Source organism: Tiliqua scincoides, chromosome 10, assembly GCF_035046505.1.
Source record: "Tiliqua scincoides isolate rTilSci1 chromosome 10, rTilSci1.hap2, whole genome shotgun sequence".
NCBI classification, from domain to species: Eukaryota; Metazoa; Chordata; class Lepidosauria; order Squamata; family Scincidae; genus Tiliqua; species Tiliqua scincoides.
This window is the reverse complement of record NC_089830.1, coordinates 19,512,684-19,646,192: the sequence shown is the minus strand read 5'-3', so window position 1 is coordinate 19,646,192 and position 133,509 is coordinate 19,512,684. Positions and strand designations below refer to the sequence as shown.

At 48.0% G+C, this 133,509-nt stretch overlaps 4 protein-coding genes and 1 pseudogene across 4 annotated transcripts; 1 reads left to right on the top strand and 4 right to left on the bottom strand.

The window, feature by feature from the left end:
- Positions 1–7,384: 7,384 nt before the first annotated feature.
- LOC136661889 (5S ribosomal RNA) lies at positions 7,385–7,498 on the bottom strand (annotated as a pseudogene).
- A 9,407-nt stretch (positions 7,499–16,905) lies between these two features.
- On the bottom strand, positions 16,906–20,430 carry PSENEN (presenilin enhancer, gamma-secretase subunit). Its single transcript, XM_066638966.1, has 4 exons — positions 20,379–20,430; positions 20,085–20,195; positions 17,493–17,597; positions 16,906–17,275 (listed from the first exon to the last, which is right to left on the bottom strand). Exons 2-4 carry the CDS (start codon positions 20,143–20,145, stop codon positions 17,136–17,138), a joined length of 306 nt encoding a protein of 101 aa, XP_066495063.1. The 5' UTR covers positions 20,146–20,195; positions 20,379–20,430; the 3' UTR covers positions 16,906–17,135.
- Positions 20,431–22,664: 2,234 nt separating this feature from the next.
- KMT2B (lysine methyltransferase 2B) lies at positions 22,665–79,948 on the bottom strand. The gene is made up of 37 exons (XM_066638416.1): positions 79,890–79,948; positions 67,500–67,575; positions 61,188–63,376; positions 58,286–58,399; positions 57,881–58,043; positions 56,164–56,404; positions 52,099–52,154; positions 47,660–47,905; positions 46,538–46,632; positions 45,300–45,395; positions 44,310–44,423; positions 43,952–44,098; positions 42,267–42,362; positions 42,020–42,137; positions 41,722–41,835; positions 40,811–40,995; positions 38,776–38,868; positions 38,594–38,683; positions 38,333–38,406; positions 36,907–37,031; positions 36,553–36,656; positions 36,207–36,344; positions 35,416–35,574; positions 34,505–34,625; positions 33,358–33,436; positions 32,967–33,130; positions 32,154–32,369; positions 29,618–31,163; positions 27,558–27,653; positions 27,368–27,474; positions 26,521–26,658; positions 25,531–25,605; positions 25,154–25,331; positions 24,757–24,864; positions 24,185–24,268; positions 23,850–23,979; positions 22,665–23,533 (listed from the first exon to the last, which is right to left on the bottom strand). Exons 3-37 carry the CDS (start codon positions 63,270–63,272, stop codon positions 23,258–23,260), a joined length of 7,971 nt encoding a protein of 2,656 aa, XP_066494513.1. The 5' UTR covers positions 63,273–63,376; positions 67,500–67,575; positions 79,890–79,948; the 3' UTR covers positions 22,665–23,257.
- A 17,746-nt stretch (positions 79,949–97,694) lies between these two features.
- LOC136661621 (synaptophysin-like protein 1) lies at positions 97,695–120,196 on the top strand. The gene is made up of 5 exons (XM_066638953.1): positions 97,695–97,797; positions 110,390–110,508; positions 112,065–112,272; positions 116,247–116,435; positions 117,928–120,196. Exons 1-5 carry the CDS (start codon positions 97,729–97,731, stop codon positions 118,054–118,056), a joined length of 714 nt encoding a protein of 237 aa, XP_066495050.1. The 5' UTR covers positions 97,695–97,728; the 3' UTR covers positions 118,057–120,196.
- Positions 120,197–125,257: 5,061 nt separating this feature from the next.
- Positions 125,258–129,291, bottom strand: LOC136661523 (kallikrein-11-like). Its single transcript, XM_066638808.1, has 3 exons — positions 129,073–129,291; positions 127,897–127,980; positions 125,258–125,416 (listed from the first exon to the last, which is right to left on the bottom strand). The coding sequence occupies exons 1-3, from the start codon at positions 129,235–129,237 to the stop codon at positions 125,258–125,260; spliced, it is 408 nt and encodes a 135-aa protein (XP_066494905.1). The 5' UTR covers positions 129,238–129,291.
- Positions 129,292–133,509: the final 4,218 nt, after the last annotated feature.

Genomic DNA, 133,509 nt, shown 5'->3' with positions numbered 1-133,509 from the left:
CCAAGTAGACTTGCCTAGGGTGGGGCTCAGAGGCTGCGATCCTATGCACGCTTTCCGGGGAGCCGGCCCCATTGACTACAGTGGGGTTTACTTCCGAGTAGACGTGCCCAGGATGGGGCTCAGAAGCTCCGATCCTATGCGCGCTTTCCTGGGAGCCAGCCCCATTGACTACAGTGGGGTTTACTTCCAAGTAGACTTGCCCAGGGTGGGGCTCAGAGGCTGCGATCCTATGCACGCTTTCCGGGGAGCCGGCCCCATTGACTACAGTGGGGTTTACTTCCGAGTAGACGTGCCCAGGGTGGGGCTCAGAGGCTGCGATCCTATGCACGCTTTCCGGGGAGCCAGCCCCAGTGACTACAGTGGGGTTTACTTCCGAGTAGACGTGCCCAGGGTGGGGCTCAGAGGCTGCGATCCCATGCACGCTTTCCGGGGAGCCAGCCCCAGTGACTACAGTGGGGTTTACTTCCGAGTAGACGTGCCCAGGGTGGGGCTCAGAGGCTGCGATCCCATGCACGCTTTCCGGGGAGCCATCCCCAGTGACTACAGTGGGGTTTACTTCCGAGTAGACGTGCCCAGGGTGGGGCTCAGAGGCTGCGATCCTATGCACGCTTTCCTGGGAGCCAGCCCCAGTGACTACAGTGGGGTTTACTTCCGAGTAGACGTGCCCAGGGTGGGGCTCAGAGGCTGCGATCCCATGCACGCTTTCCGGGGAGCCAGCCCCAGTGACTGCAGTGGGGTTTACTTCCGAGTAGACGTGCCCAGGGTGGGGCTCAGAGGCTGTGATCCTATGCACATTTTCCTGGGAGCCAGCCCCATTTACGACAATGGGATTTACTTCTGATAGACATGCCTAGGATTGGGCTGCTAGATGCATGTGTCCACGCTGAGATCCTTCTAAAATAAGCACTCTGAAGCTACAATACTGCCTAACACTTACTTGGGAGTAAACCCCACTAACTATAATAGGACTTACTTCTGCATAGATATGGGCTCTTATTACACTACTTGTGGGGGCCCACTCAAATGAGTGGTGTCACATCTGAATCAGGAACGTGGCTACTTTGGTGATTGGGGGGGAACAAAAAAAATCATATTTTCCCCCTAGTATGTCTTTCACTAGCTGTTCAGTGCATCACCCATTCAGAGTTATTGATGGAGAGGAAGGAAGTCTTTCTAAAGATAATGCCACAGTAACCGCCTCTCTCCCCTTTGTGTAAGAGGATGGGGGGGGGGGTGTAGGATTCTACCAGCCCTAAAAAAAAGTATCAGCAAGTGCCTCATCCAGCAAGTGACCTGCCTCCATTTCCTTCTACTTCCTTTTTTTGTGATTGTAAGCTCATTGGGACAGAGGCTTGCCTCTCTCACTCTGAATCAAGCACCATGAACATCTATGGGAAAAATTAGATTCTAAATCTTGTCACTTGTGGGTAGCTGATGTGTGTTCAATACTCAGCAGCTTAGCTGTGTGACCCACTGGTTCAAGCCCCAGTTCCACAGCCCCAGAATTTTTTTCCCTTGTGAAATTTGCACTTCTTTAGCTGCTCCTCTCCAGATGGTGGAGGGAACCCATCATCAGAGGACAGTGGCATGGACAAGACAGTGTTAACAGAGGTGTAGATTTATACCCCTCTGTTATTTGATTCAATTTCTCAAATTAAATAATAATAATAATAATACAAAGAAAGGCTGGGTATCCTGGCACCACAGCATGCAGGGCTTTAAAAGGCCATCAGGAGGAGTCATTGCCTGGACTTTGGGACAACAATGGTGAGACATGTTCAAATCATCTCGCATTGGCCAGCGTCTAAGCAGCTGATGCTTCCAGAAGGGTCTTCAGAGGCAGCCCCACATGGATTGCATTGCAGGAACCCATTCAGGAGGTGATGAAGCCATGAGTCACCATAGTCCAGAGCCAAAAATAGGCCATGTTGGCACTCCAGTCAAAGATGGGTGCATCATATATGCACTATGTCCCTATGCAAAGGAGGACATCAGGATGCAGGTCTCTTGCTGTCCTGTGTGCTCCCTGGGGCATTTGATGGGCCACTGTGAGATACAGGAAGCTGGACTAGATGGGCCTATCACCTGATCCAGCAGGGCTGTTCTTATGTATACAAAGAGCTTAACTGCACAATCCCTATGAACACTTATGCGGAATTAAATTGCACTGTGTCTAATGGAGGCTTACTTCTTAGTAAATGCTTTTAGGACAGCAGCCTTAAGCATTAAAAAAATTAATAAGGCATGAATGCTGAGTCTGATGATTCTGGATCATTATGCCGTCTCAACCTAACCACCCAATCTCTGTTCCCTTTGGCATGTGTCGTAGCTTGCTTGCCATTCCCTAGCTCCGGGCAGGGTCCTGGAACCAGCCACACAGAAACAGGAATCTCTAAGAGGTCTCCATAAATCCAAGGGAGGGCTCAGCAATTCCTGCAGTCTCCTCCTTGCACAGGGTTGCTTACAAATGCAATTTTTTGGATTTGTTTCATAGGATTATCCCAATGGTGCAAGCTGGGAATGAACTAGTCTCCAAGCAGATAATGGAGGAGACGAGGGTGGCCAGACATACTTGCAGTGTTGGGTGCCCTGGAAAAGAGTCCTTCACTAGGCCTTCCATGGCACGCCACCCACCCTCTGTTGGGCACTGCCACTGAGGCTTCTGGGATTGGATTGGCTGCCTGGGCCCTTGGCCGGCACACAACCTGACCTCCACCCCAGCAACATCCCTGCATGTCTGTCTACTCTAAATTGATGCAACCAAAACTGTAGCATGCTAAAGAGTTAGCTCAAACATGCATTCACACAATTGTTTGGGACTAATACAACTCTTTGTATATTGGAAAGAACTGGGGGGGAGGGGAGAATACAAAAAGAGGCATCCATTACGTAAGGAGCCCAGCTGTTCTGCCAAATATCCCAACTCCCTTCTAATGCCCCCTTTTTGGCTAATTAACACCCCCCTTTTCCAAGAAGCACAGCTGTGGTGTGCAAAGGAATAAACACAGAACTTCTTATCTATAGCAATTAACAAGAATTCATTGCTACAAACACATGCACTCCCTGCAAGTTCTCTTGTCCAGAGGCTTTCCCTCCCCAAAACTCCACTTAACTTAGTGGGTAGAGGTCTGAAGCCTCCAGTCGAAGTCCAATCCAGTCTCCAAAGCATAGTCCAGTCTTCCCAGTCCAATCTTCTGCAGTAGAGTTCCTCCTCTCCAGCAGTGTTCTCTCCAGCAGAGTGCCTCCTTCAGCAGGGTCCTGGCAGGCCTCTCTTCTGTGTCCTCCAGCAGAGTTCTGGCAGTCCCCTTCTCCCAGTGTGGGTCCATCCGGGTTTCCCTCTGGGTCAGTATCCAGCTTCCTCTGAGTCAGCGTCCCGCTTCTGGCTCTGGGTCAGGGTCCTCCCTCTGGTCAGTGTCCTGCTCCTTGCTCTGGGTCAGGGTCCAGCTTCTGGCTGGGTCAGCGTCCTGCTCTTGGTCCTGGGTCAGGGTAGCTCTGTCTCCTTCCAAAGCTGCCTTTTATCCTTGGATGTCTCATGATCCAAATGCAGCTCAGCTGTGAGCTACCTCATTAGCTCCAAATTAGGCTCAGGTGAGCCATCCCTTCAGTCCTTGTCCATTCAAAGTTCCATCAAGTTCAAATGAAGCTCAGGTGTCCATCAGAGTCCCATTGGCCTTGATTGATTACAGCTGTGGAGCCAGCCCTGCCCTTCCCAGAGCTGTCAACCAGCTGTCAAAACAGGGAATAGCTGTCAACACCACATCATCCACCTGATGATCTTCTGATCTGCCATTACACCAACCCAGCCAAAGTTTAGCACTTCAGTTTCAAGGGAAGCTTGTTTTCCAATTCAGATCAACAGAATATGCAATATTCATAAGCACATTTACTCCAAAAACCCAATTCTACAGATATGTGCAAATGTGTAAGGGCTCAACCCTATCCAATTTTCCAGCTCTGGTGCAGCCCCAAGGTAAGGGGACAAATGATCCTTAAGGAGGCCTCTGTGACTGCCTCCCCAACTCAGGAAGTAGTACATGTCCCCATTGGCACAGGTGTACCGGCACTGGAAAATTGGATAAGATTGGGCCCTCAGTCAGCTACTGGTATCAGTTTTTTAATGAAAGAAGGAAAGTGTTGGAAACAAAATTAGAACGGAGAAGCAGCAAAGGGAGAGGAAGGCATCCCTCTCCCCACTTGTTTCTCTTCTCCAATTCATCTCTCAAGCACTCTCCCCTGGGATTGTAATTCAGAGGACAACCAAAAAGAATGTGCAAAATTGACTCAGCACTGGATCCAATTGCTTACCTCTGGATCTGATTGGCGATTCACCTGCATCAGTCCTCACATGGGAACTGACAATGCAGTTCAATGGGGCAGTGATGCCAAAGTCACCCCGGCACCAGGACATCCGGAGAGTTACGGAGAAGTAACTGGAGATGTGCCAAAAGAAGGTGGTTCTTGCCAAGTCCTATGAATGTAAGAAAAGCTCTGCGGGATCTGATATGGTATTCTCCCTTAGACAACTGCAGGAGAAATGCAGGGAACAACGACAGCCGCTCTTTATAGCCTTCATAGATCTCACGAAGGCTTTCGACCTGGTCAGCAGGGACGGCCTCTTCAAGATTCTCCCCAAGATTGGATGTCCACCCAGGCTCCTCAGCATCATCAGATCCTTCCACAAGGACATGAAGGGCACTGTTGTCTTTGATGGCTCCACATCAGACCCCTTTGACATCCGAAGCGGCGTGAAGCAGGGCTGTGTTCTTGCACCAACCTTGTTTGGGATCTTCTTCGCTGTCCTGCTGAAGCAGGCCTTTGGAACTGCAACAGAAGGCATCTATCTCCGGACCAGATCAGACGGAAAGCTCTTCAACCTCTCCAGACTGAGAGCAAAGTCCAAAGTCCAGCTGAAATGTCTGCATGACTTCCTCTTTGCCGACGATGCAGCTGTCACTACCCACTCTGCCAAAGATCTCCAGCAGCTCATGGATCGTTTTAGCAAGGCCTGCCAAGATTTTGAACTGACGATCAGCCTGGAGAAAACACAGGTCATGGTTCAGGATGTGGACTCACCTCCCTGCATCACAATCTCTGCGCATGAACTGGAGGTTGTCCATGACTTTGTGTACCTTGGCTCAACGATCTCCGACACTCTTTCTCTCGATACTGAGCTAAACAAACGCATCGGTAAAGCAGCTACCACGTTTTCCAGACTCACAAAGAGAGTCTGGTCCAACAAGAAGCTGACGGAACATACCAAGATCCAGGTCTACAGAGCTTGCGTCCTGAGTACACTTCTGTACTGCAGCGAGTCATGGACTCTTCACTCACAACAGGAGAGGAAACTGAATGCTTTCCACATGCGCTGCCTCCGACGTATTATCGGCATCACCTGGCAGGACAAAGTTCCAAACAACACAGTCCTGGAACGTGCTGGAATCCCTAGCATGTATGCACTACTGAAACAGAGACGCCTGCGTTGGCTCGGTCATGTCGTGAGAATGGATGATGGCCGGATCCCAAAGGATCTCCTCTATGGAGAACTCGTGCAAGGAAAGCGCCCTACAGGTAGACCACAGCTGCGATACAAGGACATCTGCAAGAGGGATCTGAAGGCCTTAGGAGTGGACCTCAACAAGTGGGAAACCCTGGCCTCTGAGCGGCCCGCTTGGAGGCAGGCTGTGCAACATGGCCTTTCCCAGTTTGAAGAGACACTTGGCCAACAGTCTGAGGCTAAGAGGCAAAGAAGGAAGGCCCATAGCCAGGGAGACAGGCCAGGGACAGAATGCACTTGCTCCCAGTGTGGAAGGGATTGTCACTCCCGAATCGGCCTTTTCAGCCACACTAGACGCTGTTCCAGAACCACCTTTCAGAGCGCGATACCATAGTCTTTCGAGACTGAAGGTTGCCAACTCTGCGGGATCTGGCCCAAGGCTCACGTCCAGCATTCTATTTCCAACAGTGGCCCATCAATTACTCCTGGGAAGCCCACAAGCAGAAGAAAAATACATGCAGCTCTCTGTCACTGCTTCCCTGCAGTTGGTATTCCAAGGCATGGCTGATGCTAAACTGGGAAGTAGCACATAACCATCATTACTGGTCCCCACTGATAGACCTGCCCTCCATGAATTTGCCCACACCCCTTTTAAAGCCACCGAAGCCGGCGCCCATCCTCACATCTTGTGGCCATGAATTCCCCAGGCTAATGATGTGCTGTGTGTGACAACCTCCCTCCTTTTTTGTCTGTCCCAAATCTCCAGCCAATCAGTTTCCGCTTAGCTTGGCATCTTTGGGGCACAGGGTTTGCACCCCAAATTGCCCACTTTTAAGAGGTTCCCCCCCCCCCACATTAACTCCAGAACCCTAGAGATTTGGAGAACAGGGTACTTTGTGACAATAAGGCCACACTGTTCTGCGATGCCGAGAATGTTAGTTTTGGAGGCCAGCTTAAAACAATAAAAATTGCCAGAGTCAGTTCGGCGTGACTTCTTTTTATTAGAAAAAATGTTTCGAAGCCGTTGGCGCTGTCTGGCCTGCTGGAATATGTTAGTGATGGATTTTTAATAGGCTCAGAACAAGGTAGGGTAAAGACTGCTTGGCTCAGCAGCCCTACCCAGCTGCTGCCTGCAGGGCTGGGTGGGGATGTAACCAGCTAGGTGAGCTCAACCAGCTGCATCCATACAGGTCCTGAACAATAGAGGAATTGTGTAGCAGAGATGCTGGCTTCTCAGTTAGGGAGAGGGTGGGGGTGATTACAGAGCTTCTTCCTAATGACATCAAAAGACTGGAAGGATGCTCTCACCTGGGTTGGATGCACAGGTTTGCTACTGTTGCAGTTATAGCCTCCAACTAGCCTCCTCCTTCCCCTGAAGAAAAAAAGCAGGAATTTTATGTTCCCTGTCAGTCCACTCCCCAACTCACATCCACCTTTTTAGGAGATGGAACCTTCCAGTGAATGGAAATGCAGTCCGTTCATTTATGATGCTTGCTGAGTCAAGATGGTTGGCAACCTTCAGTCTCAAAAGACTATGGTATAAGCCTACAGCACCCAGTATTCCCAAGTGGTCTCCCATCCAAGTACTAACCAGGCCTGACCCTGCTTAGCTTCCGAGATCATGGTATAAGCCTACAGCACCCGGTATTCCCAGGCGGTCTCCCACCCAAGTACTAACCAGGCCTGACCCTGCTTAGCTTCCGAGATCATGGTATAAGCCTACAGCACCCGGTATTCCCAGGCGGTCTCCCACCCAAGTACTAACCAGGCCTGACCCTGCTTAGCTTCCGAGATCATGGTATAAGCCTACAGCACCCGGTATTCCCAGGCGGTCTCCCATCCAAGTACTAACCAGGCCTGACCCTGCTTAGCTTCCAAGATCATGGTATAAGCCTACAGCACCCGGTATTCCCAGGCGGTCTCCCATCCAAGTACTAACCAGGCCTAACCCTGCTTAGCTTCTGAGATCAGACAAGATCGGGCGCGTGCAGGGCAACTGTTACCCTGCACATACCTGATCTTGTCTGATCTCGGAAGCTAAGCAGGGTCAGGCCTGGTTAGTGCTTGTGTGGGAGACCGCCTGGGAATACCGGGTGCTGTAGGCTTATATACCATAGTCTTTTGAGACTGAAGGTTGCCAACCATTGAGTCAAGATGCAGCAATGGGCATGGGTTGAAACAGCTTTGGAATGGGATTAGGTCAACTGTATGAAGATCTGTAAGGGGATATTCATCAGCATGCCTGAATTGAGCCTCCATGTTCCGATGCACTGGATCTCTGAATGCTGGTTTCCAAGAGGAGCAACAGCAAGGGAGGGCTACTTGTCCCATTTGTGAGGTTCCAAGACGCATCACGCTGGTCATCTGGTTGGGAACAAGACATTCTTTGCATCCTTGTGATGGGTTTGTTGACATTTTATTATTCTTAGGGCGCAATCCTAACCCCTTATGTCAGTGCACTGACATAAGGGCAATGCAGCTCTGAGGTAAGGGAACAAACATGCCCTTACTTTGAGGAGGCCTCCGTGAGTGCCCCCCAACTGCAGGATGCAGCACATGCCCCATTGGCACCGCTATGCCAGTGCTGGAAAGCATTGACATAAGGGGTTAGGATGGTGCCCTTAGTTGTATTTGAAACTTAATGTGTCTCCTTACCTAATCTTGACCTTGAGCTGCCTTGAATCCAACTAGAGTAAAGGGGTAGATGCATGTTTTAAATACATTAATCCATATCAGCTTGAATTAAGATTGCACACTGGATCAGATCAAGAGTTCAACTCGTCCAACCTCCTTGAATGCCTCTGGGAGCACACAAGGCAACAACATACCTTGCATCTGGCATTCAGAGATTGGCTACCTCTAAAACCTGGAGATTGCATACAGTCTTCATGGCTTGTAACTCGTGATGAACTTTTCCTCCACAAATGTGTCAAATTCCATTTTAAAGGCATCTAGACCATGCACCATCACAATATCCTGTGGCAAGGAGTTCCACAGATTAACTTATGCAGCAGCAGAGAAAAGAACTACTGGGAAAGCTCAGTGGCCAAATGCGTGTAGCCTCAATAGTGCCTGAATCCAGTGGGACTTATTCTAAGCAAGACATATGAGGAGAGGATAGTTAGTTGGCAACCTTCAGTCTCGAAAGACTATGGTATCGCACTCTGAAAGGTGGTTCTGGAACAGCGTCTAGTGTGGCTGAAAAGGCCAATCTGGGAGTGACAGTCCCTTCCACACCAGGAGCAAGTGCAGTCTGTCCCTGGTCTGTCTCCCTGGCTGTGGGCCTTCCTTCTTTGCCTCTTTGCCTCAGACTGTTGGCCAAGTGTCTCTTCAAACTGGGAAAGGCCATGCTGCACAGCCTGCCTCCAAGCGGGCCGCTCAGAGGCCAGGGTTTCCCACCTGTTGAGCTCCACTCCTAAGGCCTTCAGATCCCTCTTGCAGATGTCCTTGTATCGCAGCTGTGGTCTACCTGTAGGGCACTTTCCCTGCACGGGTTCTCCATAGAGGAGATCCTTTGGGATCCGGCCATTATCCATTCTCACGACATGACTGAGCCAACGCAGGCATCTCTGTTTCAGCAGTGCATATATGCTAGGGATTCCAGTTCATTCCAGGACTGTGTTGTTTGGAACTTTGTCCTACCAGGTGATGCTGAGGATGCGTCGGAGGCAGCGCATGTGGCAAGCGTTCAGTTTCCTCTCCTGTTGTGAGCGGAGAGTCCATGACTCGCTGCAGTACAGAAGCGTACTCAGGACGCAAGCTCTGTAGAGCTGGATCTTGGTATGTTCCGTCAGCTTCTTGTTGGACCAGACTCTCTTTGTGAGTCTGGAAAACATGGCAGCTGCTTTACCGATGTGTTTGTTTAGCTCGATATAGCGAGAAAGAGTGTCAGAGATCATTGAGCCAAGGTACACAAAGTCATGGACAACCTCCAGTTCATGCGTAGAGATTGTAATGCAGGGAGGTGAGTCCACATCCTGAACCATGACCTGTGTTTTCTTCAGGCTGATTGTCAGTCCAAAGTCTTGGCAGGCCTTGCTAAAATGAATCATGAGCTGCTGGAGACATTTCAGCTGGACTTTGGACTTTGCTCTCAGTCTGGAGAGGTTGAAGAGCTTTCCATCTGATCTGGTCCGGAGATAGATGCCTTCTGTTGCAGTTCCAAAGGCATGCTTCAGCAGGACAGCGAAGAAAATCCCAAAAAAGGTTGGAGCAAGAACACAGCCCTTCTTCACTCCACATGTCAAAGGGGTCTGATGTGGAGCCATCAAAGACAACAGTGCCCTTCATGTCCTTGTGGAAAGTCCTGATGATGCTGAGGAACCTGGGTGGACAACCGAGGAGGGGATAGAAATGTCAAAAATCCATGTATTTTAAGAGTCATGCCCATCCATGGCAATCCAAAGTTGAATTCCAGCCCCGGTTCTTTAAATACACATTCACTGGGGACATTTTCTTTCCATCTGTGTTCACTGTTGTTTGTTGGTAGGAGGGAGTTAATCCAAAACAAGTGGGTGTGTTTGCTGTGCGTGTAGCTTTAACTACCAACCCAACACTTGCTGGGAAGGAGTGGAGAACTTAAATGGCAGAGAGCTCAGGTAATCCTGCCAGGGGAGAAAGCTGAGAACTCCCACGAGTGCTGAATGAAAAACTGGAGAGGGAGCAATTTTGAATCAGGCCAGACAAGACGCCTTTCGCCCTGTCTTGGGCGGGATCCCGTGGTTGACTCCGTTTTTAGCAACCAGGAGTATGAACTAGGCCTGGGGAGTGACAGCGTCATGTCAGTACCAGAGCAGGTGTGGAAAGGCACGAGGAAGACAAGGTAGCGAGGCTGGAAGAGAAATTTCAGAAGAATGGGAAATAAGGCCCAGGGCTGCCGTGCAAGCTGCCGCCACCTTTTGGAAAAGCATCTCAGTGGCTTCACAACAAATGACATCCCTGCACATCTAAAAACCCGATGCCTGCTATTTCAAGGCATCCAAGTTTCAAGGTCCAAAAATGAGTAGCAACCTCTGTTGTAGTAGCTCAGAGCTCTGACCGAGAGCTGCCAGCTCCTTCCTCCCAGTCCCCATACCCTGCTGTATCTGTACCCTCCTGGTCCCCATACCCTGAGTCCAGGCAGGACTCATGAGAGGGGGATGCAGGGGTACATAGTACCGGGGCCCTGGGAGCCAAAGGAGGGGGGCAACCATAAGAACAGCCCCACTGGATCAGGCCATAGGCCCATCTAGTCCAGCTTCCTGTATCTCACAGCAGCCCACCAAATGCCCCAGGGAGCACACCAGATAACAGGAGACCTGCAAGGCTTCCTGGGAATTGTAGTTAAGAACATAAGAACAGCCCCACTGGATCAGGCCATAGGCCCATCTAGTCCAGCTTCCTGTATCTCACAGCGGCCCACCAAATGCCCCAGGGAGCACACCCAAATTTTATGGGATCTCAGAAAATATTTGCATATTTTGTGTCAAGATGAGCATTCATATTTTGTGTAAGCTTATAGATTCTATATCATAATTATGACCGGATGATTGTATGAAATTATGATCCAATGGAGAAGGGAAGGAACCCCAAAGAAACTCTGTACCCCCAAAAGGGGACCAAAGGAAACTTTGTACCCCTGCTAAAATTCCTCTCAAAGATACTGCCACCAGGCATTTTTCCCCTGCCCCCATTTCTCCCCCAGTCCTCTGTTGCTTTCCTCGCACCTCTTTTGAGATTGTAAGCTCATTGGGGCAGAGGCTTGCCCCCTCACTCTCAGAAAAGCACGTGGCCCCAATCTGCTGTCATGGAGGCACAACTGCCAATTCCATCAGCCTCAACTATCCACACTCTCAGCCACAGCCTTTTCTTCCACAGCTTCTGCAGCATTGTTTTAAAAAGTTTGTCTTACCACTAAGGAGGAAAAAAAAACAGCTGTTGATTTCTCTTTTGATAAGGCAACAGCTCAGGGCATGAAGTGAGGAAGCGTCTCCCTACACAATCAAGATCTGCAGATAACAGAGGTGCCTCCCAGCATTTCATTTCACACAGATGAAGAGAGCAGCATGTTTGAAACATTACAATGCTCCCAAAAAGGGTTGCTGTCCCACACCCACGGCACCCTGTTGACGCCTGTTTGACTCTGGCAGCCGTGATTGACTCTAGAGTCGCTGTTCCTCTGCTGTTTTAAAACAGAGATATGCTTGGAAAACGAAAAGGTCAAGCAGCAAATGGAATGGAGAGGAAGTGCGGTGGAGAAGAGAGCGGGGGATAGAGCATCCCCGACACTCTAGCCCACTACACTCTTCTCTACAACACATCCTCTGTTTCTCTTTTGCTTTTTCAATCTAGGAATGGAGAAACTGGGCAGGTTAAGTGAGTGGATAGAAGTGGGAGTTCCATCCAAGTGCCACAGTTGGCCTCATGGATGGACCAACCCAGGCAGAACCCCTATGGAATAGGCTCCTTGACATCATGGTTAATTTGCCCCAGCTTCTTATTACACTGTTGGCATAGCTGCTCTTCAGCCCTCTCACTCCTTCCACACCCAGACTGCTCAGGAGGGGGCAAAACAGGGTGCTGTTGCCTAGCAACCACAGAGCTTTCTCCCACCCCTTTCCAAGACACCTGGGATGGGCGAGTCAAGAATCCACTACAGCAGGCGTGCTGGAGTGACAGTATTTAAATTGCCATGCAACACTGTCATCTCCAGCAAACATCACGCTCATCACCATCATCCTGTACCCCAAATGGAAAAATTTTTCCTGCAGAGTTGCCAACTTTTTCCTCCCTTCCTGCTCCTGTGAAGTTAAGAGCAGTCCCGCACCAAGAAATCCAGCAAAGCTGTTCTTCCGCTCAACACTTCAAAATCTGGATCTCTTTCTAAATTCTAATGTTTATATCCTGAAGGGTTAAGCCCAAGGTAAGCTTCACTTGTTTAGCTTTGCAGGTTGGGGTTGCCGGTGAAGTTCTTTTGGGTAAGACTCAGATCTCTAAGCAGGATCGGGCCCAGACAGGCATTTTAAATGGTGCTTTCCAAGAGGTTGGGTAGCACTTTCCTTTCCAGAGAGAGAGAGAGAGAGAGAGAGAGAGAGAGAGAGAGAGAGAAGGTGTACAGTATTCTAGCCTTCATCAAAATCCAAACTTAAACATGATTAAACACTTAAGTCTCATTAACTCCAATGGGATTTAAGTACACCACATTTTCAATGGAGTACACCAATTAAGGATAACGGAAAGGGTCGACTCTACTTATGCTTCAGCTGTTTTGGTTACTGCAACACAATGCTAAGGCTTGCAGGGGGAAAAGGAAACTAAAATGGACAGAGTGAACAAAAGGGACACAGAAGCTAAAATACCACTCGATCGATCAAATCGATCGTGCAGAATGCGATCGTGCAAATGCGCGTGGTTACTGGAGATAGACGGTTCGACTCTGTCAGTCCGCTTCTCCAGCGGCTGCACTGGCTGCCCATTCGTTTCCGGGCCCAATTCAAGGTGCTGGTATTGACCTTTAAAGCCCTATACTGCTCTGGACCAGGGTATCTTAGAGATCGCCTGCTCCCGTACAATCTGGCTCGCCCTCTCAGGTCATCAGAGAAGGCCTTTTTACAAGTGCCGCCGCCTAGGGAGGTACGTGGGGCGGCTGCAAGAAATAGGGCCTTCTCAGTAGTGGCACCAACGCTATGGAACTCCCTTCCCCTTGACTTAAGAATGGCTCCCTCTCTTGAGACTTTCGGCAAGGCCTGAAGACCCTTCTGTTTAAACAGGCCTTCTGAGTTCTCGGCCTTTTAACATCTTTTTAACATCTTTTAATATTTTTTACAGGCCTGATTCTTTTATGACTTGCTGCTGCTCTATGCTCTTTTTACCTTTTTTTTTTTATTCTGACTGCTGTTTTTTATGATGTGTTAATACGTTTTTATTTGTTTTTAAATTGTTTTTAATATGTTGTAAGCCGCCTTGAGTCCCTTCGGGGAGAAAGCTGGGGTAAAAATAAAGTTGTTGTTATTATTATTATTATTATTATTATTATTATTATTATTAAAAGCCACCAAGTGTCCTGTAACCAGGGAAGCTCCCATTGAGGCCATCAGCTTGCCAAGGAGCCCCTGCACATTGCAAAGGATTCGGGGGCACCTTCTCCAAGAAACACCTTTCTGTTCAGGTCAAGGATGCTGCCCAGGCATATTGAGCTTGGCTGTCACCCTGTAAAAACAGAGTGTTTTTACAAACAAAGAATATTGTGTCACTTTGAATGCCAAGGTATTTGGGTATAAGCTTTTGTGGGCCAGCGCTCTCTTTGCCAGACTCATACACACTCCAAATCAGAGGAAAAAATTAGATAAATCACATTACTAAACAGGGACAAATTAATACAAAGAGCCAGTCAAGCTTCAACACAAGAGCCCCAAAACATGAGGAAAGCCTATTGCTAAGAAGATCTACACTGCCTCTGTGCAAGTGCTGTGCACAGTTGTGGTCACATCTTAAAACGTTGGGTGTGTCTGGTTGTCGTCTGCATGCATTTGGGTTTCTGAACACTTATGGGAAGAACAGGAGCATAGAAAGCTTTTGGAAGCCATGATGCCTAACTTGGGTATCTCTTTTAAGGGAAAGACCCCCCCCCCAGTTATTTTTATTTTATTTTTCACATTTTGATACTCCCCTTTCTTGATGCTCAGGGTGGTGTACATAGTTCCTCCTCCCCTTTCGTCCTCACAACAACCCTGTGAGGTAGGCAAGATGGAGAGAGAGAGAGAAAGAGAGAGGCTGGCCCAGGAAGCTTCATTGCTGGGCAGGGATTTGAACCTTAATCTTCCAGGTCTAAGTTTGACTCCTGAACCACTACACCACACCAGCAAAGGGGAAATGATGGGCCAGAGGGATAGCCAAGAATGTGCCAGAAAGACTGGCATGAGATGGGATCCCATAACCAGGCAGATCAGCAGGACCAGCTGATTGAAAAGAACCTGCAGGCTTTGTATTTTACCAAATGCAACAAGTGGCCACCTAGTGGAAACAGTTAATATTGTACAGAACAGTGAACCAGAAAACTAAGGACCTCCTATGGAGAACAAATTCCTGGACAAGTTCATTTAGACCAGGGGTGCTCAACACGTCGACCGCGAGGCAAAATGAGTCGATCGCGGAGCCCTTAGTCTAGACTAAGGGCTCCACGATCGACTCATTTTGCCTCGCGATCGACCGGTCGATCGCGATCGACATGTTGAGCACCCCTGATTTAGACTGTTGCGGTGCCAAAAGTCCAAGAACATTACAACCCCACCCCCCTCCCACACACACACACAAGTACATAACTCTTTTTCTGGTCTTCTCTGCTGTTCCCATTTCTCTGTTTCATTCAACTTATGGCAAAAGGCTGAGCACCCTAATGGCCATACCTAACAGCTGTGCCAGCAAACTCCACAGTCCCTGGTCTCAGTAGCTGGCTGTTAATTTCAATTGCCAATTATCTCCCCACCCCCTGGAATGCACACAGGACTTGGGGTTCATGTTAACTTCATGCCAGGTTGTGGAGATGCCCTTGTTGACTCCGAGTTCCTTCAAAGCCTGACGTTAGAGCAGCCATTTTCAACCACACTGGTGTGCCGTGACTAATCTGCGGGTGAGCTGCAGAAGTTTGGGGGATGGTCATATATTCGTAGAGCCAATGGGGATATGAGCCCCCCAACAGCAGCATGGTGTGCCTTGTCAATTGTCAAAAATCTGATGGTGTGCCTTGACAATTTTAATGCCTTGTCAGTGTGCCGCGAGATGAAGAAGGTTGAAAATGGCTGCATTAGAGACTAACCCCTGCCTCCACCAGAATTTAATGCAGTGATTTTCAAAGTTTTTTTTCTTCCCATGGCACACAGAGCTCTATGGTCTTCTTTATGCTCTTTGCCTCTTTGGGATGCCACTTCCTGCTTCTGGAGACTTCTGGGTTCTGCGGCTGTTTCTAGGGCATCTGTCTGTAATAAGGAATTGTCTGTCCCACTTCCCCTGGAGGAAGAGGGACAGACAATGTGTTACTACAGACAGATGCCCTAGAAACAGAGCTGCAGAACCTGGGAAAAAATTTTTTCAGCGGTTTTCAATTGCTGTGCTCCAAATTCCCACAGTACTCCAATGTGCTGCAGCATACCAGTTGAAAATCACTGGCTTGGATGTATTTGTTGGAGAACTTGGAAGAGGGGCACAGTTGACCTCTCCCAGCCAGCAAAAACTGTGAAAACTCTCTCACCTCTGCAATAGATACATGGAGAATTCAGAGAAGGGGTCTTTCACCTTGTGCTGGGTAACTAAGGACTGATGGCCATCTGCCCTGGACATCTGTGGCTGCCCATTTTCCAACTAAGCTTGCCTACCCATCGGCAGAGATCTTTGGCACTGACATTCATATACCAGTTCCACACAAGTACTATCTTTGCAACGCCAACAAACAGAAGATATGTCAGGCCCGATAGGAAGAAAGGGAAGCGAAGGCAATGCCTGGCCTTCCTTATAGTAAGTGTTCAAACGGGTATACAGGCCAGATCCCGGTATACACGGTGGTTCTATTCTGGAATCCTGTGGGTACCAGAATCACAGATACTGGGGTCCTTGTTTAAATGTCTTCTAAACAAAAAAATGTGCAAAAATCAGGGCTCCTACCATTTTACACCTAAACCAGAAAGTAAAATCCATGGATGCTGGACACACGGATTCATTGTAATCACCCCAGATTACCCCCCCTCCCCGGCCAAACACAGGATGCTGCCCACGCACAAGCTCCGTTGAATACAGCACTACAGCTAACACTAGACAGGAGTGGCTTTCTGCTACAGCCATAGAAAGCACAATTCAACTACCTCATTCACAAGCATCTAGACGCCACACCCGTCCTACAGGTAGTGGCACGAATCCCTAATGCACGTCCATGACAGCAGGATTTTTCCACCAGCAAACAGGGCTATGGTCTGCAAGTGGAGCAGCAAACACACTCCCTGCTATCTTGCTCCAGAGCAATATCAGATCAAAGCCTCAGAGCCCTTCTCCCACCTCATGTGATGCTCTCATGCGAGACTTTTGTGACTCTAGTTTCAGAGTCGCCATTGATTCATGCTGCTTGGCCAAGCTCTGGAGGAAAATGAAATCTGCTACCTGGCAAGCAGAGTCAGAGCAAACAAAGGGCTAAGATGAAGGCTGGCTGGATGCTTACAAATCTCAAGCTGTTTTATACATAGTTAGACCCTTGGATTCCTCCAGGTCTAAGGCCAGAGTTTTATATAGGGGGCTTTTACAGCTCTATCTGACACTGCTATGGATTGAAGCTGGGCTCTCCTGCATGCAAAGAGAGGCCTCCCTACTGAAATATAGCTCAGCTCAACCTTACCAAAGAGATCTCCAATACCACCACACTCTGAGCCAGCAGGTATAGACAATCTGAGGTTTATTGGCCGCCTCTGGAACAGGCTGTTATCAGGGCACACTGAGCAGAGGATCACGGAAAGGAAGCCCTACCGCAGTTCTCCATGGCACAATCCCACCCTGGTCCCATATAAAAGGAGAGCTCTGGAAAAACGGCTAGCAAGCTCCACTCAGAGTCCACTGGAGAAAAAAAATAAATCACACAGATTGAAGCGCTCCTTGCCAGCGACATCAAAGGAGGAGAGATGCGTCAAGGAATGCCCAAGGGGATGGTGAAGGAGAGGTAGTCACCAAGCGCGCCCCACTTTGCTCGGTGCGTCTGGAAGATGCAGATCCATGTGGTGAGTACGATTATCCAGAACAGCAGCCCCACAGCCGAACGCTGGACATCTGGGGTGAGGAACAGATTGGAAGAGTGAACAGGAAGAGCTGGGTCCTCCCTTCCCTCCCAGCGATGTCGGTCTCCAACTTGGGAACTGGGCACACTACATCCCCTCTCTCAGAATGTCTGCATCCTATTAGCCCCGGCCCAAACCAGTGACCTGTGCCCTCAATGTGGACCGTCCTACCTCTTTTGACACTTCCCAATCCTCCCCCACAAACTTACAGCGCTTGATCTGCAGTTGTTCGGTGTATGCTGGCACCATGAAGGCCTCGCGGAAAAACCAGAACACATTCACCAGCCAGAGGAAAGGGAGAAGCGCAAAGCCACCTGGAGAGAGGAGAGAAAAATTACTCCCTGATCACTGCCTTACCTAGTGGCATTACCTTCAGGCAAGGACAAGCTGATTTTTCTGTTTTAAAGGGGCTGGGACAATAAAACTGGTATGCGCCACCCAAGGGTGCATTTGTCCTTATTGCTTTTCCTTAGGAGGAAAAAACATTGCTTTCTATATAATGCAGGAAGGCAACATTTTAAGCATTTGCTAAGAGGTGCACAAAAGACAGCAGAAATTCACCCATTTTGTGCACCTGGGCAAAGTAACATCAGCCGATAAAAGTTTAGGGAATGACTGACATCAACCACCTTTCTAATCTTGGATGTGAAGCGGACACACTACGTCATGCTTTTATCTTGTTGACTGGTTCTTTTCTCATGTGTTTGGTTTCCCCAAATTCATAGTCTCATTTCTTGGGAACACACCACCTGGTAATTTTTGGCAATGAATGGCAGGCATACAAAACGAACAAGACAGAAATAGATTGTCATCTCACAGCCATCACTCTTATCAGAGTCATAAAGGAATTCATTCAGCTACTACAGGGGGACCCATATCCGCAGTTTCCACGCATTGTGTCCACAGGGCCCTCCACGTGCTCCTCCTCCGGAGGGTCCTCTGAGCCCAGTAAAGGCCACAGACATCTCTCCACGACCTCTACTGGGCTCAGAATGAGCCTGAGAAGGTAAAAAACGCAACTTCTGCTTTCTCAATGAAACCGGAAGTGATCTTTTAATGTCTTATAAGGCATTAGAAGACCAGAGGAAACTCCCCTTGGCTCCGGGGGGGGGGGGGGGAGTCACTATATCCACAGTTTCACTGAACTATGTGGGGTTCTGGAACAAAAACGAGGGCAAACCTGTATTAATGTTTATTTTTAAAAAATTTTGACCCACCTCTTAATACAAAATTGAATCTCGATGGCAGCCAAAGAAAAAATAAATGTTACCAACAGCCTCAACTGAGAGTAGGACATATGTGCAGCTAAGACCAGGGAGACCTGGGTTCAGATCCTATCTCAGCTACAAAGCTCAATGTTTGGCCTTAAGCCATTTACTTGCTCTCAGCATAATCTACTTCACAAGGTCGTTGTGAGAACCTAAGCAAAGCCTTGCTGTATCAGACCAAAGGCCGATCTAGTCCTGCTTCCCACAGTGGCCCATCAAGTGCCTCCAGGACACAGGAAAGGCACACTTCTTTCCCATTATTGCTCTCCTGTAACTGGGAATAAGGAGGGGGCTGCTGAGCCAAGAGGGTAGCACATAGCCATTGATAAAGTCCCATGAATTTGTGCAACCTGCTTTGAAAACCAGACATGCTTGTGACCATCTTGTGGCAAAGAGTTCCAGAGACTAATTATACACATGATGATGAAGACAAGTCTCCTTTTGTCCATCCTAAAGCTCCTGCTCATCAATTTCCTTAGCTAATGGTTGGTATTATGAAAGGGGGAGAAATTCCTCTCCTCCCCACTCCATGCATCATTTTATAAACCTTAATCTACATCCCCCCCACACACACTCTGCTTATATATGGTTACCAGATACAAAGTGGCACAGAGTGCCTATATTTGCAACCATTGTACAGAAGAGGGAATTTTGGCAGGTGCAGTTTTTTAAAAACCAGTTATTTCCAACCAGTGTGCTATGGCACATTGGTGTGCCATGAATGGATCGCAGGTATGCCATGGGAGCTTGGGGGGAGGGTAATTTATTAGTAGGGCAAATGGGTACATGCCGTCGCCCCCCACCAGCAGCCTCATGCGCCTCATCAATTGTCAAAAAACTGATGGTGTGCATTGCCAAATTTGGCATCTGGTCAATGTGCCATAGATGAAAAAGGTTGAAAGTCACTGTTTTAAAGCCTCTCATGTTGAGCTGCACCTGCCAAAATTCCCTCTTCTATACAATGGTTAAAGATATAGACACTCTGTACTGCTCGCATCTGGTCACCCTATTTTCCAAGCTAAAAAGCCACAGAACCATAGCCTCTCTTTTGCATTTCATTTTGCTGCAAATTTTGCAGGTCCTGTTTTACACCTTCCCAAGGATAAAAGTGGAAGGGCACAATCTTATCCAACTTTCCAGCATGTACACACACACACACACACACACACACACACACACACACACACACACACACTATATAAGCAGCCACAATGCAGCCCTGTGGTAAGGGAACAAAAGAGGCCTCTGTGACTGCCTCCCCACAACAGGTTGCAGCGCACACTCCACTGGTATGGGTGCACTGGCACTGGAAAACTGGACAGGATTGGGCCCTAAGTGAGCAGCCCCCACCCTGGGATGGAGGGTGGGACAAAAACGTACATCAGGCACACACTGTAGGCACGGAATCTGAGCAGGCAGACGTTATGGGGCCAAAGCCACAGCCAAAAGGAAGAAGTCCCTAGAAAGTGTTGAGAGTAGCCGGACCATTTAAGTGCCAACCTTTAAAGCCGGGCCCTGCCAGCACCCACTCACCCAAGTAGTATTTCCTGCACAGGTTAAGCTTCTCCTCGTTAGAAACACGCTCCAGGTTCATGGTGCTGCTGCTGCTGCCTTCCCAAGAGAAGGAGAAGACACGTGTATCTTCTGGAAAAGAAAGAGAACGTGTGAATGCAGGCAGTTGACACGCATCTGGCCTCTCCTACTCCCTTCCACCCCGAAGCTGATTGTTCTCCATGTGCCCCCACGCACCCCACACCACTTCCACCCCACACTCACACCCCAGAGAAAGGAACTGCTCTATAGGGCTCCCACCATCAAAACACTCACTCCCCTTGGGGCTCCTACTTCCTCAATGAAAACTCCAAGCGCACGGAACCCTGGGGCTTGTAGTCAACCGAAGCCACTACCTTCTCTCGGTACATGCCGGGAGTTTTGGAAAATGGAACTCTGGGAAATGTAGTCCCTTAGCTGGCTTGATTTACATCTGCATACTCCGTCTCACTGCAGGCAGAGGGCACCACCAACACCTCTCTGCTGAATTTGGGAATGATGATATTGTGGGTGTTTATATACACCAGGGGTGCTCAAACTTTCAACTTTAGGGATGCTGGACCTTTAACAAGTGTATAGAAGAGAGAATTGCAGCAGGTGCAACGTCATCCCACAGATGATAAGCTGCACCTGCTGAAATTCTCTCTTCTATACACTTGTTAAAGGTCCAGCATCCCTAAAGTTGATAGTTTGAGCACCCCTGATATACACACTATATGTATACATATGTGTATTATACACACAGTATGTATATATACACACACTATATACATGTGTGTGTATATGCATGTGTGTATTGATATATACACACATATAGTGTACAGTATATATAAATACACTATATATGTATACATGTGTGTATGTATACGTGTGTATTGATATATACATACATACACATAAAGTGCATATATACACACTATATATGTATACATATGCATATATATTGATACATGTGATACACACATGTATTGACACACACACACACACACACACACACACACACAGTGTGTAAATATAAACACAAAGAACCACCACACCAATCTACTGAAGCAAAGTGTTCTTCATGCTAATTCAGGGGTTCTCAAACTTTTAGCACCGAGACCCACTTTTTAGAATGAGAATCTGTCAGGACCCACTGGAAGTGGTTATGACCAGAAGTGGCATCATCAAGCAGGAAAGTTTTAACCATCAAAGGCTGCAATCCTACTCACACTTACCCAGGAGTAAATCGCATTTACTATCATTGTTGAAGGAATATACATAGTAGCCTGTTCAAAGTACAGATCGGTAACATTTCCCCCAATGCAGTCACATACCATGGGAGCATCAAGTCTAATATATTAAAAATATTGAAATGAATGGGAACCCACCTGAAACTGGTTGGCAGCCCACCAGAATGGGTCCCAACCACAGTTGGAGAAACACTGGGCTAACAGCTTCAAGATTTAGCTAATTACTTCAGAGGAAAAAAAGGGGGGATTTTTATTCATTGCATTTCTACATCATCCCCCCTCCCATCTCAAAGCAGCATTCATGGCTCTTCCCTCCCCACTCCTTTTTATCCTCACAACCACCCTGCAAAGTAGATTATGCTGAGAATCAATGGCTAGCTTTGATGTGGGTCAGTTCCTGGACAAGAGATTACCTGAGAAAGCTACAAGTGCCAAAGTGTAAGAAAAGTAGGATATAAAAGGGATTTGTCTTTTAAAGTGGTGCTTCTCTTATATTTATAGCAGGCGGTAAGGAGAGTAAAGTCCCAAATTCACTCCAGCATAGTATCCCTCGCAGTGGCTATTCTGGTTATTTTCTGCTCTTTGTTCAGCTTTATGGTTGCATTTTTAAAAATTATCTTAATACATTACAAGCTGACTTGTCATTTAATGAAAAGTGGGATGTAAATAATAAATAAAATGCATTGTAGCCTCAAGTTTCCTTCCTTCCTGTTGGAAGGAGCTTCTGCAGAGGGAAGGCTCCATTTGTTGGAGAAGGACTACCTTAGGACATAACCCCAGTGTGTATTGGTTTCCAGAATGGTCCAAAGAGTTGCATCTGTTGCATCGCCCCCCTTTCCCAACTCCTCTCCCATCTCAGACCAGAAAGACCTTTGGACTTCTTTTCCCTTTGCTTTGTTCAGGGTTCTCCAAAGTAAATGAAGAATTGCTCAGATGCTTGTTAGATAAATCTGTTTTGTCCATTCTTTTTCATGACCAGAGTCACGGATTTTCCCTTCTCCTGGCAGGTTGGGAATTTAACATTGACTACTGTTAATGAAGAACCTTCATGGGCTGCCCTGGAAACAGGCAGAGCTCAATTTCATAGCCCATGCGAACAGACACTGCTATCTTTTCCTCTCAGGAGCAAAGAAATCACTCTACATCTGTCTATTTTGAAGCCAAGTCACGTGACATTGTCAAGGTGGCTGCTGTGCCCCCTTTTGCAAAAAAGGGTTTCTTCTTGACCCACCTGCTCCCCCACTAGCATCCTCCCAAAGAGCTTTTCACCTTCCGTCAGAAGTGACTACAACAGAAGACACCCAACAATTTCATGTCAAAATGGTGTTTTATTTAAAATTATACCAACAAGAATCCAACCCTTTACCGTCTGAGTTGACTGAGCATCTTAAATAAAAAAGTGCATAGAAAATAAACAGGTTTAGAAATTTGTACAAATATTTACATCCTCCTGGGTCTGATGATTTTTTTGTTTGTTTGTTTTCTTTTAACAGAGAACCTATCGGGAGGGGGGGAAATCACAAAATTTAAAACGTACAAAATTAAAGAAAAAAGCTGTTCTCACCCCAACAAGGGAAAACAAAATCAGGACTATGAAGCAGATGGGCACAAAATAAAGGGTCGGGAGATTGCCCTTCCCCACTGCTCTGCTTTTCATAATTTCACACCACAGTCTCAACCAACACTACCAAGAGCCACCCTCCTCTTCCCAAACAAAATGGGCACCACTGATACACGTTGGAGGTGAGCCACCTCCGTGCCTCAAGGAACTGGAGGGGTGAGTCTGTGCTGCAGGAGCAGCCTACCTGGAAAGGCATAGAGGGGTCAAGTTCCCCGCTTGCCCCTTGGCTTGCCCCCTGACTGATACCAGCGATGGCCTGAGACGCAGTACGGATCTGAGAACCCGGGACCAACGCCAAGTCCTTAGTTCAGGAAGCGGCGACAGCGTTTAGCCCCGCAGTTGCATGGCAGCTTGCTGCCTGCGTCCTCGATGGGGAACTTGTAGTCATAGGTGAGCTCCTCGCCTCGGAAGATGCGCCGCAGGGCAAAGATGACAATGTGCTTCTGGCCCTCCACGTGGATGACGCGCGAGTAGCAGTTGGGCTCGCAGGAGTGGTTGATGAAGCGGGCGGCGTTGCCGTGCATTGTGGCATCCACCACGTCAAAGTCATCAATGCGGAACATGTAGCACCCAATGCCCTGCAAGGGTTTAGGGGAGAGAGTTGAGAGTGAAATCATTTGCGGACTCTGCCTCTCTTACCACCTTTTAAGCTTCTACCAGCCCCCTTCTGCTTTTAACAAGAGGCGACTCCATTTCAGGAGAGGGTGGGGAACAGCACCCAAAACACACCCGCACCAGAAAAGTGGAAAAGAAGCAAAGCCTCAAGTAGGATTTGAAGACAGTAACTCATTAGGAGAAAGCTGGGTTGAAGTGCAATGGGGCAACTGTTCTGTTAAAAATCACTGAAGCACCAGCTTGAGGCTTGCCTCCTCCTCCTCTTCTATGCATCAGTACCTTGCTGTCATAGTATTTCTCACGCTTGTCTGTCAGCACCGAACGTATGACTATGCCCGAATACTCAATCACCATCTCGCCTGCGTCGATGTTGCGCTTGCAGAAGAGGCCCCGGCCGTGGATGGCTGACCTAGAGTGGAGAGGTGGCCAGGCATTAGCACCAGAAAACGATTAACTAAAAGGGCAAACGTGAATTGAGGCAGGCCACCCAGGGAGACAGTGGTACTCTTGGGTTCCAAGAGGCATATACCAAGCAGGGCCCACATTTCTGCCTTTGCAGGAAGCCCTGAGGGGTAAATTGGGGGGGGGGGTCATTTCCTGATCTGGCTTCTTACCTGTACACACCCACAGCCTCCTTGGAGGTTTTCTTCAGATGCCGGAAACGCATGGCCATGGGCAGCTCCAGGCTGGTAGCTCGTCTAGGAACAGAGAATGGAGATGAACGCCCTGGTGTTTTTTTTGACATTCTTAACCCCCAGAAGCTCTGTGCTGGCTCAGTGGCCTAAAAAGCTGGGCAGACGTGTCCCTGCAGCAGCCTTTGCCTGAAACACTATTATCAGCCCAGCCACATTCTCTTATAGATTCAAGACATAGTTCACACCATGGATTAGCTAATACTTCTACTGACTGGGCAGCCAAGCCTGTCTATTGAGGTCAAGGGATGGGATGGGATGGGAGAGACCAGGCGGGCTTCACTCTTTCCAATCAGGCAACAGCATGACATCATCAAGTCTAGGTTACTTAAGTTCAAGAACAGGGACACTGCTGTGTTTCTCTGTAGGTCTGCTATACAGCAGCTGGGCTTCTGCCAACCGTGCATGATGGGCCTGGGGCCTGGATTAAAAATGGATGACATGGAGATTCTCACCAGCTCCAGAAGAACAGAAGCCAAGTGGGCCCCACTTACCTGGTAGATTTGAGTTGCACTTCATCCTCCTCTTCGTCGTAGGGGCCACTCTCAGGGAGCACACGATGCTGAGATGCCAGGAAGTTGAACATATCAAAGGTGCATTTCCTGAAACATAGGAGCAGGGATCATTAGCACAACAGCTGGACCCTTTGACCTTGCATTTTGTGCACCACCACTCTCCGTGACCCACACAGATGTCTGCTTCCCTGGCTCCTTCGTAAATGCCCATTTTCCCAAGTTGCTAGCCAGGCTGGGATGTAACCTGGAATCAAGGGCCCCCTAAGGACACTCTGCTCTGGCACTCTAACACAGAGACAGCTCGGCCTCCACCAAACAGATGCTGGCCAATATGCAAACCACTGCCCCAAGACAGAGAAGCAAAGCTATGCTCCACCTGACGTAAACTTCAGCCCGGGCACAGCCGTGAGGGTTGAGGGGCAGCTCCTCCTCCTCGCCTTCATGCTGGTGGTAACGGAACTTGTATTTGTGACAAGACTTGGCGCCGTACAGCTGCTCCACCAGGAAGATGATGGCATCGTGATGCATGCCCAGCATGCGCACTCCGTTCATGCCTGCCAGGAGAAGAAAAAAAAAAGAGCCTTTACGATCCCGTGCCCAGCCACCTTGCTCTGACTGCTTTAAGCAGGAGGAGCCAGTCCCACCCCAAGGCTTAAACACCGAATTCAGAGGCCACCCACGGTGGGTTCTCCCAGGCAGAACTCTCGCCATGCAACTCCCCAGTGTCACTAACCAGTACGGCACTCTCACTACCTGCAAAGGAGAGGTGCTTGAGCCGGGCGTTGGTGCGGGCCTCCTGCACCTTCTCAATCACTGCTTTCCAGGCACCTGAGCGGGGGAGAAGGCACTGGTGACGTGCAGTGAAACTCACACAGGCAAACACCATAAGTCGTGTTTGGCCAATTGGGAGAGTCCAGGTAAGAGCATCCTATGTTCCAGTGACATTTTAATGGGTTCCAACAGCAATACCGCTTGCTTTGTGCCTTCTTCCCTAAGGTCACCGCCCAAGTTGGGGCAGGGAATCACCTTCTTATCCCCCTGCTACGTAACCTCCGTATAAACTTTTTGTTTAAGAACAGGATATAAAAATTGTAAATGCTCGTGAGTCAGGCAACCTCCCCCCCTCCCCCAACAATCAGCATCCAAAACACTCATCACTATATCTTAGAAATCCTTTAGCCATTTTCAGCTCATTGTAGAACTATCTTCCCTGATTGGATCTGCCGTTTTCTATGTTGGAGGTTTGCTGTCATTCCCCGATTCAGGAACAACAGACAATTTTTTTGCTTTGTTACAAACTGGCTGTATATGTTTTACACATGGGCGTGTCTGCTGACACATTCGGATTTAACAGGCCATGGACATTCACAGACACTCCTTCCACCCGTTAGTCCATTGTATCAAGGGTTCACTCTAATGAAAGATCAGTTTGATGTAGACAAGGTCAGGATCTTGCCAAAGACTGACCCTACCATAGGAGCCAGGGGAGAATAAATCTTAATTTTCGATTTGTTTTTAAAAATTCATATCTGCCCTAGGAAGTTTGTTGATCCTATTACCACAAGGGTTCCCCGAGGGAGGAGCAGCATAGTTGCTGCTGGTGCCTTAGGGGTGGGAGGAGGGGAAAAGCCATCAACCAATCATAGGTGGAGAATCTCTGTGTTCTTTCTGGTTGCACGACAGCAGCTGGTCTGGAGGCTGCTGGAGCACAGGGATGCCAGCCCACGCCCGCCTTCCCCTCACCATCAATGCTGTCAGCCTGTATGTTGAAGCCGTCCTCACTGGTGATCTCGAAGCACAGGTGGGGCTGCGTCTTGCGGGGCATCTCATTCTCCTTGTCCTCCTGGTTCAGATTGTCTTCGTCTGAACTGGAGAGATCCCCTGGAGGGACAGAAGGAGTCTTTGTGTCATGAAACTACTACTGTTAGCAACAGAAGGGGAAATAAATTGGGGCGGGGGAGGGAAGAGGGCAAATCCTCACCCCTTCAGAACTAAGCTGCTTTAAAAAAAAGCAACGCTTCTCCATGGGGAGAGAAAGTGAGGACTCAGACTCTGCTCCCTTGGGATAAACAGGATGCAGCTGTTTCTAGGGAAGGGCCCTGGGAGGCAAATTGTGTTGGCAGGAAGAGAAAAGCAAAGGGGGAAGAAGTCGGTGTTGGTGAGAGAGAGGAATACTTTGTACAGAATCCTCAGCCCTCCTGCCATTGAATTCAAAGATCAAATCTTTAAAGCCAGAATTCTTAGCTCAGGGATTTTCAACCTTTTCCATCTTCCACTTTGACAAGGCGCTCAAATTGTTAAGGCACACCATCAGATTTGGACAATTGACAACGCACTCTGCACTGCTGGTGGGGGGCTCACATCCTCCAACGGCCTGAGTATAATAAATGACTCCCCCCAACTCCTACAGCACGCATGCGGATCATTCACGGCACACTGGCTGAAAATCCCTGCCTTAGCTGAAGACACCTTCTCAGGACCAGCTCTCACTTAACACCAATGTTTCGGGCTCCAGTGTGCACACCAGAAAGTTAGTGGGAACTGGCTCTTCTTAGCTGCCTACCCTACTTCCAGGCAGAGATGCCAGTACCTGCGTATCTATGCCAGACGGGCTCCACCACAGCCTCTTGGTTCTGTTCTGGGGTTCCAGGACGTGAGTGCAATAGTGCTAAGGAGGGGGCGTGCTCCATCGGTGACCTGCAGAGGCACAAAGAGGGAGGGTTTTAAGTGCGCCTGGGAGGCCAGTGCTAGACTTCTGCAACATCCAGGCTCACACTCACAGCTCACTCTCGCTGGCAGTGCCTGCCTCCTTTTTGAGCGCATCCAGGTCAAGGATGCTCTTTGTCGTGGGGGTCTTCATCCGCACCCTCCCGATGCTGCAAGGGAAAAAATGCCATGCTAAAATGTGCATCCACAAAAGCGCTGTCATTGGGGAAAGAACTGTGCAAGCTGCTTGAGGGGGGGGGAGAACAAAGGTGGTTTTGTGGGGGAAGCCTTAAGATGGGAGCTCATCAGAGCTGAGGCTGACACAGCCATTCTCATCTTACTGTGCAGCTGCAAGCAACAAAGCCCAGAGGACAAGTGGATTCAGATGATTCGGAAAGCGGGAATTTGCTGCCTGCACTTTGAGCACAAATGCCTCACTTTCGCCTCTAGTAAGACAGACTGAGTAGGTCTACATTGGCTAAACAGGTATTACACTGTCCAGGGGCGGGACACGGCCCCCGCTGCTGACTGCAGCAGCGAACCCCCCCAGCAGCGATGAAGTCCCCAGACTTGTCTGGCGAGCCGCTGTAGCCCAGCACGCCAAAGGAGTTTCCCAGACAGGAGCAGGCCACAGCCCTGCCCTGCCAGGGGGGGGAAGAAGGATCGGCCAGGGATGCCAGCAGCTGCCCAGGGAGCATTCCTCTTGACCCAGTGGCCTGGCCAAGGGGGTGACGGCTGCCATGGGTGTAGCCCTGCTATCTTGCTTTAGGTAGTCGGCCTAGGCTGGGACGGGCCAAGCCAGTAGAACATCTGTGGGGGTGGCCCTGGAGCGATCACACCAACAGCCCAGGGCTCACTCTTCACTCCAGGGCAGCCTGACCTAGGAGGTGGGGGCTGAGGCGGTAGCAGCCCTGCAGTGGCAACAGCTTTGGGCGACTGGCCCAAGCTTGGAGAGTGGCCACCCAGGTGGTAGATGTTGGGGGTGGGCCAGGCACTGACAGGGAGAGACTGGAGGGGGCAGAGCACCAAGGCAAGTCTCATAAAGCCCAGGAGGGGGAAGAGGTGGGGCTAGGGGCTGGCTTCTGAGGCATAAAGCCCAACCAGTGGTGAGGGTCAGTGGTGGTAAGGCTGCTGAGGAAGCTAGCGAGCCTGTGAGTGAACCACGACTAGAATGAAGAACAGGGTGGCACAACCCCCTTACCCTTATCCAGGACAACCCCGAGGGCACTACATTCATGTTTTCAAAAAAGATCTGCAAGACCCACTTAACCAGAGGTGCAAATGCGATCAAGGAAATGTGTGTGCACACCACAGACAGAGAAAACCTCTCAAAACATTTTTTGTTCTTAGAAATGATGGCCTGTCTCCAGTCACAGAGAACTGGAATTGAAAGGCAGGGCTCTCCAGGGGTGCAGTGAAGAAGGGGTCAGGCCATTATGCACTGGTAATCAGGACCACTTCCCCTCAACAGACCTGGTAGGCCAGCCAGGGTGATCCCCCGGGACCTACCTTTTCTACAAGATTTTAACTCAGTCCCTTGCATCCCATTTCCCTGCTGGAGACCCAGCAGATCCTCTGGGCCCACAAGCCACCTTCTCCTTCTAAAACAAGTCACATCTGGACACAGAAGATTCAGGCAGGGAGTCATTCCTCCCACTGATTTCCTTGTGCAGACCCAGCTATGACACCACATGATATGAATCTTACCTAAGCCAAGAACGGAGCCAAAATAAGATCACATTGGAGAACCATATTGGTTTCCTGTGGATTTTTGAGAAGGGAAAAGTGGGCAGGCAGTCTCTCTCTTCCAGGTACACACTGAACGCATGGCATTCAGTGGAGAGGCGAACTGCTTCTGCTTCCCATGCCCCTAACAGCTAAACATTTGGTATTTGCGTGAACAAGCTGCACATGTGTACAAGTATTGAATGTATACTACTGAATGCGGGGCTGTCAGGGGGCGGGGCTAGCAAGTGCAGTCCTATTCTCCCAGACATTCAACGTGTTTGTGTATTGTGCATGTGTGGGGGAAAAGAATGCATGCACACCCCAGCTTCCCCTCACTGCTCTTTCTAAAAGGCAGCCCTTTGTGTTATAAACATGGGTGACACTTGACAATGATAAGGGCACTTACCCAGAACCCGCAGTGCTGCTGGAGAGGCAGTTGTTGATCGTGTGATCCACAGCTCCGGTGGGCGATACGGGCAATGGCTCCTCTTCGTGGACCCCATCCAGCTTGGTCTTCTTGGGAGGCATGTTTCCCACAAAAGTGGAGACTCTCTTGACGCGAATGGCCTGGCGTGGGCCAGACAAAGAAACCAGACTGGGCAGGCTCAGCACGCCAGAATTCATTGCCACTGGCTGTAAGAGGCAGGTCTGTGGGAGCCCCAAGGAAGGGGTCACCAGAGCTGGGGGACCCAAGGCCAACTGCCTCCCGGCCACCTGAGGTGCAGTACCCACAACGTTCATCATGGGCACCATGCTGAGCACGGGGCCCCGAATGGTCCAGGTGGGCAGTGGGCTGGGAGCCAGGCCCAGGGGCGCCCGCAGAATGACTGTGCCCAGGCTCGGGGCCGGGGGTGGCTGGACTGGCAGCACTGGGTTCAGCTTGGCCTTGCCGCTGGAGGCCTGCTCCCCGTCCTGAGCATTCAAAGTGCCCTCCTCGTCTTGCACTTTCACACAGACCTGCCCCAGCTTGTTCACCAGGATAATGTGGGAGCCAGGACTCTGCGCCTCGGGGGCCAGCACCTTCACCTCTGGGGTGCCTGGCACTGGGGTGCAACTGAGGGTTATAGTTGGAGCCGATTCTGGAATAGGGTTGGGCTGGGCCGACTCGGTCCCATTGAGGCTGGCAGAGGTAGGGAGCAGTGGTGGAGGAGGAGGCGGCGATGTCCGACTGAGGCAGAAGGGTGGGGGGGCTGCTTTGCTCTCGGGAGCATCCATGCTCTTCAGCACAAAGTCCACAATGTCAGAAGGCAAGTCCTCAGGAGCAGGAGCAGGGCCAGCCAGCTCTCGCTCCCCTCTCGGCTCAGTCTGCTTGCCCTTGGTAGATGGGTGCCCCCCTGCGGCGTCCGCTTCGCTGTCGGTGCCATCGTCTATGCCGTCCAACTGATGAATGTGGGGCAGCGGGAAGTCCAGTGGATACGGGGGGAGGGCTGGCTCACGCGTCACTACTGTGCGCGGGAAGCGGAAGTAGCGCCCAGCCTCGCCTTCTTCCTCACTCTCCGCGTCGCCCAGCCCGTCCAACTGTGCCAGCCCCAGGTTGGGGGAGGGGCATGTGCGCGGCACCCCCAGCTCCTCCTCCTGGAAAGGCTCATCCAAGAGACTATCATCAAACTCCAAGTCAGAAACGTTGAGCTCAAAAGCAAGTTCCGGCGGCACGGCTGGGGGTGAGGGAGGGGGTGAGGTAGGTGGGGGCCGCTGCCCGTCAGGCCCGGCTGAGGTAGAAGTGTGCCTGAAGTCACTCCCAGCCGAGGGGTTATCCGGGAGAGGAGGCACTGTCCTGAGTGTGGAGCTGGGGGGACTAGTCCTGTTTGCAGTGGCTTGAGGTGGAAGGGAAGAGCGGCGGGTGCGGGGGGCATTGCTGGGGGACAGGGGGCTGAGGCGCTGGGGGCGACGTGGAGGAGGGAAGTCTGGGTCACCAACAGTCAATATGTGATGGGACATGGATGACGTGCTCCCTGCAACACAAAAAAAGCATGTTAAGGGGAGACAGAGAGAAAAAGATTTCCCTAGCTTTAGAGAGATCCCTGCTCTATAGACAATTCTTCTCCTACTCCATAGCCACCATTTATAATTTTGTTCCTCTAACTCTTCCGCACATACACACACACACACACACTCACCCCTACCTGCTGTGGATGCTTAAATCACACAACCCATGAAGTTTTCCAGCCCAGAACGTCAAAAGGGAGGTGCCCCTGTCACCAACCCCACACAAAAACAGTCTTGCTGGATCAAACGGCCTCTGGTTCAGCCAGCCCAGCATCCCCTTCCACACCCTAATCATCCAGATGCCTCCAGGAAGCCAAAAGAAGGCACAACCCTTCTCCATGGCAAAACTGGCATTCGGCGACACAGCCAGGAGACAGGAGCTTGAGATATTGAGTACAGTTGCGGGGAGGGAAAAGTGCAAATTTGCCTAAGCCCTTTAAAGGCAATCCAAGCCCAGGGCTATCAGCACCTCCTGTGGCAATGAAAAGTCAACAAGCTCTGCAAAGGAGCACTTCATTTGGCCTGTTCTGAAGCACTGTTGGCTGCGCTGGCCGACCCTGAATTCTGAGGATTCTGGTGGGCCACTGTGCGGTACAGGAAGCTGGACTAGATGGACCCTTGGCCTGATGCAGCAGGGCTTAGGTTGTTCTGCAGGGCAGTCACAAAGTCCTCGTGCAGGCTGAAATGGCTTCAATCCCAGATCCTACCATCTCATAGATAAGGATTTCTGTGGCCATTTTGAGGAGAGAAAAAATGCCTTCTCTACACCATGTGTGATTTTATAAACCTTTTGCACACTTATCCACCCTGATCACCCAACCAACTCAATTTGCAAATTTTCCACTGCCAGGAAGTGGGCACAAAGCCTCAGCCCCCCTCTTTACCCACACCCCTCCCAGTGTGCCTTGTCAGGAAGCCCCCTTTCCTGTAGCTGCTGCTCTTTTGTGCGAACTTACCAGGAGAGGGCAGTGGGCGGGAGGACACCCCGCTTATGGGCCGCCGAGTGGGGGAGTAGGTGGGCACTTTGATGCGAGCTCCAGAAAGAGATTTGGGCTTGGAGGCAGCAGGCTCTGGGGGCGGCAGAGGCCCTGGGTTCTGCGCAGGGGAGTGACGCTCCAGCGGAGGTGTGGGAGGGGGTGCATCCGGGAGGTGCTTATCTCCAAGATTCGGGTCTGGAATAGAGTCCCAAGCACCATCACAGACTGGACAAGAACAGAAGAGTGGACACAAGAGCCTGGTGACCCTCCCTGTCTGGACTTTGTCCCACAGGACAGCACTGGCGTTAGGAAGAACCACTTGCCTCTTAGAGCTAAGCTAGATGAGAACTCAGCCACGAAACGTACTGGCTTAAATGGGGCAGGCACACTCTCTCAGCTCAGCCTACTTCACAGGGAGGAAGGGCAGTACATAAATGTGAGACACCCATAAAATTAAAATGTGGCGTGCCTGTGGTGTGTGTCTAGAAAGCTACCCTAACAGCAAAGCCTGTTCTCCCCGCATCATCAGGCCAGCAGGCTCCAAAAGAGAGACAGACAAAGCAAAGCAGCCTGCTAGGAATCCAAACCCTTCTGCAATCGTGGAGGTGGGGGGGTGGGGCAGAAGCGCAGTAAGTACAGCAGGCACCGCAACACATCAAGTGAGTGGGGTCCCTCCCACTCACGATTGGAGCCATTCAGGGCAACGACACTACTGCTATTCTGCTCTCTAGCTTTCCACATCAGATCAAGCAACAGGGAGAAGACCCTGCCCCAAAACAGGTCTGGCCTTACCTGCAAGGGTGGCAGCCGGACTGTGCACGATGGTGTGGTTCTCCTCCTGCACCCCCAAAGCATCCGGCTCCTCCTGACTCAGCTTTGGCCGATACTCCAGGATGCGACATTTATACCAGCACCGCTTGCGGGCGTCCACTGTGCTCCAGTACAGTCGGGAACACCTGGAAAGGAAGATGCAGAGGTGGGCCGGCTGTGAAAATGGCCTTTGACATCTCCAAGTTACCCAACACACTGGGGAAGAGTGCTACGAGGTAGTGCGTGTATAATGAGTAGCATTGTACACCATGGAGCCAAGCACTTCAGCAGAGAACCCCGGACAGGGAGTCCATGACATCACCTCCAGCTAGGTAGGGATGAGGCTGGAGCCTTCTCAGTAGCAGATACTCACTGGTAGCCGACAGGAAAGAGGCGCCCCTCACACTCTGACAAGTCCGTCAGCATCCCCAGGCTGTCGATCTTCATAGAGCCTGGAAAACAGAAATGGAGTGAGCAGAGAAGCATCTGCTTTCTAGGAAGAACTCAACCAAGAGGGTACAAGTGAGGTAGCCTGGTCAGGTGACAAGTGGGAGACAGACAGAGCTCACCAATGGGGGAACATCTGTCAAGAAGTTCTGCTGCTCAAGCATCTTGTTTCCGTGGAGCTTGTGCCCCACTGCTAAGTGGGGAGGGGAAGAGCCATTTGGATTTCCTTCCTTGGGCACCGAAATCTCTTTGACCAGGCCCTGCTAGTAACTCAGGGTGGGCAAAGCAACCTCAGCAAGGTGGGAGAAATAGTTCTCTGCTCCCATCCCCACTCTCTAGCTTCCTACTGGAAAAATGGAAAAGCACAGCCTCCTTCTAACCACAAGAGAATATGAACAAGAAAGGCTCGATTGCAGTCTGATAGAAGGAGCCCAGGTAGGGTCAGCTTCGTTTACTAGGACCCCCAATGAGTAAACAATCTGGAACACGTCGGGGGGTCTGCTCTTCCCTGCCTCCCCAGCGGCCAGCTGAGCTTCCACCCCAATGGGGATGCAATACAGCCCTTTACTTACTCCCACCTAAATAATGGTGACTGTTCACTCCGATAAGGAAAAGTAACAAACCACAAGCATGCTCAACAGCTTGGGCAAGGAAGGTGTAAAGTAGAGGGAGATGCAGGAGGCAGCAGCAGCTGAAGCTGCTTTTCCCTGGCTGTGGGCACAACTGTGAGCAAGCTGCCCTCTCCTAGGCACTGCTGCCATCACTGGTGGCAGGGGTGGAATATGCAAAAGGTGGTACTTGGAAAAGCAGAATCTGCAGCACAGTTTAACAAATTTAAAGGCTGAAGAGTCCTATCTCAGGCCATCACAACGGCCACCCACAGAGTGGAGATTACAAACTTAAAGGAAGAACTGCAAAGTCCTCCCATGCTTACAAATTGTTCCTCTCTATCCTGGATCAGCCAGTCATTCTCTGCAAGAGGCCAGAGGCATTGGTCGAGAGAAAAGCCCATCCATTCCGCATCCCAGGGTTCCAACAACCAAGCACCATCTTGCCTTGCTCTGCCCCCTTACCTATCATCATGTTGACTGTGTCTGGCTCCAAGCCCACCATGAATTTCCTCTTAAAACTGATGCCCTCAAAGTCGACGTAGACACGGCGCAAGACATCAAACCCATCTTCAGCAACAATCTCCTAGAAGGGGCAAAAACCATGGCTGAGGACACCTCTTTGCCCTATTTTGGGGTGACCCCCCCATTTAATTATTTTAAGCCATTTCTGCCCAACGTTGCACATATGCAGCAGGGATCAAATGTGTACACTTGTGGGCTGGGCAAAAATGAATTAAGAATTTGCATCACCTTTTCTTGTTAAAATATAAGCTCAAGACAGACGTCAAATCAGTGTCAAATTAAAGTGAGGAGAGAGAAAAACACTCAAGACTGAAAACCCAGAACCTTGGCTGCATCGATTTTAACAGCAAAAAACACAGCAGATTTTAGGGAATGAAACCAGTTTGAAAACAACTGCTTAAGAACAGAAAGAGGGGCTGTGTGTCACAGCTCCCAAAAAGCAGTGTTCTGGGTTGTGGTGCTGCCACCAAGAAGGCCCTGCCTTGGGTATCAGCCAGACAAATCAGAGCAAAAGGTGGGCTTGAAAGAGCAGGCTTTCAGACATGGATGTAAGGACTCTAGGAAGTTCATATAGGAGAAGGCAGCCCTGAAGATAACTGAGACCCCAGCTGTCAAGGGCTTTAGAGGCCAAAATCAGTACTTCAAAGAGAGCTCAGAAGCAAATGAGCAACTTTTTCAAAGCACCAGTAGACCAAGCACAACTCAACCGCGCCAGGAGTGGGGGGAAAAGAGTTTCATAGTATCAACTCCTCAACATCAGGCTTAGTCCCCACTGTGATGTACTCAGCCCAGAGATAACTGGAGGACTCATCTCCTCCTTGCCCCCAGAGTCCATCCCTTGTCCCTCTTACTGTCCCATCCAGGAGGTCCACATGCTTCTGGCAGAAAACTTTCTTGTCGTCCTGAAAGGTGCAATGGCGGAGGCGGGCACACATGAAATGGTAGTTGCTGAGACATGCAGAGAGACAGCAGCCAACAGTGGCCCCGGTCCGCTGGCAGTGCTCGCAGCGCTAAGGAGGGAACAGGCATGTCAAGGCAATGGCTCAGCAGAAATAAGACAGCCATGTTTCCATATCACCACCCAAGTTGCTTGGTGTGTGCATACACACGTGCATGTGTGTGCACACACAGCAATGTATCTGCAAAACCCTTCCTCTCTCATCCCCACATGTTAAATGCAGTGAACCACAGGGTAGCAGATATGCCACCACTAGTCTTGTTTGGTTTTTAATTGCCTGCTAACATTAGTAAATTTACTAAAATTTAATAAAATTAGTAAGTAGTAAAATTAGTAATCCCAGAGCACTGGCTCTCATTGCTGTCACTTAGAGGAGTTCCCGGCACCACTGGAGAGAAAGGAAGGCTTTTGTTTTCAAATCAAACAGGGCCAGAGAACATGTGATCCAGTCCACTTCTGAAACTGCCTAGCTGTGCCACCACCTCTGCAAGACTGGAGCAGGCTCACAGTTCCTTTTTATGCAGAGTGCAAGGTTTTCATGGTCCTGTCTCTCTGCAGTGGCTGCAGGCAAGGGGATTCCCAACTGCAGTATGGTGGCCACAGAAAAAACTTGGGCCAACAGCAGGACAGAGACCCACTTCCCTCAGGTGTGCCTCACAGAACTTAATGGAGACCCCGACTCACCATTTGCCGACCTCGAGCCACAGCCGCATGCACGTTCTTCAGGGAGCCGTCATTCTCCTCAAAGACCTCCGCTGACCAGATGGCACAATTGACGTGAGTCCATTCATTCTGGCCAATGTATAACAGCCTCCCTGCATCCTGGAGGGGTGGAAGAGGACAGCAGATAAGTATTACCCATAAGGGAGGGGGGGCAAATGGCCTCTTCCTGAGACGAGGCCGAAGCAAGGGGCCGATTTCCCAGTCAGGCACTATCCTCTGGTTTAGTGACCTTTTCCAAGTAAATAAGTGGGAGAGCTGGTTCTCAGCCTCCTAACCCCATCACAAGGTGATGAAGTAGCAGTCTTACCTTGGAGGGAGCGTCGCCATACTGGAGACATAGGGCACATTGTCTCTTGTCCTCAGGGTCAGCTGATGGCTGTGGTGGCAAGGCATGTTCTGTGTCTTTCCCAGCTACAGGGAGAGAAAAGGAGCTGAACCCTGATCTCTAGACACAGGAGGCTGAGACTCCTCTCCAGAGAACAATTCTCTGAAAGCAATCTGCAGTCTTACTGAATCAGAAAAGCAAAGGGCAGAGACAGAAGCCTCCACCACAGCAAGAAGAACTCCGGCAGTCAACGGCTTCCCAGGCAAAGGAGCTGCCAGATGCAAAACCCGGCACACACAACTCCTCCTTCCTTGAGACCTCTGGCCAGAACCTTACCCATCTGCTCAGGACTGGTGGCGGTTAGATGACTATTGGCAGCCAGGTTGAGCTCTTCAGGCTGCCTCCACTGAGCATAGATGTGGTCGGAGGAGGGAGGCAAAACAGCATTGGGAAGCATGCCACTGTTGGGGAAGAACAGAAAGGCCATCAGGGGCTGGAGAGATCAACTTCAGAGAAAATTGGCACACTAATGTTAAAACCTGAAAAGAGATGCTCCGTTTGGAATAAGAGTAATTTCCTTCACGTGTGCTCTTTGAGGTGCTCTCTTTTTGGTGTCAGGAACTTAAAAGATAGGCCAGAGCCACTAATTTTACAAGTACCTGCAGCCAGGGACTAGAAGACTAAGGGAATAAGGTGCATAGCCAACCATGGGACCTGTGGCCACTGAACCAATGGTTGGTCCTGAACTGGGAGGTGTGAGGGTTAGGGTCTATCATGGGCTCACTGTGATCTTGGTCTCTCTACTGTCTACTTCAGTTCCCTTGCAGTAAAATGGGAAAAATGGCAGCTTATCTCAGACAACAGTTGTGAAGTCAGTTGAAAACATGTTGTTCAGTTCACTTTGCAAGTGTCAGACACAAGAGCAGGTCTGTGGATCAGACCAGAAGCTACATCTAAGTCCAGTGTTCTGCTTCCTGCAATGTCAAATTCTGGAAAACCTACAAGAAGGGCTTGAAAGAGGTGACAGGTCCCCTCCCTCTTGTAGTACCCCCCTCAAACAACAGTTCTTCAGTGGCATACTGCCTTTGAGCAGGTGGTTTCATTCAGTGAACATGGCTGTTCACCACTGACAGACCGATGAACACCAGGGTCTTACATGAACGACTGGTAGAGGTGGCTATGCATATTCATATCCCTTGATCACCAGTGCTGAAACCAGTGTTTCTCAGGCAGTGATATATTATACACCAGTGGTACTTGAGGTGGTGTCTAGTGGTACTCATGGAACCTCTGGACACCTGCTGCTCAGCAGCGAGACCAGCAACATGATGCAACAAACAGTGGCAGGAGGCTTGGATAAGCAGGTAGAGCTCCAAAGCATGCTTTCACAGTCCTCCCATCTACCCTGCTCTTTCTGGTGTTTGTTACATCACATCTGGCCTCCCAATTCAGAAATTACTGGCGATGACACCATCACCCAGTCACTTCCGAAAGTACATTTAATAAGTAGACCATGCAAAGTGGTAAGGTGGAGGACAAATGTTAAGAAACACTGATTTAAACCCTGCTCAAGTTCCTTTGTAGTAGCTGAAAACATTGAAAGAAAACTGCTGGTGTTTCTCCATAGCCAGGAAGCACTGGAAACAAAAGTCCCACCGTTCCAACCCCCCAAGACAGGCCACAAGTCCTGGTGCAACTGAAGCCTTGAAGACCCCAAACAGGGATGATCGGACAGGCTTGTTGTCAGGTACCCAGCACTCACTTGGGGAAGGTGCTGTTGCGTGTCCAGTGCTTGGCATCCTGAACATCAAACCAGCTGAAGAACTTGCCCATGAGCTGGAGAGACAAAAAGGAGAGGGGGAAAGAAGGGTGGTTACATGGTTACTCAGAGAGGCTATGCAGAATGACAGAGGTGGAGAGCCTTAGAGCCAGGGTTAAGCGTGTCCCGCGCTCTCCACCAATACTTCCCCACCTGAGTTGGGGATTCAGCTCAAGCCAGGCCATCCACACTTATACAGAGTACCTCAAGGTAGAGTGCCTTTGCAGTCAGACCCGCCGGACCTTCCTCCATGTGGCTTAAGAGGACTCCCACCATGTCCTCATTGAAGCTGTGCTGCAAAGAGAGGAAGCCGCTCAGCAGAGGTTACAGGCCAGAAGTCCCTTTCTAGATCTCCAGCCTAAAGTTCCCCCGCTCCCCACACTCACCACGGAAGAGTAATGACCCTGTTCAAAGAGTTTGCTGATGGTGTGCAGGTCGCAGGGCCTCAAGTGAACCTTCACGCCATCATCCGGGCAACACTAGCAAAGATGAAGGAAAGAGGTAAGGGAGCTGGGCATTGGCACCTACCCAAGCATGACTGCCTAGTGAGCTCCCTTCCTATGCCACACAAACAGAATATAAAAGTGCTACGATCATTCAACAGTTTTCCATAAGCTCCTCTGATCACAGGCAGAATCCTCCAGTGCCAAGAGGGACGGCAAGGTGCCTGGCACTCCTGCCTGCCTGCCTGCCTGCCCATAAAACAGGGAAGCAGATGAAACAGCCAGAGAAGGAACAGCATTCAATGTATGCAACAGCTTCCTTTCCGGTCAGATCACAAGTTCACTGAGCTACAATGACTGGCGGCTGCTCTCCAGGGTTTCAGTTTAGGATCTTTTCCAACTCTACATGGAAGTGCCAGGGTGGACAAGGAATGCACCTGCAAACCTTCCACAAAAGCATATTCTTGAGCACTGCAGAGCACCACAGCCCCATCTTGTGAACGCTTTTGAAGGCCTTTGCAAGTGAGGTAGTGGAGGCGTGGGAACGAGATCCCAGGATAGCAAAAACTGGGGCACAGGATCATAAATCTAACGGAGCCCTGGACTATCAACTGACATTTGAGGGAAGGGACTGAAAAACAGCCAGCCTCCTGCAGACCAGGGAAGAGGAACAGGATGGACGAACACCTGCCCCTTAAGGCCCCAAGAGAAGACATTGCAAATTCTCCTTAAACCAGCATTTAACCGTGTTCACGGCTCCTCATTCTGACCAAGGGATCCTAACCATGGCCTCTCAGGCCACACACCAACTCCTTAGCTGTAGCTGAAGCAGAGCAACAAGCCCTCCAGGCATGAGATAATTGAATCTCTTTGTTCTAACAGGAAGAACACCAGGCCACTGGTAGAGAGGGAAGCTCTCATTATATCTGCTCAGGGAACCAGCATTATATCAACTGTGGATGTGAACAGGCTGACAACTGCAACCTGCACCTGCAGGTGCCAGCTTGAGTTGTGACCTGCGCTCCTCTGAGAGACCACAGAACCATCAAGTGCCCTGGGAGGAGGAGGAAAGAAGGCATCAAGGCTTATTCTATGCCCCTCCCCAGTAATCATTTGCCATTGTTTGATTTTGTGACAGCTGCTCTAGGAGACTTGACAGCTAAAGAGTGAGGCACAATGCTTTTATTTTCCATATTTTTATACCACCCTTCCTCCAAGGAGCTCAGGAAAGTGTATATAGTTGCTCTCCTCTTTTTGTTCTCACAACAACCCTAAAAGGTAGGTGAGGCTGAGAGATAATGGTTGGTCCAAGGTCACCCAGGAAGCTTCATAGCTGAGCTGAGATTTGAACCTGGAACTTCAGACTCCCAAACCACTACAGCATCCTGACTTTCAGGATTGTTTGTTCACAATCTTGATCTCCCAAACAAGAATGAAATTTAGAAATGGCACAGATGCAGGAAACCCTGGACCAAAATGGCAACATGCTACTGAACGTGACCAGCTCACTCCCCACCCACCCCTGCCAACAGGATCAAGGGGTTGGTATGACTCAAAGAAGCAGCAACCAGGACTGAAGTTCAGAAGGAAAGCACTTGCCATCCAGCAAGAAAGTCCCAGGTTCAATGCCAGCATCTTTAGTGAAAGGATCCTGGGTAGCAGCAGGGCTGGGAGAAACCGCTGCCACAAGCAAGACAGAGCTAGAACAATCAATGGTTTGGCTCCACATGAGAGCAAAAACAAAGGGTGAGGCTCTTGCCCTCTTACACGGTGGCTCGGATACGACACAAAACACACTGCATGACTTGCATCCAGCCCCATCTCTTGGCCTAACTAGGCCCACAACGGGCCAGAGAATTGTTTCTCCACCAGCCTCAGTTAAGCCAAAACGGTCCCCTTCAGTAATTACTCGACTGCCAAATCAGAGCGGGAAAAGAGCACTTAGGTCACTGCTCCTACATGCCTCAAGGGACCATACCTGCTGGCACTGCAGGAGGGGGCTGGCGCACTTGGAGCTCTGCAGCCCCTGAAGCACCTGCCGGAGACTCTTGCGAAGCTCTGAGCTGAGGACGTCCCGCCACTTGGCCTTGTCGCTGCCACAGCAGGGCCGGCAAGCGTAAACAACACTCTCAGGCAAGTTGGACAAGATCTCATAGCCCTCGTCTAGAACAGAGAAAAGAGAAGCCTGTCAGAGATGCCCACTCCCAGCCCAAGCATCAACATGCCCTTCTCAGGTCATTTGATGGCACATCAGTGCAAGCAAGTGGGATGTATACAAAAATGCAAAGTCTGTCCAGGAATAAAGAGGGGAACATGGCACAGGTGCCTTCGCAGGAGACACTGCTGTTCCTGCATCCCACTTGGGACTTGTCTCTTCTCCTAGCCCTGCCACAACTCTTTTGAACTGCCATCATTTCTCCAAGTAGATAGGCAGGGCCTGTGGGAGGGGGGGTGCAGGGGCCAAATTGTATCCAGGCTCGGGGTCAAAAAGGGGGCCCAGCAGCCAAGGGAGGGGGACCACAAAATTTCCTGGGATCTTACATTTTCCAATCTGGGCCCATGAGAGAAGGGTGCAGGGGGTAAATTGTACCTGGGCCCAGAGTCAAAAAGTGCACCTGGGAGTCAAAGGAGGGGAGCTGGAAATTCTGGAATCTCCAAAAATGTTTGCACATATTGTATGAAGACTAACACTCACATTTTGTGTAAGCCCATGTAGTTTTATATATTGTAATTCACAGAAATTATGATCCAATGCAGAAGGGAAGAGGCCCAAAAGAAACTTTGTGCCCCTTGATAAAATTCCTCTCAGAGGCCCTGCAGGTAGGGAGGTAGGTGGGGAAGAGTTAGGATGAGGAAGCCAAAGGTTGTTGTCCAGGCCATAGGACCAACCTGAGAGGCCTTCACACTTGGCATGAACCCAGTGGTCACACTTGGCACACTGCATCATCTTGCTCTCATAGTCATTGTCTTCGTAGCAGTGCAAGCAGATTGGGCAGTAGTTCCCTAGAGGGCAAAAGAAAGAGTCAGCCAATGGACACCAGCCTTCTGCGGTCATTTGCAGTTGGATATCCCTCACCCAGAAAAGGACCACAACATCCATTCCCTTTTCCACAATGCACACATCAACAAAGCCGCTTGCTCCCCTCTGGCATAGCCAAAAATCCATGGTGTTATATACTGGGCTCACCTTTGTCATACAGCACTGAGCAGGCAGAGCATAAGCTATAGTCACTGGACCATTCAGTGTCCCAGTTCTTTCCTGGAGCTGTCCCACAACTCTTGCAGCGGATGCAAGCTGAACAGATCTGGGAAGGGAGAGAAAGAAGGTGACAGATTAGTGACTGAAAGACGAGATTGGCAGAGCCTTGTGCTCTCAAGGAAACATCACCCAGGCCCCTACTGTTTGTGCCACCTGCAGAAGGACAGACACTTACCCAGCCCTTCCTCTTCCGGAAAGGTTTGGTGGGGTAGTTAGGCCCAAGACAAGCTAGGTGATAGCAGTTCCTGCAGCGTTCGCACTCCAGTAGTTGCTGCAGTGGGTTGAGAAAGAGAGAATGCAAACTATTAACACAGATGTGCTTTGGGATAGGAACCAAATGCCTCCTCCTCACCACATGCTGCCATCAAACCCCAATAGGAAACACAAAGCAAAGAATAGGCACAGATGTATTAACGATGCAAAGAGAAGACTAGAGCCTTTGGCATCACATGTAGTAGCTACCGGGGGGGGGAGGGGGAGATGGGACAAAAGTCTTGTTAAAAACAGTGACATGTTTCTAGTCCTTATGGCAAAGATGCTTCTTCTTTCTGTTCTAGTTAAAAATTCTTTCCCTTGTTCCTTCTCTGTCATGCTGCAGATATTTTACCTGTCTACCCACAGACTGGCTCTTGGGATCAACCCCTCCCTTCCGTATTCCCAGCACAACCAAAACAGGGCCAAATCTTGCTTCTGTTTCCTCTTCAGTGCCCCCTAATTGTGCCTTTTCCTTCCTGTACAAGTTGCTCAAACCCTTTTGCTCATACTGCAGATGGCATTGTCCTACTGGCTGTGAAGCCTCCAACTGTGACAGTAGCAGGTGTGATGTCTCAGAATGTGAGCGGTGTGGGGAATACAGAAGTTTGCAGAAGCCCTCCCCCCATGCATCCAGTTTTTGACTGTACATATTTTACAAGTCATAATGGAGAGTAGAGAGGGGGACATACAAAACAAAGTGACCGAAGCTAGTCATTTTCTCTCAGCCTACCTTATCCTGCAGAATTACTGCAGGGTTGAAGCAGGAAAGAATCTAGGTACGCTGCCCATAGCTCTTGGGGAAAGGGACAGGATAAACACATTATGTCATTCCTCCTCAAAACTCACTAGCATTTCCAAACTAGCTTTTCCTGTACTGCCTGTTTATCCTTTCTCCTTTAACAAATCATTTCCCCCCCCATCTCCATCCCACCTAATTTAAAAGTCATAAGCCATCACAGCTCGGCCCATGCTACTAAGACGTTATTATCATTACTATTATCATTATTATACCGCCCTTCCTCCAAAGAGCTCAGGGTGGTGTACCCAACTGCTCCCCTCCTTTTGTCCTCACAACAACCCTGTGAGGTAGGTTAGGCTGAGAGAAAGTGACTAGCCCAAGGTCACCCAGGAAGCTTCGTATGGGGGTTTTGTATGGTATCAGCCCAGACAGCAGAAACAACAGCTAACAACAGCTGTGGATTTTCTAAGTTTGGCTTCCTGCAAAATTCTGCAAGCGAGAATATGGTGCAGTCTAACTGCAACCCATCTGCACATGCCTGTTTATGAGTCATAAGGGATTCTTCTTCTGACACATGGGAAGAGGCAAAGGGCAGCAGAATCTGCAAGGAAAAACCCCCCTCCAAAAAAAAAAAATTCTGCCCAGCTTGCAAGATTATCAAGCATTGCCTACACAATTTTTTTTTATTTTTTTTAAAAGAACCCGAGAACCTCAAAATGCTAAACTTCTGCACTTTCCACCCATATTTCAGGACTTGGATGGAGGGAAGGAACTGCAGCCGTGGGGCCCGTGCGGCCCTGACAACAACAGTGGCAGATCCCCTGCCCTCCTCCGCAAAAGCACTATGCTAAGGAACGCCCCCTTGCCTTGGATGCCTTGTTTTTTCGACCACAGACATGACAGAACTTGCAACGGCGACAGCACCAGCTCTCCTCTTGCTCGGGCAGTGGCTGCTCGTCGTCCTCCAGGCAGAAAATGTGGAAGGGGTCGCAACACACCTGGCAGAACACAAGCTGCAAAGCACATGGCAGACAGTGGAGTTAGGTTCCTCCTGCAAAGAGAAGGCTGAAAGCCAGTGTTTCTACCACTTCCTTTCAACCACTATGCCCCAAGGTAGTCTTCAGGCCAACCGTTCCGTCCCCCACCAAAAAAAAATAAGGCTCAACTCCCACCATCTAAGGTGAAGGAATCCAGGCACCCTCACCCATCATCCCTTAAACACACCTGATGAAAGCCCTTGCTGGCACAGAGTAAGCACACCAACTGCGTAGCGACTGGCACAGAGGTGAGGATGCTGAGGCCACCCATCAGCCAGACGTTTTCCAGATCGCAGTCTTCCTGCAAGACACCCAAGAGGGGAAAAAGTGTGGCTGGGTAAGAGGACTGTGAGCATCCAGGTAAAAGAGAACCAGAGGGAACACGTGCTTTAGTTCCCAGGTTCAATGCCAGGTGCCTCCAGCTAAAAAGCATTCTTGGGATAGATCCCAAGAGCCACCGTCAGTCATGGCAGCCAGCCCTGGACCAGATGAACCAATGGCCTGACTCAGTCTAAAGCAGTTTCATATGTTCTAGTTTTAGACCAATTCCTGTCCAAAAGTGCACCCATTTGCCTTCTCCCTCCCAGCCTTAAAATACATTAAAGTGGATCACAGACAGACACAGAGAGACGGCTTTACAGAAAATGCAGCTTGACAGCCAAGTTACAAGCTACAGGGCATAGTAACTAAGCACTATGGTCTTGGAGAACATTCCTTCTCCAACCTCCCCTGCCTTCCCCATTTGCTCTGGACTCCCTTCACACCTCCTTCAAGCTCTGCAGTAATTTTTTTCTGCACACATAGGGCTTAAAAGCAGCCAGAAAAATCCAACTCCCTCCTCCCCACATTGGACAGAACTGCACCATGAAAATTTCAAGTAGGATTTACACAAGAATATCCCACAAGGTTGTTTCATTTGATTTGTGAATGGGGGAAGGGAAGAGTGTACTTTCATGTGTTCTAGTTAACTCTCACTTGGCTGATAGTTCTACCAGGTGCATCCAGAAGTGGAACCGAAACATGAGAGAGTGCCAAGCCAGATTAATGGGGGGGGTGTCCCCCCAAAGGGAACAAACTTCATGATCTTTCAGTTGCCAGATAACTGATGGTATACTTAATGCCACTGTGTCAATCTAGGGTTTTTCTCTCTCTCTCAGCCAGATGCTCATCTCCTTACCTTGAAATCAACTCTGAGTCGGTGAATGCCATCTGTGGATTTCTGCTTCCCATTCCAGCCATTGGAGGAGGAGAGTGTGCCAGAGGAGGACATATCCTGGAGAATGAGAGGGCAGCACATGAGTGCAATGGCCTGTTCTAGAACATTCACTATATAGCAGAGATTTTCAACCTTTTCCATCTCATGGCACACTGGCAAGGCACTAGAATTGTCAGGACACACCACCAGTTTGACAACTGACAAGGCACACTGTGTTGCCAATGGGGGGCTCACATCCCCCAATGGCCCTACTAATAAATGACCTTCTCCCAAATTCCCGTGGCACACCTAGGGACCATTCGCAGCATATCAATGTGTCATGGCACAGTGGTTGAAAATGGCTGCTATATAGGAAGGTGAAGTAGGAGATGCAATATGGAGTCTCTCCATTAAAAGGGATGATGGTTCCTTCTTCAACAAGGAGGACCAAATGGTATAAGAAAGAAGTCTTTTGCCTTATTTAACAACTAGTGAAGGCACTGCTTTCCTGAGGTTCAGAGACATTTACAAACAGAATCAAACTTTAAAAAAAAACAACACAGTGTAAACACCCAACAGAAAAGCATCTCAGACACTCAAGCACCACCAAATAAAGCCTGAACAACCAATATGCTGTAGCAACAACCAAAATAGATAGGTTTTACAAGCCCTCCAAAAGAGCTACTTCTGGGATTCTGCCTGGATCAGGGCCTGGGGGGGGTAAAGGGGGTAATTTGTACCCGGGCCCAGGGTCAAAAGGGGGGCCCAGGAGCCAAAGAGGGGACCCATAAATTTCCTGGGATCTGACATTTTCCTACCCTCCCCTCACCCTGCTTCACCCCTCCCTGCCCCTATTCTTCTCACCTGTAACCACCCTCCCCTGCTGTTTCACCCCCACCCTTTGCCAAGGGGCCACAAAGAAACTTTGTACACTCTGATAAAATTCCTCACAGAGGCCCTGGCCTGGATCTTGATATAAAGCAAGTCACATCCTTGTTCCAAAGCCAGTTCAGCCCAAGGGCCAAGGTGTGCGGAACCCATAACTCTTTCCTTGGGTGGGACCTACTCCATCCCAGGCAGTGAATGCCTTTCTGCACTGTACCAAAGGCTTGCACTGGATTACAAGACATAGTACTGATGTATGAAAATAAATGCACCACTTAAAACCCAGCTAGAATGAGAGCCTGTCCTCTTGTACTCAACCCCTGCTGTGGCCTTACCTTCTCTGGCCTTTTTCTGGCCTTGAGCTGCACCACGGGCTGGAGAGGGGTCCTGCGAGGTCGACTCTGCTCCTCTGAGTCCATGGGAAGCAGATCTGAAATCAGAGTATGGAATTGCCAGTCAGCAAGCATCTCCTTTCCAGTCAATCCCAAGGGGAACAAGGATCTCATTTTCTCCTCAATACCACAGCAATTCAGCTGGCCCCTACAGAATGTTCTAGACTTAAAACCTTTACCTTATCGTGAATGCAAAAAACAAAAAAGAGGCAGGATGAGGAAGTACTTGAGCCAGATGCCTCCAACTATGACAGGCTCTGGAGACATGTGTTCTTTCCCAGAGAACAATGTGGCTTTGGTATTGGTGCCAGGCCTCCAGAACAATAAAAGCCACAGAGAGCAAGATTTGTATTGGAAAGTTAGCTCCATGTACAACTATGTGAATCCAGGTCAGACAGACATGTGCCATGACACACGAATGTCTTGGGAAGCAATATCTTCCCAGCATGTGCACATGTGCATATCCCTTTATCTGCATAAGTACATAAGCAATTCCAGTTAGACATCAGGAAGAAATTATTGACAGTCAGGGCAGTTCAGCGACAGAACAGATAGACAAGGGAGGTGGTGGATTCTCCCTCACTGGAGATCTTCAAGCAGAGGCTCAAAAGGCTCCTGCTGGAGATGCTCTTAGGGCACTGGTCTTCAACTTTTTCATGCCATGACCCCAATAAAGTACAAGGCAGGGAACCCACTGTTGGTCCCTCTCCTGGGAACCTATTTGCCTACTCTCTGCCCCCATCACCACCCACTCTCCACACCCTCCCTGAGCAGGACTGTGACACAATTTCCTGGTACATGAAGGGGTATACCAGATGCCACCCCCTTTACCTGGTGGTGCTCCAGTCCAGTAGTCTTCAACTTTTTTCAATCCTGTAAGCTGCCGCAACCCCACAACTGAAGTTTTTGTGACCCCACTGGGGTTCCAACCCCAAGGTTGAAGAATGCTGCTCTAGGAGGATTTCCTGCTAGGGGATTGGACTAGATGAGCTTGTAGGTCCTTTCCAACTCTATGATTCTATCTACATGCACCACTTATGTGCAAATTTTCACATGGTGTCTCACCCGAGTCCCGGGAGGATTTCCGGCGCTGTGTGGCCGGGCCAGAGACCTGCTCTGATTCAGACTCCGAGGACTCAAAGATGTCATAGGAGGGCCTCTGCTTGACGCAACGCCGGGCCGACTTGCGCTGCAGCAAGGAGTCTTGCTCTGCTGTCTCGGTGGCCCCCAACATGACCTCCACAGGGGCTGGGAACTCCTCTTGGGAATCTTCTGAATCCCAGGGAACAATGGGCTTCACCACTGCTCGGCCTGCAGATTGGGAAAAAAAAAAAAAGATGTCAGCAAATTTGGAGTTTGCCTCCACCAGTGGGTGGGTGCTGCCCAAGAGGTCAGCTTGCTCCATCCAGCCTTCCTCCACCCCTGCCACACACATTTTAAAGAGAAGATGGAGCATAGGAGAGGAAGAGAATTACTAAGACACCTTGCAATAACTCTTCTTCTGCTTTAACTCCCTGGAGTTTAAAACCTTTGGCCTTACCTTACCTTACCTTAAGCCCACTTACCTTAGATCCATCTCATCTTCTAACCCCCTTTGCAACAAGCTACTCACTGTTATCAAGTGGCTCCTGTAATCTGATGCAGGAGGAACTGCCTATTCTGGGACATAATGGCTCTGCTGGGGCCCACCCTGCCTTTCTCAATAGGCTGGCAAATTGCCTCTTTGCTCAGGGAGAAGGTCTCACTCTCATTAACTATCTCATTTCCAATACAAAGAGACTGAAGAAGCCAAGGAGGAGAGGTGGGGGGTGGAGTTCAGAGCCAATGGCAAGAGCAGCTTGCTTGCCCTCTTCTGAGTCAGACTTGTAGGCCAAGAACTGCTGACCACACAAGGGGGGGGAGGCAGGTTAGTCCTAGTGAAGCAGTCATGTTGACTCCAGAGTCAGTTCAAAAGGGCGCACTCCAGGAGAGCAGTTCTAGTCTGTAGCACCTCAATGTCATTGTGGCAAAACCTTTAGTGGATTGTCTGATGAAGTACAGGCTTTGCTCTCTGGAAAGCTTCTGCCACATTAAAATACATGTGTCTTTCAGGGGCCACAAGTCTCCTTTCTGTGTTTCCTATGGTTTGAAGACTCAGAAGCCCCGAAAAGTTCCAGAGAGTAACCTGTGTCCAAGCTCTCTAGTTTCTAGTTGCTTCCCCCCCCCACTTCCCCCTCTAGCAATGCCCCACAGTTTTGCACAGAAAATTTTTGGAGACTTGCTTCCCCTGTAGCCACCAGCACAATCTCTGCTCAGAACTCAGCCCTTCCTTCATGCCCCCCTCACAGAACACCCCCCCCCCAATAACTGCTCACATCATCAGTACTTCTCCAGTCTGCAGGTAGGTAATGGCATCCTCTCACACACACCACCAGGCAAGGTCTGTTCAAACCCCCTCCCCCACTCAGGTCACAATGGCTTCCCTGGAGGGCAGCCAGTCCCACCCCTTCCTGACTGGTAGTTTCCTCCCCCCCCCATACAAGCCAGGGAGAGAATCTCCTCCCCTCTATTGTATTGTTGCAGAGATACCTGTGATATTCCACAGCTCCACCTTCCCATCCCCATCCACACTTGGCTCACAGCTGCTCTCACCCCACCCAACAGAGGTCAGCTCCTTTTCAGAAGCTAGAAGGGGAAAGAACAAGGCACAAATTTGCTGCTACACCCTCCAGTGGTCACCTCCTACAGCAACAGAGGACCCCCATTTTATAGCAGCAGTTCCTATAAGGAGGACCAGGGCAAAGGTTCATGAAAGTCTAGAATCCTGCTTTCCACAGTTGCTAATTGGGCATCTCTGGGAATCTCTGGGAAGCAGGATATTAAGGCAATAGCTTTCCCCTGCTATTGCAAACCCCCCCCCCCCCCGCTCAAGTACACTGGTACTGAGGTAAAACTGCCACTAAACATGCATGTTCCACATAGCTACCTTGACTAACAGCCAATTTGAACCAAGGGGTCTGCAACAGCTCACACTACTGCTTGGCACAGTGACTTGTACAGGCACAAAATCCCAGAGGACAAGCAACACACTTATTTTTGGGGACGACCACTTTTAAGTTTGAATTTGGAGGGCCCCCAGTTTTGAATCTTGCCTCTGCCGTGAACTAGCTAGGAAGCCTTACTTCACCAAGCCACTTCCTTACAGCCATAGTGCCTCACTGGCTGCATGGGGATAAGGAGGACACTGACCTACCTTACAGGGCTGTTGTAAGAATTGGGAGATGCTTTGGGACACACAAGAAGCAGGACACATAAAAGGCTTATTCATGTTAATAGCCATCACTTTCAGACTTTTTAACATTTCCTATAGAAACCTGCCCTCAGTCAGAAGGGGCGGAGGGGACAGAGAGGCACTCTCCATACTTCAGCCTGGTGCACAGTTAGCCAAGAGGGAACAGGTCCCACACCATTTTGAGATCTGACTGTGCTGAAGGGTCATGCTGCAATGGCAGGCTCCCATTTGCTTTAAATCCCTCAAACAACCAGGAATGCAGATATCCTTTCCTTTTGTTTTGCAGATTGAAGCACCATAATAAGAGAGAGGTTTAAAGAGTTTTATAAAAGGATCCAAGCCAAAACATTATGGTGAGTGGGGATGGGGGGGAGGAGAGGAGACTTTAATATGCCAATCTTTAAAAGCATCTCAGTTGAAATGGTATCCCTTGCCACAGCAAAGGGAGCGAAGTCTTAAACCCAGTTGAATTGTCCTAACTTGCCACAGTTCTTAGCCACCAGTGGAGATGAATATTAAAGGAAGAGAAAGGGGCCAAGAATTTTGAGATTTCAGGGCTGTGGTCTGAAGGCAGATTAAACAGTCACCTTGCAGCTGCTATGGAGGGCTGGATCTGGTCAGTTCCTGGATGGGAGACTGCCAGGAGCCTCACATGTACATCATCTCGAATCCCAGCCTGTGAGAGAGGCAGGATACATGTGATAAACACTATTCCTCATGAAGACACCAGCCTTTAGAAATGAGACAGGTCTCAGGCTGCATTACTCAGTGCAGGAGAGTAAAAGTGGAACATCCCCCCCACCCCCATCGTGAAATAAGGTGGAGAGGGAGAGAGAAATTGACACACAGGGAACACCAGGGAAAACACAGGGCCAATTCAATCTCAATGGAGCCATGCCTACAGACTCTACAGTCAAGCTGTTTGCACTGGAGGATACTGTAGGAGTCAAGTCGAGACATAATGAGAAGCTGTATCGAAGGATCAGCTGGTATTAAGGAACTCAAATGCAAAATTGTAGAAGAGAGGAACTGTTTATAAAAGTATGCAATTTATTCAATATTTAAATTACAATTCCATAACAGATTCTAAAAGTTGGACAATCCAACACCTTAGAAAAAATGAAACTTGGATCTATACAAGTAGTGCTACCTGCCCTCAGCCCTTGGGAGTGGGTGGGCTACAAATCTAAACAAAAAAAGGATCCATAAAGGAATGTGGTAATGAAAACAGTGATTAAGTCAAGGTCAGCCCAGTTTACTTCCTTCTGGCTGGATGCCAACTCCACAGCCTCACCTCAGGCACACCTGGAGCTGTGGAAGGAGCCCCCAGTATCACAGTCATGACCACAGAAGCTGGTGTGCACTGCTCTGCCAATCCTGAGGGCAAGCCACCTTAGGAAGCCTGCTGAAGTAGACAGGATTCTTGGGAACTTGTTCCATGGTGCAGGTTGGAACAAGGATGCTGGCTCTGCTCCAGGCAGTAGGGGGAGATGCTCCAGAGACAGGGAGGGAAGCAAGACCACTCAAAATGGCTGCAGTATTAGGGCAGCATCCAGCGGCACCGAGTTTGGAGCCAGCTGGGCAGGGTGGCTGGAATTACACATGACTGCAAGCAAACCACAAAGACACAGAATTTGGCTAACAACAAATCTTGCATGGCTAACACAGTTTTTGTACACACAGAGTCCCAGGGGGATTTCAGCTTTCACTTGACACATGTGCCACGCCTCTTGCTCTCTTAAAATGTAAAGAAATTTAAAAGTGTATTAGGAACTCCTAGCTGAAAACATTAAACACACCACAGATGGAGCATTCAGGGCTCAGGAAGTGGGAATTCATTCAGCCCACGAATCAACTCCCTCCCCCCCCCCAATATCCCACCTCACCCACCCCTTTTCCACCATGGACAATCCCTCTCAGTTATACTCCAATTTTGGCTTCCAGGACAACATGGGGCTGCATAACAATTGGGCCTACAGGAATCGGCACCATTTGCAAAATATAAGTCACCAATATAATGTGAATTGTGTAGAAGGCATACCAATATAATGCAGAAACAGGGACTTGGATCTGGAAGCTTCAACTTCCATTCATTGTAAACAACAATGGAAGAACCAACACACACCACACATACACCAAGAGGCTGCACCCCCACCCAAAAAAAAAAACCCACACAAGCAACCACATTGTAGCATGCAATCCGTTCACCCATCCACAGCTGCTCAATTGTTACCTTTCTTAGACAGCCGCTCCACCCGCCGCGCTTCAATCTTGTCGCACTTCCGATACCTGTCGGTTAGCCAGACATACATCATCAGAGCAGTGAAATACTGGCTGAGACATACCAGCAAAGGCCTGTCATCTATGACAGCAACAAATGACCAACCAATCACTAGAACACTCAGGGCCTGTTGAAGACTGGCCATAGTACCCACTCCAAAGCCATCATCTCTGGTGGAATTTTCCTCAGCTATCCCTGGCGACCCTTCAAAACGTGCAGGCTTGTGTGTCAAAACAAGATGGTGGAAGAAGCACTGTCTTCAACCCCTATAAGTTGAGGCACAGGGGTGAAGAAACTTCTGAATTGAATAGGGGGTGCCTATTTCTGAATTCCAATCCACCTGTTGATGAGCAGGCAAAAGCGCTGAGACATAAAGCAATGGGGGAAGGACAATTATACTGGCAGAAGTGGGGAGTGAACGCAATCAACAAGAGCATATGCCGCATAACAACTAAAGCTTTGAACACACTGGGCAGATCTAGATTCAATTCTTACTCAGCCACAAAGCTCACAGGGCAACCATGACCACTGTCTCTCAGCTTAGCCTACGTAACCATGTTGGTCCATTGGGCGGGGTGGAATCCAGAAGCCACAGGAGGATAGTATGTTTATTGGAACAAAAGGTCACAAAGTAGGGAGCTTCCAAGCTCTCCAGAACTTATCCTTAGGCTAGATGCTGAGCTACCCTACGGGGGCAGGAAGAGGCAGCTACCCTATAGGTGCTGATGCCCAAGACAGAGTGCAGAATAAGGCAGGCAGGCTGAGATCAGCCTCCACTAGGTGCAGAACAAGGATTGCTGGGATAACTGCATTGCAGCATTCACTTCAAACTTCTGCCTAGCTCTCTCCCCCACACCCCACAACCTCTGACCGATTTGGAGAATTTTATAGTATGCTCAATCCGCAGTGGTGTGTGTGCACCCCAGTGAAGACACTGCCTGACTTTAAGATTTTTTTTCTGCTTCACAGTGCACCTGCAAGGATAAAAATGGGAGAGGGTGGATCATGTTTGCTGCCCTGAGGAATCTTGACCACACACACAAAGACCAAGTCTGAATTTGTAATTCTATTGACTTCAGTTTTCATTTTTAAACAAGTAGCTTCTAACCACTCTTCCTCCACAACACCTAGGAAGCTGGTTGACCAGTCTTCTCTAGCTCCAGCATGACTCCTGTTGCTTTTGTTCAAATTCTGTCTTCTGGATTATGATATGGGAGTCCTCTCTTAGTCCCTACCCACCATTCTGGTGAAGACTAAAAGCCAGGAGGGGTAATGTGATCATTAAGCATGCTTCCAATTCTCTTCCATTCCAGGGAGACTATTCCCTGCTCTTCTATCCACAGCACCCAGACTTCTTCATTAGACTACTCCTTTATTCTGGGCAGTGCATACAATCAAAAGTCAGCAGATGTGAAGCCCAAGAGCTCCCCTTGCCAAGGCTGACCACAAACATGCAGGTGGAACTCTCTGGCACCTCCCGTCATAAAGGTAGCACAGTGGTCAGCACAGAGCTGAGGAGCCATTTTCCTGGCCACATCATCAGCATGCTCAGAGCTGATTGCAAGTGAAAGGCCTACACCAGAACACTGTCTTGTCTTAGAAAGTCTAGAGAAACCTCTGGAAACCCCCGGATGCAAAGTCTATGAGCTCCTTCTAAGTAGTCAGTTCTGAGATGGCAACTAGCCAGCATAAAATGGGTCTGAATGATGATTCAGTTTGCAATTGCCCTTGGAGCTAGAGCTGGCCCGTAGACCGTCCGCCTACAGGGAAATGGGGAAGGTTACAGATCTCCATTCGTACGTTGGTGCACTAAGGAAACAGGTCAACACATACTCGATGAAAGTTTATAACGGCCTTTAGCGACACTGGAAACGGGCAGCCAATATTTTAATAATATTTGATCCAGTAACAATTGGCCTCCATCTTCTGTCTTCTGGAGGACCCACATGATGCCTAAAACGTCTGCCATAAAGAGTTCAGGTCAGAGAGCCTCAATTCATGCGCAAAAGCTATGGCGATTCATGCACATGTGCAACAATATATACCGAAACAAATTTGCAGGCAGTTGGCATGTGTAGTTGGCATAAAACTACACAGTTGGCATAAAATAGAGACATGTGTAAGTGTTCAGCTTTTTAAAAGGAAAAATAGAAAACAGCATCTTCTTCATTTGCCTTATAGTTCCAGAGGGATGAATTCATTTCTTGCTTGCATTTTAGATGAATAAAAAAGCTAAACAAGGAGCTTGCCTACCGTTGTAAACATTAAGGAATCCCATTTGTTTCCAAGTTTAAGGTTAGTTTCATAGGGTTGCTACTGATCATGGGGTGTGCCCCCCTCGAAGCCACAAGGCTTTTCTCTCCCCCAGTCATTCCCTTCCCTCTTTGCTTTACTGCCATTCAACCTTTGCTTATGCTCTGTCTTATCCAACTTTAGGCACACAGCTGTATGCAGTAAATAGATTTCATAAACCAAATGGAGAATTCTGGGGGGAGGGAATTACCTCAATTTAAGCATTAAGATACCACACAAAGTTCTGAACATTAAAAGCGCATATGTCTCTGCAACTCAGAATTCCAAGGCAATGTATTCTAAATTGTCCACAAGGAATAAATTCTCAGACCCATGTAGACTATGCAAATACAAAATGAAATGGTATGCCTATTTATATAATTTATTCTGCTTCTGTTGTCATAGGGAGAAAAGAAGGTGTGGTATAGTGTTTCAAGTGTTGAACTAGGACCAGGCAGACCTGGACTCAGGTTCTCCTCAAGCATGAAGCTTACTGGGAAACCTTATATCAGGCAGACCCTTCTGAGTTTAACCTGCATCACAGGTTTGTTGTGATAAATATAAAAGAGATGGAAGGTGAAGTATGTGTGAAGCTCTGAGCTCTCCTTGAACGGGAGACAGAAAAAAGCATAACTAATAAATAGAGCCCAACCTTCCAATTGCAAGAAATTCTAAGCTTCCTCACACCCTTGAATTTCAGACAGACAATCAGCCTGATCCAACTCTATTTCAAAATATTTAATATTCTCCTAGAATGCTGTGGATAGGATGTTCCTGGTAAACAAGAGTGCCATGCAAAACAGAACCAGAGGGGGCAGTTGTGACACTGTTCTAACGTGGATGTGTTCACAATTCTGTACTCACCAGTGCATTATGTCAGAACCTGCTACATAATTGACCACTGCTGCTGCCACTCCTCCTACAAGGCAGCGAGGAGGAGGAGCTACTCCCAGGAGGATGAGTGAAGCTGTGACTCATCCTTGGGGAATGACAGGCTTCTTGTTCCAAGAAGGCATTCAGGGAAGATGGCTTTACCCACAGCTTCCTTTCCCAAAGTATTTCCTGGTGGCAAGCGATTACCAGAATATCCTGCTCTCATTGCTGCAGTGCTAGCCAGAATACACAGCTTGTGTTGGCTGAAAGCACAGCACAGATAGCTGAACTTCTCTGTGTCAATCCTTCCAATCGTTTTACGCATGTTATCCTTTTTCTTTTATACAATACTGTGACTATTGCACTTGGGCAAAGAGTGCAATAATAAAATAGTACTAAAAGGAGGCATTATTGTTCACACAACTAGCAACATCACAATACGGTGGGAACACACGTCTTGTTAACAGCAATGCAGTCCAGACAATCACATTTACCCTGCAAGTGATCCAGCAAGTGAGAAGAGCCTGCTTCCATCTGTGGATTCTCCTTTGCTGGACTGGGGCAAATTTCTTCACCTTTTCAAGACCATCTTCCCACCCTTAAGTGTCAGGAGCCTAATGAACTTAATTTATTTTTTATAAGCGACTGTTGAAATACTCAGGATGCCTGATTCTGCCCCCAAACCCTAAATACATTTGTACTGTGCAGTCACAGAATCCAGACAGACCTGGGACACCAATCTCCTCTTAGCTGGGAAGAGAACCCAGGAGTCCTGGTTTCTCGTTCCCGAGCAGCACAGTGGAGTAAGTTCACTAATGCATCAGGGCCAGTACCCCTTGGACACACACTCACACGCAGCACTGCTTCTTGGTGTTTGGCCCGCCAAACTTTGGCTTGTCTAGGCAGTTGACACACTCCCCACAGTCCTGCAGCTTCAGGCAGCCTTTGCACTTCCCACAGCGTGTCATACGGTTCTTCTTGCCCATGTGGTGGGATATGTGGCGGCGCACAGGGGGTGGTGCGGCCTTGACCGCCGCATCGGCCTTCACCTGCTTCTGGTGACCGCTTTCGCTCTCCGAGGCCGAGGAGGTCTCTGTGGAAGGAAAAGGCCAGAAAGACAAACAGGCTGCAACACTGGAGGTGTGAACTCTCAGTGTGATCTCTCACACAGTACAAATCTTTGCATTTCCCAAACGCATGCTTGTGCTTGAGGAAAGCCACACTCACTCACTCAGCAGGAAATGAACCATGTCATGATGGCGTGGTTTTATAAACTTGGGGGGGGGGGAAGCATGATCTACATGTTACCCAATAGGTCCTTCCCCAGCTAACGGTTGGGCTGCTGTGTGGTCATGAAATAAATTTATGTCACAATCCTATGCATGTCTACTCAGAAATAAGTCCCAGGAAAAGGTGTAGAGCAGGGGTGCCAAACTTGTTTCACACAGTGGGCCAAATAGCATTCATGATGCCTGCTGAGGTCCTGAAGTGATGCCATTAAGCAGAAAGTAACATTAAATGGGATAATCAGAAATAAGCACTGTTTTCTCACTTAGAAACTCATTAGCTGCAATTGAGAGAAGAGAAAATACGTAAATCTTGACAGTATTTTTCAAGATACAGGAGAGCCCGATCATCACACAGGCAGCCCTTTCAGCAGTGACACCTCGGCACAAGCGAGCAGCTGATGGTGGTGCTAGAGAAGCCAGAGGGCTGGATAAATTACTTCAGAGGGGGACATACAGCCTGCAAGCCTTATGTTTGACACCCTTGGTGTAGAGCAGGGGTGCCCAAACCCCGGCCCAGGGACCACTTGTGGCCCTTGGGGCCTTTCAATCAGGCCCTCGGGGAGCCCCCAGTCTCCAGTGAGCTTCTGGCCCTCCAAAGACTTGCTGGAGCCCGTGCTGGCGTCTCAGTAAGAGAAAGACTGTTCGACCTCTCACTTGAGCTGTGGGACAAGGGCTCCCTCCACTACTTGCTGTTTTACGTCTGTGATGCAGCAGTGGCAGCAAAGGAAAGGCTGGCCTAGCTTTGTGCAAGGCCTTTTAAAGGCCTTGAGCTACTGCAAGACCTTCATTCATTCACACAAGTTCCATCTCTAATATATTCATTTATGTAAATTTATTCAAATTGTAAATTAATTCTTTTTTTTCCTGGCCCCAGACACAGTGTCAGAGAGATGATTTGGCCCTCTTGCCAAAATGTTTGGATACCCCTGGTGTAGAGGATTGCAGCTTTAATTGCTTATTAGGTGCAACTATTGAGAGGAGAAGCAAGAGGCTCGTTTGGCTGGCGAGAAACTCATCCACATGTGGGCAAGAGCAGGCTATGTACTGCTGGCAAGAAGGGGGCTCAATCCAACATCTTCTGGAACACACACAGAATACTCAAGTGGAATGGACTGTGGATGCCAAAGGCTAAGGTTGGGACCTTCTGCATGCCTCACCCACAGACAAATGGTTCCTCCCTTACTTGTTATCATGCCTGTTCCTTCCAATAAGTATTAACAGAGATTAGTGGGAATACAAGAAAGGGGCGCACGTGGCCAGCTGCTTCTTAAGCCACTCACCTTCGACAGTGGGCGACGCAGTAATCTCCTCCCTTTCCCGCAGCGGCAGGGCACTGAGGCGGGGCACATCCTCTGGCACCATGGCTCGAGACTGTCCCAGGGCCACCGAGGCATGCCGACACACGTGCTTGATTCGAGGACCCTGGACTGGAGACTCCTGGCCCTGTGGGAGAAGAGCAGTGAGTAGTAGAGGTGGCCTCACACACCACTTTCAATTCCCAACAGGCATGTGTCCCAGGACACTCGCCAGGAAGGCAGAGGATGGCTATGCTCCAAGAGCCTCTCAAAACACAAGCTGAGCAAGCCAAACACATATGCATCTTCCATGCCTCTAAATACAGTAGATTGCTCCAGAAGCTATAACCTGGAGTTTGACGACACCCACATACATGCCCACACACATACCTGTTTCCTGGCCTCTTTTCTGTCTTCTCCTGCCCCTTTGAGTTCAGAAGTTGCCTCTTGCTCACTCTGGGCCTTTGGAGCCTCAAAGGCCTCTGTCTTGACCGTCTGAGACCCCTACAAGGAAGAGAGCAGGATGAAGGTTTGGGGACACTTAAGAGTCCTCCCTGCCATAACTGAATGCTCCAACCAACAGAGTGCATTGGGATACAAGGGGCAGCCATCTTCCATTATAATGGCAGCTCTCATCTCAGATATTTTTCTGTGAGATTAGTACTATTGAAGGGTGGCACACAACTGCACGATGAACTCAGATAGTAGCTTCCCAACCATTCAGCCTTAAGAAACAGTTCAACAGCAAACTGTAAGGAATCCTAATAGTCTAGGTGCTCCTTTTCTCCACCCTCAAAAGAACAAACTTCATTATTTTAGCTCCAAAGGCTGGGGAAGAAAACCTGAACATTCATTGATTTAGGGTCAGTTTTTATCCCGTATTTTGGTTTAGCTCAAATCTCTGGGCCAAAGACTGTTGCATGGGTTGCGTCTACTGACATCTGGCCAGTCAGTTCCGCGGAACATTTGGTAGGTGAAGGGGGAATATATTAGACTTGCTGGTAGACTGAGCAACTGCGATATCTGTAACCTTATCTTTTCTGTCTGGCTGCAGGAAACAGTTCTGGAAGGAAAAGGATCTAGTGCAGTGGTTCCCAAACTGGGCACCACAAGGGAAGCCCTATCTCTGCCCCTTTAAGGGCCAGGGGGAGGGCTAAGGCAGCAACACAATTCTCAGGATTGTGTTGTTCAAGGGAGATGAAGGGAGTCGTTGAACTTACCATTCATGGCACCGGCCTCCGAGGGAGGGGGTGCAGGGAGCCCCACAGTGACCTCCACGGGGCTCCCCAAGTCTTGGAAAATCTAAAAATAGAGATCAGAACCCACTTCCAGATTTTGATCGTGAAACCAGAAGTGGGTTTCAACCTCTATTTTTAAGACTTGCCAAGGCTTGGGGATCCCTGCGGTGCTCCCCACTCATCTCCAGAGGCTAGCACTGTGAAACGCAAGTTCAAATCCTCCTTTCATACCCAGCAGCAGTGCGATCCTGGGGATCACATCTCAGCCTTTCACCCCCCCCCCCAAAAAAGACTTTCAATTTCAATTCTATTTGCAAGCTTAAATTAGGATGGGGGGGCATTAGACACACAACTCCAGAACCTCTAGAACAGGGGTCTCCAAACGTTTTGGCCAGAGGGCCGCATGAAATATCTGGGGCAGTGCTGAGGGCCGGAAAAAAATTTAAATATAAAATATAAATAAATTAGAGATGGAACTTAGATGAATGAATAAATGAATGAGTGGGCTCATTCACTCAGCCTCTCTGACACTCAGAACACCTTCCAGATGCAATCAGAGCACAGCTCTGGTCCTTTTCAGTCAAGTGTTCAGTCCTCTTTCAGGGGACAAGAGGCTGGCCGCGGGCCGGACAGAGTCTCACTGCGGGCCGCATCTGGCCCCCGGGCCAGGGTTTGGAGACCCCTGCTCTAGAATTAGTAAATGAAGGAGACCAGAGACTAAAACAGAAAGGTTAATCCCAAGAACAGTAGAATGAAAAAGGCCCACTGAAATGAATGGTACTTAGGTACATCCCAACTAATTTGTCTCACTTATTTCAACATTTAGGTGCACACAGGTGTGTGATAGGGAAGAGAGAGGCCGAGCCATTTTGCAGCAGCCAGAGAAAAGATCTCCAGTGCCCCGCATAAGCTCTCAGATCCTCTTTCTGAGAAGTAGATGTGGAGTTAAGGAAAACAAGCTCCTCACCCAAATGCATTTAATTTGCATTCCCGCTAAATTGTAACTGTTCACCTTGCACAGAACCACATTACTTTTGTACAGAGGATGCCCAACCTGGGGGTGTGAGTGTGGTGCAGAGACCAAGAGAGTTAGACAATAACCAGGAGAGACCTGGGTTCAAAACTCTGGGTTGCCCTACCCCATAGGGTTGTGAGGATAAAGGGAAGGGGGAGCGTGCACTGCCCTGAGCTTCTAGGAAGATGAGCAAGGTAAATACACCTAATAAATAAATACATTGATAAAATGTGTTTGCTTCTTTACAATCTATTCTGCAAACTTGCTTAAATTTTATTTTGCCATAGAGGTCTTTCCTTCCCCATTGCAAGAGTTCTGTACAGATCACTGTAACTTAAGTCTAATCCTCCCTGAGAGGGTGAACCTGTGCCTTTGGGCTGTTCGCCGACTGAAGGTGGGGCCTTCATGACAATGTACAGAAGAAATCCCTGCACATACCTAAGCAGCATATCAGGAAGGAGAGTTCTAGTTATGCCTTCACCCAAAAATACAATTTGCCTATGAGAAAAGAACAATTCAAACTGCCCATCAGATGATGCCCCACCTGGAATCTGAAGTGGCCCAACCAAGACACAGGTTTACTGTCTCACTGAAAGCATCTGCCTGAGCTGTGTGGGGTCAGGTTCACTTTGCGTCTGTCAAGTTAAAGCATTGATTCATTTTTTTAATAACAGAATCTTCCTGGGTGCACAGATGTTGCACCAGGCACTGAAGTGACCAGCAGCGAAAATCAAGCAATTTATTCAACTGGCCCCCAAATACTTCAGGCTCTTCACTTGCAAAGCGAACAACTTTAAATTGAATGGATGACTTGTGTGGACACTTATGCAGTGTCAATTTTTGTTCAGCACAGCTCCTCCAGATAAACAATGCTCCAGTACTGTTGAGGGCCACTGGGGCTGAGAAAACCCCAAACAGCAGTGGGTGTCAACAGAGGTTCCAAAGGCTATCTAGATTTTCTTCTGCATTTCATCGCTTTCTAAGACCCACCCATGCCCAGATCTCCCCCCCCCCATCTCCTTTCCAGGGCTTCTCTTACCGGAGTGAATTTGAATTGTTTCTGCTGGTCAATCTTGAAGAGCTGCACCTTGGCACGCGTGAGCAGACTGTAGACTTTATCCATGCTTGAAAGTTGGGTGATGATGGGCTTCGGCTCCTCTGGAGTTGGCTTGGTTTCCTCTGCGTGCGGGGTAGCTGTGTCCACCTCGCTCTCTGAGCTATTGGCTGCCGTCTCCTCCTCCTCCACTTGAGGAGGCGGCAGCACCTTTCGGATGGCCAGCTTGTGCACCACACCAGGAGAGTTGACATCCTCCATGGTGATGAGCTCTTTGCCCTGGGAGCCAAGTGATGGAGGGGCCTCCGTGAAGAGAGGCAAGGCAAGGTGGTTTGTCCTTCCCAACAGCCTCTTGCTGCTGCGGGTCATCATCGGCTCAAAAGGGAGTGTGGCTACCTCCTGTTGAGGTGCTCGGGAGTTCCTCCTGATTTCAGGAGAAGCAGAGACCAGCTCAGACTCCTCAGGGGACATGGTTAGTGATTCATATATCTTAAGGTGTGCCTCGCTGGGCGTGAACTGCGGGGCCCGCAACAGAGGTGTCCGCTTGGTTGCAGGTGGCAGTACAGGGACTGGAGTACTGGGCACAGGAGGTGACTCTTCGCTAGAAGAATGGAAGAGGCCCTTGCCCGTATCTTTGGGGGATGAAGTGGGGCTTAGTGAGGTCCAGTGAAAGGTGGGCTCCCTAAGGATCGAACGGCGCTTCTCGGGCAGGACAGGAGAGGAAGGAATTATATGGGGCACACTCGGGGAAGGCGGAGGTGATGTGGTCTTTGAGGTACCTTTGTCAGGAATGCTAGAGGGTGGTGGAGTTGGCTGCAGGGGGGCTGCCTGCACTGGGGACATGGGGATCTCTTGCTTGTCTGGACAAGGCCCTTCAGGGGCACAGCTTTCTGTTCCCTTGATCGCCTTCTGTGGAATCTCATCCATAAAGCGACGGGGGGTTCGGATGAGGCGTGATGAGCGGGCACTCACCACGGGCATGATGAACTGACGGATGTTCTTCAGGAAGGTGGCCTTGTGAGCAGGTATCTCCTCAGGGCCAGAGCTGCCAGACTGCTGAGCAGCCACCAAAGTCTCCTCTCTGGTTTTGGTCGGCAGCTGCTGGGTAGCCATGCGCTGGGCTCGCTGGGTTGGGGTGAGAGGTGGTCGGCCGCGACCCCGCTTGGAACTCTGTGCCCGGGTGGAAAAGGAAATACTTGAAAACCCCTCTTCTGAAGAAACTCCAGTCCCATTGGTCTGGGATGGGAGCTGCTGTTGTCCTGGCTTCCAGGGTGGAGTGCTGCAGCTGCTAGGAGGGGCAGTGGTACCCTCTCCTGGCTTTGGAGCCTCTGGCTCAGAGGCCTCTGACTCCAGGGCAGAAGACTCTGGTGGCAGCTCTGGCTCTTGAGCAGGAAGTTCTGGCTGTGGCTCTGGAACACGAACTTCCGGCTGCAACTCCGAAGCAGATTCCGGAGCACTCTCTTTCTGTTCTGGCTCCGGGACAGATGCATCCAGCTCTGGTAAAGGGGCTTCAGATTCAGACACCGATTGGGAAGGAACAGGGGAGCCTTTCCGCTTCGGCACAACGCTCCACTTCCTTTTGCGACCTCGCCTGTGGCCAGGGCCCTTGAGTCGGACATGGGTAACCACCAACTGGCCAGACTTGTGCCGGCTGGACTTAGAAAAGAATTTCAGGATGAGGGGGGGCTTCTTCGAAGGTTCGAGGGGCGGGGTGGGTGGACAGACAACTTGGCATGGTGAGGGAGGCTGAGTGCTGCTGTCAGACTCTCGGGTAGAGGGTGGAGCTTTGACACTTTGGCAAGGAGGCCTGGGTCTTGCTGTGGACCTCTTTGTGAAGGAGCCCCGGGGTCGGCCTCGTGGCCTGGGTGATGCAGTGGAGTGGGGACTCTGCTCCACTGGTGGTGGAAGGGCAGGAAGGCCTGTGGGCTTTATGGAATCACCAGCCTCTGGGGCTGTTTTAGTCTGCTCAGGAAGCATCCTGCCTGCTTTGGAACCAGCTGCTGGCAGCTTTTCCAGCCTGGCTGGAGAGCCCTTGGCCCCCTGAAGCAGCTCAGCCAAAACCTTCACCATACGCTCCTGCTGAGACTCTGCAGACTTCAGCTTGGCCAGCCGTTTGGAAACGGTGTCCTCAGCGAACACCTTCTTCTTCCTGCCACGGGCTGGCAGAGCTGCACCTGTAGAAACAGAAGGAAGTCTTTACTGAGGAAGCACCTCCACCACAGTTGCAGAAAGCAGTCATGGTGTTCCAAACTGTTTTCAAGCTTAAAAGCACCAGCACATCTGTGCCATGCTGATAAAATGCTCCTCCACAAAGATAAAGGTTGCTCAGTATATGCAGAGTGTACCCCCAGATCCAGCATATGAGGATCCGACTCACAGTGGATGCCATGGATACTGGAGGGAAGCCACTTCTGGTTTGTTCATCAAACTGGAAATGGCTGCAGATTTGTGAATCCACGGAGGGTTCCAGAACGGATCCCCTGCAGACAAAAAGGGCGGACTGTACTCACTTGCAAGACTGCTATCAATAAAATCTGGTAACAGTGGACAACAAATTTTTTATGAAAATTTTATGATTGCGCCCCCCCCAATGGTCATTTTTTGTAGATCTCGAGGTGCTGAACAAGAATACAACAACAATGAAAATCAAAACTGGCTATAGTTTGTGAGGGATCCACAATAGATAGTTCCATAGGTGTGTACTGGTAAATGTCAATTACTTTCCCACCACCTATGTCTGCAATGTACTATGCACCTCCTAAACTGGAACCAATCGACAGTTTTCATCATCATTTTCATGTTCAGTGCACTGAAATTAGTAAAGGTGAGCTATTTTCATTTCAGAGGCAAACTGCACTGTCCAGTATAATCAGACACTTGGCACAATCACCTATGATAAGCAGTTGTTGCCTCTAGGTGACCATGTATTAGCCTATATATGCCAGATCAAGTATGCATGTACATCTAGAGCAGCCATTTTCAACCTTTTTCAGCTCATGGCACACTGTCAAGGCACTAAAATTGTCAAGGCACACTCTCAGTTTTTTTACTTACCGTACATTAAATTACTACATTGCAATTAATTTTTAATTAATATCATACATACAATTAAATCATTACATGACAAAGGGTACAATCCTAACCACGTCTACTCAAAAGTAAGTCCTATTTTGTTCAATGGGGCTTACTCTCGGGAAAGTGTGGTCAGGATTGCAGCCAAAGACTAGAGGGGATATTGGGGGGAATGTGCCTGTGGGACTTACTTTTGAGTAGACATGCCTAGGAGTGGGCTTTTGGTTGCACTCTTTTTTCTCAAATACAGGAGTAGGCAACTGGCACTTCTCTCTCCTCCTCTCCCCACACCCCACCCCCTCCCTCAGGCACATTCCCCCCTCTCATAATTGCAGTTAGCACCTCTCCTACTGTCCCTCCCCTCACTTGTCTGCACCTTCCAAAGGTCCAGAATCACTTGCCTCACATTCTCCCCCCCCCCCATTGCCTGCTCCTGTATTTCAGAAAAAAGTGTGACCAAAAGCCCAATCCTAGGCATGTCTACTCAGAAGTAAGTCCCATTATAGTCAATGGGGCTTATTCCCAGGAAAGTGGGGTTGGAGAGGAACCTGAGAGCCCAGCCCAGCTCAGGCATGTCTACTCAGAAATAAGTCCCATTAAAGTCAATGGGGCTTACTCCCAGGAAAGTGGAGCCCAGCCCAGGCATGTCTACTCAGAAGTAAGTCCAATTATAGTCAATGGGGCTTACTCCCAGGAAAGTGTGGATAGGATTGTGGCCCAGTGCCCTTCCTCTGAAAGGCAAAGGCAAGGCAGGGAGGGTTGTGTTGGGGAGCTGCAGGCAACTGTGGAAAGGAGAAGGGACTTTTGTGGACCCTCAGCCAGCCCATTCTTAGGCTGCTGGCCTCAGCAGACTCGTTCATACCTGCTTGCCTGTCCCTGGCTCCCTCGTTCTCACTCACTCACTCTGCCCAGACCTCCTCTGGCTTCTCCCACTGCCCACTCAGCACGCAGGGCAAACAACCGACTTGATACCCAATCCTAGGCATGTCTACTCAGAAGTAAGCCCCATAACAGTCAACGGGGCTTACTCCCAGGTAAATGAGGATCAGGTTGCAGCCTTCCTCTTGCTCAGCCACAGCTGCTCCTTCTCTACCTGAGGCTGCTGCCTGCCTCCTCTGGCCCGGCGGCACACCTGAGGCTGCCTCACGGCACACTAGTGTGCCACAGCACAGCGGTTGAAAAACACTGATCTAGAGAGTCAGCCCCCACAGCACCCTGCTGGACAGGAAAACAAAGGAACATTTAAGATAACGCCCCCTTCTAGCAATGAACGGAACATGTTGATTAACTGTGGTTCTCACATTCACCTCGGGAGGGGCAGTGTCACAGGTGGGGCATGAGCTGGGGGCCCATGTGCACTCAATACCACATCTGGTCAAGCCCTGAGGCAATAGGGGCCTGTTGCTACCACTGCTCCGCACCACTGCCTGATAAGTCAGGCCTCATGGGGAAGCTTATCATGTGCTGCTGCAGTCACTTCCCAACATAGCCCAGTGAGCCAGCCAGGGCGAAAGGTCCACTGGGAAAGCTTACAAGGAGGGAAGCTGGCAGCAGACACAAATCCACCTGGCACTCACAGCTGTTGCAGTGAAGAAAAAACTGCTGGCTCTCTGCTGCCCTGTTAGCTTTCTTGGCTGGGCATCATCAACAGTCCCTGCTGGGAAATCTAACCAGCTTGGGCACAGGTGAGAGTTCTCCTTCCAAAACCTCACTGCCGCTGCTGTAACTAAATGGAGAATTAATTTATTTAAAAGATGTAAACCCCCCTCCCCGCCACAACAACAGAGCAACCAGGCTGGCTTTGCCAAGTGTCTGACATCCAATTCCCAGGCACTATGTTCCTAGGATCCCCCCCCCCCCAGCAAAATCTGGAACTGTAACCACCCTTCAGTAGCCCATGAAGACACCTAGGCTAAATTCACAGTATAGATGCACCCTTAAACTTAATTTGTTGGTTAGGAGGCATTAGGTCAGCATTTTTCAAACTGTAAGTTGGGACCCACTAGATGGGTTACAATTTCAGGTGGGTTGCATAGCACCTAGCTCAGTTGCCATTGAAAATACAGAGCTGAAAATACAGGGTACAGAGCTGCTGGGCAGGGTGGGCTTCTGGTGGGAGGGAGGCATGGTGCTTTGCCCTGAATAGCTGAGAAGATAGGATACTGCCAAGGGCTGTGAGGGGCTGTGTGATTGAACAAGGATCCAAATATGCATTCTGCTTTGACTTCCAAGCTAGAATGTTTGAAGTTCGAGCTATGCAAAATAACAGCACAAGTGCACTGTGCAATGGGAACTTTGGCTTACTGTCGTTTAGATTTGAAGCCTAAATTGATTATGTTACTTTCAACCATGACATCACTTCCAGATTAATGTCATCACTTCCAGTGGCTCCCGACAGACTGTCATTCTGAAGTGGGTCCCAGTGCTAAAAGGTTCAAGAACCACCTCATTAAATGAAATCAATTCGAAATTCTTTGGTTTATTGCCACAATAAACAGGCAAGAAGGTACTGCTGGGAACAAAGGGAAAAGGGAAACTCCGTATCTGGTCGAGAGCCATGAAATCCGCACCCAACCCAAATGAGCTCAGTCAAATGACATGACAAAAGGGATTAAAAGAATTAGGAGTCATATTAAACACCAGACTCTTAGACAAAAAGAGAAAGAGCCTGACAGATGGGTGGAGGAGAGAAAACAAGGGAAAAAAGAGCCATGCCCAGCTATCCTTGGAGGGTGCCCAGCGACTACATTCCCCAAACAGGTTCTAATACAAGCCACCAGAGAAACTACTTATTTGTGGACCAGGGTTGCAGCATAATAATTATTAAGAAGCAACACACCGGTGCAGAATGCTGGAGAGTCACAATGCTTATTGCCGTCCCAAGTTATCCCTTTGAAGTGGCAGTAGTACAACTTTCAAGAAAACAGAGCTCAGTACATGCCTTTGATAACTCTTTCAAAACTTGTAAAATGACACAATTTTCTTCAATTCCCCCCCCCCCCAAAAACCGGTCTTCAGACAGGTTTTTAGCTGTGTGCGCATAAATTTTATTTTAAGCCAACCAACTTTTGTCTGCTTCACCAGAATTTCTTGCCTGAACTTTTATGTGCTATTCTTTCATGACACCACTGCTCAGACAGAGGTCGCTCAAGGATACTCAGGCCACCCCTACATACACCCAGCAGAATCCAAACAATGCAGCAACACCCACAATAAGCCCCTTACCTCTTTTTGAGCGTAAAGCTGCCCGCAATGAACTCTGAGCTGTGTCATCCTCCGAAGGAAAGCCTAGGAACACCTCCTGCCAGATGAGAGAGAGGGGGGAATCAGGGTCACAAAGGAAAGGCACTTGTGTCCTATCAGGCAGTGCCCTTTACCCAGAACAGACCACAAGAGGCAATGATGGCCGGTGGCTTTAAAGCAGGATAATAAACATTCATAAAGGAAGTCTATTAAGTCTGTTGGGAACCTGCAATGGGGGGGGGGGCTTCCAAATGATCTCCCAGCCACAAATGAAAGCAAGATGCTGGCCTAGACGGCCTGATCCAGCAGGGCTCTACTTTTCTGTTTTTCCCCCTGCAGAGGAGGAAAGCTTCAGAAAAAGTAACAAACCTGTCACAGGTGAGGGGAGGGAACTACTTAGCCAGCAAACTGGTAGACACCTTGGAGGAGAGGATGGCAAGGTGTAGGAGATGATGTGGCAGGAGTCACAAAAGAAGAGAATCAAATCTAAATCATCATGCCCCCTGCCTTCTTCATGGTATGCCCTGAATGGAACTGCTCAATATAAATGGAAGGTAAGTTGACCCTCGCAGTTCGCCTTTGTCCAGGTTAACAATACATATGCAGAAATGAAAAAAGATAGAAGAAATTCCCTTGCTCTTGCCAAAGTCCCAGTCCTCTGCAACCACACACTACCAGTACACCTCCTTCCCACCTCTGAGCACAAACCCACCATACCAGTCTATGTTGCTTCCCAGAACAACAGGCTGGATGCAATGGTAATGGAAAGATTCCCCAGAGCACCCCCACCACCAAAAAAAAATTCCCTCTCTGTTTCTTTGATGCTCTTCCCCTGCTGCTGCAAGGAGAACTTCCCCATGACCTTCACTGGTGGCATTCCACAGCAACTTCAAGCACTTTATTGTTGCACCCTGCAGTTATTTAGAGGTTCATCTAAAATCAACCATATTATCATCAGATGCCCTGGATTCAAAAGGCATTTGCGGACGTTGGGCTAGGACAGACTTGTGGGCCCCAAATGTGCAAAAACATGAGCGTTCCACATATCCAGGTGGCCACTACACTTTCTATATCAGACCTTTGGTTTCTCTCACACACATGCACAAAGTCTGCACAGTGAAGCAATGCTACCTAATGAGCCCTGAACACATCATCGTTTGAGAATACTATAATGTGGCATGGGGCCGTTTTTCCACTCCACTCATTTTTTAGTTTTGCGTGGAGTTCTCAAGTATTTTCCACCCTTCCCTTCTGGATATCTTAAAACCGCTGGGAGGGAGGAAGAGGTGGAGACACAGAAGCAAGTTGTAAATTCTCTTCTATGTGGATGGTTCTTTAATGTTCACCTTCTGTTAATCTGGGGCAGAAGGGTGTGTGGCCTGGTTTATGTGTCATCATAGCCATGATGAGTCCTCTTTTCTTCCTAATAACCTGGATTCCTAATAACCTGGATTTTTATTTGTTTTTTTCTCTGTAAACCGCTTTGTGAACTTTTAGTTGAAAAGCGGTATATAAATACTGTTGATTGATTGATTCTCACCAAAAGCTTATTGGTTTAAACACACTTCAGCTCTTTTCTATGTCAGTGGTTCCTAACCCAGTTTGGGGGGGGGGTTGCGAGCTGATTTTCAGGGGATCTCAGAGAACCCCATTCACTACTGTAGATGTGCCTGTGCAACATAAAAAGTTTATTTCTGCAACATTTTCAGGGAACTTGCAAACAGAGAAATACGTTTTTGAAAACATTTCAAGGTGTTTCCACATACTTGAAAGCAAATGTTGCATTTGGTAACGTATGGAGGTCTACATACAAGCTTTTTCAGGCACTCTTCTGGGTGCAGAGTATTAATTCCTATGGAAATCATGCAAAAAGGCTGAACTCTCCCCAGAAAATCTAAACATACATGGTTTTGCTGATCAGATAGCTAAGCTATTTAAAAAATTTCAAGGTGTTTCCACATATTGATTCACCCACGAGTACATGTGATTTATTTAAAAAGTATGATATATTAAAACAATGACATCACCGTACTTAATAACATCACTTCCAACCCTTTGATGACATCACTTCTGATGGGGGGGGGTCCCAATAGGTTGTCACACCTAAAAAGTGGGTCCCAGAGCTAAAAAGGTTGGAAACCACTGTTCTAGGTGGAAGAGCTAGGGCACACAAGTGAGCAAAAAAAAATGCTAGTTACTTCTAAACACCTTTCTCACTGCTTCCATGACACCTCTTGGTCATTCCAGAGAGAATAATAATACTTCAAAAGCACCAGATGCAAGGGTGTTGGAGGATGGAGAGGCAAAACAGAGGAATTATGAGTGAACCATCTTGGCATCTCCAAACATTTTTATTTTTACTTAAGAGGAACTGAAGACAGGACAGGAGAAAATGGAACAGTGAGGTTGGGCTGTGTATCTCAATACAAATTTTTTTTTTTAAATTACATTATTTCCATTCCTTCTTTTGTTACCAAATAACGTAACAAAACAAAAACAAAAATAAAAGCAGCCAAGCAGCAAATGCAGAAGCACAGATAATCATTCATTAGAAGTTGGGGAGAATAGAGAAGTCTTGAACTGGCTAGCAGAATGTGCCAAGTAAGAGCCCCTGGAGAGGGAATTGCAAAGAAGATGGGCCACCAACGGAAAGGTTCTGCCTCTGGTCACCTTCTTTCCAAAACCAGGGAATCAAGAGGGCAAGACTTATATCCCACTCCAAGTAAACAGAGTGGGGCACTCTGCAGTTACCCCAAAGTAAAAATGAAAATGTTAGAGGAGACCTGAACACAGATATACTTGTCGTCTTTGGTACAGCTTTTCTTTATATCACCACATAAGGGACAATTCTGAGATGCCTCCACATGACCTCTGGGAAGGGGAAGAAAGGGGGCATACTTCCATATTTACATATAAATATATATGTAATGGAAATACCTTAAGGAGCAAGGCCTTAATAGAGCTATTCTGTGCTATTCAGGTTACTTTGAATACAATTCAAAGCACCCAAAGAGCTCAAAATTAGCTATTCAATGCACTTTATATTGGATTGAGATCCACCAAAGTCCACAGCTGCCCCTTGAAAGGGCACACTCATGTCAAAATGTTTAGTTTCCCCTGCAATATACAAAGAAACAGGGGCCCAGACCTGCCACAATTGTCACACATGAATACTGTAGGGAAAGTCTTACATCTAAAATGTACAGGGACTGCCCACCACTGACACACTGTGCACAGAGGGAAGGCATGCTGTAGCCAACTATTACATTCTGCACGAAGGCCTACATGTGTGCACCATTTTGCCAAATATATTGACACACAAGGGAGGGTCCCATCTGTTGGGAACAGTAAGCTCTTGGGGCCATAGATCTGAAACATACATAGCACATTCTGGATTTGTTCTCCAATATGGAGGCAAGAGTCTTGGGAGCGCAGAACCTCTCTTCTGAAAGGGAAAGTCGACGTTAGAATGGGCCTCAGCAAACAGAGAGCTCTGGAGATATCCACAGCTCTCGCCACCCCCGTTTGAATAACCCTGATGGGTCAAAAAGAACGGTCACTGTAAAGTATTGCTGCCCAATCTCTGGGTAACAGATGTCAGCAAAAGCACATGTACTTGTTTGTCCATTAAAGTACAGACACAATGGCTTCTGGAGGAAAATAAGGAAAGCAAGAGATTCTTAATCTTTGCTGTGCTGTGGATTATAGTTCTGATTCTTTATGGACTGCAGTAGTTTCTTACATTTATAGCTACAATTTTGAACATTGCTCAAACATTTCTGAATTACAACTCAGCCTCTTCTACATTTCAATGCAGCTGCTCCTGATTATGTGTGGGAAAGGAGAAGCGTTACTGACAGGTACTACAGTAGTTATACAAGTTGTTCTTATTTTTGGTGTTACCAAAGTAAGCTATCATTCAGACACAGCAAGCAATCAACCCTAGCAAGGTGCACATAGCTATTGAGCAACACTTCCCCCATTCTGCTCATCTGTGCACCTGGTACAGCTGTACTGGAGTGCAAAAGGAATCAACTTCATTCAGCATTGCAAATTATTTGTTATGCTGGAAAAATATTCTCAGTACTTTCCTCTTTTATTTCTACCATAGAATTGGGATCAAGTAAAAAGACACCATGAACTAGTGCTTTACTTCAGAGCAACAGCCAGGAAGTTAAAACCTTGCTTGACACAGAAAGTGACCTGAGAAAGAACTCTCGGTTGGGCCCTAAAACTCTGAGCATGGCTGAGCTAACACAATGCAGGGCCTGGACTCGCAATCATACCTGTGTTCCGCTACAGGCCCTCACCACAAGGTGAGGCCATTAGTTTTTTTTTCTCTTTTACAGATAAGGAATAGCAGCAATCTATTTTATAAACTGTTTACAAGGATAAGATTGTAAAGCACATTGACTGTTCCATAATAACTACAAAAAAGCCAGTTCTCAATATTCCATCACACTTTGTGCATCCAAGAAGCAGGAACAAGGGTAAGACTGTGTTGTTCAGAGCAGGCTCAGTTCTAAGGCACTTGGGCAAGGGAGAAATTTTGGGGCAATGATATTAGCAAGGATCTTACCTATTTCTCTTATTCAGTGGTAATTAATTCCTATGGGGAATGACGAAGCACTTGTCTTGGGAACAATGCTGCAGTGGGGCAGATCCTGACAGTGGCAGTTTTTGGGTGGGCTCTAGGTCCCCAATGGAGCACTCCCAGGCTTTGCAAAGAGCATACATGTGTCCATCAGATATCCCCACCTGATGGTACTTAGGAACTGGGCAGCAGACAGATGCATGTTCTCCTTCACACTGCCTCCTGTGGCTGCATTTGGTAACCATATTTTAAACAGACAAAACCCTGTGTCCCAAGAAATATAGTATATGTTTGATTACTGTTAATTATTCATAGTATAGTATAAAAACTGTTGGTGTCAAGGGCCATCTTAAAAGAGATATTTCCTCCTATGAGGAAGGAGGATTCCTTCCAGGATGCTCAATAAGAAACATGCATGTATTATCTAAAAACAAGAATGCTTCCCATCCCCCACTTAGAATTGATTTTTCCATATACTGTAAATGTTTGCAGGTTTCCTCTCTCAATCAACTCAAGCCAATGATTATCTGAGCAATCTTTTTTTAAGCAGGTGACCATTAACGTAGTGTACACACCGCCAGTTATGCAGTTAAAATTAGACGCTTCATTGCTTGTGGGACATGCGCTACCATGGTCATGTGACTCGGCAGCCTCAGAATGCACAAGGGCACCACATATTTGAGCACATCGATGCACGAGGTCTCCTTGCCCATGCCCAACTGGCATGCCAGGAAGAAAGCCTCTATCCTGATGCAAAAGCAACACTTCAGAGATTACACAAAAATACTTTCAAAGAAACTATCACCCAAATCTGTGGAATTCTTTGTCACAGGATGTGGTGATGGTCTAGATGCCCTTAAAAGGGGATTGGGTCGATTTATGGAGGAAGAGTCCATCACATGCCTTGATTAGTACATGCAACCTCCTGGTTTTAGAAATAGGTTACCTCAGAATGCCACGCACAAGCAAGTGGCAACAGGATATAGGTCTCCTGTTGTGCTCCCTGAGACATCTGGTGGGCCACTATACCAGAAGCTGGACTAGATGGGTCTTTGGCTTGATCCAGCGGGGCTCTTCTTATGTTAAATGTATACCTGAGCTAGCCCAGATTGCTCAATGCCTGCAAATAAACATTTGGATGAGGTCTAAGGAAGGGCAAGAAAATGAACCTGTGACCCTTAGAGAGGCAAATACAGTTTTTTTAAATCTTCAATTTACTCATGCTTTTTATACTAGAAAATCTGAGATGGAAACGGTGTGACTCATAGAAAAACCGCCTTGTTAGCTGCCTTGGGTGCCCTTTGGGGAGAAAGGCAGAATACAAATCTAATTAATTAATTAATTAATTAATTAATTAATTAATTAATTAACATCTCAAGCCTAAAACTGAAATTTAGAGACACCTTAGCTATCCATTTTAAGGAAAGAGAAGACACAGACAGTAGGAAAAATAGGAGGGAGGAATACAGAGGTAAAGGGGCTCTGTCTAGATCAGTGGTACCCAAACTGTGGGTCCATGGCACACCAGTAGGTTACAACCCAATTCTTATCAGCAAAATTGACAAGGCAGATTAAGCCACATACATCAAGGGTTAAACAACCTGCTACTTGGGGGGAGCACTGCTGCCCAGTCACCATTATAGACACAGAGGCTTGAGCAGCTCGTAAAGTGAAACTTTATTTTAGGTGGGTCCCCATGCTAAAAATTCTGGGAACCGCAGGTCTATGCGTGTCAGCGAGTCACTACTGGTATAGTCTGGCAGATGTTTTCCAAGAGATTCCAGTTCTTTAGCATCTTTCATTTCAGCTTAGTACAGGAAAGAAAAAGGGAGAGTTGATTGAGAATTCCCAGGTGTCTGTTGCCCGTCTCTAATAAGCACAGTAACCAGAGCAAGAACACACACTCCCTATGAGGAAGAATGGAATCTACACTGGTTTCAACTTCACATGGTCAATCACTTCTTCCACTAGTTAGAATGCTGCTGGTATACTGCCTTCCAACAGCGAATGTCACACTACAAGCATCACAGTAATTCTTACTAACACAACATAGGAGGCTGTGACTAAAGATCCCATCCAAATTTTGCTCCATGGATGCCTCAATAGGTGTGTGAATAACCACTTGGCTGGTGACCTGAGGCAGGTAAAAAATTTCCCCCAACGAGACCAGGCAGAATTTCCATTAGATGCATTTACTTCCCCTGTCCTTTTAGCCACTGACATGCCCCAACTGGTCAACAAATGTATGTATGGAGAGCTTGGCCAGCAAAATTTCTGTGGGCTACCACCTTTCAATGCAAGATTTGCAAGACTGCAGAGATACAGGTCCAATTCCAAGTACCTAATTTACTTGCTTTCAAGATTTAGGCTTTCAAAAAATGCTGGTGGGGACTTTGGTAAACACAGAGCAAGCAGAAAGCTTATGGAAAGTGTAATGGCACAGAGACTGAAGTGCTGGGGTGGCATGGGGTGTCACCAGAAAGAGACAGGGAGCTGACACAGCAGCCCAAATTCTCACAGCACCAAAAACCCTGGTCAAAGCTTCCTCAGGCACAGCTAAACCAGTGTGGAATTTTTCTCTGCAGCAAAACAAGCAAGTTGCTAACCTGAGATTGTACAGCCACCCTGTGGATTTGTGACACACATTTAAGTGCAGTTCCACAATTCTTCTTGCATGCACCAGAGAAGAAAATAGGATCACACATTACTAATAGTAAGAAAACATCACAGTGTACAGCAGTATAAGGACTAAATTTACACTGGCACTACACCACTGGTGTCACTAAGTTCTCTAACTGCTGAGAGTGAGAGACAATGGTCTACCAGTGACAGAAACTGAAATTTGCTCCTCAAGAGCTTCTGTGAGCAATAAAAGGAAACATATGTGTATACCAAAGAAAGGGTGGCCAACCTGCAGCATGCCACGTGCCACTTTTATGTAGAGAATCTTGAATGTGCCACTCCTTCTTAATGCCATCTTTAGCATTTACTACCGTAGCTAAATAAAGCGGTGTTCCTCAACCAGTGGTATGGGTACCACCACTGGTACTTGAGGTGGTGTCTGGAGATACTCCAGACCCCCAGATACCTGCCACCCAACAGTGAGACCAGGAACACAACCCAAAAAAATAGTAGTAGGAGGCTCCAAAGATGCTTTTCCATGCTTGAAAAAGCCCTCCCCTCCACTCTGAGCCTCTTACTGGTGTTTGTCATGTTGCATCTAGCCTCCCAGCCCAGAAGTAATGGGCAATTATGTCATCACCAGTTACTTCCCGTGGTATTTGAAATAGGTGGATTATGTGAAGTGGTACGGCAGAGGACAAACATTGAGAAACACTGAAAGAGAGCCTTCAAGTTCAAGTGCTGCCTTCTAATGACAGTCCCTTGCCTCTTCAGCGCTCAAATAATCTGGCCTTCTCAGGTGAGAATGAGCGGCCTGCCAGTTAGTGGAATGCAACTCACTAACATTCATCCTACTGGCTTTCTCTCCTGTCCTTCATTCGTTTCCACCTTTCTCCCCGTTTTCCAAACAGAGCAAATCAAGCAAAGTAGGCATGGCAATCCTGAGTGTGCCCATAACATCATTAGGAACTTGGGGGAGTACTGTGTAAGGAGTAACAAAGAAATCAAGCAAAGTATAAATTGCTACAGAGCTTGCTTTTTAATTATTTAAATGTTTTTCAAAAATATATGGAGACTTTGCGCATGCCACTTAGAAAGTATCCATGCACTATTAACGGCACGCATGCCATGGGTTGGCCAGCCCTGGTGTATACACGTCACTAGTGCTACTATGTTATAATAATATTTGGTTGCTTATAGGGAGAGGAGATCATCTTAACACTCATATACTGCAGGGATTACCTATACTTGCTGGAGAAGCCGGTGATTTTATGCCCAGCTGTAGACACGATGAAGGAATCAGCTCTTCTCTGCACTGCCTGTAAATTAGAGGGTGTTTTAAAAGCAACCTCAGCTGTTATGCCCAGTTTACATCTCCTTAGTCATCAGGAAGCAAACCAGTCCCCTGTACCCCAAACATGGTGGCTGATACCCATTGCCACAGTAGCCCAGTGTGGCTTCCAAACTTCCTTTGCACATCCATTTGTCTGCCAAGCAGCACCTGCATACTGCAGGGGATTCTGGGGTGCATTTTTAAGAACTGGGGTGCACTTTTATGGACACCACTCATGCAAGATGCCTGTTGGGCCTCCCTGCTGCTTTGCTAGATCCAAGTACATCATTGGATATGCTACCCTGGGAACTGGAGTCATGCCCTAGAATGCACTTAACAGCCCCCTTGCTGTGGTCCATCTTACAAAACTAGCATTTGGAAAGCTCTCCTTTAGGAAAACTTCCATGCCATTAGTAATCTTCCATTCAAGGGATGCCTAAATTAAGGCTCCTTGAAACACAGTTTGAAAACCATGTTGCTAAGACGTCCAGAGCCTCTCAGATTCATGAACTTGTCTATACCGACTTAGGGACAACAGCAACCATCTCCATCCAGCCATGAAACCTGGTTTTCGCTTAAATCACAAGAAAATACCCATGTGACCTGACTTCCACCAGGCCCTCATCCCAGGGAGGGGCAAGAGCTCCGTGGGACAGTCCCCACTTTACATGCAGAAGACATGAAGCTCAATTTCTGACATCTCCATTTACGACTAGGAAAGCCCGCTGTTTGAAACCTTAGAAAATGTTGCATCTGACAGTCAATACTAGGCTAGATGGCATCACGGTCTGATTCAGCAGAAGATAGCTTACCATGATGAGGAATGATGTTTCCCCTCCCCAAGTGAAGAGCACACTCTAGAATCAATGGTTCCCAACCAGTGGTCTCTGGGCCACAGATGGTCTCAACCAAAAAACCCTGCCTTCAGTAATTTTAATGAGTACCTCTCAGGATGAGTACATTGTGCAGTACCGCTTAGGATCACCCATGAATGGCCCTCCAGGGTGGGGCAAGGGGGTTGGATGGAGTGCATGATTATTACAATTTTTACCTCAGTGGTCCATGATCTCCTAAAGGTTGGGAACAAGATGCTTTCCCCCTGTTAGGTATATAACCTCCGGCATTGCCCAAACATCTCCCCTACCAGCACCCCAAGTGCATCTTCAAAAGTCAAACATCTCACTCTGGGGAAACCCTGACCAGGGCTTTACACCAATGCTCACACCAATTCTGACCATGCATGTGGCAGTTATAACCACCAAAGGACTGAAATTTAGCAATTGTCACCTGAGGTCAGTACCTGAACCCTTAGCCAGACACACCAGCCTTTCTTGGTGTATGCCTACAAGACAAGGGCCTAGTTCTCCCTGAGGACCAGGGTTTCTGTAGTTATAATTGGACTGCAGGTGGTGGAATTGGTCCCACATACAAATAATACCTTCCATAATGAAGACCACCATGCCAGGAAGAAGGTTAGGCTTCAAACCTTTGTCTCCAACTATCTATTTCTATGCGTGTAAAGATAATCAGTGACATGACCTTCCCTAGCCGTCATGTGAAGCAATACAACTCAAGAGTTAGATTTACACCCAGATGAGATCTTTTCCACACCTTGCAGCTTCCATACCACATCTTAGCACCAGACATACACACACTTGCAAATTTCCTCTCCTAGAGATGTCAGCATGTTTGGATAGTTCCTGACACAGGTGGCCCCATAAGCCCTGCCTGGACAAGAAACAACATAAGGGAATATAAGAATGGATTAAACAGTTCCAGAAAAGACTCCACTGAAATACCAGTGCTTTTCCTGTAAGTACTACTCTGTGTTAGAAACACCCACAGCGCAATGTCACAGCGTCTACTAGTCACAACAGGTAGATGCTAGCAACCTCATCCATGCCCCATCACTTACAACTACAGAGGCAAAGAACAAGGGCTCTTGGAGGACTTGCTGAATTTTTGAGCCAAACTTCTAAAACTAATGTAAGAAGATGGCCAAGCTTTATAGGAAACACAAGCTGAGATCCATTCACAAAAAAACCTGGCTCTCTCTCTCTCTCTCTGACACACAAATTAACTCATAGTTACAGTAAGATCCAACACCACATGTAATAAACAGCTGTGCTTAAATAAAGTCCCAACACAGGAAGGTGAAGCCAGTCAGTCGAGAATGTGTCTCCTACCTTAGTTTCACTCTCAGCTTCTCAGTGTTTGCTGGGACCCGTGCTGCATTGCAGTGCAATGTCAGAAGCTTAACTTTTAACTCTCATTGCAAGCAAGCGGGGATCTGCACAGGATAGTGAAAGATAAGCACACGGTCCAGCCATAACTAGCTCCTTTTCATCTCCAGTCATGGTGCTCCAAGCTATCCCTTTCTAGGGTATTTCTCTTGGGTCCACTGTGCTGCCTGAATGCCCAGTGTCCCCACCAATGAAAACCCAGGCCAGTCCTTTCTGCCAACTCAAGCCTTTCATCCCCAAGTGCAGTAACCCCTCTTCCCTAATGACTAAGAACTATCTATTCCAAAGTAGCTTTCCACCTTCTAGGAGCACTTCGCTCAAATAAGCAGAGGAAGCCATCACATGGCCTTTGCAGGAAGTTCTACAAAGGCCCCCCTGAAGTTAAGCTCTTTCTCCAAAATCTTGACCATTACACAGGCAGGGACACAACACATGACTCAAGGATCAAGGAAGAGACAGCCCAGTGCTGACTAAAGGCTGTCAAAAAGATCAGCTTTCCAGGGCCAAGGCAGGAAACAAAAGCACCATATGTTTGATCACACCACGCCCTCCCCCACCACCTAGCCAGGGACTGAGGGATCCTACCCTTCTCCCCAGCAATATCCACCTTGCAAGGTGTGGGTTTTTGTTTTTTTTAAAGCATCTACAAGGAGGAGAACAGCTGTCCCCAAACACCATGGCAGCTCCCAGACAACCCCTCCTCTGCCGCCACTCCCCCCCCCAGGAGAGCAGCATCTGTTCACCATGGCTACCCTTTCACACCTGGGGAAAAAAAATGAGTACTACTGTAGGTGCAATTCAGAGAGGCTGATGCAGCCGACACAAAAGAACAAGTGGATTTGACAGCCAGCTAGGGAAGGACCATGCCTGCCAACCCCCTTGCACCTTCAGTCTTCAGCTCAGAAACCACTCCACATTGCCCAAGAGAGCTTGCTCCCAGGTGAAGGAGGCATGACTGAAGAGTGCAAGGTGGGGGGGGGAATGTTCCATACTGTGGGGTGGGCCTCTCTCTCTTGGCATCACCATGAGCCACAACGCTAGATCTAACCTATTTCCTCCATCCAGGCAGCAGGTTTGCAGGGCAGGGGTGCCCTCATCACCCCTTAGATGAAGGGAGGCTTCCTCTGCCCCCCACCTCCCAAAAACCCAGATCTGACCTATTTCCTCCAGGCGGGCAGCAAATCCACCCACTGGATGGAAAGAGGCTTTCTCTCTCTCCCCCCCCCCCCACGTCAGATCTGACCTATTTCCTCCAGACAGGGGCATAATGCACAGGGCAGGGGTACCCAGATCCATTGGGTGAGGCAGCAAGGCTTCTCTCCCTGCAAAAACTACACAGCCCCCCCGCACCCGCCCAGAACTGCACACACACAATCCCCCTTGACACACATACACACAGCCCTGACTTCCTAACCCTCACCCCCCAGACAAATGCACACGCAACTCCCTCCCCCCCAAGTGCACACACACAGCCCCCTTGACAGCTGCACGCCCGGCAGCCCGACTTCCTGGTCGCAGAGCCAGCTCCGAGCGCGGGACGGGGCAGGCCAGGCCTGTCAGGCGGCGGCGGCGGCTCTCACCGGCTCGTCGTCGCTGCTGTCGCCCAGCAGGCCGTGCAGGCGGCGCAGGCGGCGGCGGAGGCCCAGCAGGCTGCCCAGGGCGGCGTCGGGGGCGGGGGTGGCGGCCCTCTCGCCCGGCCCGGGGGCGGCCCAGCGCAGCAGCCGCGGCGCCAGCAGCGACACCCGCGCGCGGCTCCCGGCCCCGGCGCCCCGCAGGCGGCAGCCGCCCGGCCGGCCCGGGAAGCGGCCGCGCGGCACCGAGGCCCAGGAGGAGCCCCCGCCGCCTCCCCCGCCCGCCGCTGCCGCCGCAGCCGCCGCCATCTTCAGCACTGAGGCCCGAGGGGGCCGGGCCGCCACAACAACAGTCCCCTCACAGCCGGGCCCGTGCGCGGGGCACTCTGGGAGCGCGAGTCCTCGCCCGCTGCCCCGCGCCGCCGAGAAAGGCGCAGCGCCGCCGCACGGACCCCCGCTCCCGTCGGGCCGCGCTGCACTGCAGCGCCCGCTGCGCACCACGGGAAACGGAGTCCCGCTTCCTGCTGTAAGGAACGGTGAGCCCGTTCACGGGAACTACATCCCCCATGAGGCAGCGCGGCGGCGCCTCGCACCGCAGGCCGCCCTCCGGCATGGTGGAGGCGTCTTGGAACGGTTGTTCCCTCAGGAGCCCGAGTGGGGGAGGGGCTGGGGCTGGTGGGCGTCAGAGGGGAAAGCGCGCCCCCTCGGGCGGGGCCTCGAGGGGAACGGCCGCCCTTGCAGCCCGGAGGGAGGCTTGTGAGAGCAAGCGAGGTAGCACTGGCGCGTTGTGGCGGCGCGAGGCGAAAACTACAACTCGCAGCATGCAACTGCGAGGAGAGTTGAAGTGCATTCTGGGAGATATAGTTCTAGGGTGGGACTATAGGGACTCCTGGACGGCACTTGAAGTGCATTCTGGGGGATGTAGTTGAGGAGGAACGTATTAGCCTACTAGAGAGACCTTGCACAGAGGCCTGAAGCAAGAAGGAGCTGCTGCTGCCTCCTAGGAGATGCACTGTGAAAGCTGGTGGTGTAGAGCACTTTGGGGGGACATGCACTACTGCATTGTAAAGCATGCACTTTTTAGGGGGCATGGAGAAGTCAGCCCCACTCTTTCCCTGCTGCTGGGGCAATGTCTGCACTCACCCCACCTCCCTCCTGCACTTGACAGGTCAGGGACACACAGCCCAATCCTGTCCACACTTTCCTGGGAGTAAGCCCCATTGACTTTAATGAGACTTACTTCTGAGTAGACACACATAGGATTGAGCTGGAAGGCAACATAAACCAGCCTACAAATCCCCTCTGTGTTTAAGTTAATGCAAGTTAAGAACATAAGAGCCCCACTGGATTAGGACAAGGCCCATCTAGTCCAGCTTCCTGTATCTCACAGTGGCCCACCAAATGTCCCAGGGAGCACACAAGACGGACACAACCTGCATCTCGTTGCCCTCCCCTGCATCTGGCAATCAGAGGCAGCTTGCCTCTAAAACCAAGAGCTTGCACATACCTACTATGACTAGTAACCAGTAATGAACTTTTCCTCCAGAAATTTGTCCAATCCCCTCTTAAAGGCATCCAGGCAAGATTCCATCAGTTTGAAAGACCCCCTCCCCTTGCTTTTTATCACTCTTGGCTCTATTTTTTAGGCTGTTCATTGGATTTTAGGAGCCTTTTAATGGTTATGGGGTTTTTTAATTTTACTTTTAAAAAATTAATTTACTGTATTTCTACCCTGCTTTTCTCCCCAAAGGACACAAGGTGGCTTACAACAATTCTCAGAAATACAAGAACAAAGTCACAGGTAAAAAGCACAAGCAATATTAAAACCTCTCTCAATGAAGAGCACGTTAAAAACAGCAGTAAGACCAATTGATACAGTAACAAAAACAGCTGCAGCAATTTTATAATTTTTACAATTTTAATGTATTTGGAAGCCACTTTGAATGCCAGAGGGGGAGATAAAGCAGAGTATAAATTTGTAAATATGTATGTCCCACCAGCCCAAGCACAGTACTGTACTGTCACTGTGATTGCCCTGTAACTGGCCACATTAGTCATAAGCACCTGCTGTTCAATGACTTGGCAACATAGCTTGATAATGTAGTGAGAATGCAAATATATAGAAGCAGCAGTGACAACTTTACTGTCCTACAGAAGCAGCTTAAAGAGGAAGCAGAATACAGGTGCAGCCTATTTATCCACAGATTTTTTATCTGTGGTTTGTCTCAATGCTAATGGGGTGGAGGTACTGAAAGTCACACACTCCTTTGCCCTGTGCTGGCATCTCAGGCATTCCCAGGCAGGGAAATAGCCCTGGAAGAGGTTCCCGTTGCAAGGAACAGTAACATTCCTGGAGCCCCTGAGTCAGCAAATAGGCTGAAGAGGGGAAGGGGGTGGTGGAAAACCTCTGCAGCCAGAACATGTGCAGCAAGGTGGAGCTTGCTTGCGCGCGCGCGCGCACACACACACACACACAGGGGCAGGTGTGGTAGCAACAGAGGGGATTGCTTAAAAAAAAACCAAGGAGTGTTTGCTGAATTCCCCCCCCCCCATGGTGCAGGCAATCACTACACAAGCAAGCCTTCTCAGCAAGCAAAGCTGTGATTTAGCCTACAATCCTCTCCACACTTTCCTGGGAGTAAACCCCATTGATTACAATGGGGCTTACTTCCAAGTAGGAACACATAGGGCTGGACTGTTAAAAGCTCAGCAGGACAGCTGGCAACAGGGAGGGCTGAGTACGGAGCAGAGATAAAGGCTGCCTTAGTTTCCTTCCAGAAGTGTCAGGCTGCAGTGTATTTGTGTAACTCTATGGAATTTAGCACAACTTTTGTTAATCACTCAGAGTCATGGAACAGAACCAATGCAGATGAATAGGCTCCACCTGTACTTTAATCAAAATCAGCTAGACAACCGGATGTAAAATGCAATTGAGCAGGAGGGCATACAAAGCTTTCCATTTATCCATGCCCCTTCATGTGACTTCAGTGAAATAAATATATTGCTCTGCACAGCCCTATTCACAATTGCTTTTCACTTTCAAAACAGCAAACTCTCCAATGGATTACCTTTGCAGGGCAATGCAAGCTTTGGAAATATGCCAGTTTCACCAATTTAATGACACATTCCATAAAGATAAATTAATCTTTACTGAAAATCACATGTGTTTTCCAGCAGAGACATGGAGACTCAATCATACTAAGGGGACAGTATTAGTGAATATCTCTTGGTGAAAAGGCCAAGAAAATGTGCATAGAATTGAATGGAAATTATCCAGAGTTTTTTTTCACTTAGATTAGCAATACTGTAAGCATATACTTACAGTATTGCTAATCTAAGTGAAAAAAATTCACTTCCTCTTTGTTCATGCTTTTTGTGTTAAGGACATGTTTGCAACCCCAGCATTGCAGGCAAATTAGTTTAACCATCATTCTCTCTCCTAGAGAATCCAGAAACATGCCATTTGGGTTGATGAAGCTGAAAATCCTCAGTATCAAACTATGATTCCCACAATCCTTTGGAGTTGAATTCAATGAACCAAGTGGTAAGCACATCAGACACATGCCTAAAGATGCAAACCATTTACCTCCAACTCCCATTTATTATTTACTTATTACATTTCCCACTTTTCCTCCAAGAAGCTCAATCTGGCTTATGCAATTCTTCCCCTTCTCAGTTTGCCCCCATGAAGTCCTTAAACTGAGCAATAGTCGACTTCAGAGCAGGAGAATCTGAACTTGTACTTGAGAATCTCTCAACTTGTACTGCAACACACTAACCACTACACTCACTGTCTTTTCCACTGATTTAAACATGCATACTATTCCTTTATAGCAGGGGCGGACAAACATCAGCTTTAGGGCACCTGGACCGTTAATGATTGTATAGAAGAGGGAATTTCAGCAAGTGCAGCTTGTTATCTCACAGATGACAAGCTGCACCTGCTGAAATTCCTCCTCTATTAAAGGTCCAGGTGCCCTAAAACTGAAAGTCTGCTCACCCCTGCTTTATAGCTCTGACAATGCAGCTTTCCTAATGGTTTGCCAGCATAGCTCCCTATCTCTTTGGCTCTTTTCTGCAGTCATTAATGCTGGGGATCTCCTCTCCCCCCCCCCCCAATATTATTGGCTTAACTGCTATACACCATTTATCTCAATATAACTTCAACTGGCTGTATTTATGCCAGCTACTTGGTCCCCTCTGTCCCCATTGGCCCAAAGTTGCAATGCAGTTACATTGTAATTCTTTTATGCAGGATCACAATGTTGCCACCCCAAGTCTGAAAACAGATACACAGTATGAGAATATTGACTGCATTCTTCCTTAAACAAAAATATATTTTGTTTAAACCAATGTTTCTCATCTTTATTCACATTGCACTGTGATGGCTCACAACCAATTATAGCACAACTAAATACAGCAGGAGCAGAAATCCTCAAACAGAAAAACAACATTCTACTAAGGGTGGTTGTCCTGCTTAGAAAGGGAAGAGCAACTGTACCTATTCATCCCAGCTTAGAGCTAGCATAACATCATAGCTAAGAGAGTGTGCAGTGAACCTGGACTTCCCTAGCTTCAACCTTGCCTAGTCTAAGAACTATCTAGGCCTCGGCCTTTTCCATCTGCAGTTGTGGAGATAATACTCAACCTTACCAAACTGTTGAAAGGATTACATCACAATTACACATGGGAGGTGCTTTGCACACTCAGAAAATGCTATTAAAAGTGATTCATTAACACCTCCTCCAGTAGTTTTGTGGGGGAAGAATTCCACAGTGGGGGAGGGGGGCCAACACTGAACACTTGCAACCTTAGAATAGTCTATCTCAGCTCAGATTGAAAGTCAGGGTTTTCCATAGCCAAGGTTAACATTTCAGCTACCACACTGGCTCCAAATGGATAGAACAACGGTACAGAGCTTAGAACAGATCATTCTTTGGTACAACTCCTCCTTTTGCAACCTAAGCCTAAAGAATATTGCACTGATGTTACTCCATGTAGTCTAAAAAAATAGGGACACTCCTATCTGTACTTGTAGCACCCCCAACTCCCCAAGGTCCACCACTCCCATTACAGTACATTTTGATCAAAGTCTTTTCTTACCTCAGTCATTTTCCCCCTATAGCCTGGCCTCTTTGGGTCTCTGAAACAAATATACAGTATTAGCAAGCTCACTATCAACTTTTTCTCAAACAAACCAACCCCAAAGTGTTAGCAAAACTCTTACTTCCACAACAGAACTACTATAACTATAGTAAGTCACCGGGCAACAAATGTTGTTGAGATAAGCCACTACAGGTAGACAGGAGGGAAGGCCATGCACTCTTAAGCACATCGCTAAGTGAATTTTTAACTCTTCATAATGCCAAACTGGAGTCAAGCTTTACTGTGAGTAGTACCAAAAGACAGAGAAAGCTAACAAGCCAGATTTACACTTACTTACCAAGGAGAGGAGCCTATTAAGAAGCAGATTGGTTACTGAGCTCCAGTTATGTTATTTAAGAAATGGGTGTGGCCTTTATCCTCCCAGGAAGTAGTGATGGGGGGGTGCCTGAATTTTAGGGAGCTAGTCCTGCAAAGAAAGGAAAGAGGTCAGAGAAAAACAGAAATGTTCCAATTGTGTTGTTTTAGTTGTTCAGTGCTGTTACTGCTTCTCCAAAAAGTATGTCAATTTCTAGGAAATTTAAGAAATCTGATTGATTTGAATTTGTAATTTTTGGATTATCTACTTCAGTGGTTCCCAAACTTTTTAGCACTGGGACCCACTTTTTTACACAGCACTCTATTGGGACCCGCCTAAGGTTACCAGACTTTTAAAAAAGGAGATCTAGAAAGAAGTGTTTTATTTATTTATAAGTAATAATAACCGGAAAAAAGGACCCTCAAGCATTCATTTCCCTATATTTACAGAGGTTTGTAAACTGCAGGAGCTGAGCTCTTTGCAGGGTGATTAGCAGATACAGTATCTGATTTTTAGCTCATTTTTCCACCACCTTTTGCAACCCACTGTTTTGGCAAATTCCTTTTCCAAACTTGGTCTAGAGAACTTATGCCCACTTTAAACTAATTAGTTCCTCTCTTCACTCAAAATAGCCATAATTCTACAGCAAGCACTGCTGGACCGCACCTCTAGGGTAGCCAACCTGCTGAGTTCCTCCTTCCTCCACTCTCCTGCCAGCAGCTTCTCCAGCCTCTGCAGCAACACCTTGGTTCCCAGCAGCTCCTGGGCGTGGCAGTCACACACCAATATCTCCAGCAGTCTCTGTTCCATCAGTCTCCATCCATTCAGTTCATCTAGTCCTCTTTCCTCCAAGCTCCTTCCTTACCCTCTCTCAGCCTCTACAACTTTCTTCCAGCCTCTCCTTCCACTTACAGGAGCTCCCTTATGGTGAATGGGTGGCACCCAATATCTATTAACCTTGGTATGAAATTTAACTTCTTGTTGGGTGCATGGCTTCCAGTGCTGGGATGGAGGGTCTGTGGCTTGGTGTGAAAAGAGAAACGAGAACTAGGGCAGAGGCAAAGAATTTGAACAGCTGCCAGGTCTCAGCTTTGAATCTTGAGGCACATGGTCTTTTGGTCCCAGTCTCTTCCTATCCCCTGATCTCCAATATAGGGAGAATGCAATGGTGTCCTCATAAGGATTTCAGTGAAGCTCTTTAAACTTGGGGAAACAGAATAAGCATTATTGAAACTGAGGCTGCTTCCCATTTGCCTGACTAGGGAAAAGGCATGTAGTTATTATAATGTGTGTAATGGTCAAAATCTAGAAAAAAGGCACCTGAGGGAGGCATGATTATGATGTACAAAATTATATAGGGGATGGATAGATGGATACAGGGACATTCTTTTCCCTCTTGCATAATAGTAGAGCCAGGGAACATCCACTAAAATTGAGTGTCAGGAGAGTTAGAACAGATAAAAAGAAAGTATTTCTTTACCCTGTGTGTAATCAATCTGTGGAACTCCTTGCCGTAGGATGTGGTGATGGTGTCTGGCCTAGATGCATTTAAAAGGGGATTGGACAAATTTCTGGAAGAAATGTCCATCACAGGCTACAGGCCATAATGGTACTTCCTGGTTTTTGAAGTACACTACAACAGCAATAAAGGTGCAATAGGATCCAGGTATTTTCTACACCCACAAACTCTCACTGCTCCAGGTGCTACTTTTATCCTTGAAGACCTTGTTGCCTGTAGTGCAGCTGTGCAGCACACCCACTGCTAAAAGTCAAGTTTTTAACCCCATGCTTCCCAGACCTGTCAGAGCAAGGGACCACTGTTGACATAAGAACATAAGAACAGCCCCACTGGATCAGGCCATAGGCCCATCTAGTCCAGCTTCCTGTATCTCACAGCGGCCCACCAAATGCCCCAGGGAGCACACCAGATAACAAGAGACCTGCATCCTGGTGCCCTCCCCTGCATTTGACATAGCCCATTTCTAAAATCAGGAGGTTGCACATACACATCATGGCTTGTAACCCATAATGGATTTTTCCTCCAAAAATGTGTCCAATCCCCTTTTAAAGGCATTCAGGCTAGATGCCGTCACCACATCCTGTGGCAAGGAGTTCCACAGACCAACCACACTCTGAGTAAAGAAATATTTTCTTTTGTCTGTCCTAACTCTCCCAACACTCAATTTTAGTGGATGTTCACTGGTTCTGGTGTTATGTGAGAGTGTAAAGAGCATCTCTCTATCCACTTTATCCTTCCCATGCATAATTTTGTATGTCTCAGTCATGTCCCCCCTCAGGCATCTCTTTCCTAGGCTGAAGAGGACCAAACGCTGTAGCCTTTCCTCATAAGGAAGGTGCCCCAGCCCAGTAATCATCTTAGTTGCCCTCTTTTGCACCTTTTCCATTTCTACTATATCCTTTTTGAGATGAGGTAACCAGAACTGGACACAATACTCCAGGTGTGGCCTTACCATTGATTTGTACAACAGCATTATAATATTGACTGTTTTGTTCTCAATACCTTTTCTAATGATCCCAAGCATAGAATTGGCCTTCTTTACTGCCGCCACACATTGGGTCAACACTTTCATCGACTTGTCCACCACCACCCCAGGATCTGAACTGTCACAGACAGCTCAGAATCTATTAGCCTATATGTGAAATTTTGATTTTTTCCCCAATGTGCATGACTTTACACTTACTTACATTGAAACGCATCTGCCATTTTGCTGCCCATTCTGCCAGTTTGGAGAGATCCTTCTGGAGCTCCTCACAATCACTTCTGGTCTTCACCACTTGGAAAAGTTTGGTGTCGTCTGCAAACTTAACCACCTCACTGTTCAACCCTGTCTCCAGGTCATTTATGAAGAGGTTGAAAAGCACCGGTCCCAGGACAGATCCTTGGGGCACACCGCTCTCCATTGTGAAAATTGCCCATTGATACCCACTCTCTGTTTCCTGGTCTTCAACCAGGTCTCAATCCACGAGAGGACCTGCCCTCTAATTCCCTGACTGTGGAGTTTTTCCAGTAGCCTTTGGTGAGGGACCGTGTCAAACGTCTTCTAAAAGTCCAGATATATAATGTCCACAGGTTCTCCCGCATCCACATGCCTGTTGACCTTTTCAAAGAATTCTAAAAGGTTTGTGAGGCAAGACTTACCCTTACAGAAGCCATGCTGATTCTCCCTCAGCAAGGCCTGTTCTTCTATGTGTTTTGAGATTCTATCTTTGATGAGGCATTCCACCATCTTACCTGGTATAGATGTTAGGCTGACTGGCCTATAGTTTCCCGGGTCCCCCCTCTTTCCCTTTTTAAAGATCGGCATGGCATTTGCTATCCTCCAATCCTCTGGCACTGTGGCCGTTTTGAGGGACAAGTTGCATATTTTAGTCAAGAGATCAGCAACTTCATTCTTCAGTTCCTTAATAATCCACCCAATTCCTCTTGGGTGGATGCCATCAGGGCCCAGTGACTTATTGATCTTTAATTTATCAATGAGGTCTGAAACATCTTCTCTTTTAACCTCTATCTGACTTAATTCCTTGATCAGGAGGGGCTGTTCGGGCAGCAGTATCTCTCCGAGGTCTTCTGCCATGAAGATAGATGCAAAGAACTCATTCAATTTCTCTGCCATCTCCAAGTCTCCTTTTATCTCCCCTTTCCCTCCCTCACCATCCAGAGGGCCAACCGCTTCTCTGGTGGGTTCCCTGCTTCTAACATATTTGAAGAAGCTTTTATTATTCCCCTTAATGCTGCTGGCCATGCATTCCTCATAGTCTCGCTTGGCCTCCCGTATCACCTTCTTACATTTCTTTTGCCACAGTTTATGTTCCTTTTTATTCTCCACATTAGGGCAAGACTTCTATTTATGGAAGGAAGCTTCCTTGCCCTTTATGGCCTCTCTAACTTGGCTGGTTAGCCATGCGGGCACCCTCCTGGACTTAGTCGAGCCCTTCTTCCTTTGCGGTATGCACTTCTGCTGGGCCTCTATTATTGTTGATTTGAGCAACCTCCTTGCTCTCTGTAGAGACTGGACTCTTTTTACCTTCCCTTTCAACCTCCTCCTAACCAGCCTCCTCATTTGAGGGAAGTTCGCTCTTTGGAAGTCAAGGATTTTTGTTAGAGATTTGCCTGGTATTCTTCCCCGACGTGCATGTTGAAACAGATCGCAGCATGATCACTGTTCCCCAATGGCTCAGTAACACTGACATCTCTAATCTGGTCCTGAGTACTGTACAATATTAAATCCAGAGTCACCTGTCCTCTGGTGGGCTCCATGACTAGCTGCTCTAAGGCACAGTCATTTAGCATGTCAAGGAATCCAGTCTCCTTTTTGTGCCCAGAACACAAATTGACCCAGTCAATATGAGGATAGTTGAAGTCCCCCATGATTACAACCCTGTCCCTCCTTGTCACCTCCCTGATCTGTTTTCCTCATTTCAAGGTCCCCTTCCAATTTCTGGTCTGGAGGATGATAGTACGCCCCCAGTATTACATCGCTCCTCAGGCCTGGTAATTTAACCCACAGAAATTCTGTGTAGTCGGACCCACCTTCAATCTCTACTTTGCTGGATTCTATCCCTTCCTTAACATAAATGGCCACCCCACCTCCAACCCTCCTGTCCCTCCTGTCGAGTTTATAGCCTGGGATTGCGGTATCCCACTGATTCTCCGCATTCCACCAGGTTTCCGTTATGCCCACTATGTCAATGTTTTCCCTTGTTGCCAGACATTCCACTTCTCCCATCTTTGCTCGACTTCGAGCATTTGCATAAAAGCATTTGTACATGGAATGCCCCAGGATGGGCTGCTTATTAGCTCCTTTATCCCTGAATCCTCTCATTGTGCCAAACCGTCTATCACATCCCATCACACTACCATTCCCAATTTCTTCTCCTACTCTGCCTTTGCCTTGTTGTTCTCTAACTTCCCCATCCTTGTCCCATAGGGATGATGAGTCCCGAACCGGATGCCCCTCGGCTCCTGTCAGCTTTTCCCTAGGGATCAGTTTAAAAGCTGCTCTGCCACCTTTTTAATGTGGCAGAGCAGCACATCTGCCAGAGCAGCACACCAGCAGTCTGGTTCCATTCTGGTTCAAGTGAAGCCCGTCCCTCTTGTACAGGCCCCGCTTGTCCCAAAAAGTTCCCCAGTGCCTAACGAATCTAAACCCCTCCTCCCTACACCACTGTCTCATCCACGCATTGAGACCCCTGATCTCTGCCTGCCTAGCTGGCCCTGCGCGTGGAACAGGTAGCACTTCCGAGAACGCTATCTTTGAGGTCCTGGCTTTCAGCTTCCTACCTAATAACCTAAATTTGGCCTCCAGGACCTCCCAGCTACACTTGCCCATGTCATTGGTGCCGACATGCATCACAGCCGCTACTTCTCCCCCAGCACTGTCTACTAGCCTGTCTAGACGAGAAGTGATGTCTGCAACCTTCGCACCAGGCAGGCAAGTCGCCATGCGGTCCTCACATCCGTCGCAAACCCCCCTCTCTATGTTTCTAATAATCGAATCCCCCACTACAACAAGACCCCAACCCCCCTTCCCGATAGAGGCATATGGTTTTGCTACAAGTGCACAGATCAAAGGCCAGTGAGGTAATGGAAACATGGAATCCATTGCAGATTGGCTCAGACCCAGTAAACCGGAGTTCAGATAGTCAAAAGGTAAATGGCCTCAACTGGACTAAGAGTGTACTCTGGTTGAAGGAGAAGGTTGGGAACCTGGGGTTACTCCTGGACTCCTCTTCTAGAATACTTCCTCTAGCAGTGCTTTGGTTCTAAATAGTTACTCTCCTCCAATTGGATGTATTGTTCTTATTATAATTTTTTTTATTGTTTTATATGGTGTTTATTTTAGTCTGGGATTGTATGCTGCCTTGGCCATTTGCTCCAGAATAGGAAAGGTGGGATATAAATCTTTTAAATGAATTAAATGAATGAAATGAATTAAATGAATGATTGACAGCCCAATCCTATGCATGTCTACTCAGAAGTAAGTCCCATTAGAGTCAATGGGGCTTACTCCCAGGAAAGTGTGGATAGGATTGGGCTGTGAAGGAATGATTCTAGTTCTATGCCAATAAAGGTGATTGAATTGGATTGGATTGAAAAATTCTAGTGTCAGAGGTCTTGTGTACTCTCTGAGGTATCTGATGGGCCGCTGTGAGGTACAGGAAGCTGGACTAGATGGACCTTTGGCCTGATCCACCATGGCTTTTCTTATGTTCCTCCCATTCCTTGGATTAGGGGGAAAAAAAAAAAAGCAAGGGATGGAGGAGAAGAAGAAATGTGGAGCAGAAAAGCTCTGTACAGGTAATGATCATGGTTTTATTAGCACCAAGCAGAAGTATAGCTAAGAAGTATTAGCAAAAGCTTCTTCAAATATGTTAGAAGCAGGAAACCTGCCAGAGAAGCGGTTGGCCCTCTGGATGGTTAGGGAGGGAAAGGGGAGATAAAAGGATACTTAGAGATGGCAGAGAAATTAAATGAGTTCTTTGCATCTGTCTTCACGGCAGAAGACCTCGGGCAGATACCGCTGCCCGAACAGCCCCTCCTGACCGAGGAGTTAAGTCAGATAGAGGTTAAAAGAGAAGATGTTTCAGACCTCATTGATAAATTAAAGATCAATAAGTCACCGGGCCCTGATGGCATCCACCCAAGAGTTATTAAGGAATTGAAGAATGGTTGCAGACCTCTTGACTAAGGTATGCAACTTGTCCCTCAAAACGGCCATGGTGCCAGAAGATTGGAGGATAGCAAATGTCATGCCTATTTTTAAAAAGGGAAAGAGGGGGGACCCGGGAAACTATAGGCCGGTCAGCCTAACATCCATACCGGGTAAGATGGTGGATTGCCTCATCAAAGATAGAATCTCAAAACACATAGACGAACAGGCCTTGCTGAGGGAGAGTCAGCATGGCTTCTGTAAGGGTAAGTCTTGCCTCACGAACCTTATAGAATTCTTTGAAAAGGTCAACAGGCATGTGGATGCAGGAGAACCTGTGGACATTATATATCTGGACTTTCAGAAGACGTTTGACACGGTCCCTCACCAAAGACTACTGAAAAAACTCCACAGTCAGGGAATTAGAGGACAGGTCCTCTCGTGGATTGAGAACTGGTTGGAGACCAGGAAGCAGAGAGTGGGTGTCAATGGGCAATTTTCACAATGGAGAGAGGTGAAAAGTGGTGTGCCCCAAGGATCTGTCCTGGGACCGGTGCTTTTCAACCTCTTCATAAATGACCTGGAGACAGGGTTGAGCAGTGAAGTGGCTAAGTTTGCAGACGACACCAAACTTTTCCGAGTGGTGAAGACCAGAAGTGATTGTGAGGAGCTCCAGAAGGATCTCTCCAGACTGGCAGAATGGGCAGCAAAATGGCAGATGCGCTTCAATGTCAGTAAGTGTAAAGTCATGCACATTGGGGCAAAAAATCAAAACTTTAGATATAGGCTGATGGGTTCTGAGCTGTCTGTGACAGATCAGGAGAGAGATCTTGGGGTGGTGGTGGACAGGTCGATGAAAGTGTCGACCCAATGTGCGGCGGCAGTGAAGAAGGCCAATTCTATGCTTGGGATCATTAGGAAGGGTATTGAGAACAAAACGGCTAGTATTATAATGCCGTTGTACAAATCTATGGTAAGGCCACACCTGGAGTATTGTGTCCAGTTCTGGTCACCGCATCTCAAAAAAGACATAGTGGAAATGGAAAAGGTGCAAAAGAGAGCGACTAAGATGATTACGGGGCTGGGGCACCTTCCTTATGAGGTAAGGCTACGGCGTTTGGGCCTCTTCAGCCTAGAAAAGAGACGCTTGAGGGGGGACATGATTGAGACATACAAAATTATGCAGCGGATGGACAGAGTGGATAGGGAGATGCTCTTTCACATAATACCAGAACCAGGGGACATCCACTAGAATTGAGTGTTGGGCGGGTTAGGACAGACAAAAGAAAATATTTCTTTACTCAGCGTGTGGTCGGTCTGTGGAACTCCTTGCCACAGGATGTGGTGATGGTGTCTAGCCTAGATGCCTTTAAAAGGGGCTTGGACAAGTTTCTGGAGGAAAAATCCATTATGGGGTACAAGCCATGATGTGTATGCGCAACCTCCTGATTTTAGAAATGGGTTATGTCAGAATGCCAGATGCAGGGGAGGACACCAGGATGAGGTCTCTTGGTATCTGGTGTGCTCCCTGGGGCATTTGGTGGGCCGCTGTGAGATACAGGAAGCTGGACTAGATGGGCCTATGGCCTGATCCAGTGGGGCTGTTCTTATGTTCTTATGTTCTTATAAATTGGTACAAAATACAGTGGTGAGAATTTTACCTGGTACAAGCCTCGTCTATATAATACCAACCATAACAGAGCCATGCTATTTGTTTCCAGAGCCAATTCCTGGTTTTGATTTTTGATGTCCTGCACGGTCAAGATCCTGCCCACCTCAAAGAGCACCCCTCCTGGATAGTCCCTCCCCAGCCACTATGCATGGAGATTAGGCTTTCTCCTCTTGTCAGTGCCCCGCCATTCAAAGTACAATCCAACAAATGGCTATTTCTTTAAAGCAATGTTTCTCACTAGGTGAGTCAAGACCCAATTTCAGGTAGGTCCCCATTCATTTCAATGTGTATTTTATTTTTAACATATTAAATGATGCTACCATGGTATGCGCCATGTACTTCACGTGGCCCTGGACTCCCTTGCCTTTGGCAAGGCACCTGGAAAAGACAGCATCCCTGCTGAAGTCCTAAAGTGCTGCAAAGAGATCATCGCTACTGAGCTGCATGAAATCCTCTGTCTCTGCTGGAGAGAAGTACCTCAAGACATGAGGGATGCAAACATCATCACACTGTACAAGAACAAAGGCGACAGGGGTGACTGCAACAACTACCGTGGCATCTCTCTCCTTAGCGTTGTAGGAAAGTTGTTTGCCCGAGTTGCACTAAAAAGGCTCCAGGTACTTGCAGAGAGCGTTTATCCAGAATCACAGTGCGGATTCCGAGCCAGCAGGTCCACCACTGATATGGTATTCTCCCTTAGACAACTGCAGGAGAAATGCAGGGAACAACGACAGCCACTCTTTATAGCCTTCATAGATCTCACGAAGGCTTTCGACCTGGTCAGCAGGGACGGCCTCTTCAAGATTCTCCCCAAGATCGGATGTCCACCTAGGGTCCTCAGCATCATCAGATCCTTCCACATGAAGGGCACTGTTGTCTTTGATGGCTCCACATCAGACCCCTTTGACATCCGAAGCGGAGTGAAGCAGGGCTGTGTTCTTGCACCAACCTTGTATGGGATTTTCTTTGCTGTCCTGCTGAAGCAGGCCTTTGGAACTGCAACAAAAGGCATCTATCTCCGGACCAGATCAGATGGAAAGCTCTTCAAGCTCTCCAGACTGAGAGCAAAGTCCAAAGTCCAGCTGAAATGTCTTCGTGACTTCCTCTTTGCCGACGATGCAGCTGTCACTACCCACTCTGCCAAAGATCTCCAGCAGCTCATGGATCGTTTTAGCAAGGCCTGCCAAGATTTTGGACTGACGATCAGCCTAAAGAAAACACAGGTCATGGTTCAGGATGTGGACTCACCTCGCTGCATTACAATCTCTGTGCATGAACTGGAGGTTGTCCATGACTTTGTGTACCTTGGCTCAACGATCTCCGACACTCTTTCTCTCGATACTGAGCTAAACAAACGCATCGGTAAAGCAGCTACCACGTTTTCCAGACTCACAAAGAGAGTCTGGTCCAACAAGAAGCTGACAGAACATACCAAGATCCAGGTCTACAGAGCTTGCATCCTGAGTACACTTCTGTACTGCAGCGAGTCATGGACTCTCCGCTCACAACAGGAGAGGAAACTGAACGCTTTCCACATGCACTGCCTCCGGCGCATTCTCGGCATCACCTGGCAGGACAAAGTTCCTAACAACACAGTCCTGGAACGTCCTGGAATCCCTAGCATGTATGCACTGCTGAAACAGAGACACCTGCGTTGGCTCGGTCATGTCATGAGAATGGATGATGGCTGGATCCCAAAGGATCTCCTCTATGGAGAACTTGTGCAAGGAAAGCGCCCTACAAGTAGACCACAGCTGCGATACAAGGACATCTGCAAGAGGGATCTGAAGGCCTTAGGGATGGACCTCAACAAGTGGGAAACCCTGGCCTCTGAGCGGCCCGCTTGGAGACAGGCTGTGCAGCATGGCCTTTCCCAGTTTGAAGAGACACTTGGCCAACAGTCTGAGGCAAAGAGGCAAAGAAGGAAGGCCCATAGCCAGGGAGACAGACCAGGGACAGACTGCACTTGCTCCCAGTGTGGAAGGGATTGTCACTTCCGGATTGGCCTTTTCAGCCACACTAGACGCTGTGCCAGAACCACCTTTCAGAGCACGATACCATAGTCTTTTGAGACTGAAGGTTGCCAATACAAAGGTATGCGCCTGCATTTGGAGAAATGGAACAGATCTGCACTTTAAGGGCCCAAACCTATCCAACTTTCCAGTGCTAACGTAGCTGCAATGCACCCCACAGTAAGGGAATAAATGTTCCCTTACCTTGAGAAGCCCTCTGTGACTATCTCTCCATGGTAGGATGCATCACACACCCACTAGTATTGCTGCATCAGCAATGGAAATTTGGATAGGATTGGGCCCTTAACTGGCTGCTATGTATATGCTTTTAATAACAATAGTCAATGTGGCTTATTCCCAGGTAAGTGTGGGTACAATTGTAACCTCTGAGATGTTTGGAGAATATTTTTTTTAAAAAGAACAGCAACTGCTTGGGAGAGTTAGGAAGGTTCTTCTCTTAAATAAATTGTTACACTTATTGCAAACTTTTAATGTAACTGATTTGTTTTGTTCCTATGGGGGTGTTAGACATTTTCCTGCTTGATGATGTCACTCCCAGCCATGACATCACTTCCCAGTTAATGACATCACTTCCAGTGGGTCCTTGTGGGGTAGGGGCTGGGGTTACACCCACTAAATACCATTGGAGGTGATGGTGTGCATTGGCCATGGCCACCATTGGTCAGTGGGTGGGTGTTTTAAATGACTCATTGCCACTGCCTTGAAACTGGGAGGGGCACAGGGGTCTGATGCGCTATTGGAGGCACAGGCATTGGAGCAACAATTACACAGATGTTGTGTAATTAGTCTGTGGAACTCCTTGCTACAGTATGTGGTGATGGCATCTGGCCTAGATGCCTTTAAAAGGGGATTGGGCAGGGTGGCTAGATACAATGGAGGCCAGAGTGCCTATCCCTTTAATCACTGTGTAGAAGAGGGAATTTGGGCAGGTGCAACTCAACATGGAAGGGTTTAAAAAACTTCTCCTGCCTGAATTCCCACTTCTATGCAGTGGTTAAAAGGAGAGGTACTCTGCATTATAGCTGGGATTGGACAGAAGTATGGAGAGAGAGTCCATCACAGGTTATAAATTGTGATGACTACATGCAATCTCCTGGTTTTAGAAGAGGGCTCTCTCTGAATGTCAGATGCAAGGGAGTGGCACCAGGATGCAGGTCTCTTGTTGTCTTGCATGCTCCTTGAGGCATCTGGTGGGTCACTGTGAGATACAGGAAGCTGGACTAGATGGGCCCTGGGCCTGGTCCAGTGGGGCTCTTCTTATAATCCCAAGGGAGGGCAGCAGGGCTCATGAGAGGGGGTGCAGTGGGGAAATTGTGCCCAGGGTCTAAAAAGAGGGCCCAGGAACCAAAGGAGGGGGGCTGGAACTGGAGAAGGCAAGGGACCCAAAAGAAACTTTGTACCCCCTGATAAAATTTCTCTCTGAGGCCCTGGTGCAGTGCATTGTTCCAGGGCCACCACCAATCTGGCACTAGTATGGGGGGGGCAATGTCAGGACACTCAGATGGGCTGCCATCACTCAGCCACGAAGGACTCTGCACATGCTTGGGAGCACTCTTGGCTTCTGATTGCTTCATATCATTTAATAAAGCCAATGAATAATATGTTAGGGCATGGGATCAGGGTGGATGTGGGGGGGGGGTTCCTTCTAGCAAGGTTTGGGGTGGGGGGGATAAAGTAGGACCCTCTGGCTCTTTTAACAGTGGGGAAAGCAGCCAAGGACGCTTCTCCCTCCCGTCCCCTTCTCTATGCCTGCAGCAAGCAGCACCTGTTGAATCTCCTGCCTGCTGCTGTCCAAGTGACTCCGATCCCCCCTGGGAAAGTGCCTGGCCACGGGGTTGTCTTAGGGCGGGGTGCCAGAGCCTGCATGGAGCGTGTGCATCAGGTGGGAGGCTGCCGGCCCCATAGGCTGTGACCGTCCTCCCCCCTGGCCCCGCCCGATCCTCCCTCCCCTCCCCTCCCCTCCCTGTGCAAGAGACGCCTCCCCTTGGCTGGCTTTCTCTCCGCAGGAAAAATGTCCGGGCTGCAGCTGAACTTGGGACCCCTCAAGGAGCCTCTGGGCTTCATCAAGGTCCTGCAGTGGGTGAGTCCGGATGGAGCCCAGGAGGAGGGCGCATGGAGGGGGCAGAGGGGATCGGGACCCTTCTCGGGAGTGGAGGCAGAGGGGATCGGGACCCTTCTCGGGAGGAGGGGACGACCCACAGTCCGGACTGATCTCATCACCCCTAGACGGGATCCACCCGATCCCTCTTGCGGAGGATCGCCAGGCTTGTGCGCAGCTGGCCCTCTCCGCCTTCCCTCTGCTCTCCTGCCACTTTGTTGCGTGTTTGCGCTTCCAGAAGTTACGAACACAGGCGTGGCCTGCGGGCCTGACCTTTCTGGCTGGCTGAGTTTTGCCCTGCACAAGGGGATCTCATGACTTTCTCCCCCGCCTTGATCTATTCTGGGCGGTTTCTTCCCCCCCCCCGACCCCCCCATCCCTTGCATATTCCCCCCCCTCCCCGTGAAGCTGTCTACTGTTATGCTTGCAGACACACCATGTGCTGCAGGCTGTGTGCAACCGTCATGGCGGAAAGCAGACATCACCCTCCAGGGTGGATGATGAGTTGTGAGCGATCTAGAGCCCCCTGGGCCAGCTGTGTCACCCTTTAAGGCAGCTATTTTCAACCACTATGCTGTGGCACATTGGTGCGCCTCGAATGGTCTCCAGGTGTGCCGCAGGAGTTTGGGGGAGGGTCATTTATTAGTAGGGCCAATGGGGGTTTGAGCTGCCCACCAGCGGCATGGTGTGCCTTGTCAATTGTCAAAAAACTGGTGGTGTGCCTTGACCATTTTAGCACCTTGTCAGTGTGCCATGAGATGAAAAAGGCGGAAAATCACTGCTTTAAGGGGTAGCCCACACCCCTTTAGCCAGCCACGTGACGTGAGACTCTCCGCTCCATGCCCCAAACTCATATCTGGCTGGATAATTGTGGAGCACCAAGTGATCTGAAGTTTGGAAAAGTTGGTTGTGATGAATTGGTGTGTGAACTTCCTGGAAGGGAGGGGCGGAGAGAGGGCAGTGTCTGTTTCAATCTTGGATAAGGCCAGGAGAAGGCAAAGATGGGTCTTGGGTTTGCTGTCACAAAATCAGGCTGCTAAAAGATATTATTATTATTGTTGTTGTTACTGGTGAAAGAAAACAGGGTGGCAGATTAGAACGTAGTGCCTGGGACTGGTGGTTGGCCCAGATTTGGACCCTTTTAGAGGGCTGGTTCACATGTACATAGGTTTCTTACCTGCTGAACTCATGGGGTGGGGGGAGTTAGTTCTGTGGATACTTCGACTTTCAGACATCGAATACAGTCCATGAATGCATTAGGAGGCCTGTGCTAGTGGGAGGGTTGATTTTACGGCCTTTGACCCTTCCCAGGGCTTCTAGGAAGTCAGCAGCACATTCAGGAAAAAACACATAGTACTGTACAGTCCTTTGGGGATGGTACGGTATGTTTTTATACACTTAGGAGTGTCAGGGCGCAATCCTAACCAACTTTCCAGCACTAGCATAGCATAGCAGTGCCAACGGGGCATGTGCTGCATCCTGCAGTTGGGGGACCAGTTACGGAGGCCTCCTCAAGGTATGGCAATGTTTGTTCCTTTATCTCGAAGTAGCATTACCCTTATGTCAGTGCGGGGAAAATGGGTTAGGATAACCCCCATCGCATAATTCCCCCACCTGGATCCCAGGTGGCACAGCCTTGCTGACCGCAAATGGAGAACCGCATGTTTGGATGCTTTCATGTGCACCAAAATCAACTCTGCATATCGAAAGCGAGCATGTCTAAGCAAGAACCATTCTGCTTGAAGAACGTTCTGATCGAGAACATTCTGGTCGAGAGTTCTGGACTGGAAGTGTTTTTATTTTTAATTTTAATTTTTTTAACCCAAAGCTAAATTGGTAAATTGAACGCATGGGATTCTCACCCCCTCCCCTTTTCATCCAGAGTGGTGCAGCCTTGCCTGTCCACATCTGAGCTCCTTTGAACATTTGTTTATTTGTAGTGTTTCTTGAGCTACCTTTCCAGCTTGCGAAAGTGCTCCCAGCGATTCAGAGAGAATGGAAGGCAATTTTGAAAAGCCACACAAGCTCACAACAGACCCAAACCGACATCCCACAAATTCCCCACCCTCCTAACAGTTCTCAGGCTCTTGAAAACAGCAACCTTGAGTTCCTCCAGGAATCTTTCCAGCTTTACACTGGCAATCCGTTTGCCCCTTCTCACTTACACCCTGAGCAAATGTTTCTCAAACCAGGGGTGGGGGGAGGGATTGGAAAGGGGGCTTGGGATACCCCATCAAGTGAGGGGGTGAAAATAGTTTTTTTGTGATAGTCTTCTTGTTAATCAGGCTTGAATATTCCAGCTTGAATATTTTGAGCCTTTTGAGTGTCTCAAAACTGTAGGTGTGTTTGACCACTTTGCAAATGTGAGAGGTGAGCCCTGAGTCCCTGGCAACTGTGGGCATAGTTACTTAAGTGTAGTAGTATGTTTCACTTGTAGGGCTGAAACCAATTTGTGTTCAGAGGGAGACTTACTGCAAATTAAAAAACACCTGGGCTCAGAAGTACTTTCTATTTTATTGCAACTTGTGGTTGATGGTGACGTGTTTGGCCTTGCATATTAATGTCGAGCCTGTGTGACCTACTTGGAAGGAGCACAGGTGTTTGGGCAGATTTGCGCCTGGGAGGTGTTTGCAAGGGGGTGGGGGAGAAATTTTGATATTGGGTTTCAGAGCAAGGAAACGCTGCCCTGGGTTGTAGTTTGGGCACAAGCTGGGATGCTGTGGCCTGTTTTGTTTCGATTCACTGCTGTTTTTGGTTGACCCCATTCTTTTTGGAAGTTCTCAGCTGGAGCTCTTGGCTCAGTTGGTGGGGGGGCACAGGGGAGGGGGAGAAAACCATCAGGAAAAATGTGTAACTTTTTCCAGATGTGTGCTGTGAAGCCTTCAGGAGCTCTTCAGGCTAAGAGTCTGGACATTTGCTCTGCGTGCAGACATGAACCTGTGGACACTCTGTTGGAGATCACCTATAGAGGTGTAACTCTGCTCCTTCAAGAGGGGGTGCATGATGCCCTAGTTGAGGAAGTGATAGCAGCTTTGAGCCCCCCATTCTTTCTCTCCCTTGAAGGGGAGCCTCCGCAGAAGAAGGACAGATAGTGCAAAGCCGCCACAGCAAGCACCCTCTCCTCTGTGGAGAACCCAGAAGTGACGACATGTTACACCATGTCATGTGACGCCGTGACATCACTGTCCCATGCAGTGACCAGGGATAATCAGACGTTATATCTCTGATTACTTGTCTCTGTAAGCTAAGGATCATGGTCCAATGATTCCATGAGCACCTGTAGCAACAGAGATCAGAGAACTGGTCCTACTGGGAGGAGAGGAAATGGCATTTTCAAGATAAGTTATGTTTGTTTAAAAAAGGTAGGGATCCTTTTAATTGCAAAGGAAGGGGAAATACAACCAGCTCCACATTTATTCTGTCTCCTTGTTCAGCTTTCCCCCACCCCTTCTGTTTGTTGAAAAGATGCCAAAAGCAGTAATTTTTTTTCCAGTTTCTCACAATTCCTGTTCACAACACATTCCCTCCCAGCCCCCGCCCTCTGCTTAGGATGGAAATCTAGGGTGTAGAAGAGGCTTGCTGTTGCAATCCTATGCACACATTCCTGGGAAGTGGGGTTTCCTTGTGAGTAAACTTAGTCAAAGTGAGTAAAAGCCTTCCTTGTCAGTAAATGCACACTGGATCCAGCTCCAAGGAAGTGCCCCGAAATTTAAAGTCAAACATACAAATGAGCCACTCTGTCACCCAAATGAGGAAATATTCGCCTGTTAATTCTAGGAGTGTTAGGGAGCAATCCAGAGAAGCACTTTGGCCAGCACAAGTCCATTGCACAGGAGTGAAGCAAATGTGTCTTAAAGCATGTTTGCCACTACTCCGGAGTTAGCTGAGCCAGCTCACAGACTGGTGCAGGCTCCCGGAGGCTAAATCCAACCCCAGACATGGTAGGTTTGTACCAGCTGAGGGCAGCTAGCATAGGGGTGTTGGAGAGGAGTGCTGGAGGGGCATTTTTGGGTGGAGGGAATGCATGGGGAGGGCAGACCAGTGGCTGGACTGGGAGGGGGTTGGAACCAGCCTCAGCAACTTGGGCCAGATCTTAACCCCCTGCCCAGCTAGCCTTGCTTTACACTGCGCTGCTTGGGTTTGCATCAGCGGTTTCACTAGTGCAGATCTGAGTAGCCCCATAATAGTGGCTGGCGCACAACACGGGGTAAGGGGATAAATATCCCCTTACTCTGAGTTGTGCCACAGCCACCTCCTCTCCTGTGCCATAGCTACCACCTATCCACTCCAACTCTGAATATGGTGCAGGCCACTTGGCCCGCCTGTTCCAGTGCAGGTTAGGATTGGGTCATACATTGGTTAAGATTATAGTTAAGTAATTGATTAAGTTTACATGTGCATTGGTTCCCACTCTTGAATTATATGCTGCAGTTTGTTTTTTATCCCATTTCTGCCTGGGTGTTCCATTCATTGGAATCGTTCATATGGACACATATGCATGGGGACTTTCATCCCAGTGGGCCTGTTCAGACATTCTGACAAACTATGGTTTGTTGAGATGATCCAACCATGGTTTGTTGGATCATGAATGCAGTGCTCTGAGGCCACAGGCTTCTACTCCCATTTCCTCCTCACCCTGTGCCTGAAAAAAAGACCTGGCTTTTAAAGCTATACCTCATGTATTGTCCAAATGTAGGAACAATGGTTTAGAAACCAGAACATGAAACTGGCCTCTAATCCAAGTTTCATACCTTGCTTTGTCAACCACTGTGAAACCATGGGTCCTGGGTTTAGATGACACCTAGAGCTATGGTTTAACTAACTAGGATTCTGTCTTCACAGCTATGTGCTGGAGGTGCACAGGTTTGTGTGGGCTCGAACCTCATTCCTCTCATGATTCAGCTAACCATGGTTTTGTTGGCTTGTCTGAAGCCATCCGAAGTGATGTCTGTGTCACTCACTGATCTGTAGGTGATTGGTCAATGGATCACTTTCCAGTAGGATTTCATAAAGGAAAGCAGTTGCAATTGCACAGGACAGTTTTGCACAGGGCCGTTCCATCCAAGAGGTGGTTGCCTCAGGTAGCAGATTGGTGGGAATGCATGCCTTTCCCTTCTTCCTTCCATCACTTCTCTGCCTCCTTCCAATCCCTGGATTTGAAAAGGAAGAGTAGAATAGGACAGAAGACAAAGTGTGGAGGAGAGTGTTGGACTAGAGTGACTCTGATGCTCTAGCCCACAAACTCTTGTTTCCTCTTCCTCTCCTTTTTTGTAGCAAAGTGGCATGTCACTGGGTGGGGGTATTCAGCTTGCTTCCTCAGGTGCTGGGAGGTCTTGAATCAGCCCTAATTCTGCAGATGCAAATGAACTCTCCCCGTTTCACCTGATCCTCAGTTCTTAGCACTTCTACAAAAGGAGCCACACCTTAAATAAGGAAAGGCAAGGGCAAACCTGCCCTCTCTGAAGTTTCATCCTTCAACTTTGTTGCTTCATGTAAGGAAACCTCCCTATAGTCTGAAATTCAGGAGAGTAGGTGGCCTGGAAATCTTTGATACCTGAAATAACATGATTGTGGAATTTCAAGCTATTATTTTAATTCAGTGGCTCCCAACCTTTTAGAGGCCGCAAAAATTGGAATTGTTGCAGACAATATGCAACCTTACACATAAAAATATGTAAATACCCCTGCACATTAAAAATATGACTAAATTTAGTAGTCCATGGGGGAGCACACAAGTGAGACACTGGAAGTGCCAGCTGCTATGTCTGGTGGTCTGTTCTCCACCCTCTCTGATGGTCCGTGGGGAAGCATCTCCTGAGCAAGCATGGCCCATGGAGAGAGGGCAGAGGACCACCCACAGCCAACATTTCAATGGTCCGTGGGGGAAGCACTCACGGTATGAGATGCTGGAAGCGATAGAAGGTGATCATCTCCCCCCCCCCCAAAGATGTTGTGGTTCACTTCTCAGGGCCTCATGGATCACCTGTGTGTGTCCACTGCTGCAGACGTAGCAGGTCAAACTAGGGCCGGCCTATCCATGAGGCCAACTGAAGCGGTGGCCTTAGGCAGCTGTTTCGAGGGGAGTTCTCATCTCTGTCCACTTACTTGCCTTCACTATTCTTCCTTCTCCTTCTCCTTCCTGAATTGGATAAGGAAGAGGGTGGCAGTGAGGAAGAAGATGTGTGGAAGGGAGGAGAATGCTGTGCTAGAACATTGGAGAGTCGGAGGAACAGAGGCTGGCACATCTTCGGGTAAAGGGGGCTGGGTGAAAATATTTTATACTGGGGCTTGATGGTTTGATTCCTGGGCCCTAGGAATTTGGAATAGGCAGTTTCTCAGTCCTGATTGAGACTCCTGTCTCTCCCCTAGTAGCTTCGCTGAGGTTTGAGCTACATGCAAGATACTCCGAGGAGTAGAACTGACACTTGGGAGGTGCACAGATTGGATCCCTTCCCTGTGTGGCAGCAGATGTGTCATGGGTGCACCGCTTGGAAGGTAACTTCTGGCCCAGCTATCCAAGCGAGCTGTGCCAGAATGGTTGGGCATCCAAATCCCTTGGGACTTTATTGGAGAAAAAAAAGAAAGAAAACTGACATTCTCTGCATTCCAAGCATGCCAAATTGGGGAGGGGATACAGCCCTGCTCTCTAAGTATAGGAACATGCCTGGTACCAAATCAGACACTTGGCACTCTTGTCAGGACAGATTGGCTGCAGCGGCCTAGGGTTTCAGATGGGGTGTGTGTGTGTGTGTTGTGAGTTCTACTTGGGTCCTTCTACCAGTAGTGTCTGTGCTCTACCATGAGTTACACCCTACTCTCTTGCCCCACTCAACCAGAAAGCTTACAGAGTGACTTTGGGACAGTCACTGCCTCTTATCTTGGCCTGCCTTACAGCGTTGCTGTGTTATCCTCACAGCAAGGAGACCTTGCATGCTGGCCTGAGCGGTTTGGCTCAGTGGGTGAAAAATATATAATGCATCTCAGCAAATATATATGCATTGCCATTCACATAAAAGGGCTGTTTTCGCCTGCTGCACCTGGGTATGCATTTCCGTGTGAATGCCTGCACCTGGGTTTGTTTTTACAGGTTAACAATCTGTATGCAGATTGTACCTGCACTGAATAAAATGTGTGAGTAACAGGACCAAGATGCAGGCTAACAGTGGCTGTATTCAGGTATTGTATTGTATTGGCAACCTTCAGTCTCGAAAGACTATGGTATCGCGCTCTGAAAGGTGGTTCTGGCACAGCATCTAGTGTGGCTGAAAAGGCCAATCCGGGAGTGACAATCCCTTCCACACTGGGAGCAAGTGCAGTCTGTCCCTGGTCTGTCTCCCTGGCTATGGGCCTTCCTTCTTTGCCTCTTAGCCTCAGACTGTTGGCAAAGTGTCTCTTCAAACTGGGAAAGGCCATGCTGCACAGCCTGCCTCCAAGCGGGCCGCTCGGAGGCCAGGGTTTCCCACTTGTTGAGGTCCATCCCTAAGGCCTTCAGATCCCTCTTGCAGATGTCCTTGTATCGCAGCTGTGGTCTACCTGTAGGGCGCTTTCCTTGCACGAGTTCTCCATAGAGGAGATCCTTTGGGATCCTGCCATCATCCATTCTCACGACATGACCAAGCCAACGCAGGCGTCTCTGTTTCAGCAGTGAATACATGCTAGGGATTCCAGCACGTTCCAGGACTGTGTTGTTTGGAACTTTGTCCTGCCAGGTGATGCCGAGGATGCGTCGGAGGCAGCGCATGTGGAAAGCGCTCAGTTTCCTCTCCTGTTGTGAGCAAAGAGTCCATGACTCGCTGCAGTACAGAAGTGTACTCAGGACGCAAGCTCTGTAGACCTGGATCTTGGTATGTTCTGTCAGCTTCTTGTTGGACCAGACTCTCTTTGTGAGTCTGGAAGACGTGGTAGCTGCTTTACCGATGCGCTTGTTTAGCTCGGTATCGAGAGAAAGAGTGTCGGAGATCATTGAGCCAAGGTACACAAAGTCATGGACAACCTCCAGTTCATGCTCAGAGATTGTAATGCAGAGAGGTGAGTCCACATCCTGAACCATAACCTGTGTTTTCTTCAGGCTGCATACCTGTATTCAGGTATGCAGATGTATAATGTGTGAACAGCCCCAAATATGTGGTCTTTAAAAGGCTGTGTAGTGTCATAGCTGGGGTCATAGACTGTCATAGCGTCGTAGTGCAAAAGCAGTCAAATCCATGCTCTGCCATGCAGCTTACTATTGGGGAGTTGCTCTTTTTCAGCCTGTGGTTCCCATACGTACCTGGGTCACAATGTCCAAATCTCGTGAGATTTTGTGAGATCCAAAATGGTGACCTTGAAATCTTGTGAGATTTTAGCACCACCATCTTGGATCTCGCAATATCCAAGATGGCGGTTCCCCGGGGTGCAGGTAGAAGGGGCCACCAGGGACATCTCATGGCGTCCCTGTGAGTGTGGCATCTCTGTGAATGTGCCGTGATGTCCTAAGGCATCATGACACACACTTTGGGAACACCTTGGTCTAATCTGTCTCAGTTGCCGGGATGCGGATTTTGCGGAAACATTTTAATTGGAAAGCTTTCCAAACTCTGATTTGACTTAATGCATTTGGAAGATGCGTATTTTTGATTTTCTTTTGCCCTGTGCGCATTTTCAATGAAAGTATTTGAGTCTGGATAACAAAAATAGGCATGCTTCCTAGGAATTGAGTGACTTCAATTACAATTTCAAAAGCGCCCCATTAGGCTACTGTTACATCTACTCATGATGTTTCTCATTTAATCTTATACAATGCTGCATTGTTAGAAATGAGAAATTGGCTGCGGAAACATGTAGTAACGGAAAATACTCTGTTAGAAAACATTTCTCACCCTGCTTTGCAGTTCCCTGATCAGCTGTGACGCTTTCAGCTCTCAGCCTGAAATCCTGTGTACACAGTTACATGGGAGTAAGTCCCATTGAGCTGACTGGAGTTTACTTCTGAGTAGTCATGCTCCAAATTGTACCATACATAGCTTATGGCAATGAGGTTTCCCAGGCAAAACCCCAGATTCGTCAGATAGATGGATAGAGGAGGTGGTAGGATGGATATATATTTTAGGTATTATATCTTTGTAAAAATGAGTGTATACCCTCACTCATTAGTAAATCTGGCTTGCATTCTGCTAGTACAATGGTAACTATACATATATTGAATCAACAGTGGTTCCCAAACTTTTTAGCACTGGGACCCACTTTTTAAAATGATGCTTTATTGGGACCCACGTAGCTTTTGGAGACTTTTTTAAAAGTTTCACTTTACCAGCTGCTCAAACCTCTATTTTTATTCTTTTTTAATATGGTGGGGGGGGGGCCCTTGCCTTTTGGAGCATTTGTTAAGCTCCATGTTCATCAAATTGGGACCATTCTGGAGATATCGCGTTCTCCTCAGCCTGCCTTTCTGACTGACTGAGGCACAGTTCCCTACTTGTGAGTAAACATACGTGTGCTGCCCTGTTTTGGTTTCCATAGGGCTCAGGACATTTTCTTTGTAAGTTTCACAACCCACCAAAAGTCACGTTGCGACCCACTAGTGGGTCCCGACCCACAGCTTATATATGTAACACACACACACACACACACACACACACACACACACACACACACACACACACACTCATATTCCTGGCTGCTGCTGCAAGTCCACACCCTGCAATCTGAAAATTTTCTATAAGTTCCACACCCCAACTTTATGTCTCTTCTGTAACCTGTCCTGCTTTCAACAGAATTCTAGCCACAATTATGAGGCAGGTTCAGCGATCCAGCTTTTGAGGAAATGTGGTTAAAAACTGTATTTCTGTTGCGTAACCAGAATGTGTTGGTCTGCATGTGTGTTCCAAGTGTGAGTTTTTTTGCTGATGTGGAAGAACCTTAATCATTGGTGGGGGGTGTGTGTGTGTGCGCGCAATTCATATCGCCTGTTTTGTGAGAAAGACGACCAACAGTCTTGTAGCACCTTAAAGGGTAACCAGTTTAGCCCTAAGTTTTTGTGGACCACAGTCAGCCTTATGGGATGTGGCTGATCTGCTCCTGATAGCAGGATTGTAGTCCAGAAAAATTTATGCTGGATTAAACAGGCTTGGTCTTTAAGATGCTATGGGTTTGTCTGATTGTGAATGCAATCTGAATGACATCAACCCCATGAGCTTCTACCTCCTCTTTCTTCCTCACATGAGAATGGTGGTTTATTGCATCACAGTGTCATATGCAGTTTGATGTGTTAACAGTTAACTGTGGCTTTCAAACCAGGACATGAAACTGGAATTGGATTGAATTCCGCTTTTGTATCCTGGTTTGTCTGCCACAGTTAAACAGCAGCTCTTGGGTTCAAACTACGTGTGGCACGTGGATTTACAGTCTAATAAGCCAGAACTGTGTCATCACATATATGTAGAGGAAAGGAAGGGCATGTGCAGATTCAGAGCTCATTCCTGCCGGGTTCCTGATCCTACAAATCAGTGATTTTCAACCATTTTTATCTCATGGTGCATGAACAAGGCATGAAATTTGTCATGGCACACCATTGGTTTTTTGACAATTGACAAGGCACATTGTGCTGCCGGCAGGGAGCTCACATCCCCCAATGGCCCTACAAATAAATGATCCCCCCCAAATTCCCTCAGATCACCTCCAGAACATTCATGGTGCACCAATACGTCACAGCACACTGGTGGAAAATAGCTGCTATAAACTGTGGTTTACTCAGTTGCCTGAACTGGACCAGAGTGTCGCTTTTGGATCTGTGCTAGTTTAGCACTCTCATAGACTATACAGCAGGTCCTCCTTATCCCATGGATCTGACTCAACGTGGGTCTCAACCCATGTTAGGAGGACCTCACTGTACCTTCCGAATGTGTCCAGAAGAGTCTTCTGCTTGCATCTGGGAGGCATTCTGTGGCATGGGGGAGGCCGCGTGTGCCCTCCCTGTGCCTCAGAATTCCTCAGACAGCCTCCTGGAGGCCTCAGAAAAGCACTTCTGGTTTTCACCTGAGGCATGACCTCCCTTGGCCTCAGAACACCTCCCAGATGCAATTGGAAGGCACTTACGGTTGCATCCAGGAGGCCCTCCATTATCCACAGATATCAGTATCCACGGAGGTTCAGGAATGGATCACCCATGGATACTGGCAGCCGACTGTACTAGTATCCAGCTGTACGTAGACGGTTTCAGTAGAGAGTGTATTGTAGTAATATTCTTACACTGAGTAAGAGCTGCGTAAGTGTGGATTGAGGAGGAAGCTCACAGAGTCACTTGAACTTGAAAGTCACAGGGGTTCATCCTTCTGTCCCTTCCTTGATCATTAAGTAACAGTACATGTGGAGTGAGACTTGGGGCAGTGAGTCTCCCAAGGAAAGATAATTCTGTGGAGTTCAGTTGCATGAGTTCAGGTTTCCTTGTTGCTCCATAATAGCCTTGCTCAGACTCTATATATTATTAATATTTATATACCGTTTTTCTGACAAAAAGTACTGTAGTTCACAAGTCAACGTACGTGTGTATATATAGCTTCAAATCGTGAGAGAGAGAAGATATGCAAAACTTGGCTTCTGTGCTTTCTCCATTTGCACACCTTAAATGCAACACGGTAGTTGTATTTCTGCAGTTTTTTGCATTTTATTTTGTAAAGTGTGGTGAGGAGGCAGGAAGCAGATGTGAGATTGCAAAATTAAGATTTCAGAATGGAAATTCCTTCCCCCCCCCTCCTCTTTCAGAGGAAAAATTTGTGCAAAAAAAACTCAGCTTGTTCAAGAGTTGGTCCCAAGGGTTGCAAGTGAAAATGACCATATTTGAAATTGATGTGTTCGGAGATTTGTTAACGGGCCTCAAGAACCTGGGGGAGGGTTGTTGAGTTGCAGCAGAGCAAGGGGCTGAGTCTGCCGTCTGCACTCTGTGCATGCTTTGTTGCCCAGACAAATGCCTGGTTTGTGCACGTAGCTGAATGTGGTAGAGATGAGGTGGTACAGTCCTGAGGTGGTAGATTAGGCTGTACCAGTTCAGATTATGGTGTGGTGAAAAAAAAAAAAGTGAAATCAAGAACACTTCTAATCTCATGCATTTTGGGTAAGTGATACTCAACCTTTAATTAACCAGGATGGGACCAGGGAAGGAGGAAGGACAGTTTTTTTGCGGATCTGATTCCCTTCCCCCAGCCCTGGACAACCGAGCTAGTCTCCAGGAATTGGCACACAATAGGATCCTAGAGGATGATTGACCAAGGGGCATGGAAATGAGGAAGATCTCTCACTCTGACCTTTCTTAATCTCTGTGGATTTTCCAGGGAATCTGTTCACAGATGGGCCCTGGCAACAGGTGCCAGGCAGCCAGTTAAACTGGGGTGGAGACAGGATAGGAAGAAAGCACTGGAGAGGGGAGATCAACCATGGAAGGGCCCACCTCCTGTACCCCATGGCTTGCCCAATGACCTTGGCCAAGCTTGCTGTGCCATTCTGTGTGTGTTTTCTGCTAGAGTCTGTACCTACCTATTTGTCTGGGGGAAAAGAGTGCTCTGACACATTTTTTTGTTTTAATTGTCTTGTTCCTATGCAGATTTTCTCCATCTTTTCCTTTGCCACCTGTGGAGGTTACAGTGGAAAAACCTCAATTCAGGTGCAATGCCCAGGTGGCAAAAATGTGACTCTTGAGGCTGGGTTTGGCTACCCATTCAGGTAAGAGCAGTAATCTCATTTGCCAACAGTTCTGTTGCTTTTTTGATCCGAAAGCTTTGATCATCAAACGTTTTGTTCTTAATCCTACATAAGTTCCCTGCCAATTAAAAAGTGATTTTCAAATGAGAACATTGTTAATTGATGGTCTCCTCCTCCAGCCATCAAAAACATTTCATAGAATCTAGAAATCATTGGCAATGATGGAGGAAGCAGAGAAAGGGGAATAGACAGTGTTACCTCTTACCTCAGACTGGGGTAAGAGGACATGGCGTAAGGAGAAGCAACCATGGGAAAGGAATAGGCAGCTGAGTGACACATGGCGGTTTGATGCCTCTGGCATTGCTAAACCTTTCTCTGCCATCAGCAGGCACTGGCTACACATTTTCAAGGATTCATGAGGACTAGCAACATGACTCAAAACACACGCTACTTTAAATGCATGGTTGACCTTGTAGTGTTCCTTTCTTTGGTTTATAAATAGCATGTGGGGGCTGTGCCCAAAGGATGGGAACTATAACAGGAGAAGGGAGGTTATCACATTTTGGCTGCAATCCTAACCATGCTTCCCTGAGAGTAAGTCCGACTGAACAAAATAGGACTTACTTCTGAGTAGACCAGGCTAGGCTCGTGCCCTTTGTCCCCACTGTGGGTGCTGACCTGGATTGCACACCTTATGTGTGCTGTCCAAATTAGGGAAATGGCTGGTTGTGTTACAATTTTAAGTTATTTGGGGCAAACTGGATGAGATATTGGAGATCTCTGAATGGATCTTCTGGCTCTTTCAATGTCCTGTATATAAGAAGAAGATAAATTGGACTGAGACCATAGCACTGGGAGAAGGTTTTTTTTTTTTAAAAAAAAACCTTTCCCCTTTCCAGTTTTCCCTGATGTAAATCAACCCAATCCAAGCTTCTGTTTGCCCTATTAGGAAAAAATATGGGTGGTTGGATGTTTTCTGTTAATGTTGGATTAATGGTGCAGGAGAAAATGATTAACTTTCCACCCTGGATGATTGTCCCAGTCCAACTCATGCCCTCCGGTAACTGCTTTTCATAGAAATGTAAGGAGAGCTATAAGAACATAAGCCCTGCTAGATCAGACCAAAGACTCGTCTAGTCCAGCTTCCTGTGTCTCACAGTGGCCCACCAGATGTCTCAGGGAGCAGTCACAAGGTACCCGCATCCTGTTGCCTCTACCTGGCATTCAGAGATAGGCTACCTCTAAAACCCAGGGTTTGCCTATAGTGATCACAACGTGTAACCTGTGGTGAACTTTAAATCCATAAATCTGCCCAATCCCCTTTTTAAGGCATCTAGGTCGGGTGCGATCACCACATCTTGTGGCAAGGAGTTCCACAGATTTACAATCACGGATGTCTCAACATCTCATCTCGTTTGACCTTCTGTATAGTATTCCTCATGCATACAATATATGTACCATCATCGCGATTGCTAAAATGCAGGCTGGCCATGTCACCTTGGGCTACTTTTCTTGTTTGTGGGGGTGGATCTTGTGTTTGGAGTCCAAGTTTCAAACCTTTGCTTACTGCCCTGAAGGTTGAACAAGGCGTCACTTGGCCCTCCAGATGAGAAAGAATGCAACGTCACCTGGAAGGACCCTTATCACCTGGTGGGAGACTTTGCCACCTCCTCTCAGTTCTATGTCACCTTTGCTGTCTTCGTGTTCCTGTTCTGCATGGGTGCCTTGCTGGTGTACGTGGGTTACATGCATATGTATCGGGGTGCTGCAAAACTCCCAATGATCGTAAGTCAACTACATCCTCTGTCTCAGTGATTTTCAGATAGGGGCAAGAGTGAGAGCCACACTGATTTTTCACGGTAACAAATTCAGGTTCCTACCTTTTAATGCACTATCTTGGGGTGAGGGGCTGTAGTGGGATATCTTGTCTCACAGAATCCTTCTTTGGATTGACAGGCTCTTTGCAGCTTGAGTTTGTCAGTAAACAATTGGCTTTGTTAGTCAAATTGAGTAAAAGTTAGGGAGTGAAATTGATATTTAGTAGTTAGCATTGCCCCTGCAAACTGGGCAAGAGGCACTTTTTTTCAGGTGGTGCTCCTCTTATACTTCACAGGGTGAAAATGTTCCAGCGCAAGGTCTTTTCTAGTGGCTTTTTGGGAGTATTTCTTCTGCATCCTTTTGAATTATTAACCCTTTAGGCCAGGGAAGCCATTTTAAAAAAATTTTTGTCTGTAAACTTTTGTGAACTTTTTTTGTTGAAAAGTAGTACAGGAGTCTGCCCTCCTTCTCCTATCATTATCAGAATCAGAATCTGGTATCCACGATTTCAGGTATCCACAGTTCTCCACTCCCCCTCTGTGCCTCACACGCCCATTACCTTCCTGTTAACGTTCTGGCTATGGCCCCCTAGCTTGCAGCCTGCCTGCCTGCCACTTTATTCTTATAGCGCCTGTAAAAGCACGAAACATGCCTGGTTATTAAAGAGGAAAATGGAAGGTAATGGGTGAAGGGTTGGTGGAGCATTGTACTCATAGGGTCTCTTTTAATCTGCAGTTTCCATATCCGTGGGGGGAGGGCTAGAGCAGATCCCCCACGGATACAGTGGGGCACCTATATATAAATACTACTACTACTACTAAATAGTAATAATAAATAATAATAGTATTATTATTAGTATTATTAATTATTAGTATTATTAATTATTAGTATTATTATTAGTAGTAGTATATTATTAATTATACTAGTATAATTAATTAAGTATATTAGTAATTATTATTAGTATATTATTAGTATTATTAATTATTATTAATAGTAATAATAAATAATAATAAAATGTGACTCAAATGATCCATTGGAATTTATGCAGAAATTACAACATTTACAAATTACATAGAAATTACATACATACATACATACATACATACATACATACAAATTACATACAAATTACAACATAGAAATTACAAACAGTTAATAATTGCTGGGAGCGTAAACCAGAAAAGGGCAGAAAATGAGAAAATCATGATCTTGTGAGATTTTTGAATACAAACTGATAAAAGTTTTGGCGCATAAATACATCAGATATTACGTTAATAGAAAAATTTAAAGTGACCATTTATTGGTGATAGCAGAATTGGGGGGAAAAAGAGCTTGAAAAAATTAGTAAATATCAGGATTTAAAAAATTGAAATTCAAAGATTATGGCACAAACCAGCAGTGATTATCCCAGTGGTGATCGGTTACACTGGGTGCAGTCCCAAAAATGCTTGAACTGCATTTAAAACATCTGAACGTTGACAAAACTACGATCGGTCAAATTCAAAAAGTTACCCTGCTTCGGCACACATTATCTGTAAATGCATTATGGCATCCTAGGCCCCTGGGTGCGACCTGACTAGTAATTAATGCCAAGTTCAGCTAAAGATCAGGCAGCTGTGATATGCAATAATAATGATAATAAGGGCTTTTCCACTACAGGCAAACATCTATCGCACAATACACCAGACATAACTGTAATCAAGAAGAGAGAAAAACAAGTCAAAATCATATAGCATATGATATAGCAATACCAGGTAATAGCAGAGTAGAAGAAAAGAACTGGGAAAAAAATACCAAAATACAAAGATTTACAAATAGAAATTGAAAGGTTGTGGCAGAAGAAGGCCAAAGTGATCCCAATGGGGATTGGCCCCCCCCCTCGGTGCTATTCCAAAACACCCAGAAGAGCACCTGAATGGCGTTGGAGCCACAGAAATTACCATCAATGAAATGCAAAAAGCAGCTTTACTTGGAGTAGCTTACATTTTGCGACGGGATTTATAGTATCAAAGTACGATAAAATCCAGGCAGCTCAAGTCCTTGGGAAGGATTTGATGTCTCGATAAAACAAACCAGTCCATGACACCTACCTGACTGTGCAAAAATATAATAATAATAATTCAGGGTTCTAAAAATAATAATATTTCAAGGTGAAATCCTTTATCTTGTTTTTCCTTCTGTCACCACCCAGTGAGAGAGTTTATTACCATAATTTTATTGCCATCAGTTGGGGAGTTGGGGCTGAGAGAGAATTACTTGCCCAAGGCCCTTCCGTACTGGGCAAAACTAGAACTCAACTTGCTTTATACTTTATCCACCATTTTCTCCCTCTTTCTTTCTCTTTGGGGGGGGGGGGCGGGTGGTAATGGGGCTTAGGATGTGATTTATTTTTAGAAGTTGACAAGAAACTTCTAAAAAACTGATCAAAAATTCACTTCCTGTTTTATTTGCGGGTTTTCTACAAACCTGTTTTCACCCAAAATGTCAGGGGGGGGGGGCGCATCTTTTATGGTGTTCCTGGAAACGGAGCACCCCAGTTCCACACTTGACCACTTGGACTGTATCTGAGAGGTTACCCCAATGCCGGGAAGGTGTGGCGTACTCCAAAATTTAACTATGGTGCAATTCTTTTTTTTTTTTCTTTTTTTCCTTGCCGCTGGGATTAAAGGAGCTCTGGTGAGTGTGTGACCCCCCCGCCCCGCCCCGCATGCTGAACTGTGCCCTGACCATCAAGTCAGGCATCGCTCCATCCCCTGACATCTTCTCATAGAATCATAGAGTTTTAGACTTGGGAGGGATCTTGGAGGCCATCTAATCCAACCCCCTGCTCAGTGCAAACAGCTTCCTTGGCCATCTGTCTGAAAACATCCAGCAAAGGAAAGCCCACTGCTGCCCAAGTTCTAGTCCTGCCCTTGGGAGCCATAGAGCGTATATTCTCTGTGGGCTTGTTATTGTGGGATTGTTACCCTGAGATTAGATTCCTCCGTCCCACCCTGTCCAGAATGTATAGATAAGGGATTCCCAGGTTCGGTTTTGTTGTTTTTTGTTTGCCCATGTTTGTTTAGCCATGTGTTGTCAGAGGGGGGGCTCTTCCAATGTTTCATTTTATTCTGGGCTGCCCCCGGCATTGTCTAGCAATCGAAATGCATAAAATAACCGATAGATAATTAAAAAACAACTTATAATAAGCACAATTGCACACTCAGACCAGTGAATCAAAAAAAAAAATGGCACAAGGTTACAAACACACAGTGGTAGGGGAAGGACCGTCGCCCTAATAATAAATACCTTATGAAGAGTTTTGACAACTCTTCAGCTCCGTCTTACCCCTCAAATAGGTCAGCGGTCTGTCGTAAAAATATCCAGCTTTCTTCCCCCTCCCCACCGGTATTTATCCTTGCAACACGGTAAGGTAGATCACACTGAGGGGTAAGTGACTGGTCCACAGTCACTCAGTGAGGCTGCAATCCTAGCCGCGTTTACCTGGGAGTAAGCCCCATTGACTATAATGGGCTGAGTGGACATGCATAGAACTGGGCTCTGGACAGTGGCGTGGCTAGAGGGGTGCAAAGCCCCAAGTTTTGCAGGGAGCCTCACTGTGGCCTGCAAGCGGCCCCTCCCCTTCAGAGCCATTCTGGGAGGTGGGCGCCAAACATAGGTGTATGCCTGGCTCCAAAGGGAAGGGGGCCACTGGCACTCCGCGGTGAGGCTCCCTGCAAAACTTGGCGCATTGCACTCCCTCTAGCTATGCCACTGGTTCTAAGTGTTGTGGCTAAGGAGGAATTTGAACCTAGGCCTCTGGTCCTAGCTTGCTCCTCCAACCTCACCACTGCACCCTTGTGTGATCCTTACTTTGTATTCATTTGTGTGTGTGTGTATCCTCTCTGACCTCCCCCTGCTGCAGACTCTGCTAAGAAATCTTGTCTTTTCTCCTACCGTAGGACTTCATAATCACGGTCCTTGTTTCTTTCCTGTGGCTGGTGAGCACATCAGCCTGGGGAAAAGCCCTGACGGACATCAAAACATCCACCGGCCCCTACCTTTTAGCGGGCATCGCGTTCTGTAGTTCCGCTTCCAGGGCCTGTCAGTTTAAGGAAGTCAGCAGCATGGGACCCTTGAACGTCTCTGTGGTAGGTGTGCCTTGACCTTGGGACTGGGGGCAAATATAGTCTGGGGGTTGGCTCTCATTGTCTTTGCCGTGCCTTCCTGTGACCTTTCTAAGAGCATCCGACTACCTGGATTGGACTCTGAATCCATCTGGCTCAGGTGACTCTGAGCCCAATTCAGAACTTTGTGTGCTGACTTAGCCCCAGCACGCAGTGTTACAAACATGCCGTAAGGCACACCTGTGACATGGACCACCAGGGCGGCGTGGGCGCTGGCTCAGCGCAAGTCTGTGCTGAGTCAGTGCTGGGTGGAGGATGGATGACAGCCACCCCAAGTGCCAGGCAAGTGCCGGGTGGCAGAGAGGTAAGTGGGGACATGCAGGAAGGTGTTCTGGGGTGGGAGGAGGGTGGGGGAAGGCGTTACTGGGGTGGGACCACTGGCGCTCAACTCCACTGGATCCACAGCTCCGCCTTGGGCCTCCCGGCCCAACATGGGGCTCCTTGTGCCATAGTGAGTATAATTATGTCCATACTACTCTGTGCTGGCTAAATAGTTGGCTCAGAGTCTAGTAGCCCCATTGCGAGGTGTTTTACCTTAACCAGGGGATGGGGAGCAACGTCCCCTTCCCCTGTGGAGCCACCAGTGGCTGGCCAGTGTACTCAGGATGCCACAGCAGCCATTTTGACACCCCTGCAGCCCTGTGCACGGGGCAGCTCAGGATTGGGCCATTAGCCAGTCAGTTCTTACCTCTGCCTATAGGTTATTACAAATATGACTGAGGTGTGTCAAGGGTTGTTTGTTCTTTGGACTTGGATTCATATCCAGCCCTTTGGGCAAGGGTCTCCAAGCTTTTCAGTAGTACTTTTCAAGTGTCCAAAATGCTTCCTGTACAGCAATACTTTGCCCTTTTGTCTGGTTAGGAACCAAAGTTTGGGCAAAAGTCAAAAATGAATGAATGTCGAAGCAGAGCCTTATTGAGCTTGCAGATTTATTTTGACTGGTGGCGAGCGCAAATATGTAACTTTATAGTACATTTGAATGTGTGTGAGACCGAAATAAACAGAAATGAAAGAAAATTACACACAAGAACATTGACAAACATTGTGGAAGGTTAAATGAAAATGGATGAAAGTTGGGGGGAAAAAAGCCCATGGATGAAATTTGAAACATGGTGATAATGGAAAGTGGCTGAAAGAGCAATGAAAATCAAGTGGATGAAACTCAAGCTGTTGCTGTATTACAATCTTATATTACAATCTTGTGTCATCTTTATAATTATGTCCATACTACAGAGGGGGAAGACTGAGGCTGGGAGGGAGTGACTTGCAGGAGGTCCCCTGCTCAGTTTACAGCCGAGGCTGACTCGCCAATTAGACCAAGCATCTCGGCCACTGCTGCCTCGTGCAGGAAGACTTCTCCAGCCGTTCTGGTTGTGATGGAGTCATGCGTCCTGAGAACGAAACCTGCTCTGCTTTGTTCTGAAGCTCCACCTCTTTTCTTTTTTTTCTTTCCTAGGTCATTGGTTTCCTCAACCTGATTCTGTGGGGAGGGAACACTTGGTTTGTCTACAAGGAAACACATCTGCATAACCCCCCTGCGCCCACTCCGAACCCAGGCAACCCCCCGCCTCCTTCGGGGATGTGAGTGGGAAATATCACCCCGGGGCATGGAGTGCAGTTCCTTACAGCAGCAGGGTTCCCGCTGCAGTTTTTTTTTTTTTTCCTTTCCCAGTTAGGCTATTGGTTTTTTTGAAACATGGACGGGATGCATTTTGGCTCTGAAGCCTGGATCTGCAAGGAAAGATTGGAAAGCCACACACTATCCTATGCATCCCGTGGCCCTCCTGCTGTATCAAAGCTTGTTCTATGCATTGAAAATAAGGACACGTGTTTCTGCATTTAAGCGAATTTTTATTTTTTTTATTTTTTGCAGAGGTGGTCAGCTGCCTGCAGCTTTCAGGGACCAGCGTTCAGGCTGGTGCAGGTCAGCCCCAACCGCCCTATGCAAGTTGCAACCTGATCCGAGTTGTTTACTCAGAAGTGAGTCTCTCAAGTTCAGTTGGGCTTACTTCCATGCTTGGGTCGAACTTGATATGGCAAATACATCGTTCATCCTGATGCACTAGCTTTTTTTTCTTTTTTTCTTTTTGTCCTGATCTGGATCAGGAAAATGGCAGGGGTAGCAGGGCATTTAAGCCTTCCCTCCATCAAGGTCCCCACCTGGATCAGGCTCCCTGCACTGGAAGGCTATCTGGATTGGGACTGTGGTGTGATCCCAATCCACACACCCCCAAATACAATTTACAAAAAAGCGTATCAGGGTCAGTGAGCTGATGACGGTCAACGTCTAGCTTGCACAGAATTAAGTGTGAGCTCAGGATTGTGGCAAGAGCTGTGCCTAATCCTCACATCTCTCCATTGTTCTTAAATGACACTTCTGTTAACCCATTTCTGCCCAGCCCACAAAGGTGTACACATTTGATCCCTGTTGCATATATGCAACGTTGGGCAGAAATTTAAGGAGACCATCTAAATGCCTGCTGGAGGATAAAGTCTGTGACTCTCCTGGGCAATCAGATTAAGACCAGCAATGGTAGGCAGGCTCAAAGCCTTGCTCTGTAACATTCTCTGTAGACTTTCTCAGAGTTATAACTCCAGGAACCTACACAGCCGATTACTTTAGTCCTGATCTGAAGTGTTTACTCCAGCAACTTGACCAAAATTCTAGGAACCTAAGCCTTAAAGTCTGTTTCTAGTCCTTACGTGTGGCAGAGCATTTGAGCATAGTCATTAGCTGCAGTCCTTAGCCCCGAGTTCATGCCTTCTGACCTGAGCACGTTTATCCAGTCCTTCTCTTCTTGTGTGTGCTTTTCTGCAAGTCCGTCACAAGCCTTTCAAATGCAGAGCTTCTTCACATTTTGCAGAAAGAAACCCCCTTTATGCAAGTTGTCCAGTGGTATGAAAAATAACAATTTTTTAAAAACCCTATGCAACAACAACAGTATTTATGTTTTGCATGCACCAGGCTAAACTGCAAAGAGTTCACCGTGAGTGCCTACAGAATTCTTGTAGATGTTTCAGAGTAGGGAACCAGAGTGACAGCAGCAGCTCTGCTCCACAGCAGATTGAATCAGACCATACCAGATCTTTCCCTTGCCTTTTGTCCCTTGACCAATATATATCTTTAACACGTTGCTGAAACTTTTAAACAGGACCATGTATCCTCTGTACCTTAAAAAACATATGTAAAATTCTGCACCCTGGAAAGTGATGTCACCTGTGCCTGTTATAAAAATTCAGCGAATTTTGTGCACATTTTCTTATTTTGCCTAATTCTTACCATTTTGTAGAATTTATTCTGATTTTATTAAGGGAAGGGAAGGAATGTAGAGTTTTGCCGCATTCCCCAGAAATCTTAGCAAGCTTCCTTGGTGTGTAAGATTTTGACTGGAGTGGATTGTCCTCGTGCTTTCATAGCCATGAGAGCTAGAAACTTGCTTTATAAAAAAAAAATGAAAGCAGAGATTCTCAGGAAGCTCAAACGGAGCTCAATATCACATTTTGTGCTTCTGTAGAACTGCAGTGGATACATACCCCTGCTTATGAGATCGTGAAATGCATTCATTGACTGCAGAAATACCTCACGTATGCAGGTGCCCCATTTTTTTTACACTTCTATAAAGTCACCTGTTCAAGCATCATTTGTGGAGGAAATGAAAGCTAAGAGACAAGAAGCTCTGTCCTTACCTGGGTGCTCTGTTAATAAACACCAAATTATCCTTGTTCTTCAGTTGCTTTTTTATTTTCTGTGTTTCGTCATATGCTTGGAACAGTTTGACCTAACCCATCCCTGACAGCCTGGAGCAGGGCTGCAGCAGAAGCCATAATGTTTTTCATCCAGTCATGTTAGCCTTAACTTACTTACACTCAGGGTGTCTGGGAATCTGTGCTGCCTGCTGTTTGGTGCTTCAGAGTGGGGAATATGCTCTTAAAGGCAGAATCCTGAGCCTTCATTAAAACAAAACAAAACCCAACAAGTTTCTAGTCCTTGCTGTTGCTATGCTGCTACACAGTGGTTTGCTATTTGCTCCGGGGTGTGGATGGAGTTGGGTGGATGGAGAAGCAGTGCCATCTTAAGATAAAGAGTGTCTCTCTTTATCATGGAGAGACAGGGAGAGTTCTCTCCATGATAAATGGAAACACAGCTTGTTTCCTGCCTCTGGTTGGATGAATTAAAGTGACTTTGGGGGCTTCTGGTTCATTCTGTACATCTTAACTTGTTAGGTATGATGTGGCTGAAAAGGCCGATGTGGCTGAAATCGGCCGATGTGGCTGAAAAGGCTGATGTGGCTGAAATCGGCCTTTTCAGCCACACTAGATGCTGTTCCAGAACCACCTTTCAGAGCGCGATACCATAGTCTTTCGAGATTGAAGGTTGCCAGCTATGGAGGTATGATGTTCCCTCATGGTCCAAGGCTCATTGCAAGGTATATACCAGTAGTGGAAACTGGCCTCCAGGAGCACAAATGGCTAACCTACATCTAGTAACCTGTGCAGATTTTCTCACTCAGTTCATGGCTCAAAAACCAGCCTTGCATCCCCATATGACAGGCTGGTTCCCTTAACCCACAGGCCTTTTGTGCATTCTGTCTGCAGAGGCAAAACGAACCACGGCTGCATAAATTGAAAGAAGCGTACCAAGTGATCACCCAGGTCCCATCCTGTTCATGAGGCCAACAGAGGCAGTTGTCTCAAGTGGTTGATTGGGGGGGGGGCTGCCTTTGCTGCTGTTGCTCCTCCCACTCCCTGGATAGGGAAAGGAAGAGGGGAACACAATGGAAGTATGGAGGAGAGAAGAGTGATGGGGTAGAGTGCCTTTCACACTGTAGCCTAAACACTTCTTCTGTTCCACATTTCCTCTCCTGCTGTGCTCGCCTCCTTTTCATTTCTAGGAAGCAGGAAGAGCAACCTAGGTAAAATAGGAGCTGGCAAACAGCACACAACCTCAGGGTGGTCTTCAGATGTCTTGGACTCTTCTATAGAGCGGTTCAAACACTGGATGCACTAAAACCCTGATGAACTATGCGCACATGTGCAAATAACACCTCCCACTTTCTCAGTAATGCTGAGAGCAAGTGCGTCGAAGGGGAAGAATGCTGAGATGGAATATCTCAGCCTCTCCCTCCTGGCGAGCTCCTCTGCGGAGGAGAAAAGTTGGCATTAAACCTGACAGTGTTTACAACTTGATCCCCCATCTCTCCTAAATCACCCCAGATGTAGAGCGTGGAGAGGCGCATTTGTTTGACCTCTTGTAAAGGGAGCTGGATGTGTAGCCCTCTGTGTTATACAGCTACAAGTTCTATTTCTGGTCATTTGAGTTATGTGGAAGTAGAGTTTATGCATCTTGTGCTTTTTGCTAACCCTCTATGTGTTTGTTTTTTTCTGGGAAGGGAGAGGTCAGCAGGCAAACACATTAGTTCCAACACATGCGCATACATTCTCTCTCTCTCTGTTTTGCCTGTCTCCTGTAAGAATTGTTCAGGAAACATGTATGTGTGTTCTGTACACCACAAATATAATAAGAATAAAAAAATTTGCTCAGTAGGGAGATGTGTTTTTGAGTTTCAAATGCCTTCTGGCTTCCGAGCCCTGTCAGAGCATGGATGGGCTTGAGCTATACACGTGTGCTTCTGGGCATTTATGAGGTAGCACTAAACCTTGATTTGTATTTGAATGGAAAATAACACCCAAGTTTCTAGCCCTCATGGCCGAGGGGAAAATATTTGGAAATAAGGGCCATGGTTGCTGAAGGGGCAAGTGAGGAAGGGCATTTGGTGTTGAGGTGGGGCTTCTGGTGTCTTGCAAAGTCACCAGACTCCAGTACTGAATTTCTTCCATGAGAGATGGCAGGATTACAGCCTGCCCCTTGACCGGTATCCTTGAGAACACATCCAGAAGAGAGCTGGTGCTAAGTTATCTCTGTGTGAAATCACAAGGGTGTGGGTTCTGAGTAGGATTGGGGAGGGATTTTTCAGTCCTTTGTGTACAGGTGGAGCCTGTTTATCTGTGGATTTTATATCCCAAGACCTGGCTCAAGGTGGGTCCCCCAGACCTGCATTGAGCCAGACTTGGCCCAACCTGAACCCTTCAAAGGCAACCAGAGCTGTGCTGAAGTTGTGCAGACTTCAGAATGGCCCAAAAGGCAAAAAAATAATATTCAGCTGCTGTGCTCCAAACTCCTATGGCGCACATGTGGACCTTTTGTGGCACACTAATGTGCCGTGGCATGCTGGCTCAAAATTGCTGCCCTAACGACTACAGAACATTGACTTCCCAGTAAGTCTAAAGTGAATATCCCCCCCCCCAATTCCCTCCTGCTCATGGTTTGGTGTCAGAAATGCCCCCTCCCCACTAGACACATTTCTTTGTCAACTTCTCACTTCAGTGCACCATCCCACAACCATTTATAGCCCAACATGTGCTGCTCTGTGCTTATGGCCTCCACTTTGTCACTTCTCCTTATGACCGAAATGACACAGCAAGGGTCATGCATCTCAGGCTGCAGCGTAGCTATTCTTGAGCAGAAGAAACCACTGCCCTCCCTCTTTGGTTATCTTACACACACCCTTCTACACTCCTCTCGCAAACTGTGCAGCAACCCGTGGCCTCCCATAGAAAGGGCAGGAGATGATCCCAAGCAGTTGTGACCGAGCATGCCCTCGGAAAGAAATGAGCATGTCAGCGACTGCCCGAACCCTTTGCATCGGGAGCTTTCCGTCTCCAGTTATTGGGTGAAAATGACAAACTCTCTGGAAATTTAAGGGAATTTCTGGAATAAGAATTTTTGGAAACCGAAAGTTCACAGAATCTCCCACAACACTGAAATACAAAAATCATACCACCATCTTTAAATACTGGCACCTGGATGTTTTCCCAATGGGACAAACGGCAGCCTCAAAGAAATTTTGATGGAGGAAAGTGTGTGTGTGTGTAAGGGGGGGGGGGGACTGTTAAAGCTAGGGCTGGCCCATCTATGAGGCCAACTGAGCCGGTAACCTCAGGTCATGAATGGGTGGTGGGGGAAAAAATGAAGACAGGAGTGGAGCCAAAGAGGTAAGTGTAGAGGAGAGGAGAAAGGTAGGCTAGAATGTCAGGTATGGATGAGGAATCAGCACGCTGTCAGTCAACAAGGGGGTAGCTTTTGATACAAAGACTTCCTAGAGGTCTTTGAAAGTCTCTAGTTAAGCACGCCCACTTTCTAGGAGGTAGTTGGTAGAACCTCACAGTTGCATTTCAATGGGGGGGAACACACCAAGTAAGAGATCTGATAATGGACTTTCTTCCTGACATGGAGCTTGCCCTCATTGCCTACCAATTTGAATGGGGACAGTGTATAATTTTTGAATGGCAGGATCCATCGTGAAAGCACCACATGTTTCTTGATGGGTTCTTTTTTTTCTTTTTGGTTCCCTGCAACGGAATAATACAACTACACCTCTGGATTGTGCGACTCTGTTTGCACAAGGCGTTTCTGTTCAGGGAAAGCCTGGGAGGAAGGAAGGAAAGCACTTGGCTGACTGGTCTTTCCTGTTGCAAGCCAGGCACAAGCGGTGCTCTGGGGTGGGAGTCGAGCAGGAAGGTGGGGGCAAAGCTGGGACAAAGAAGCAGGCTTGTAGAGGAGCAGCAGAAACAGCCTTTCCAGTTGCACAAGTTCATCGGCATACCCATCTCATGGCATGATAAGACAGGTACAGCTCAGCTCACCTGTAGTGTGGTATTGGAATGTGAAACGCTTGATTCATCCTAAGGCAGGGGTGTCAAACCCGTTTCATACAGAGGGCCAAAGAGCTTTCATTGAGCCTCCTGAGGACAGGAAGTGATGTCATCAAGCAGATGATGGCCAGAAATAAGTACTTTTTTATCATTTAGGTACTGATTCGCTGCAAATGACAGAAGAGACGTGCAAATCTTGATCGTATTTCCAAGATATGGGCATGCCCAAAGAAAATGCGGGCTGCCCTTTCAGCAGTGTCGCTTCAGCAGTGCCGTTGTCACTTTGCAGGTCAGCAGCTGAGAGGTGCTCTGCGAAGTGATGTCTCAGGCAGTGGCATAGCTAATGATCGTGTAGCCTACTGCCAAGCTCAAAATGATGCCCCAGAAGTGGCATCACGCCCAGCTTTTTAAAAAAGTGAAAATGAGGAAATATTCCATGGGGGAATGGAACCGAAGTATGGGGGAGAAGCGATCAGTGGCTGGAGCATCTAGCCCACAGCATTTGTCTTCTCCACTCTTCTTCCCCTGCTCTGTTTTTTTTCAACCTGTTGGAACCCAGGCAGCAGAGATGGGCAGAAGACCAGTGGATGGATGGAGAAGACCAGCGGGTTCCCTCTGCCAATTCGTTGCCCAACTTGGCTGCCTCAGTTGGACTCACGGATAAGCCGGCCCTACTTGCACAAGTTCTGCTACGGGTTAAAAGTCATAGTAGGTATGTGCAAGCTCTTGGTTTTAGAGGCAGGCTGCCTCTGATTGCCAGATGCAGGGGAGGGCACCAGGATGCAGGTTGTGTCTGTTGTCTTGTGTGCTCTCTGGGGCATTTGGTGGGCCACTGTGAGATACAGGAAGCTGGACTAGATGGGCCTTTGACCTGATCCAGCAAGGGTCTTCTTATGTCATGTTCTGAAGTTCTGGTAAAAACAAAACAAAAAAATAGATCCAACAAGCTTGTTTTCTGCCCACACCTGTTTTATAGGGTTTCTCAAAAGGGAAATTAAGACTCATACAAACTTGGAAATTATTTATTTACTGCTGGGACCTCAGCATGGAGAAGATGAGCTCTGTTGATAGCCTCAGTTCCAGTTCCTCCACATGGTTTGTTGGATCCAGTTCACATAGTTACATACTTTGGTGTAAACTCCAGGTCGGTTGGCCTGGGCACATTTCTCCATGCCCCAGGAGACAATTCCAGTCAACTGCTGATTGCAGACAAGGGGTCCCCCGGAGTCACCCTGAAGAAGACAGCAGAGTGCTTGACATGGCATTACATCCACTTGCCCCTTTGGGGCAGTGTTATGGCAGCGTCGGCAACAGCTGCACTTGACTGAAACATAACAAACTTTTGAAGAAGGGCCATAGCTCAGTGGCAGAATACATGATGCGCACTCAGAATATCTGTGGTTCCATCCTCAGCATTTCCAGGTATGGCAGAGAAAAAAATTTTGAGAGTCAATGTGGACACAATTGAGCTAGATGAACCAAGGAGCTCTGACTCAGATGAAGGCAGGTTCCTATATATCCATTTTGACAGGTATAATGCCTGGATAAACTATAAAACTATAAACTGCAAAAACCATAAGCAAAGAATCATAACAGTGATAAAAGACGGAAACAGAGAGCCAGTGGAGAAGCAAACAGGGCCCAATAAAATAGGAAGTTTAATAGGATAGTAAAGCAATAACACGATAAGACAGTAGACGCCACAATTTAAATTTTAAGTCCTGGTGAAGTGAACAGTATTAACTTTGTGCCTTGACAATGGATTTGTGTGGCGAGAGGAGGGCAGTGCCCTTGGACTATGGCATAGTCAGGGGCTGCAGCACTTGTGGCAGCAACATTGTGATATCATGATGTCCTCCTGATTTTAGAAATGGGCTGAGTCAGAATGCCAGATGCAAGGGAGGGCACCAGGATGCAGGTTTCTTCTTATCTGGTGTGTTTCCTGGGGCATTTGGTGGGCCACTGTGAGATACAGGAAGCTGGACTAGATGGGCCTATGGCCTGATCCAGCGGGGCTGTTCTTATGTTCTTATGATGTCACTTCCAGGTTCTCCTGGAGATGGTAGCCTTCTCTTTGTGTTCAGCAAACATGAAGAGAAGGAGCCCATTGAAAATTGCCATAGCCACTGCTGTAAATGCTCATGCACTGCAGTTGCCTCCTGACTCAGGAAGCGACTGGAGCATGAGCACACTCACAGTAGAAGCTGGGGTGATATATCCAACCCCTCTGAGTTTTTCCAAGTCGCTGCTTCCTGTTCTTAGGAGCACACATGAGAACAGTGCACAGTGACTTGGAGTAGTGGCTTCTCAGAGCTGCTCGGTGGGGCCATGTCTTCAAGTGGCACCCAGGGAACATGCCCCACCTACTATACCTTAGATACACCACTGCCCTTGGGCACCTGAAGGACCCACCACTGATCCCTGAGACCACCTCTGTCCAGAGCTTTTGTGTAGCAGTGATGGAGCAATTCTTGGGGCTCACCTAAGTAAGGGAGGGCTATAGAGGACAAATTGTTGAGAGCCCCCTGAAATCTCAAGTTGGCCTTGAGGTAGGGCACCCCATAAATAGAGCACCACCACAACAAAAAATGGCTTGCTCCTTGGTTAAATTTGCAGTCTCTGAAGTTGGAGGCAGCTGGGCAAATCATTGTGAAGCGGATCTCTTGACGTTCAGACATGTTCATAGAACACTGAGATTCTTCAATGGGTGGTCAAAGATTCGATAAAACAATGAGAATATTCCTCGATAGTTAATGTTCCTAGGCACCTGTGACTATAGAAAGATCACAACAGGATGCTGCACTAGCACCTGGCCTATGCTATTGCAGCTGTTGTTGGCAACCTTCAGTCTCGAAAGACTCTGGTATCACGCTCTGAATGGTGGTTCTGGAACAGCGTCTAGTGTGGCTGAAAAGGCTAATTTGAGAGTGACAATCCCTTCCACACTGGGAGCAAGTGCAGTCTGTCCCTGGTCTGTCTCCCTGGCTATGGGCCTTCCTTCTTTGCTTCTTTGCCTCAGTCTGTTGGCCAAGTGTCTCTTCAAACTGGGAAAGGCCATGCTGCACAGCCTGCCTCCAAGCGGGCCGCTCGGAAGCATCCTGTTGTGTTTGTTTTGTTCTTTCTCTGTATTTTATGCCAATAAAGGTCTACTGAACTGAGCATCCTGTTGTGATCTTTCTATGCTTTAAGAGGGGGACAGGTTTATGAAGGAAAGTCCATCACAGGTTACAAGCTATGATGACTGTATGCAAGCTCCTGGGTTTTAGAGGTACCCTCTCTCTGAATGCCAGATGCAAGGGAGTGGCAAGTGGATACAGGTATCTTCTTATGTGCTCCTGGAGACACCTGGTGGACCACTGTGAGATACAGGAAGGTGGCCTAGATGGGCCCTGGGCCTGATCTATCTGGCCCTGGACATATAAATATAGGCAGAAGATACAGAGATGGAAAGGTTCAAAAGTCTGAAAGAAGAAAAAAAAAAAAAACCAAGACAAAGGACAGCAGGAAGAACTGAAGAGGAAAACAAGCCATGCCAAGAGATAAGGGACTGAAACTGAACTGAGTTGTGCAAAGAAGTGCCCAGGTGTGATGGATTTCTGATTTGACCATTTGATAGCTCTATAGTTTTATAGGACCATTTTGCATTTGAAAACTTTAATACAAATGTTGTGCGTGGTTTTGTTTTTTGGGGTTTTTTTTTAACCTACCCTACCTGGCAAGAGTCCACTCCGCCCTCTGGCACCCCGGCACACAACATGTTGTTGGTGAAGAGTCGAGGATAAGAGGCTGTACAGGTCTGCGGGGAGAAAATCTGGACATCCCCACATTGCAGGACTTGTGGGAAAGTTGCTGGAAAAAGATTATGATTGCTTGTTGTTATCATTATTATTTCTGTAGCAAATCAACATGCATGGGGCTTGGCAATAGAAGGGAATGTAGGTCTCTGCCCTAAAGCGCCCCCAATCAAGATACTGGAATACGGTAATACAGGAATCCTCCCGCATCCACAGAAGGATCCATTCCAGCCTGTGGCGCCCCCTCCCCCCACAGATATGGAAACCACAGATAAAAGGGGAACTTATGAGTACAATGCTCCACGCCGCCCCTCCCCCATACCCATTCTGTTTTCTTCTTTAACAATCAGGCATGTTCCTTGCTTTTAAAGACACTATAAGAGCAAAGTGACAGGCAGGCAGCCTGAACAGGAAGGCGGAACTATCCAGAGGAGAGCCCATCTCCTGCCAACACTGCCTGGTCTCTGCTTGGTAGGAGCTTAGGTGAAGTGCCCATCACCCCCCATGGCATCAGTTGTTGCTGGCAACCTTCAGTCTCGAAAGACTCTGGTATCGCGCTCTGAAAGGTGGTTCTGGAACAGCGTCTAGTGTGGCTGAAAAGGCCAATTTGGGAGTGACAATTCCTTCCACACTGGGAGCAAGTGCAGTCTGTCCCTGGTCTGTCTCCCTGGCTGTGGGCCTTCCTTCTTTGCCTCTTAACCTCAGACTGTTGGCCAAGTGTCTCTTCAAACTGGGAAAGGCCATGCTGCACAGCCTGCCTCCAAGCGGGCCGCTCAGAGGCCAGGGTTTCCCACTTGTTGAGGTCCACTCCTAAGGCCTTCAGTTCCCTCTTGCAGATATCCTTGTATCGTAGCATATCACCTGCCCATGTTGGCCACCCACTCTGTACACTACTGAGCCAAATTCATTCACCTACAATGTAGTGACTTCTAATTTATGTTGCTCTACTTATATCCCAACTTTGTTCCATCAGGGAACTCAAGGTTGTGTCAGTGGTGCCCCCCATGGGGTCTCTCATCCAGGATCTTACCAGACCTACTTAACTCCAGCGAGATGGCTGAATCATATGCCCAGAGGCCCTGGGGTTACACTACCGTAAGCAGAATCCTCAGTTCCCCTGTGTTCCTACCTTGGGGAGTCGTGACAGTGCCCCATCCGGAAACAAGACATGTCGTTCCCGGGTTAGTACAGTCTGTAGGTAATTTCAGAGGCCGTATATTCCAGCTGACAGGGACGGGACGATCGAGCCTCAGCAGCATGATGTCATTGTTGAAGGTGCGGGCATCGTACTGAGGGTGGCGGATGGTCCTGTCCACGTTCCGTAACTGCTGCCCTCCTTCCCAGGTGGACAGGTCATGCTCCCCCAGGCGCACAATGATGTTGCTAGGTGATAGGAGAGAGGGAAACCATGGAGTGGTAAGGGACCCTAGTCTAAAAAAGGTCTAACTTTGACAGACTTGGCTGGACAGCGAAAGAAAGAAAGAAAGAAAGAAAGAAAGAGCCTAATGGCTGTGCTCACATTTATACCTGGGTACACCGTGTACAATCATCATTAATCTGCAGCTGGGTTGATTGAATGAATCAGGTCTAAGTGGATTTAGTCAGTTTCACTGGATGAAATACACGCATTTAATTAAATGCAGGTCAGTGGCATAGCTAGAGGGGGTGCATAACACCAGATTTTGTAGAAAGTCTCACCCTGATGTCCATAAGAACATAAGAACAGCCCCACTGGATCAGGCCAAAGGCCCATTTAGTCCAGCTTCCTGTATCTCACAGCAGCCCACCAAATGCCCCAGGGAGCACACCAGATAACAAGAGACCTCATCCTGGTGCCCTCCCTTGCAGCTGGCATTCTAACATAGCCCATTTCTAAAATCAGGAGGTTGCACATGCACATCATGGCTTGTAACCTGTAATGGAGTTTTCCTCCAGAAACTCGTCCAATCCCCTTTTAAAGGCGTCCAGGCCAGACGCCATCACCACATCCTATGGCAAGGAGTTCCACAGACCAACCACAAGCTGAGTAAAGAAATATTTTCTTTTGTCTGTTCTAACCCACCCAACACTCAATTTTAGTGGCTGTCCCCTGGTTCTGGTGTTATGTGAGAGTCTAAAGAGCATCTCCCTATCCACTCTGTCCATCCCCTGCATAATTTTGTATGTCTCAATCATGTCCCCCCTCAGGCGTCTCTTTTCTAGGCTGAAGAGGCCCAAACGCCGTAGCCTTTCTTCATAAGGAAGGTGCCCCAGCCCAGTAATCATCTTAGTCGCTCTCTTTTGCACCTTTTCCATTTTCACTATGTCTTCTTTGAGATGCGGCGACCAGAACTGGACACAATACTCCAGGTGTGGCCTTACCATCGATTTGTACAACAGCATTATAATATTAGCCGTTTTGTTCTCAATACCTTTTCTAATGATCCCAAGCATAGAATTGGCCTTCTTCACTGCCGCCGCACATTGGGTCGACACTTTCATCGACCTGTCCACCCAAGGGACCCCTCCTCTTCCAAAGCCATTCCAGGTGGCAGGAGCAAAACAGTGGCGAACGCCTCCATTTTGCTCCCACCCCCTGGAATGGCTCCGAAGGGGTGGGGGGGATCCCTTGCATGCTGCGATGAGGCTCTCTGCAAAATTTAGTGCTTTGCACCTCTTTAGCTACACCACTGATGCAGGTACAATCTGTGTAAATACAAGTATATGAATGATTGGTGCGTAAATATGAACCCAGGTACAGCCATTCACACAGAAATGCATTCCTGCATACAGACAGGCAGACTTGGATAAAGATCTTCTGTACCTGGATACAGCCAAATCTGTGAATGGCCCTACACTCTTGTGACAATTCTACAGAGCCGGCCTTGGGACTTGTGGGGCCTAACTGGAAACATTTGGGGGGAGGGGCAGGTTCACAGCCAAGGTCTGTAGAATCTTAGAGATAGAAATAAATCTCTCGGTTATTTTGGCGTTAATATCTCTATGATGGAATGGAAGCGCAGTCCAAATGTGCGCTTAAAAAGCGCACGTGAGTTAATGGGCCAAATGAATCTAAGCACATTTTAATATAAAATTGCATACAAGTAAGCCTATAAACAAAATATGTATTTGACAAGACTAGATTACCCTAGCACAGGACCCCCCTACGGCACATGGCCCAACTGGGAGCAATTGGTTCAACTGGCTTAAAGCCAGCCCTGCAATTCAATGTATGGTTGACAAAGTATACAGGCCAACCCTGATGCTCTTTGAAGCTTTACATCGAATTATGAAAGACTAAGGGCCCAATCCTATCCGACTTTCCAGCCACGATGCAGCCCTGAGGTATAGGAACGAATGCAGGAGGTCTGGTCTAGAGGGTAGAGCCTCCGTCTGCCTGAAGATAACATCCACAAGGTCGCCAGTTCGAGGCCACCGGCACCGTGCGACCTTGGAGCAGCTGACAAGCTGAAGCTGAGCTATTCCATCTGCTCTGAGCGTGGGAGGATGGAGGCCAGAATGTGAAGCCAGATCGGAATGAAACACCTGAATGTAGTGGTTCTTAAAAGAAAGAACCTTCTTTCATTTGTAAAAATCCCTATTTAATAAGGGATTTAAATAAACCCTGCCTATGTAAACCGCCTTGAATAAAATCTTGAATAAAGACCAAGAAAAGGCGGTATATAAATACCTGTTGTTGTTGTTGTTGTTGCTGTTATTATTATTATTACCTTGAGGAGGCCTCTGTGACTGCCCCCACCACCACCAGATGCAAGGCACACCCCATTGGCATGGCTGCATCAGGGCTGGAAAGTTGGATGGAATTGTGCCCTAAGGTTATAATCCTATATGTATTTTCCTGGGAGTCAGTTCCATGGAATACCACGAGTAGTGCATAGTGTGTTTTTTCAGGTACCACTGGGATCTTGGCAAAGAGTGGTGTGCAAAGTCTCTCCACGAGATGGCGATGCCTGTCTATCTGTTAGTCTCATGGAAAGATGCATGGCCTCTGCCTGAGCCCTGGGAGACGTGCTGTCAGCGGAAGCAGGAAAAGCTGGGCTGGAGGAAGCAATGAAGGCAGCATCATAGATGACATTTTAGCACAGACTCACCCACCAAAGCAGTGTGCGGCAGTGACCACCCAGGATGGATGGATCAAAGTCCCCCCACAGATGTACTGTCCTCTCAGATAAGCCTGCCAGGGTTGAGAGTGAGGGAGGCAAGGATACCCTCCAATGATCCGCTCCTCTTCTTGGCCGCACACTACAAGACACGTCAGACAACGTATATGATCGAAAGCCTGGGATTGGAGAACCTCGAAAAAGGATAGGAGCAGGGGTGTCATTGGGGAGGGTCATGGAGAAGCAGTTTAAGCCCTTGGAACCTCCTCCCACTTGGCTAATGGAGGGGTGTGAACCACTGCAATACTATGTTTGGGTCTATCAGAATGCAAAGAGCAAGGTGTTCACATCAAAGTGACATTGACATCTAATCAAAGCTGTGTACCCTTGTCTGTTGCAAACACACTCACCAGTAGACACAAGGAGTATTACAATGGCCAGCCACGCCATGCCTATGTCCTGGAAAAGGCAGAGTGCGATGTGGCTGAAGGCCTCACTAAAGGCGTTTCCTGCAGAAGGGAGGAAATGAAATACGTATGATTAAAAGGCATCAGGACTTAGAGCAGCCATTTTCAACCACTGTGCCGTGGCACATCGGTGTGCCGCGAGTGGTCCACAGGTGTGCCACAGGAATTTGGGAGAAGGACGTTTATTAGTAGGGCCAATGGGGATGTGAGCCCCCCACTGGTAGCATGGTGTGCCTTGGCAATTATCAAAAACCCGATGGTGTGCCTTGACAATTTTAGTGCCATGAGATGAAAAAGATTGAAAATCACTGACTTAGAGACCCTACGTACTGTAATGTTTATATAAGCAACACCTCCAACCAGTAGGCAATACTATCCCATAACTACATAGGGTTTACTAAGGTTCTGTATCTTGTCTTCTTCTTATTCTAACTTGGAAAGGAGGCCTTCTGTTCACAAGGCACATGTTTAAAAAATGAAAGCAAATATCCAAGGAGGAGCCTGGAATATCTCTCAAGGGTCAAGGCCTCACAACCTCTCCACCCACCCATCTCCAGTGGCTACAGCCCCACTGGGCCCACTGCCCCCCCCAAGTGAGCCAGGATGGTGTAGTGATTAGGGAGGTAGACCTGGAAGATCCAGGTTCAAAACCCCCCTCAGCCATGAAGCTTCCTGGGTGACCTTGGGCCAGTCACTTTCTCTCCGCCTCACCAACCTCACAGGGTTGTTGTGAGGGCAAAAGAAAGGGAGCAGCTGCGTACACCGCCCTGAGCTCTTTGGAGGAAGGGCGGCATAAAAATTTGAAAAATATAATAAATAAATAAGTGATATCCCCCTGTGGCTCTGCCTTCAATGAAGTCTTAACACAAGCAGCTGCTTCATTTTCATTTGAGTGCTGGAACACACAAAGGAGAGGGTCTCCCTGAGCATGCTCAGAGTTCCTTGCACCAAGAATTGAGCAGCC

Excerpts from the sequence above, each read along its gene's own strand:
- LOC136661621 (XM_066638953.1), top strand. The coding sequence starts at position 97,729 with ATGTCCGGGCTGCAGCTGAACTTGGGACCCCTCAAGGAGCCTCTGGGC. Across the intron at positions 97,798-110,389 it reads TCATCAAGGTCCTGCAGTGG|ATTTTCTCCATCTTTTCCTT; the intron begins GTGAGTCCGGAT and ends GTTCCTATGCAG. Across the intron at positions 110,509-112,064 it reads GGGTTTGGCTACCCATTCAG|GTTGAACAAGGCGTCACTTG; the intron begins GTAAGAGCAGTA and ends ACTGCCCTGAAG.
- KMT2B (XM_066638416.1), bottom strand. The coding sequence starts at position 63,272 with ATGGTGAAGGTTTTGGCTGAGCTGCTTCAGGGGGCCAAGGGCTCTCCA. Across the intron at positions 33,131-33,357 it reads CTCTTTCCTGTCGGCTACCA|GTGTTCCCGACTGTACTGGA; the intron begins GTGAGTATCTGC and ends CTTCCTTTCCAG. Across the intron at positions 23,980-24,184 it reads GAGGCTGTGGGTGTGTACAG|GTCAGCCATCCACGGCCGGG; the intron begins GTAAGAAGCCAG and ends TCTCCACTCTAG.
- PSENEN (XM_066638966.1), bottom strand. The coding sequence starts at position 20,145 with ATGAACCTGGAGCGTGTTTCTAACGAGGAGAAGCTTAACCTGTGCAGG. Across the intron at positions 17,598-20,084 it reads GTGCAGGAAATACTACTTGG|GTGGCTTTGCGCTTCTCCCT; the intron begins GTGAGTGGGTGC and ends TCCTCTCTCCAG. Across the intron at positions 17,276-17,492 it reads ACAACTGCAGATCAAGCGCT|ATGTCCAGCGTTCGGCTGTG; the intron begins GTAAGTTTGTGG and ends TCCTCACCCCAG.
- LOC136661523 (XM_066638808.1), bottom strand. The coding sequence starts at position 129,237 with ATGCTGCTGAGGCTCGATCGTCCCGTCCCTGTCAGCTGGAATATACGG. Across the intron at positions 127,981-129,072 it reads AACTGAGGATTCTGCTTACG|ACCTGTACAGCCTCTTATCC; the intron begins GTAGTGTAACCC and ends TTCTCCCCGCAG. Across the intron at positions 125,417-127,896 it reads GCGGAGTGGACTCTTGCCAG|GGTGACTCCGGGGGACCCCT; the intron begins GTAGGGTAGGTT and ends TGTCTTCTTCAG.